The following is a 144,179-nucleotide window of genomic DNA, read 5'->3' as shown; positions in this document are numbered from 1 at the left end:
GAGTCACCTTTGTCCAGTTACACCCCGCCACCTCACACATCCAGATCACCTCAACTTATCGACCCCACCATCTCACATGTCCGTCTACGTGTACTCAACGACTTCCAGAATAATGCTGAAGAATCAAATAAGAAAATTCTCTAATCCCTCTCTTCTGGGTTATGGGTTTCTCTTCAAAAACATATCTTAGAAAACTCACAAAATTAGAAGAAAAAATAATATTAAAAAAAAACACACACAGGGCATGGAGAGCGAAAGGCCAGGCTCCTCTACTTCTTCGTCTAATGCGTTCTCGTTCATCTCGAAGAGCTGGCGAGAGGTGCGTGACTCGGCGGACGCTGATTTGCAGTTGATGAAGAACCGAGCCAATTCGTTCAAGAATTTAGCGAGTTCGTTTGACAGAGAGCTCGAGAATTTCTTCAATTCGGCTTCTACGTTCTCAGTTTCATCAATTAATTCGTCGCCGTTGTCAGGAACGGAAATCGGCTTTGTGAAGAAATTTCAGCCGAAATTTTCGGAGTTCCGGCGAGTGTACTCCGCGCCGGAGATCAGAAAGCGTGTGCTGGAGAAGTGGGGACCACGCGCTAGGATAAGGTTGGATTTGTCGGCTATAAGGAACGCGTTAGTGTCTGAGGCGGATGAGGAGAGGGACAGCAATGGAATTTTTGAGTTTGATAGGAGTAAAAGAGGGAGAGAGTTTTGGGGAGAGGGAGAAGGGGAATGGGAGCCGATAAGGACGTTGAAGACGAGGCTGAGGGAGTTTGAGCGGAAGCGAGAGTTGTCTGTGGAGGACATTTTTGGCGGGTTCAAGAGTGGTGATTTTGTTGAGAAAGTCAAGTCTAGCTTGGTATGTTATTCTTTATTTTTTTCTTTAATTTATGTGTTTTGGGTTATATCTTTATTTAATGTTGGTGTATATGCTTTCTAGGGAAAATTTCATTGGTTATGTGTTGGCCTATGAGAAACCTAGGATGAAGTATGAGTTGGTTGCGTGTTTTAGATAACTAATATGGGAGTTATTTCTTAAATTAGGAGATTAATAGCAAGATATAGAGAATAATAGAAATAATCGTCCATATCGCTTATATTGACAGTAGACTTATAATTGGATTCCTAGCAAATTGTTGTAATGAATGTTGGAAAAGAAGTGTGCTCATTGGAGATATTGACGTGATTCATATGAACATTATAATGATATTACTAGGGGAGAGATACTATTGATTTCCTATATAAAATTGACCTACCATAAGTTATAGCTTTGAGCCTTTATCTCTTGCTTTTATATAGCCAGACACCGACTTAACTATTTTGGCAAATGTTGGTTGTGTAAGGCATAACATTAATGAATTAAATTATGGTAGAAGTTTGCATGAATTATATTTATGGTGGGATATTTTAGAGTTTAAGTTTTAAGCTATGCTAGACTGGGAGTATAAATGACTTGCAATTTTAAGGTCAGAGATTTTACTTCCTCTGCTTTAAACTAAATCAAACTAACACTAAGACAAGTATGGACTCTTATTCCATTCCCACTTCTGGATGCAAAAGTGATTGTTATAGGTTCCTTGGGCTCAAGTTACTACCAAAGCATGAGATATAGGAGCATATTAAGCATACAATTGGAGTGTCCTGGATGCAATGGAGAAGTTCAACTAGAAATTTTATGTGATCATAGATCTTACACAACTGAAGGACAAGTTCTTTTATTAATTTTACAAGGCCAGCCATGTTTCATGGAACATTATGTTAGGCTACACACACACACACACACACACACACACACAATGACAAACCATATGTTGCAGTTTAATGCCTTGTCTTATCAAACACTTGTTCACAGTTAGGTTTATAGAAGTAGAAGTTATACTTCTATCTAGGTATATATTTAAGTTGCCATGAATAAATGGCACATATTTTCATTTACTCCCTCACCCATACTACACAGCAAGAGGGAGAAAAGTTGATAGAGATGGAGAATTTAACTCAATTGTGAAAATTTATGTTTTATGGGTTAAGCTATATTAGTTTATGTTTGTTACTTATATTTGCAATACTAGTATTCCATCCATCTCTATTGCATATTTGGTGGTCTCGAACTTCTCTTTGAAGGCTATTAAATTTCGTTGGATTATTGGCTAATGATTGATATCACAAAACTAAGTCTGTTCCTCAAGTTAGAGACCAACTTCTTTGATTGTTGTGATTTTTGGTTTGTGTTGAAATTTTTAGTCATATATTATTGTCCTTTGTTCATTTTCACTCTTTATCTTGTCTTGCTAATGTATTTGTAAGGTAATTTTTAGTAATGTGTTTATATGTTTGTGCAGAAAGCAATTTGTAAAGAGCCACAAGATTCAAAGGTTGGTGTCTAACCTATACAGTTTCTTTTTAAATGCAAATTTAATTTTTTGAATGATCATTTCATTCAAACAATTCATGCAAAGAATGCCCCATTCAATTTGTCTAGGACCTTTAGAAATGTTTGTTAAATTAGAATATGTGTGGCATTGATCTTTCTTCTTTCGCCTGATACAGGAGGTACCCCCACTAGATGTACCAGAACTTTTGGCATGTTTAGTGAGACAATCGGGACCATTCCTTGATCAACTTGGTGTTAGAAGAGGTAAGTGATTATGATCTTTTTGCAGGTTTATTTTTTGAGTTGAAAGGCATGATTAACTTCTTATCTATTCTAGTAGAATGAAATTTTGCACTCTTGGTTGCCTTAACACTATTGGACAACACTTTAATACTCCATTTTGAGCTACTGAGTCAATATAAGTGGACTGTGGGAATAAATCTTTTTGGCTGTTTTATAAAATGAATCAAGGAGAAGAACTGAGGGCCAAACATGGACCTGGATGAGTGAAAAGTTTCAACCTTCATCTTGTTAGAACTTGTGAATAATATAAAAGAACTGAGATGGTCAATGATATTAAAATACTTCATAATGATTTGGCTTTCTATTCCTGAAACTCCCACCCCCTTCATCCTCTTTAGTACATTTAGTATTCATAAAATGGTGTCACATTTGATGATTATACTAGTAGTTTGCATAATTAAAGGTAACAGTCATCATAAATCAATCTAACAAATTAAGGTATTCCCATAATTAGTGATCAAGGGCAACAGTATAAGTGCCATTTTTTACTGTTACTTAGCTTTAAGGCAACCGATATTTGATTTTTTCTATATTCTTTTGTTGATTAGTTGATCAATGCAATGGTTTTCATGTTTCTTGAAATTATGATCGTTGAATACCTGTTGACAATATTACTAGTGCTTTTAATTCAATGCTATTTTGCATAAATTTCAGGTATATGTGATAATATAGTGGAAGCCTTGTGTAGCAAACGCAGAGAACAACTTCTGTTGCGCTCACTGTCTGCAGGAGAATCCACCTTACTTGAGAACAATAATATAAATGATGAACTGGATTTAAGGTTAGCTAGTGTCCTTCAAAGTACAGGACATCATTATGAAGGTGGCTTTTGGACAGACTTTGCAAAGTTTGACCAGTCAGAGAAAAAAAGGCACGTGGCCATTGTCACAACTGCTAGTCTTCCGTGGATGACTGGGACAGCTGTGAATCCACTTTTTCGAGCAGCTTATTTATCAAAGACTGCACAACAAAATGTCACACTATTGGTTCCCTGGCTTTGCAAGTCAGATCAAGAATTAGTATATCCAAATAACATCACTTTTAGTTCACCTGAAGAGCAGGAAAACTACATACGCAACTGGCTCGAGGAAAGGATCGGCTTTAAAACTGATTTTAAGATCTCTTTTTATCCTGGAAAGGTAGCTTTTGGATGAATTAAATTATGCAATGTCTTGTTGATCATACCAAGTATAACGTATGTCTGAAAATTTACATCTCCCTGTTTTTTAGTTCTCAAAAGAAAGGCGTAGTATAATACCTGCAGGGGATACTTCTCAGTTTGTTCCATCAAGGGATGCTGATATTGCAATCCTGGAAGAACCAGAGCACCTGAACTGGTACCATCATGGTAAGCGCTGGACTGATAAATTTAATCATGTTGTCGGTGTTGTTCACACAAATTACTTGGAATATATCAAGAGGGAGAAAAACGGGGCTCTCCAAGCATTCCTTGTGAAACACATAAACAACATAGTCACAAGAGCATACTGCCATAAGGTATGTCAAGTTTGTGTATGATAGCTTGTGACTAATGAATTGGTCATGAGAAGGTGGTTCAGTTAATATTATCTGGCTGATCATCCTTGGTAAAATTTTACGGGTGGTTATAATGTGGTGCGATCTAATTGATCGTGTTTGCCATTCAGGTTCTTCGCCTTTCTGCCGCCACTCAGGATTTACCAAAGTCTGTGGTTTGCAATGTCCATGGTGTCAATCCAAAGTTCTTGAAAATTGGTGAAAAAGTTGCTGCAGAGAGGGAACTGGGGCAGCAAGCCTTCTCAAAAGGAGCCTATTTTCTAGGCAAGATGGTCTGGGCAAAGGGATACACGGAATTGATAGATTTGCTTGCAAAGCACAAGAATGATCTTAATGGTCTCAAGTTGGATGTTTTCGGTAACGGAGAGGATGCACATGAAGTCCATAGTGCTGCTAAGCGGTTGGATTTGAATGTCAATTTTCAGAGGGGAAGAGACCATGCTGATGATTCCATTCATGGGTAAGGAACCCTTGGGAACTGTCATCGTTGCTCTGAAAAAGGAGTTAATTTGAGAAACTTTTAAAATACATTGAATAATATATGAAATAAATCCAGAGAGAAATTGTATTAAGTTTAAAATCAAATTAAATTGAACTCTGCTGAGTTCTGCATGTGTGCATAGTTTCCTTCTCATAATTGTTATCCCTTAATCCTTCTGTCTAATGCATTTTCCTTCCGCTTGCAGATACAAAGTCTTCATCAATCCTAGTGTCACTGATGTGCTGTGCACAGCCACTGCTGAAGCACTTGCCATGGGAAAATTTGTGGTGTGTGCAGATCACCCATCAAACGAATTCTTTAGGTCATTCCCAAACTGTTTGACCTACAAGACATCCGAAGATTTTGTTGCCAAAGTGAAAGAAGCATTGGAAAATGAGCCTCAGCCTCTTACTCCCGAGCAAAGATATAACCTCTCATGGGAGGCTGCCACCCAGAGATTTATTGAATATTCTGAGCTTGATAAAGTCTTGAATAACATCGATGATGATGCCAAGTCAGGCAGAACTAACAGAAAGATCATCAAAAAGTCAGTTTTAATTCCTAGTCTTAATGATGTGGTTGATGGAGGGCTGGCATTTGCACACTACTGTCTCACTGGGAATGAGTTTCTTCGACTTTGTACTGGAGCAATACCCGGTTCACGGGACTATGACAAGCAGCACTGCAAAGACCTGCATCTTCCACCGCCGCAAGTAGAAAATCCTATATATGGCTGGTAAGTAGATGAACCATCATGTATTCAAAATCCCAATGTAAATTTACAAGCATTGAACTTAGGTTGTTTAGTGGAAGGTGGCTTTTACACACGATAACAATATATATTCATTTCAGAACCACATATTATGATAGCCAAATACTAAATTTTGTTTTGTTAACAGAAGCGTAAAGAAGCTTAGTCAGTGATTATTTATGTTAAAAATAAACAGTGTTTTGTTGTACTGAATTTTCAATAAATTGTAAATTTCCGCAGAAGCTGGAGTAAGCTTTCTTTTACTCTGCGTAACTGTAGACCAGTTATTTGTACATTTTAAGTCCTAGAACTTTTGATGCTTCCTATTTTTGGTGAGGTTAGTGCATTCAGTAGTTTCACTATCAAAAAATCAATAAAATTATGGTACATATTTTTTTTATATAATTTAAATATAAAAATAACGTATTGTTATATAATTAAATAATTTTGAATTAAAAATAAAATAATAATATTATATATATTTATTTTAAATAAATAAATAAATACATATTTATATATGATATTTTAAAACAATTGTTAAATCAAACAATTTTCAAAATTAATAGGCCAAAGGACTATTTCCCACCCAAGGTATGCTTTTTCTGTAAATTTTCCCCTGTTAATTTTGAAAAGCTCATTTACTTATCTATGAACTGTTAAAAAAAAGGTCAGATTGACGGATTTAAGGGTAAAATCATCATTTTATATGTAATATTAAAAATAAACTTAAATTTAATTTCTTTTTTACCTCTAAAACCTAACAACTAACAATTTTCTTCCAATCCAAGTTTTTAAGAACAACATTTTCCCTTCTAGGGTTTCCAAACTTTTGGATTGAATTTTTTGACAACGACCGATGAACTCCAGGCGACGTCTCTTTCTCCCCGGCGTCTCCTTTTTTTGATTGTGCGACGTCTTCCCCTTTTAGGTGTCATCGTCGAAGAAGACGATGTGTCTTCGTCGACGACGACTTTATACAGTGTCAGAAGTGTACAATCGAAAGAAGAGGCCGTCGAAGAGGGAGAGTAGGTATTTGGAGATCGTCGATCGTCACCGAAAAAATTGGATCTGAAGGTTTAAAAACCTTAGGGGGGAAAATGTAGTTTTTGAAAACTTGAGTTGGGGGGAAAATATTAGTTTTTAGGGGGAAAAATGATATGACCAATAGACTCAGTTAAGTTTAACGGCCTATAGGTGGTTAAATGAGATTTTCAAAGTTAACAGATAGAATTTAGAAAAAAAGCATACCTTGGGTGGGAAATAGTCCTTTGGCCAAATTAATAATTGAGGCATGAAGACAAAATCCTACAAATGTTTATGGATGTCAAATGACGGTACACTTTTTAGGAACCTGGCTCAAGCACAGGTGGGGTTCTCAGTGTAATTTGATCATGTGATGCCCATTAGCCAAAAGGACTCCGACTCAGTACTAGAACTTTCTTCGGACATTTTTATTTTATGCCCATACATGTATGTTTCTCCTCAACTATTTGTTCTTTTAAATAAGAATTTATGGTTGTATTTTTTGACAAATAACTAAGTCTACGCGCAACTTGATATTAGATAATAACAAAATAACATCTTCATGAATTTTTCAAAATTATTTTTAAAGAACTTTAATTCTAAATCTCCATGCCAAATATAACTGCTTAGTATCACTTAGAAATTTACAAGTCTCAAATTTGAAAAATGATTGTGTTTCAAATAATTTTTCTTAGAATGCGTTTATAATGAAAATAAAATATTATTATAAAGATCTATTATATAAAAAATTATTTGATATAAATCATTGTTATGTTCGATATTAATAATAATAAAATAATAATAAAATATTATTTTACTTAAATTTCTTAAAAAAATTATTAGGTGTAAATTAGTATTTTGTTTGTTAAACTAGCATGTTTTATGTCAATTATTAGCTTTGTGTATATTTTTAATATATTTTTTATATTACTAGTTATTTTAATTAAAAATGATGGCCTTTTTATTTTAAAATTTCATAAAAATAAAATTATGAAATAATTAAAATTATTTTAATAATTATTTAATGAATAAAGTGAATTTAATAATTATGATAACTCTTAAGAATAAAAAAAAACTAAAATATATTATTATTTGACAAACAAAAAAGGTAAGATTAATAATAAAATATAAATTTCTAAGAAATTAAACATCTTGTGAATTTTGTATGTATAAACAAAATATAGATGTACGTCTATCTCTTTTTCACATATTAACTCATATTTAAATGTATAAAAATTATAATAAAATTATGTGTATATATTTTTCAATACGTTATTGAGTATACATATGATATGTCATCATGTGATTGAGAGATTTTAAATTAAAGATAAAATAATACTCAATCACATAAAAATATATCAATTATGTGTCTAACTGTGTGTACACATAAGATCGCTCTAAAAATTAGTGTGTTTAGACATAGAGATAATGAATGTTACAATCTCTCTCTCTCTCTCTCTTTTGTTTTTTTATAACATTTTTAAAACTCATTGATAAATCACCAATTATATAATGACACATTATCTGCGTATCAAAAGTTTATACACATATCACTGTTATTTACGCAGAAAGTGTAAGTGGGAAACAGCTCAAGATTCAACTCTGAATCATATTTTCGCTTTCTGGTAGAATGAAACCCATTAACTCATTATACAACTCTACTGCAATTTCATTTCAGAACCACTATTTGATTCAATGAATCCATTCAGGGAAATTAATGTATTGTTTTATAAGGGATTTTAATTTCGAGTTCATAATCTAATCTCTTTGAAGGGAAAATGAAAAAAGATTAAAGAAAGACATTATTTATTTGAAAATTTCGATGAGAAAATTATGTTAATCATGAATAACTTGTATGTTTTTAACATTAAACAATCGTTTTACCCTAACCCTTTTTGTATTTGATTCGCTTCATTGTTCCAATCAATTCAATTTAGTTTAATGACTAAATTCATAATTATTATGCTAAATAAATTAAGAATTTAATTTTAAAATATTATTTAAAAATATTTGATCTTATACCCCTTTATGCAGGGATCACTACCCATTATCATTTAAACTATCCCAAGAAAATGAAATTAATGTAAAAACACAATAAATCATCATATCAAAAAGGATCTCAAAGTAGCAAAAAACACTTCCTTTTCCTTTTGCCATTTTACTAATGGTAAATTTATGTGTATCTATTTTAGGTATACAAATAGATACATACTTATATGTTAGTTAAAGATAAAATAATATCTAATTATATAATAATACATATAAATATAAATAAATAAATAAATATATATATATATATATATATATATATATATATATATATATATATATATATATATATTTATATACTTAAAATAGGTACGCATAATATTGTTATTTAATAACGCATATTGCAGTAGAAAAAACAATTAAACACCAAAATGGGAAGGTTTTGTTAATAATATTCTTCCCTTTCAAACTAACCCTAGCCCTCATTCCTCCTATTAAAAAATATATTTACAAATATGCAACTCTTTCTCCATTTTTTGTTGCCACTAGAATGCTTTCCATCATCACTTTCTTTACATATTTCTGGAGAATCCAACACCTTCTCGATGTCTATAGCCACATGATTACTGATTTCTCCATCTAAAACAGGCTGCACACTTCCTCTATGCAGCAAATTATGAGGCTGCACCTTCAACTCTGGAGAAACTGTTGCTTCCACAGTCTTGAAATTAGCCGAACTTGCGAGTTCATTCACCGAATCAGAAATTTTTTCGACGGTTTTCACGATTTCGATGAGCATTGAAGCCACTGTTGCAGCTGGAACTATCGCTTGGAGATCTACGATATCGTTCGTGCTTAATGTTGCAGCTTTGAAGGTTATTTTGAAATCTTTTACAGCATTTTTCGAGGCTTCCACAAAAGGGATTGACACCGATGGATCCGCCATGTTTTTGATTGATGAAGCTAATGCTTTCAGTGCTTTGCTGGATTCTGAACTCGTCTTTCTGCAAAATTCTTGAATTTCACTTTGGAATGCTGGTGGAATCTGCAGGAACGCATTAACAGTAAATAATTATTAATTAATGAACCGCGTGAATTAAAAGTAATTAATTAATCATATTGCTAGACTTTACATAATTCAAAAGAAACGAAGTAAAATGTAATACTTGGAAATCGGAGTTGATGATGAAACCATTAAGAGCTTCAATCTGATAAGCACATTGCCTAGCAAGACCTCCGATCTTCAGGTATTGTTTCCATGGATGACGAAGCCTGAAACGGCCATGTCCAGGTTCCCATGTTGCTAAATTCGCCTGCAATTTGATTAATTATGACAATCATATTGGTGACAACATAATTTGTTAAAATAAAATTGTGAATTTTGAAGATATACTCACCAAAGAGTCCTCCGTATTCTTTGAAGTGAGAACACTTCTGTATTCTTGAAGAAAGGATTTGTCCTTACTAGACACAACTTCTTCATAACTCTCTAAATCTTGAAAATATTCACCTCCAAATCCTGTTAGTACTTAATTAATTAGCCACTTAAATAAAATTAAAAAAAAAACAATTGAAGAATATAAATATAATTAATACCTTCAAGGTAGCTTCCAAGCTTTTCTAAATTGGAAACAATAAGTTTGTGAAAATCTTCACCAGCCCAAACTGGGCACACAAACAAAGATACAACTATACAAGTTGCCCCTCCCATTAAAATTGTCGTCAATCTTTGATGAGCCAACACCAAAAGTTCATCAACTCGACACCCAGAAACAACCACCAAGCTGAATGTTAGTATAAATATCGACACTCCATAATCATATCTCGCCTTGATCCTTGGAAAGAATCGAATGAACGTAGATGCCGCAGCTGCACCAACAAAAAACCAAACGTAATTAATGAAATGATAATATTTTGCTATGATCATTGTGACGACGTTTGTGGGTAAACGTAGAATACCTAGTAAGAAGACGAGGATTCCAAGAACGATGGGTTCTCCTTTCTCTCCGGAGAGGCTTGCCAAGTGTTGGGCTCCGACCCCGAGAGCTCCAGCTGATAATGTTGCAAAGCCTCTATTAAGACATCGGCTTAGGGTTCCACCTACAGTGAACTCGAAAACAACAACTACAGTGAGAACAGCCCACATTCCAGCGACTCCGAAGCCGTCGTAGAGAGGCCGAGCATAGTATAATAGAGAGACAATTGAGAGAGCAAGTCCCACTTTAAGAGAGTGAATGATTCGTCTTGGGTCTTTTTTTCCAACTTCTGTGATGCTCTTTGCAAGCTCAATAACGTTAGCCCTGAAGCTACAAGGCAAGACCTTAAGCCAGCTCCATGCTCTTGCGAAAAGCCCCGATCTTGTTTGAGTTGTTAGACAAGTCTCCATAGCTAAAAACCTATCGATCGCGGTGCAACTTTGAATGAAGAAATAGGCTAAACTTTAGAGGTAGTTTAGCTTTTCTTTGTTCTAAGTGATGAGCTTGGAATTAGATTGAGAGTGTGAGAGAAAGGAGAAGATGAAATGAATGAATGCAAGTAAAAATGTGAAGGATGGCCTGTATTTATAAGGGTGAAACTCAAAAGAACATATATATATTTTGATGGATCATACATGTGTGTTGTCATTCTGATGGATGAGAAGTTAAAGATTTTCTCTCTTTTTTTTTCTTCCTTTGTTTCTATTGCTAGAAGAAGCAGCCCACATTTCAATTAAAATGGTTCAGATTCAGCACTGCACTTGTCAAAATTTAAAAGAAGCAAAAAATGTACCAAAAATTGTTTCGATCCACAAAAGTTCACAGAGCCCAGAAGCTCAAATTCACCTAGCACTAGTTATTTGTGCATTACTGGCTTCAACAAAATGTGCACTAGAACGAAATTGCTCATAGGCTTCCATATATAGGCCTTTTGGAGTCATTTTCTTTATTTTGCCTAAAATACCAATAATCTTATACATGGAAACTTATATATAGCACAAGTTGGCAGCGCTGGTTTCAACTGAATGACTACTGGCAAGCATTTCAAATTGGCTTTTAGAGCATTTTTGTCTTCGCTTACTTGTGGATCTACAATATGAACAGTCATATATATTTTATTTTATCAACATTGTTATGTAGATCTTTTATATGTAGATGTATATGTTTTCGCAGAATGAATGATTTAAATTAAGTACGTGGGAAATTAACAAATGTGATGGTGATTTATAGCTATTAATTAACTGATTACTGTAAAGTTTAAAATGTGTTCTGTATCCCACTTGTGATGCTTAAAAGATTGAGATTAATGTTATGTTAATTGTGAATTAACTCGCATAATTAATAAGTAAAAGATTTTTTTTTTAATCATAGAATTGGGTAGCAGACAGTTTTATTTATCAGAAAGTGGAAGAAAGATGAAGCTAAAGGTTTAAATTATATGGTTCATTTCTGAACAAAGAATCTGCTGATACTTGATGCCCTTTGAAAGAAGGAAAAGGGTAAATTTTCTTTACACATAAGTTGAAAAAATAATAGGTCAATTTTGGTTGAATTAATTTGTACAAATATGTATAAATTACTTGATTTAATTTAAATTTTTTGTTTAAAGTTTTGACACTATTAATTCTTGAGTTTTTAGTTCATATCAATCTACAGATATATTGACAGTTATTGAATTTATATTGAGATTAATTATGTTTTAATTTTCATTTGGATTGAAACTGATTTATTTTTAATAGAAGGGATATTATCAATCATGAGGCAAAGTTTTCAAAAATTTTCAATGGGAGGATAGAAGTTACAAATGATTCTATTACAGGAAACCTGATACTGTTAATTTTAACAAAAATGACAAAATAACTTAAATCCCTAGATCTTTTTTCAAGTTATTTTAGTTCTTCAATTCAAATTTTAACATATGTTTAAAAAAAATTAAAAAAAAAGACTAGAATCAATTTTTCTCAAAGGGAAAGGGGAAAAAAAATAACAATTAGAAATTTTAAAACAAGAAAGGAAAATAATAATATCTTTTAAAGTTCTTTTCAAAAACTTGTAATTTTTTTGTTTTTCAATTTGATAATTTTGATAATATTAATTTTATTTAAGAATATTTAAATAATTTAATTATTAATATTTGTTTTGATAAAAAATAATTTAAATTTGTTTACCCACGTCCTTACCCTTATATAAAGTTAAATCTAACACTAAGTAGTTGTTATTGTCCCTTAAATGAAGGATTTGTAATTTTTGTCCTCCCATTGCAAAAGTCTCAAGAGTGTGTACCCTAATTAATAATCCTTTAATAGATAATATCAATAAATCTGGCTAGTTATAGTTTCACATTAGTTCATCTAAAAACAATACTAAATGGTTTTAGAAGAAATTGTTCATTATTATAGACTATTATGTAATTGTTAGGATTCCAAGTATAAGATATAAAATTTAGATTTTATATTAGAAAATATGAGTTTCTAGTGTGAAGTTTATATGGTTTTAGACTTTCAATCTCAATAACTAATTTTTGAAGTGTGATTCTCCTAGGGTTTATATGTTATCTCTATGTCTCTTAGTTACAATTCTATGTGGGTTTTGGCCTAACCCATCACTTCTCCTTACCAGTTACCAGTTACCAGTTAAGCATGCATGTGTAAATAACATATTAATGATTATGAAATGGTATAATATTTACCATTATATAATATTCCACATATATTTATTTATTTTTAAGTCAGTTTGATTATATTTCAAGATAATTTATCTCTTTTTCATTGGATTCCTCTATTGATGATGTTGAAGCTTCTGATTATTCGGATCCTTGACCAAAGAATATTCTACCAAGGTAATTAAAATAATAAGCTAAGAACGCCCAACAAAACTTAGTGTATGCATGTCGTCCTTATCAGGCAAAAATATTAAAAAAAAAAATTTGAAAGTTAAAAATAAATAAATAAATAAAGTAAGAACCGATTTAAGAGTAAATTGGATCATAATGGCAGGATGACAGTGGACAACAACTCAAAGATGTGGAGATGACTATGGCTTATGGCCATTCATATTATTACAACCCTCTCCATACTTCCTTTTTCGCTTTTGATTATTATTTAATCTAATCTTCATTTTCCTTGAATTTAGCAAAGACTGCGATGTTCGATCTTGGATATTTATAAATACCTACTCATTCAAACACACACACACACACACATATATATACTATAAAAGACAAAAAAGACAGTCATTCTTCAGAGAAAAACTGATATGCTCTGACAAAAATCTTGGACAAGCCAATGGACTCGCAATGTGGAGAGCATTGAAGGTTGAATGAATATGCTTGGATTTAAGAACATGGTGAGAGGTCGTGTGGAAGAAGGCAATTCTTCTTATGGTGACTCTACCAATGGACTCGCAATGTGGGGAGCATTGAAGGTTGAATGAATATGCTTTGATTTAAGAACATGGTGAGAGGTCGTGTGGAAGAAGGCAATTCTTCTTATGGTGACTCTTCTCATCCTGAAATTTATTAAATTGTCTTTTAAAATCTATACATAAATTATCATTGAAAAAATATTACAGTAGTATAGAAGGGAGCAACTGTGTGTGTATATGTACATAAAAAAGCATGTACACCAACGTTTTTTTTTTTTTTTCATTTATTAATATATGTTTTTTTGATAATCGGGAATTCTATCCGTATTTGTTAGAGGATAGTGATCGAACTTACAATCACTATACCAGATAAGTCAAGATTTCACAAACGTGACAGAGGTTTAAAACCTTGAAAGTTCTAATACTTTACTGGTTTTGTTAACCCTTGAGTCTCTCATTCATTAATATTGAAAGGCAAAATTTTACAAGTTTTAATAAAAAATAGTTTTATTGAATTTTTTGTCTGTTAATATTTATTCATTCATTCTTAAAAGAAAGGAACATATATGTTATACATTTACTTTGAACATTTATTTGATTTATTATAATTATTACGAACTAATTAAAAAATTGATGTAATTTTTTATAAAACATTAGATAATATGCAAAGTCAGCAATCACTAGTGATCTAGTAGGATCTAACGTGATTATTAATATGATTCTTTCATTGTATCCATATATAAATATAAATATAGATTGAAAGTGAAGAAACTTACCTAACAATGTCAATGGCAACTTTCTTTAATTTTCTAACAAATGCTTTTCATTTTGTAGCCAAATTTTGTTGTCAAAAAAGCTACTTGTCTTGACATGTATTAGTTTCTTCGTAATTATTGATGGTTTTCAAACTAAGATTAAACTTGTTGGTTTGATTGGTCTAACTAGGATTCATGACCTTACTCAATTTGGTTAAGGCCAATTTTTGGCCCTATAGTTTGATCATTTTGACCTGTATTGAAATCATTATGGGTATAAGCAATCAAACAGTAGAATAACATTGATATGATATAATCGTAATTATTTTATATATATATATTTTGCAACATTTCCTTTGAGGCTATTTTGATAGTCTAGTTGTAATACTACTGAGATTCATGTTGTGACACCCTAACTTCTCAAATTTCAGTAGGATTAGGAAATTTTATGGTCAGGTGGTAAATCATGGTTTAGCCCTTAAGCAATTTTAAGCAATGGTCTTTCCATGACAACATTGTAGGCTGATGAGCAGTCGATGAAGAAGTTTGACATCATGGTCATATGGTTCCTCTCTCCAACTGTGATTGACAGGATGATTATCCCTTAAGGGATGATGTAATCACTAGTAAAGTCACAAAGTGGTGTTGTTCTTGGCTTTAAATTGCATATGTAAGTCTAATCTTTTTCAATGCAAACAAGTACAAGATAATCGTTGCATTTCCATTATTAACTAGGATTAAGTAGACCTCACTATTGCTTATCCTAACTGTTACGATCAAGGTGTCATTGTGAAGATAGTGAACCCATCGGCCATTTGCTTCTATGAAGCTGATAGTCTCTATTTCTCCTTTCAGGCACTTTATTTGTCTTTCATCGAGGGCGTGGACACTAAATCTCGAGCGCGCTTTGATGTGTCTCCAATGTGTGGCCTCCTAAAATTGCCATTATTACATTGACCTCATTGTGGGGTTCTTCTCACTCTTCAGCGTTATGGGTAAAATAGTCTGGCAAGATGCAGTCTGTTTAGGAACTCCCTCGAGTACCCCCATCTGATGGGTTCTTTGATTGTGTTTTTCAAGGCTTAACACTGATTTGTGTCATGCATGTCATTATGTTACTGACAAAACCTCTTGGGGTCCCATCTGGTGTAGTCTTCTTTCAGAGATGTAGAGTTTTGGAATATGTTTATGTCTTCAAATGTCACACAGTTTCAGGGGTTCTTCTCTTAACTGCTTCGGGAAGGCTTTTGTTCTCCCTTCTTTATCAATTCTCTTCCCTTCTTATTTGTTCTCGTTTTTTGGAGGGGCGCTAGTCATTGTTTTTGAATCAGTATTTTCTAGACAACTTTCGAGCTTTCGATTTGTAGGTACCTCTCAAACATTTTGAATGTGTGGGCAAATTCTACCAATGATTAATGTTAGAATTGATTCTTCTACAACAAATGACACTTTCGAAAACTCAACATTAAAACGCTCCAAATATGACTTCTATGTCTCGTCCATTTCTTGCTGCACATTCCCAAGGTGACTTATCAACATGAAGAATTGTTTGGTCACTTGGAGCTGTAAAAAGAATTGTGCAGACAATTCCATGAGCCTCCATAACGGAATGTCCATTAATTTATTTTTTAGTTGTCTTCTTTTAAGAGTCCTAACTGGCATTCAGGTAATTGTGTAGATCATGTCATTGGATTCGGTAATTAGGATTACCTAAATTGTCAAAAATAATCCTTAAGCCAAGACATGGTGGTGACAAGTAGTTTGTACTTTCATAACATGAGTTAACTTTTGCATATTAAGGGTCAATGCATGTTAACTTTTGCATATTAAGGGCCAATGCTTTTATGACACAAGTTATTATTGAGATATCGTAAGCTCATATTTTGATAGAATGATTTGTGTTTTATACATTGATTGGTGTTGTCATGACGTAAATTTTGATATATGTATCGCCAGTTGATGTCACCTTGATATGAGTTATATTTTATACTTTTCAGGTTCGTGAGTTATGTTTTAATATTAAATTGTTGATGTTGAAAATCACACTAATCAAAAGTATATAAAATCATGAGTAAAATTGAAAAAAATAATAAAACTGTGAATTTGTAATAAACGGAGTGACATTTTAAGATAATTTACTTATTATTTAAAAACTTATAACTACTGTTATGTTGTCGGTGTTCTAATTATAATTTGATAATATAACAATATGTATGCTAAAAGCTATGTCACGATATCTCTATACAATCCTCAATTTGTCTTCAAATAGAAATCTCACAAAATTTCTAACAATTTCATCTCCTAACAAAATTAGATAATCTTATTTCTACGCCCTTCTTTATTAAAATGATTTATAAATTTTATTACATTAAATAATAAAATTTTTTGTCTAAATAACTTCGTATCTAGTGAATTAAATTGGACCTAACAACTAAATTGGCAATAACGAGACGCAGAAGCCTAAGCGAAGCCTAATAAAACATTGAATGCATCTCACAAATATCATTAGAGATCACTTTTCAAGTTAGGGCCAAATTTTTTAAAGTAATAATGACAAATTCATTATTTTCAGTTGTACTTAGGGTTGGATTCGAACCGACCTAATTCGAGCTCGAGCTTAGCTCGATTGAGCCCGAAACGAGCCAACCTTAGCAGAGCTTGGTCAAGCTCGAGTTACTCGTCAGATTTTTTAATTAAAATTTTTGATACAAAACGACGTCATTTTAATCAATATATATTAAAACGACATCATTTTGATAACGAAAAATGAGCCGAACCGAATTTGAGCCAACCTTAGCCAAGCTCGAGCTCAAACTCGAGTCATCTATATATGAACCGAGCCGAGGTCAAGCTCAGCTCTGCTCGAATCCAGCCTTAGTTGTCCTCATCTATATATGAACCGAGCCGAGGTCGAGCTCAGCTCTGCTCGAATCCAGCCTTAGTTGTCCTTAATATATATATATATGTATATATATTATTTAATTTGAAATTCATGAAAACATTACCCAAAACATATAAATTATAAAATTTGCATAAAGCTCATTTGAGTTTTTATAGAATTTCCAAGAAACCTTCCCTCTGTGAAACTCTTTAATTATTTTTTCAAGAGTTTCACTTTCTAAATTGTACCCAAATTATCATTTCAAGTGACTTGTTGGACATGCCAATTAAGGGTGAGCAAAAAAATCAACGTGGAATCAAAACCGTTGGTACCCATCTTTCGATTCTAGTTTTCATCTTAAACTAACCTATTGTAAGTAGGTTTTGGCTCTAATTTATCGAATCGATTGATTTTGATTCCAATTTTGATTCTCTCTTATAAAGAAACATAACCGAATTTGAAACCAAGATCTAAATATAAATTGGGAGTTAACATATAAACACTTGGAATTTTGCAGTCACGGTTTGAAGCCGTGCATTTAGTTTTCTATCTATTTCAAATTTTTGCCTAAAATTGGTGTAGAAACTGGTCTTAATGTTGGCTATCAGTGGGTGAACAGTCTCTCAACTTTTTGGTCATTTTATTGTAATGAAATATGGGAGCCACTAGAGGCACTTATGGATTCTACAAAATGGAATTTAAAATATAGTGTAGGTTCCGAGTAAGAATCAAAACCTATCCGAAACTTAGTATAGGTTTTGGATAGGAACTGATCTTATAAGTTTTAGATTATGGTACTTATTTTTAGGAATTGGGTAAGTTTTGATTCCGATTCTAGTTTTGTATATTTTCATAGGACACTCAGACTTGCTCGCCAATTAGTCAAATCAATAACAATAATGTAATTAATAATAAATAACAAATATGTAGGTAAAATTAAAATATGTTTTACATTATATTTATTGATTGAAAGTAGTATGAAATGTGTGGGCAGTGGCTATTGCGCTGTTCTTACTAGGCTAACAGCCGAAATAGGCCGTAAGTAGAAGGAGAAGCCCACTGAAGCCGAATGAAGAGATTCTCAGAAAGCTAATAAAACATGCCCATGACGAAAAGTCTTGAGTTGACCAAAAAGGTGTAAACAAATTTGGTTTAGAAATCATATTAGAAATTTGTGGAACAGGCTTTCTGCTTTCCCTTTCTATTGATTTTCTGAATCTCGTAGAAATCTAAGTTATCCGCAAAAATTACCCAAAAAAATAGAGAAGAAAATTGAGTCAGACTGATGAAGCACCAGTTACATCAATTGACAGTGGCGAGTCTTGCAGTTGCAGAGCTTTCACTTTAAATTATTTAGTACAAACATTTGACACATCATGTGTAAAATTGGGTCAATAAATGATGTAATGGGCTTCCAAAAAATTAAATAAAATTTTGGAAAAAATTATTTCAAGAAACATGTAGGAGACCACTGCCCTAAATATGATAATTGGAATCTCATGATTGAGCTACAACACAAACAATTTTATAGAAAGGAAACCAATTCTCAAGGCCCCATGTCTCTTTTATCATTGTTTTTAAATTTAGTACTATGCAACTTGTCTCATGGGCCAACCCCCAGTTGGCAATATATTTCTCCATCAATTTAGTAATATTTTCGAATCAATTTTATTTAAAAGTAATATTATATATACAAACAAATTATATAATTTTACGTATATAAACTGAGATGATAATATTTGATTGAATAATTTTGAAATAAAAGAAAAAATAAGTAATCATAACATATCATTTCAGTTTATATAATTTATTTGTATGCGTAATTTTATTCAATGTTTATTATTTATATATGTGATGATTTTGAAAGACAAGTGTACATGGGTAGGTTTAAAATATTAATTTTAGGGTATGACACAAAGAAACACAACAAAACATAGATTGAAAGATACATAAGAAGATTGCAAGATTTTGATAGAGAAGTAAATTGCATATGTCTTATGTACAAATATTTGTCTATACTTTATGAAGCACTAAATTGGACCTCCAAAACTTGAGCATCCGTTCAAGATCGTGAAAGAAACACATAATATAAAAATATAGATTTGAGAAAATGAAGCAAAAGGGGGAAGTGGATTTGAAAATTAATTAATTAATTAATACCTAACAATGGGTATCTGTCAATAAGAGAGCTACTTTGGAGTCATTACAATGCCGGTTGTATTAAGATTGAAGCAACCTTTATGGAGTTTGAGTTGCCTCAAAATCAGCAAGCATACCAAAATGGAGTGGCATGGCATCTAGAGATTCTTAATTAATTAATTAATTAATTAGCACTATATTATAAAAGGGAAAATATAATATAAAGTTTTAATTAGTGGACTTACATCATTTCAATTCTTTTTGGTCATTCATTCATACTTTGGTCTTTGTGATCGATTGATAATTTTTTCATGTCCTAAGTTTCATTTCATGAAAGCAACTTTCATGTCACAATCCAATTTTTGTATAGATCATCATAGATTTTTAAGTGCGTGTTTTATTAATTCTTTTCAGGATTCTGATTCATCATTTTCATTTTTCAAACACAAAAGAAATATTGTGTTTAGTCTAAGCTTGTTTTACATGAACAATTTGAAAATTCTAAAAGTTTTTTTTTTTTGGGGTGTATTTTCACTTTTAAAAAAAAAAAACTATAATCCAAAAAAGTGGGTATTCTTTATATAAATATTATAACTGTCTAATTTATTCATTTTCAAACACTTTATTTATTTTTCTATGTTGTTGTCATATTCAAAATTGTTTTCAAAAACAAAGTCATTGGACACCTTAAAAATGTATCAAATCATTAATTGGTCAAGAATATATATAAAACTATATATATATATATATATATATATATATATATATATATATATATATATATATATGTATATATATATTGGCATATAATTTAGATACACAGATTATATATCCTCATGTGATTAAGTGATTTTGAATTAAAAATAAAATAAGAACAATACTATACATATCCATTTTAGATACACAAATATATACACACTTATACGTGTCATCATATGATTTGATGTTGTTTTATCTTTATTCTAAGATCATCTAATTATATAATAATATATACAAATATGTATATATATTTATGTATCTAAAGTAAGTACGTATAGTTTTATTGATAAAGTAATACTCAATTATATGATGACACATTATCTATGTATCAAAGTTGTGTATTCAAAATATATACACATAGTATTACTCCAAGTTTATGAGCTTTATTTTTATGGTTGAAAAAGAAATTTTTTACAATAAATATACATATAAACAACCAATGATGAAACATATATTATGTATATAATAATATATTATCTAAATATTTATTTAAATATTTAAAACTGCTCATATTTATTTTTATTGATATATAATATGTGTTAAAAATAACATTTAATTTTATTTTAGAGACCCACGAATCCGAAAGTGGTAAACATTTATGCCAGAATAGTTTGGCAAAGTCATGTAATTAAATTATTAAATTTGTAAGTTATGGATTTGATCTTCCAATGGATGGTTGTCTGGTGGCTTAGAGACAAGATTATCTAGAACATATCATAACATTAAATTATTATTTAAAAAATAGGAAAGAAAGGGTCAAAGATATTATTAAATTGGATGCTTTTTTAAGCAGTGGTTGCCTAACAAGCCAGTTGTTGATTCTCCATGGATGAAGAAAGGCCACGTGATTTGCTTTCAACAGTAAAGTTTTTAGACTAAGTCAATCGAGCTAATTACAACATAATTAATTAATTAATTTCCTTCAATAATTTCAACAATTAGGTTATAATTATACACAAAATCATCATAAATTATCTCTAAATCTTAACAAACCTTACATGTGATATGGAAATAACCCATATGATTTTGATTAATATATGGAAGATAATGTATTATTATTATTGTGATAAGACTTGTGTGACAGGGTGCTTATAATAATTAATAGGCGAAAAGACTTATTCCCACCGATTTGGTATAAAACTAAATTCATATCCATTAATTTTTTAAAATTTAAATACTTACTTATTTATTAAATTTTATTATTATTATCAGAGACAAAATTATTATTTAAAAATTTTATTTAAACTTATATATTATGATCACTTTTAAATTTTGAAATTTTTATTTATATCTCATATTATTATATTTTTTAGGTTTAAAAATTAACTTTTTTCCTCAACTTGCACATGGAAAAAATGAGAGTTTGTAACCCTAGGCTTGGGGAAGGGGGAAAAAAGTCAGTTTTTAAACTTAAAAAATATAAGTTTAAGGGACAAAAATAAAAATTTCAAAATTTAAAGGTGCTCTTAATATATGAGTTTAAATAAAATTTTTAATTAATAATTTTATTTCTAACGGTAATAATAAAATTTAATAAACATATAAATATTGTGTTTTTACAAATTAACATATGTGAGTTTAGCTTTAGGCAAAACCTTAGGTGGGAATAAGTCTTTTGGTCTAATTATTAATTATAATTAATCTAAAACTGTTTAAGAGTTTATTTAAATGCAAAAGTTCCCAACAATTTTTTTGTTGGCAGTTATATTTATTGGGGAGAGGCAAATAGCCTAACTTGTATCCTTTGATTAATGGGTGGTCCATCCATGCCTTTGTTCTTGCTGGGACAGCTGCATCAATCATGTGGCCTTATTGTTAACACTAAAATTACGGCTGCACACTTTTAATACATAGTTGATGTGTCATCATGTGATTAAAGAATTTTAAATTATATAAAAAATAATATTTAATTATATTATGACATATTAATTATATGTTTAACTATATACTAAAAAATGTATACATATAATATTGCTTATCTTCAATGGAAAATTGCTTTTGGAAGATCAAAGTGAAATGTTTAAGGAATAAGGAAAAACATAAAATTTGAGATCTGAAAATTTGAATTCTAATTACAATTCGTCTTAATGGATTGTATTCGTAATTCCTGTCATATTGAGATCCAAAAATTTGATTCTGATTACAATTTATATTACTGGATCGTATTTGTGTCATGTTGAGACCCAAAATTTTGGGCTCCATGAAAATGATTAATCTCTACACATTAAATAATAATGGAGTTACAATCAAAATGGGTCAAGATCATCTCTTAATCAAGTGAACCAATTTGATGGAATGCAGCTTTCATTTTCATAAAATATGGTTATGGATAATAATTAAACAATTCAAATAATCAACCAAATAAAATTCCTTTTCATTTGACCACCTAGAATTGATAATTTTCCCTAATAATTTTTTAATTGAAGTAAAAATACCCATCTTCATTCAATCCAACATCATTATAATTGATTGAGAGAGAGAGAGAGAGAAGGGATTAAGGATGTTTACCATTATGGGATGATTAGTAAATTAAACACGTTTTAAATCAAGATTAATCCACAATGAGAATGAAAATGATAGTTAATATAAGTTTGTTAATTAATTTTCACTCTTATCACTCCAAGTCTTTCACTTTCAAGCTTACCCATTTTATTTTAAAAAAAAAAAAAAACTCCTCAACAAAACTGGAATTAGTTGAATAATGTAATAGGGCATCTTCAAACAAGTACAATCAATTGAACACTACATAGTTAAATAGCTATGCATCAATTTTTGTTGTCATTGCTACACTACTACCACAATCTTAACGTTATCACGAGCTTTAGCTTCCACCATCCTTTGTTTTATTGATAGTAGATATGTCATCAATGAGTCCTTCACTTAAAAAAGTTGTCGATGACTTAATTAAGTGGAGGTTATCATCGACTACAACATGAAAATTGCAACAAAAATATGATGGTGGCGGCCGACAACACATATGATAGAGAATGAAAAAGATGATGGTACTAGAGAAAAGATGAATTGAAGGGTTAATAATATGAGACAGGTTCTAAGAAAGAAAATTATGGAATTGACTGAAAATTTATAAAGAAGAGGATGAGAGTGAAAAGAAAATTAAACAAAAAAATAATTCTTACGTAATTTTAATATTCAAAAGGTTTTTTTTATTTTTTTTAAATTTAGGGTTATATAATAGTTTTTAGAAAAAATTTTGTGAATAATTTTACTCGCTAATGTTGTGTACCGATATTTTTTATTAATAAAGTTTGAATTTAAATAAAAAAAGCATTGTTTATTTCATTTATAGTGAAAAAAGTGCTTTAAGTGGGAAAATGTAAGGTGGTAATGTACTCACTTGATGAACACTTTGTCAAATCTAAAGGCATAAGACTATTTTAAACAAACTTTAAGAATGAAAAATGTTTATTATAGGGCAATCAACTATTTCCCACTCAAGTTTGCTGAAATGTTAAATTCTCACTTTTTAATTTTTAAAAAAGTCAAATTTTTACCTATTATTTACTTTTATTAGTAAATTTATCAAGTTTTTTTTATAAATAATTATTTTGTCTTTTTATTGAAATTATAAAACTATCGTTAAAATTTAAAATAAATATCAAATTATTAATGTATACTTACCAATTTTAAAATTTATCAGTAATACTATTTAAAAATATTAAATCTCTAACTAACTTTATTGTATTACATTTTGATAAGTTCTTTTGACGTGTATTTGTTCTTTTTAAAATATTGAGGGGTATATTAAAATTTTAATAATTTCAAAACATCTTTACACCTTTTTTGAATTTCTGAAAATCTTAAAAATTTTATTGACACTTTTAATATTTTAAAAAATTATAACTTATTCTATAAACTTTTGAAAATAAAAAATATAAAAACAATATGAAAAAGATACAGAGAAAATTAAAAAATTTAATAAAATTTATAAAATAACTTTCATATTATTTGATTTAATAAAGTTCATTAATGTTGAGCGGTTATTTAATTTTTTAAAAGTTAAAAAATAAAAAATTATGATTTGAATAAACATTGGGCGGAAAATAGACTTTTTGAACCATTATTATATTAATTATCCCAACAAAAAATAATTTTTTTAAAATTAGAAATACAATATTAAATTATTAAAATAATCAAAACTTAAAAAAATTATTAAATTCAATTAATTTGACGACAACGAATAATTAACGTTATAATCTCCTCACATTTAAAACCCGAAAGCCCTTCAATCACGCTTGGGTGGAGAAATACCTGCCACGCAAGAAAATAGCCCGCTCACTCAAATGTCAGTAACCTGAGTCTCTGACACGACCCTTTTTCAACCAATCCACTTCTTCCGTGTTGACCACGCGTAACCATTCGCGTGGACCAATCATGCACACTTAACATTCAAAAGTTAGACGGTATCACAGTCCTTTTTTGTCGTTATTAAAAACATGCTAGAAACTAGATACTGCGTACTGATTACGTCACTATCATAATTGTTTCTTGCACGCAATTGCAGTTTTATCGTAAGACTATCCATAAAATCTTGTAGTGTGATCCGTCATTATAACCGTTAGATTAAGAACAAAGATGTGATGATTGTGATTAACGGTGGTTAGTTAACGAGATTAAGCGTTTGACATAGACGTGAGAATACGTTGACAAAAATTGTTGGATGGGCGGATAATAAGTTCAAAAAGGGGGCCAATAGAAAGGGAGGGTAAAAGCGTCAACGGAGAAAATTAAGGAAAGAGACTGAGAGGACAAGCCCACGTGTCAGTGAAAAGGTGACCGTGGGTAGAGCGGACAGTTTGTCATATGCTATTACAGGGTGCCACGTGTCCAATCAACTAAATTCATCCGACAAGGACAAGCTTGAAGATTTATCCGCATTAAATTATAAAGAGGAAAAAAAGCAGTTGCGGAGCGACCCATCTAATCTCTGATTGGTTACTTTCTTGACCTTGTGAACACGTGGGGCCCGTTGATTCGTGAAACTACACGCCTCACGAAAAGAGGAAGGCAAAGGGCAAAAAAGAATTTTTAAAAAAGATTTTTTTATTGGGTGGCGGGGGCCACACTTGGGAAGGGGAGACGAATCTTCGTCTGTATGGTTAGAGAGAAAGCGGGTAGGGGGTCTCATGTGTCGACGCGTGTACAGTTGAGTGGGGCTGAGTGGGAGCCACTGACACTGTTGTTTTGCAAAAGTCCAAACCCAATTCTCTCTCTCCCTCTTTGATCCGATATTAATAATCAATAAAGTGCTTTAAGGGTAATCAGAAAGAGGCACGTGGGTCGACGCGGCGGGACCCGCTGCAAGGCCTAACTCTAGCATTTAGTGCGTGTTGTGACGTGGCGGAACCTGGACCCTTCAGATAATTCAAATTTATTTTTATGAAAATATATTCTATATAAAGAAGAAATAAAATTAAAGGTCCCACCATAGATGTTTAGTCTTGTCAAATTCAATAAGTTCACACGCTAAAATTTTAATTCTTAAAAAAAAAAAAAGCTGAATTTCAATAATTAAATTATTTAGCTATAATTTTATTTGACAGACTTGCAATATTTTTTCGATATTTTCAAATAAATGTACTAGTCTTACATGAAAAAAAGAAAAAAAGAAAATTATTTGTTAATTATTTACATGAAAATTGACTGTTCTTAATTAATAGAAATTTCATTGTGATTCTATAACTGTCCATGCCTAATCTTAATTATTGATGGAATTAGTCAGATGTTTGTGAACGAAAGAGAACGAATATTTTCATTTGAATTATACAAAAACGACAAATTGTCAATTTTGAAAATGAGATATAATATACTTTTTTAAATTTTTATCAAATATAGTTGATAAATTTTTTTAATTTTTAGAATAATATATTGAAAAAATAAAAATAAGTTTGATTATTTTAATAATTATTAAAATTGTGCAATTTTAATTGCATTGCACTATTCCAATACAATTTTATTGAATCTCACTATTTCAATATGATTAAATCACTTTTTATTAAATTTCACCATTTTAATATGATTATAATATTAATTTTAATTATAATCCGTGCGATTACAAGTTTGGGACGATAATAATTAGAGTTTGGATTTTGATTTTTTTCATGTGAATATAAGACTCTAAGTGATAAATTTTTATATCGGTGAAATAGAATAAAATTTGTTTATATTTTAGAGATGTATATGATACTTATCATATAATATTTATATATTTTATATTATAACATAAATACAATTTAACAATTATATATAACATTTGATTTTGAACGTAAAGTGGAAAATGTCATTTCTTAATTCTAAGAGTGTCAATTCATCATTTAAATATAATTTAAATAAAAAATAACCATTTTATTTATTTTTAAAATATCAAGCATCATGGGTGACCAAATATCAACTTCAAATTATGTCATGTTATGATATAATAATTAAATTTCAAAATTTTTGTACGGCAAGAAAACATATAATAAAAGCAATAAATATTTAAAATCAAATGTTTATTTATCACATGCTTTGGCCACTAGGGTGTTTGAAAATTTATTTATAATTTTAATAGGACATGATTATTGTTATAAAATTTTTGACAAGGTGTTGAACAAAATTAAAATATTTAAATGTTTACCAAAATTTTGGAAATCACAACCTTATAAAATTTAATGTGTTGTCAATTTAATATAATGTGACCTAACTTTTAACTTCAAATACCTAAAATCAGATGGAAAGAAGCTTAAAAAAAAAAAAAACATGGTCAATGAAAACATAGTGGAAAAAAGATGAAACCTTTTTTCCCAATGATTACAAGCACTTGAGAAAAAGATTGTTCACAATAAAAAGATCATAACTTGAAAGAAACCCAAGTGAGTGAAATCCGAAAACATGATTTAAATTCTTAATTTATCTGATATAGTAATATAAAGATTGATCATTATACTCAGGGTTTTATTTATTTAATATAATTAGTTTAATTCTAAAAAAATAATTTGACTTAAATAAAATTTTTCATTATAAAAACAAAAAAAATCTAAGGCCATGTAAATTTGGTAAAACAATAATAATAACTTCTTTATTTCTAAGTGCAAATATAAAAATATTTAAAAAATTTCATAATAAAAAGTTTTTTTTTTTTTTTTTATATATAACTACTATAAGAACTCTTGAAACATGAAATGATGATGAGTGTGACATATCAGAATTCATATATCAAGTGTTTTTAAGAGTAAAATAAATACAATAAGGTTATCTTCAAATGAATTGATAGTGTGAACATTGTTTTATAATAGTCTTAATTCAAATTATATATTTTATAAAATAATGAATCATCATTGTTATTGTTGGTTTGGTAGGGAAGAATGATGTAGTTGTTTCATTTTCAATCTCAATAATAATAGATTAAATTTTGAATGGTGGCCTTTGAGGGTGTTCAGTCACCCACTGTGCAATCTAGAGGATGAATTAGTCAATACAAATCTATGTGACATTGACTTTTGACTCAAAGAACATAAATACTATATTTGTTTTAGGAGTTGGATGGATGCATTTTTCATATAAAAGTTAACATTATTGATCAGTTTTCTTGCATAGTTTAATCATGAGAAATTATATAAAATCACCCTATTTGGATAAGAATAAGGACTAACATATTTTCATTTTTCTTTCCCCAAATGACAATTATTTACAATTAATTATTCTTCCCCATTTTTTAATCTTTACTTATCTTTGTATATTCACCCTACATCATAAGTGTTGGTTTTGACTAGAAACCCATGATCTTATCCAAAAAAAAAACATATGGTTAGAGTTTGAAAAAAAAAAGATTGATTGATAACATGGTTTTGGTCAAATAAATTTAGTTTCGTCTAACTTTTATTTAATACATTTGTGTACATTCTATTCTAATAAGGTGTTTTAAATAGATTTGACCAAAATTTGAAATTCAAAATTTAAGTTCAGATTTTATTTCTCTTATCTTATTTCTCTTCTTGTTTTGTGTGGGATATCTAACTTAAATTATATTTAATGTTCTAATATAAAGGTTATTGTCAGAAAGGTCACACTTCGTATAATAACATTTGCAAAAAATTTGAAAGATGTGCCTAAATGAGCTAGAGGTACTAAATATGCAAAAAAACATGCATAGATTAAAGAGCAATAAGATACCATGTGTGTATGTGAATGTGTCATATTGCCAAGTATGTGAGTGGTAATTGCAAGAGTAGGGAGTCATGTAGCCGATGATATTATCAAGGCAAGTATGTATGGTTCACATGCTTTTTCGTAAGAGTTTTGTCAACTGCACTGTCATTTCCAAGTGTTAAGAACAACATAAGAGAAAAAAACTTTGAAATGTTGATGCCACATTCTTCTTAAGCTTCCATACCTAATTGCGATACAAGAAGAATGACTCAAAGTTATGCTTATCATCAACTATAAATGTGTCTTGTGGCACCAAGTTATTACGCTATTAACATGACTATGGATGAGTATCTATACTTGACTCTTGACTAATTCATTTAACAATGACCCATAACTTCAATGATGCAACACCCATTATAACTTCTATGGATGAGTCTTAATTTATTAGCGTCCACTTGAGGGTTTCGTAAATCTTTGAAAGACTTGTTTTAAGACATTATTGATAAAGGCCAACCGTTCATGTTGAAATTAGATTTTAATGGTTCAGTTGGAAAAGGCCAATTAAAGTATTTGGTTGTGATGATTTCTTTGGAATTGGTTAATTGGACTATAATGATTCCTTTGATATAGTCATTTTTTTTATTGAGGTTAGCCATTGATATTGAAATTGAGTTGTAATCACATGAATAAGGTCAAACTGGGTGGTTAGGGTGTAATAATTTCTCTAAAATTGATTTAAAATCATCCCCAATATTGACTAAACATTGTTATAGGATTTTGGAATTCATTTCATAAATTCTTCTTTAATTTTTTTTCATTTCTTGTTTTGGATTTTGGAGTCCATTTCAAATATCTCTACACAACACAAGAAGAGAAATAAACCATAAACTCATACTTTGAGTTTTAAATTTTGGTCAAAGTTTGGCTGAAACACCCTATTCGGTTAGTATTTGTGTAAATATATTAAACAAAAGTTAATAGAAACAGGACAAATTTGGCTAAAACCTTTAATTTGGCCAAATACATAGATCTTTGTTGGCCTAACGAAACCAACAACTTTTCTGTTTGATCAACTTTTTTCTTCATTCATCAACCTTTTTTTTTTTTTTTTTGCCAAAACCATGAGTTTCGACTACAAAATTGCAAACTTAAAAAACCTTATTTATTTGGTCAAAACTGATTGATCTAGCTAAAAAACGTAGTGACTAAACTCTAAACTCTTTTGAAACCATTAATTCAAAGGTTCCAATATACTTACACTCTTCAATAAACAATAAACACCACAATAACAATTCATCATTTGCATCTGAGTTGAAGAATGTTATCTTAAATAAAAAAATATAATGAAAATAAAGAGATTCAATGAAGATAAAAAAGAGTGAATATAGGGAGATGTGTAATTGTGATAAGTGAAGATAATGATATTTTCGGTAGTAAGAATTGTTAATGGTAAAGAAGTGTCGTTTGATAAGAAAAAAATGTTTATGTTATAATAATCCGCTGTTCTAACATATATATATATATTTTGCTTATTATATAAATTATATTAAATAAAGTAATTAATACTCATTATTTGGAATTCACAAATAATTGTCTTTTATCTTGATTGGAATTTAAGATACCCAACCAAGTGTAAAAAGGACTACTCACTTTCTTGAAACTGCTAATTATAGGAGTAATTCAATGCATTTGGAATAAATATCCACAAGGGAAATTTGTCAAACAACAAAAGGTTCACACGCTAAAAAATAAAATATTTAATATAATAAATATCTCGGTCACATGTTAAAAAAATCACAATATAAATATCAATGATATAGATATATAAAACGATAATTAATTAAATAATAAAATTATATACAGAAACAATTAATATCATAATATAATTATATATTATTTTATCTTTAATTTTTAATTATTTAATTATATAATAATATATTATTCTTTGTACATATTATATATAGTAAGTTATACATATAATATTATTCTTAATTAAAATAATCTTATTTGTGGGTGTATGTATAAAATTAATTAGTACTTTAGAGGTTATACATGTTTAATCTCTAAATTGGGGTTGGATGAATTTGTCTTAATATATAAAAAAGGTTTTGACCAAAGTTAATCCATATTTCCGATGAAGGCAGAAAAATTTTGACCAAAAATCTGCACAAATTAAATTTCGTTCAAATGGGTTCAAAAAGCTATATAAAGTGTTTAATACTTTTATTTTATAGTTTTTTGTTATTGTTTTCATGTTTATGAATTAGGGTTTGTGTTTTTCTTTTTAAGTTGAGGTCTAGGGATTGTTGGTAATGAATGTTGTGTTTTTTAATTAGAATTGATTGATTATTTTAAAAAAAAAATTTAGATAAGATTATACTGTATTATTTGGTTGAAAATTCAAGATTTGACATAAAAATGATCAAAATCTCATTGGTAGGTATTTAGATTTACAGGGTAAATCACGTTTATTAATGAGATTTTGACCAAAGAAGTTTACGTAAGTTTTTGAAATAATAAAATTATATATTGCTAGATATTATAATGCAAAGTAGATATTAAATGATATTTTTCAGTAAATGTAATGAAAGGGTTAAATGATATTTTACTAGACAGTTAATAGATATTTTATAGTCGATGTTTATGAGATTTTTTTTTTTTTATATTTTATTATATTCTAATGCTTAAAAGATTAATGGATATATTTTTTATATATATTTAGGTCGTCATATAGCACAATTTCTTGGGAGAAGATTTTTTTTTTTTTGATATTGGATAATTTTGTAATTTAAGTTATATTTTCATAAATGTTGTTTTACTTAACAAAAATTTTCAATTTTTTCAAAAATCAACATTCAAACATAAAATGAAGAACACCTTTTTATGTTGTTAACCTAGAGTCGAGGCATGCAAGGTTTCATTCGTTGCATTATCTTAGAGTCTAGCTAATGGTTCGTAGACACAATGATGCTCTATGGTAAAGATCTATGGGAAACTCGCAAATAGTCAAAAGAAACTATTTCACAAAATATGCTTCATAATTTTTTCCTAGATGTTGAGTTGTAGAGGTTTAATGTTGTCCTCATTCATTATGTGCTCCTTTGATAAACAAACAAGGGCCTTTGCTTCCGAGTTTTTGTTTCGAATGAATGAAATTGACGTTTACTTCAACACGCTGGAGTTTGCAATGCGATAACACTTAGGCTTAGTCATTGCACTAACATCTAATGTTATATGTTGTTATGACGAACCAAATCAAGGAGATGTAATTTTCAAGATGTGTCATAACAAAGTAGAGGCTCAGGTGATTGAAGAGTATTCTTTTTGAGATGCAACAATATCGTACATTTTGTTTAAAACACTATAACAAAAGAATGTGATCATTTTTTTCTCTTAAAATCATATGAATAAAAAAAATAACAACAAAATAACTATATATATAAAGCAAATTTTAAATAAATAACTAAATATATATATAGTTATAACTCATTGACTGATGACCAAATAATGAGATATTTGTTGAGACAGTGGGGTTTACATGGAACAACACTGTACATTTGGTAAATAATAAGTACAGTTTTAAATTTGAAAAAAAGAGAATTTAATTTCCAAAAATTAAGAAGGTGGAGCGCGTGGAAGTGTCGGCCAGAAAGCGCGTGGAAAATGTTAGATGGGGTGGGGTCAAGAGGATTGAAAAATAGAACCAATAATACTTGCGTATTGAGGCAGGCAGGAAATGTAGTAAAGAAAATAATGGCCATAGACATTTATAGAGAACACAAATGGCCAATTAATATTGTGGTCCACTTTGAAAGCTACCTCTACCTTCTCAAAATTTTAATTATTTCTAAATTAATCAACCCTATATAGATATTGATATATATATATTGTTAACGGGAATCTTATCCGAGTCAGATTATCATTTTCAAAGTTAAACAAATCAAATTGTATAAGACAAAAGAGATTTGAATACATACTTACTTATATATCAAATCTTCTTTTTTGTTATTCAGATTATCTATTAAGGATTAAATTTTTTGACTATTCCTTCAAATAAGAGCATTTAAAAATTATCATATTTACTCGAAGGTCATCCTTAGTTATATTTACAATTATGAAGTTTTTTTAAAGTAATTTTTTCAGAAATTTACAAATATGACAAAAATTTAAATCAAACTCTTTTACTTAAAAATTCTAATACTTCATCAGTATCATATCAATTTTCTTCAATCATTTTTACAACGTAATTACAATGGTAAAATATGTTTTTTATATATTAGACTAATGCACTGACATCATATATTTACGATATTTTAAAAATAGAAGTAAATTAATTTATGAGTAAAATTATTAAATTTATCATATTTTCTTCAAATTTAAAATTGAAAAAAACATAAAAGATTGGGAGAAAGTTTTGGGTATCATACGTTCATCTTTAAAAAGATTAAAAATTATGTAAATACAATGGTAGAAAACCTTACATTAAATAGAGAGACCTAAATATGCATCATTTTTAAAATATTAGAGAAATTAAATAACCTTTGAGAGAATTTTAGTGATTTTTTGAAGCAATAGTTTGAAATATAGTTTAAGTTGAATATTTAGATAAATAAATTAATTTTAGGGAAATAGTTTTATGGAAAAGGTAACAGCAAGGGATAAGATTGATAATCCAAATAATTATAGGTGTGGTATGAAATCAATTGTATATAATATAAACTGTTTAATTTGTTCTAAGGACAAAAAGGAGATACACCGAGACTTTGTACACCAATTCAAACTATAATTTAATTGCTTTATTAATATATTATTAACCCATTTTGAAAATTGAAAAATATTTTGCAAATTTTACTTATATAAATGGTTAAGTTCTTAATTAATTATTATTTAGATAAATCCATGTTGGAGATTAGCTCACCAACCCGATGGAGATTAATTATTATATATAATTTTCCCTTTTTGTGACAAAAAATTATCACATCATACAAGCAATAGAATCCTAGAAAAAATAATTATAAATAAATATAAATATATTCACTTTGATTATTCAATTATGGTATTGACATGATATGATGTAAGTAGTTACAAGATTGGTACAAACACCAAGTTTTTTTTTTTTTTTTAAAAGTATAAAATCTCAAGCTTTCTCATTGCTCTTTTATTTTTATTTTTTTGGGTCATTTTCTTGTGAAAAGGAATAAGGGATTTGAAAAAGAAGAGACAACTAGGAACAAGCTAACAGTTCATCATAAAGTCTTCAAGTACAGAAATTTGAGACTCTCAAAATGGACTATACCCTCTTAAATTATTATTAATATGCAAAGATTCAATAAGATTCTACAATTTATAAGCCTAAGTTTTGGGCTATTAATGATGTGATGTTTTGAAATCAACAAATTAGTACCCATTAAGGGAACACATTAGGACGGCCGTGTAGAAGGGTTAAACCTTTTTTTTTTAATTTAAAAAAAAGAATTCTAAGTTATTTTCTATATTCAATATATAAATAATACCATATTAATGCCAATTGTTGGATTGATTATTAATTAATAATCTGCCAAAATTTCAATTAGTTTATGAATTAATATATGATAACATTTTCAGGTGAGATTCATTATCAATAGTAAGTTTTGGGTATTGCCACAATAATCAATTATAACCAAAGGTAACAATATAAAAAGTATTGAACTATTGCCTTTTTTAATTGAAGTGACTAATTTTTTTTTATTAAATGGATCAAATTTTTAAAATTTTTTATATTGAAGAAATTAAACTTTTATATTATTTTATTAAAGAAAACAAATTTTTATTAAAAATATTAAACTATTAACTTTGCTTCAAAAAGAAAAAAAACAATAACTCTAATTTTGTTTATTAAATACTTTCAATAAAAAAATATAAAAATTTTAGTTTTTTTAATGAAATTTTAAAATTCAACCTGTTTAATAGAAAAAAATCGAGCATTTCAATAAAAAATTATGATAACTTATACAATACAATTATTTATACATACTTTAGATATATAGTTTAGGTATATAGATAATATGTCATTATATGATTGAATGATAGTGAATTAAAGATGAAATAACATTTAATCAAATAATGATATATTATCTAGGTACTCAAATTATATACATAAAATATATATGTGTAACATTGCTCATTTCCATTTGGGAAGGTGAAATTGAAAATGCAAATTAAGATGTTGAATTTTTTATAAGTAAATTGATTAACTAAATTTTCGTAGTTGCTATAATTAAAAACAAGGCCTACAATTATGTGATTGACTCGTATGCATGGACATCTTTTCATGAAAAAAAAGACTGGGAAGTTTGGCGGCATAGATGATTCCACTCAAGAAACTAGTTAACCCTAGGGTTAGAACAGAGAAGTATTCGAGAAAATACAAAGTAACTTCTCAAAAAACTTCATTAATCTTTTGAAAATGAAATACCACAGTTTTTATACAAGGAAAACTTAACTCATAATTATAAAAATGTGGGATTTGAGTTATTGCAATGACTTATGAAAACCTAAAAAAACCCTTGATTTTGAATTGAATTAAGAGAAATTACGTTTCTTTATAATCTTGCAAACTAATGCCGGGAATACTGACTTAGTTACCTCTTTTAAACAAACCCCATATTTTTCACTAATCCATGTCTAAATACTAATTAAAGAAGATCAAAACTCTATTTTTTATCATCTTTTCAAGGGACCACTGCAGTTTGAAAACACTAATAAATTTTCCATAACTTTATTATTATTATTATTTAAATTAATTATCTTGATCCAACCATATAATATGCAAGTAATAAGGGGTATGTATAAAGACATTATTAAATAAATTAATTATTAAAAAGGGAAAACTAGGAAGTATTAAGAGTGAGAAAATTGAAGTGATAATAATAATAGTGAGTAGGATATTGACAGTTGAGGCGAAAAGAAGAGAAAAGGCTCTAAAAATTAAATAGAAAAACACCTGGGCATGCAAAAATGTAAATTAATCTCGTCAAATATGAATGAATTTTTTTTTTTTTTTTGAAACTAAGATATTAATATTATTAACTAAAAAGGGTTTTTGCCTGACTCTATTATGTTACTGATAGTGATAGACCATAAGTTTCTCTCAATTTCAGATAAAAGATGTCTCCATTAATTAATGTACCTTCTATAATTTATCTATATACATTGTATTCTATGGACATAATTAGACTGATTAACTTCAACTATTCCCATTGCCATCATACCACTGGTTATTAGATGGTCGACTATTACTCTAGAGGTTTGGTTTGATTTGATTAATATTTTATTATTTAAATTAAAAATTATTTTGAAGATAAATTCTTTTAAAAATTATTACGTATAAATTATTATTATTATATTTAATAAAATTTAATAAAAATAAGTAAGTATAAATAATTATTATATTTGGTTAGAGGTAATAAAAAATATATTATATTATTTTACTTAAATACCTTTGAATATAATTATTCTAATTTTTTTATATTATTTATTATATTAATTAAAAATGAGATTATTTTTGTCTTAAAAAACTTAAAAAATAAGGATATAATCATAATAAAATCATGATTATCTTAATAATCTTCTAATACCTAAGATGAATACAGTAATCAGATTATATTTTATATTACTTGTCATATCACCATTGATAATAGAAGATTACCAAAATCTTTTATTACTTATAAATCAAATAAAGTAATATAAGCAATAAAAAATAAATTACCAGAGTAATTTTTATGAACCCCTAAGCAAACGCTTCTTATTGGTCTATCTTTTATAATTGATATTATCTCATTTTGTTTGTTAAATAATAAAATATTTTGATAATTTTTTATTATCAATAATAATTTGATAGATAATATAAGATACCTTAATTATTACATATATTTTAAATATTAAATATTAAAATAATTATAGAATTATTATACTCAATAATCTTTAAAATATTTATGTAAAATAATATTTTAATTTTTTTATTATATTTAACTAAATATAATAATTATTAATACCAACAAAATTTTATCAAATATAATAATAATTCATATAGATAATCTTTTAAATAATTTATCTTTATAATAATAATAATTTATTTTTTATAATAAAAAATTACACAAACCAAACACGTCCTTACAAAATTTAAAAATTATTTAATAATATCTAAAAACTATAATCAATCTTGTAAGGATAAGATGAAACCTAGGGATCCTTTGAAGCCATGAAAAGGGGGTGCATGGAGGAACCACCATATAAGACAAATAAATAAAAAATTCAAGGGAGGAGAAAGTGGTAGAAAGAAATCTACTGTAGACACCGCATTTTGATATAATAATAATCTCTTTAATTTTCTTGCATATAATAAACTAATATTGCCATTAGGTTTGATTCAATATTACTATATTAAACCTAGGAGGGCCCTTATGCTTGCCTGACCACTTGATTCTTAGACTTCATTTCTAGATCCATGCATAAATTTCCTGCAACCCCACACTCTCTTTCATCTACAACATCAATCATTTACTTTGGCTATACTTGAACATTTTGTCAAATTTTGAAAATTAATGCTAATTTCATGCATTAATTCAACATATTTAAAAGTTACAACTCCAACCCAAGTGAAAATTCTTTGTTCAATATATTTAATTCTTATTAAATCTTTTTAGTAAACTCAAAATAATGAAAAATTTTAAAATTTTAGATGTGTATATATATATACACACACGCGCGCGCACATATTTGTTCAATTTTTTTTTTTTTAAATACTAAAGTGTGTACAAGAGAAGATGTAATTCATGTAGATAAATGAGTGTATAATACAGTTTAGGGAAGGTGTAATGGTGGTTGGCGCTGTGTTCTTTGGAGAATTAAATTTGCTTTATCTTCAAACTGTGGAATCCAACCACAAAAAATAAGCAAACAAATGAAGATATGAAAATGACAAAGAGATATTTTAGTATGAAATTAAATAACTAGGAACCCCCAAACCCTATTATCTTAATCATCATCATCTCTTCTTCCTTTTCACCAAATTTTTTGTTTTCTTATTTGATTAATCACTAAGAAAAACTCCGGTACCCTATAATCTTAATCATCATCATCTCTTCTTCCTTTTTATCAAATTTTTTGTTTTTTTATTTGATTAATCACTAAGGAAACTCTGGTGGAAGGAGACTTTTCCTCATTTTTCAGCTCTTCATATATATATATAACTAACAAAGAAATTTTATTTAATAATAAAAATAATCTTATTTGAGTTAAATTATTTATTCAGATAAATCTGATAAAAAATTTAATGTTAAAATATTATCATAAAAGATTTAACCCTTTACTCTTTTATACTTGACCAGGCCTATTTATATATTTTCTACCTCTCTTTCTGTATCTTTCCTTCAAGTTCTTTGTTGCTCAAATCAAATGATATGGAAAGGGGGAGTCAAATCAAATCACACAAGTTCTTTCTTTCCCTCTTGTTTTGATCTGTCCGCAGGCACTTCACTCTAAAGCTAGTCATAAAAGAGAAATTCAGAAAAATAAGTAGTGTGATAATAATCAACAACTTGTTAATTATCACTATTAATTCACATGTTATGTAAAGAATTTAATTTCTTCAATGAAATAAAATTTAAAAAAAAATATATGTGGATAATGAAGGAATAAAGATGGGCATCTTTTTCTCAGCCTTTTTAACTCCATCTCTCTCCTTATTTCTTTCTTCCCTTAGCAGAGATATATTGATTTTGAGCTCTGACAATGGCCTAGTTTTCCTCTATCTCAAAGTACTACTTCTTGATCTTCCTCTGCAAAAACACCGGCATCATAATATTATTATTAATAACAATAAAAAAAACAATCATAGGCAGATCACTTGTAGTTAGGTTTCTTTGATTGTTTTCTATGTGTGAAACCATACATATCTCTTTCTCTTTCACTTTCTTTTTCTGTTTCCCTAAAGAATTTGATATATAAAAGAGACAATCTTTTATGGGTTCATTTCGTTTTTAGGTCATTGTAAGAAAAATTCCATCTTTCTCTCTTTTGCAGTAGAAGTTCAGATGATGATGACGACGATGATGATCATGAAGCACGTGTACACTCAGATTTCCATCTCTTCTTCAGGTAAACTTTATATAAATATTATTTTTATTATTAACAAATACTATAATCAATTCAATTCTCTCTCTGTACTTTCATTTCATCTATATAAGCAAATTTGCTTCGTTTTTATTCTCCCTTTTCTCCTTCTCTCTTCTTCATCTTCTTCTAGTAAAATTTAATGGACTCTTCAAACTCAAACCTTCTTCTTCTTCTTCTTCTTCACTGAAATCATTCTTACTCTCAACACTTCATTACATCATCGAATGGATTGATTGATTCATATCTCCACGGTACAACAACACAATAACAATTAGGTAAAACTAAAATCCATCCATTTATATATATATATGTTTATATCAATTCAATGTTATGATGTTATATGTCGATGCATGTTTTGTAGAAGTGATGAAAGTGAAAACTGACGTTGTGTCTTTTCTTTTTCAATTGGATTTCATCAGTTCAGTGAAAATAAACTCAGTTTATTAGATATATTTTGAAGAAGAAGAAGAAGATTTGATTATGGCGACTTTCTTTCATGGGAATCCAACTGAGCTTCAAGCGCCAGATGGCCTTCAAACTCTTGTTCTCATGAATCCAACAACTTACGTTCATCACCACCAGCAACAACAATTCTCTGACGCCACTACTGCGCCACCGCAGCAACCTCCGCACAACAATCTCATTTTCCTCAACTCGGCCCACGCGCCGGAGCAGGCGCCTCCTCCCAACGCTTCCCACTTCGTTGGCATCCCCACCACTTCTCCCGACGAAAACATCACCTCTCTGCATGGCCTCCTGCCACGCTTTCATTACAACTTCTACAACAACCCCAATTACCCTACCCAGCAAACGCGTGAAACCGCACGCGCCAAGCAAGGGCTCTCCCTGAGCCTCTCGCCGCAGCAGCAGGCAGGTTACGGCCAAGCCCAGGCGGTCTCAGGTGAAGACATGAGGGTCTCCGGTGGGTCGGCGTCTTCCGGTTCGGGTGTCACCAATGGAGTTTCGGGTATTCAGAGCGTGTTTCTGAGCTCTAAGTACTTGAAGGCCGCTCAAGAACTTCTTGATGAAGTTGTTAATGTAAATAACAGCGGGATCAACAATAAAAATGAATTTTCAAAGAAGGGAAATGGATACAGTAATGGAAATACTAGTAAGGTGATCGGAGAATCATCGGCCGCGGCGTCGGGAGATGGTGCAGAGACCTCCGGGAAGAAAGCCTCCGAGATAACAACCGCCGAGAGACAAGAAATTCAGATGAGGAAAGCTAAACTTATTAATATGTTTGATGAGGTATGCTCATATATGTATCCCTTTAAGTAACCTTTGAAGTTCATTTGTAATTTTAATGGAATTTGAAGTATTTTGGGGTTTGATTTTTCTTTTTGGATTGAAGGTGGAACAGCGGTACCGGCACTACCATCACCAGATGCAGATAGTGATATCTTCATTTGAACAAGCAGCAGGAATTGGGTCAGCAAGAACATACACAGCTCTTGCGTTGAAGACAATTTCCAAGCAATTTAGGTGCTTGAAAGATGCAATTACAGGGCAAATTAGAGCGGCAAATAAGATGTTGGGTGAAGAAGATTGCCTCGGAGGAAAACTGGAAGGCTCAAGGCTGAAGTTCGTCGACCACCATCTTCGACAGCAACGAGCTCTTCAACAATTGGGAATGATCCAGCACAATGCTTGGAGACCCCAGAGAGGCCTGCCCGAAAGATCAGTTTCAGTTCTTCGCGCTTGGCTATTCGAACACTTTCTTCATCCGTAAGTGCTTACACAAGTAATCTTAATCTTCTCTCGTTCCCGATTCTAACAATTTGATCTAACTAGCCTTTTGTGTTTTTGCTTATATAGTTACCCGAAAGATTCGGATAAGCAGATGCTCGCCAAGCAAACAGGGCTTACCAGGAGCCAGGTAAATGTTGTTCAGGTTGAAAAATTTTGAGTATTGAATGGAGTAATATTGAGTTATTTCAGGAATTTGAGTTCATGTTTTGTGAAAATGCAGGTTTCGAATTGGTTCATCAATGCTCGAGTTCGACTGTGGAAACCGATGGTTGAAGAGATGTATTTGGAGGAAATCAAAGAGAATGAACAGAATGGATCTGAGGAGAAAACAAGCAAAAGTGATCACAATGAAGATTCCGCTTCAAAGTCCACTGCTCCACAAGACAAAAGTCCTGCATCCGAGAGCCGAAGAAAAGCCTTCAAATCCAACAAAGAAATCTCCTCAAACCAGAATTCTCACTCTGTCATTCAAATGTCCACAGTTTCAACCTCTCCAATGGGAGCAACTGCTCGAAACCAATCAGGATTTTCCCTCATTGGTTCATCGGAACTCGAAGGTTTCACTCAAGGAAGTCCAAAGAAACTGCGAAGCAACGAGATTATGCAGTCTCCGAGCAGTGTTCCATCTATAAATATGGATATAAAGCCTGTTAATCACACAAACAACGAGCAAGTTTTATTGAAATTTGACAGTGATAGACAGAGCAGAGATGGTTACTCATTCATGGGGAACCAGATGAACTTCATCCAAGGATTCGGGCAGTACCCAATCGAAGAAATTGGAAGATTTGATACAGAACAATTCACGCCAAGGTTTTCAGGCAATGGAGTTTCCCTCACTCTTGGCCTCCCACATTGTGAAAACCTGTCATTGTCAGCAACACACCAGACTTTTCTCCCCAACCAAAACATTCCACTGGGGAGAAGAGTAGAATTAGCCAATGAGGCAGGCGAGTTCGTCGTAAACCCACCAACACCTCACTCTTCAGCTGCATATGAGAGCATAAATATTCATCAGAACAGAAAAAGGTTTGCAGCTCAATTGTTGCACGACTTTGTGGCTTGAAAAAGAGCTATAGCTTTCAGGAAGTGGTATCTTTTCACTATATCTTGCTGTTCCCTGTAGCATTTTGGGAACAAGAGAATGCAATGGTAGTGTAAAGGAATTAAGAAGAAGATGAAAATTTACGTAGTATAGGTTTATACTTTGCATAGAACCATTTGCGTTCGTAGATAGCTTAGGATTTGAGCATATGGATTGAGGATTGTATATTAATTTTGTAAGTTTTGAAGATGGATAGATGGGATTGATATAAGAATTAGTTATATGGGTTAATACCAATATATATAGTTATTGTGATTATTTATGGGGTTAATTTTTATCTTGTATTTCTTTCAATAAAAAAAAAAACAATTTGCGGGAACAAATTATGATATGCTTCATTTTCTGTTAAAACATTGAAGTACTGCTAGTTCAGACATGCGTTTTATTTCTAGAAAATTATTAGAGTCCAAACCATAGGCTAGCCATAAAAGAATGCAACAAGGCCTAGTTTTCAGTAGTGTGTATACTTTTTGAGTATATAGATGGGTATACACATAATGTGTTATTACGTGATTGAGTGAGTTTGAATTAAGAATAAAATAAGATATATGGTGATATATTATGTGTGTATCTATTTATGTATTAAAAAAATGTGTATATATAACATTACTCTTAAGTTTTTTATATGTACATATTTATATAATTTTCCCTTCCATCTGTGTATGTATCGAGATGACAATGTGACGCTCAAGGGTTGAATACCTTAATCTCCATCTGCACCTTGTATTCGATACAAGAATAACAAAGAATCTCTGTTCCCTCCCCGTGGGAAAAAATTCCCACACTTTTTTCTCTCATTCTCACTGAAAAAATAACAAAATATTTATTAGAGATTAAAACATATTTGTAATAATTCAAAATTTTTAAGGGTAATTCTATATGTAAAGATTTAGGGAATACGTAGAAGGGACGAGTTCGGGAAAGGGACGAGTCAGAGATATTATTTATCCTTGTCTTTGATTACAAAGATTTAGCAATTCCCATCTCTATTTTCATCCTCATTTTTATCAGAGAATCTCTTCTCTGTTTGGAGAGAGGTGGGTCTAAGACCTGATTTCACAGGCCAAATTACATATCTATACATGTAAGTAAGATGTCATCAAAACACATTTGAGTTATTATTCTCCTCATTGAAATGTATCAATCTTTGGTCTTTTATTAATCATAATATTACATGCTTTTACTATTTCAGTCTAGAATATGTCAAATTTCTCATGTATTTATCTAAGTTTGTTGTAAAAGACCCCACTTAGTAGATTGAAAATAGCAAATGAAATTTAAAGTCAGCAAAAACAGGAGAGGAATCCATAAATAATTGACACAGTTGTTGAAAGACTATCATAATACTATAAATTAATAATTGTCTGTTTATTTATTTTTTCTATCATATAATTTTGTAAATTTCTTCACTGGCAAGGACAGTGTCATCTCCATTCTTTTTAATTTTATTAATTTTTGGTAAAATTTATTATTATTATAATAATATTGGTTATAATCATATAAATTCTTGCCTATAAAACAAGACCCTTTCTGATTTCGATCAATTTGGTCATCACAAAAAGAACACAATCTAAAACTTCACCATTCAGCAGAAAAAAATTTGAACATGAATTGTATCAAAGGAACAGCATGATCCATATGAAATTATACAGCTTCACTGAAATCAAACTTCTTGAGAATTACAAGTTTTACAAATTAAGAAAGAATTATCATCACATGATGTACAGACCTAGAGGCTGAATGTTGAAGCTATAACTATCAGTTATTGAAAAAAGAGCTCAGAGGGCCATCAAATTCTAGAGAATCTCAGTTTGGACACTTTTCCCTTCTAGGAAATCCCCTCAACTATATGCAGTATGAACAAAAAAAAAAAAGGTTGAGTTCTCAATGCTTGACTTAGCAAGAGGTTCCTGAATCATTGCCTAATAAAATGCTGAAAAAAGTCAACAGTGTTGTTGGTCATACCAGGCTTCCTCCACATAATGCTAGTCTTCTCTTGGCAACTTTGGAACGATAACACCAGACCTCGAATGCCTCGGTCAAGTCTGGATACTTTACATGTTCATTTTCCAGCCATTCAGACAAAATCTCAGCCTGGTCAGCGGAAGGTAAAGCAAGAATTATTGAAACAAATGTGGATTCCAAGGACTGCCAAAGTTCACCATCAACTTTAAATTCCACAGTATCCTCGCCACTGGCAGTTACAGAATCGACCAGAGGTTTTGTAACCCTCACAAATGGAAGCCACACCTTTAACATGTGAAGCCTTTTAGCAGTTGGCAGAATGACACTGCCATATCCTATTGTTTCAAGGACTTTGGATGCCACCTCAATCACCTTATATTTTGTCTCGATCATTTCAGCTGTTGAACTTTCTTGCTGAACCACCTTAACTACCTTATCTGATATATCCACCCAACTGCTCACGAATTCCCTCATAATTTCCATCTTAGTCAATATCTGACAAGCCCACAATAGATCTAAAAGATAGGATTTTAACAATTGCAGTTTCTCTTCTTCAGAATTAGATTCTCTGTGCTCACGTAATATGGCTTCTAATAGGTTTCCAAACCTACCAAATAGAATTTTTACACATTCTTTTACCTCAGATTTTATCTCATCATCAGCTGTTAATATAGGGCCATCATCATCTTCAGTGATCATGTATTCAAGCTGCTCTTGGGCAGCTGATTTTAGGTCATTCAAGTGGGAAAGAGGTGATGATGTGGCAAACCGAATGGCTGACAAAAATAGCCCCCTGATAGCAGATGGATTGACCGGCTGCAGACGGGCAAGAACAGGCTCAGCTTGTGATCCCATGCTTGGTATTATTCTTAGAATTTCCTCCTCCTCACCCTCTTCCCAAGGAACTGCTTCCAAGTAGTTAACACAAGCAGCAACAATTTGTGGGCATTCAAGCTCAGCAGCCACCTGAAGTATGCCAACAGCATTCCTCACACCCTGCCACATATCATCCACTGAGCCATCAGTAACAACATAGAGAAGACGTAGAACATTGACATGGTGATCAAAGTCTGACTCTTGGCAGTAAACTTCCACACAGTTGCGTGAGTCAAGGATCTGGCATGTTGGCCAATTCTCTGAAAGACGGTCAGCAAAATATTTGCACTTATCCACAAGGATGTGAGAGTGACAATATAACCATTCATCTCGGCCTTCCTGTGTTCGTAGCCTTACAACAACATCACTGGTTGATCGGTCACCTATCTGACTTGGAGCCTTAGATTCAGTATCCTGAAAGCAGGCAATGTATATGAGGAAAGTTGGGGACAGGAAGAAAAGAAAAAACCCAATGTGATTTGCTATAGCTGAGAGACAAAAAAAAAAAAAAACAATCATAATATATAGCATGGCTTAGCTAGTGAAGCTTGATTTAAGAACTCGCATAATAAATGAACAAGCTAGGCCTCTCTTGAAAATCATATTTGGCATAATAACTATTTGTATGCCAAATCCAGTTAACAATATGAATGAAATTGGTGTGTTTAGTAAGAGTGCCACCACAAAGTACCCATTATGCAAACTATAAACTGAAGAAAAAAAATTCAGTAGCCCTATGTTCAATCAGTGTAAACAACAGTAAAAATGATTATGAGTGCGAGCCAGAGAACTTACAACAGATTCCATTTAAGCAAGGAGCTCTAGAAAGTATATCTTTCACGCATTTTAGCACCTATAGATAAACAAGAACTGGCAATGCATATAAATATAAGCAGAAAATTACAAAGATATAATTGTTGCAAATATTACAAACTGAAACTAGCCTACGATTAAAAATTTGACAATGCAAAGCCATTATAAACAACTTTCAGCATGCTCCACAATGTTTCTTAAATCAGTCATTCTAGGTACCAATGAATAGTAAAATCAAAACATCCATCCACTTTAAACATAGGTGACCAAGAATCTGCCGCAGTCGTTTTACTCCAAATCCCAAGTTCAAATCAAGGCACTCTCTCAAGATAAATCTGAACAACTTCCAGTCCAATCAAGCATATATAACACTGAAAATGTATCTACTTAATCCAAGCTTACTGTTGCTAGAGATGTAGGATGTTAAGTAAAATCAATATCTATCTAAATGAAATTTAATTCAATATCACAGCATGAAAACAAAAATTAAAACTCATTTAACTGGGAACAGCAAGCTCTTCTAAAGAAACAGTGAAGCAAATATAAAATTCACGACAATCCATCAATCGGTTAAACAAACAAAAAAAAAAAAAATTAAATGCACATTTCAGAAAATGGGTATTACTTAAAACACAAAAAGCAACACAAACTTAGCCAAAACAGTGGCTCCATAAAGCTACTGAAGAACCTGAACTACTGAGATACATATATTATTTGACAAAACCCACATCACATATATATTTTTTTCAGCATATAATCGGTGTATAAAGATAAACCCACTTGCTAATCTTGATAGAATAGTAAATTGAGAGCTAAACACTAAGTTCAACTTGAAGCAAAAATAACAAATAAAACAGTTAATTATGGATTTCGAAAAAGTACATAAATTCACAAATAAAACATAAAAAGTGCAAAACAAAAATGGCTAAAAAATTAATAAATACCTTGGCGCTTTCGAATCTTGATGCTGATGAACAGTTACTTCGTTTTGATTTCGCATCAGCGGGTTTAGTTCTGTCCCTATGTCTATTCGTGGCTCTTTGTCAAAACTTAGAGCTCAGAATTTGGGCTAGGCTTTTAAACACGAAGAATTGCTGTGGAATTTGCAATCCGGCTCAACTAATTCGAGCCTTGGGTTCTATTATCGAGTCCAAATTTTCATCAAGTATGGAGGCAAAAAAGTTCACCTATTTAAAGCCAAGATGAAAAATGAGTTAATTTATAGTAATAGGTATTAATTTATATATTAATCTTATGTTACTAAATATTATTTTATTTTTAATTTTTAATTTTTTAATTATAAAATAATATATTATTATTATATAAATTATTATCTATTATTAATATAAATAATTTTATTAATTAAAAATTTAATAATAAATAAGGTCGAAGAGAAAAAATATGGGCATTAATAATATTACTCTTTAATGTATTTAGGGAGCTCTCACAGGCAACGACACAACATTCTTCAAATAAAATCATTGAGTATTATTATATATACTTATTATAGATGTTAATGATAATATGTTATCACATAATTATATATTATATTTTAATTCAAAATCAATCACTCGTATAATGATATATTAAAACTAAATATACATAGTTTTATTGAAAATAATTCATATATTGACTAATCTATAGACTTCAAAATTTTATATTACTTTTGAGAATAAAAAATCATTCATCAAACCCATTTGGTATAAGTTTTACAAATATCAGATTGAAATTATTTGACTTTCAATATATCAATTCAATAGAGCAACGTACTCCTCACACCATCGTTTGCATGGCTTTGGGAGTTTGTCCATGACACTAATGCAGTCAACAAGAATATGTCATCGAGTTGTTGAGACTTTTATAGCGTCAGGGAAGGTCTGCCCTAGTGTTAAAAATTTTTTTCTCGACGCTGGTATGCATCAAGGCTGGCTGTATTTTTAATAATGGTTACAAGAGATCCATTATCAGAATAGTAGGTTGATGTTTAAGAGTGTTGCAGAAAATTAGGCATTAATTATTGAAAGATCATTTATCTAGTTGTTGAAGTGAGCGGTGGTGAGTTCTTTTATTTTGGAAAAATGTTGAAGACTTCTGTTTGTTTTAACTTTTATTAGCCAATTTATTCTTCGATGTTTTGTTCTTGTCCGGCGCGTGACCAACAGTATTGTTGAAAGATGTATATAAATTAAATTAATGAATTGATGTTCCAAAAACAAACAAAACTGGTTGACTTTGAAAAAACCTGGATTCAAAGTAAGAGTTTGTAGGACCAGCCGATATATTTGGCCGTAGAAATTGCACCTTGTAAAGAATCCACCGCCTTCAAACTTCAATTGACATTTGGAAATCAAATTGTCCGGTTGTTACACATTAAGAGAGATAAAGTTTAGAAAATTAGTCGAATATTACATGATATGTGAGTGAAATTTAATAATCGTGATAATATTTTTGATAGAAAAAGGAAAAAGTCTATAGATGGGTGTCCAGAAAGTGATGTCAATACAAGTTTATATATAACCTAAGAGAGTAGTTATATGATCAGAGTATCAAATCTCAATTTCAATCCAAACTGATCGATATAAAAGTGAAATAAAATACGACAGAAGATAAAGAGAATAAATGATATACATGCAACATATTCTTTGTCATTTAAAGAAGAATAAAAATAAACCATAGATGATGAGAGAATCGATGTATTAGGAATATAAGATAAGTAGAGAATAGGGGAAAAAATTTGATAATGTTATGTAGGATAGATGCTCCTAATTGTTGAGTAATTTGTCACTCACTCTCTTTTCTAGTTGTTTTGTAAGCAAAATATAAAGTGATGACGTTAAAGTAATTATAGTCAGCCGAGATAGAGCATGAGGGGGACTCCTATTATGATTTGTGATTTGTGTGCTACGCCTAGTGATTTCATTTATGTACACGCACTTTGGATGTTATTTGATGATGATGCTACTTTGAATATCGAACTTTTTATTTTATGAACCTTGGAGTTTATTCCGCGTTTTATTAATATCAAAGATATTTTCATTATTTTTCTTTATATATGGATATTTTAAGTTGTTTAAATTGTATGTTTAGTTTAAGTGAGTAGCACTTCCATCGAAGGGTAGGACCTTTGATGTAGGTTGTTGCAAATAATTAGTTTGTGAGCAAAAAAAGAAATATGTTTGAATGTAAAGAATCATGGTTGATTTGATCTATATGTTAAACACATTTTAATTATATCCTCTCTTTTTACAATTTATAAGCACTTGAAGATACAAGTCAAACATGAAACATTTGTATTGGTTATGTATAATACATAGATTCTTATGTTAATTATAACAAGTTTTTCGTTTTGATTATAAGAAAAGATTATCATAATATGACATCTACATTTTTGTTTTCCTTTAGTTTTTATGATCTTTAGATTGATCATATGGATGACCATAAAATAATTGTAATTAGTACATAACCAATATCAATAATCTTCTTTCGAGAATCCAAATTTTGTTACTAATATTCCTTTTACCATAAAAATGAAATATTCATCGATATTTTAATGACCGATAAATAGATATTATGATAAAAATATTAATCATTATTACATTTTTAATGAGTGGTGAATATATGGTTATTACATCGAAAGTACTTATTGTCGAAATTATATTTAGTGACTTAATAAATTTATTTATAGCAATAGAAATATTTGTTATTGATATTATGCTTAGTGATCAGCAAATATTGTTAAACAATAAAAATATTCATCATTATTATTATTTTTAAAGACCAAAAACATTGTTTTATTGACAAAAATATTCGTTGTTATTTTTATTTTTAATGATTTTATGTTATTTATATTAATTAAAATACTTTTTTTCTTGTCATTAATAATTTTAACAAACAAAACTATAATGATAGACAACTATATAATTTTTTCGATATTAAAACTCTTTAACGATAAAAATTACACTTTTAAAAACAATTTGCTCTTATTAAAAGTTAAAACCCATTTTTCTGTATTGGTAAGTACAGGTTCTTTGGTTGCCAATTTTGTCTTTCATGGAAGGAGAATACATATAGAAATTAATATTCATCATGTGAGAGAGCAAATAGCAGCTAAATTGGTTTTTAGTCAGTATGTACCCACAAAATTTCTAACTGCAAATATGTTGGAAAAGATAATCTGTATTATGGGAGGAATAAGTTTCTCTGTTGAGTTGTTGGATTATTATTTTTTTGTTTGAGAAATTAACTTAGATTATGGAAGAAATTAATTTCTTTGTTGATTTGTTGGTATGTTTTGTTGAGAAGTTATTAGACTTGATGATTATGGTTTGGTTGTGTCGTGTTTGAGGAAATTACAGTATAGGTTGTTGCTTATGGGAAGAGGGAATTTTTTATTGATGTATGGTGTTTCTTTGTTTTTGGATGGTAGAACTTCATTCTTCTATCAAGTTTATACATCACATGCTAGACAAGAGGGAGAATGTGAAGAATGAAGGTGTTTTCCTTTTCAATTTTTAGACTAACAGATGTTTGATGTTTCTGTTAAATGAGCAAAGAATGTTAACAGAGGCTATTAGTTCGTCATACAGTTGTTACACAAGAAAAAGAAGAATTGAGCAAAAGCATTCAAACGTGTTTTTATGTTTTCATTTACCCTTTCCTAGCCTATAACAAATTATGTCTTTCAATTTTGAATGGCTGAGTTGCTTGATAAACAATTTGACGGGGTTATGTAATGAGTTAGATCTAGGCTATCCTCTTGACATTATAGTATAAATTTTTTTGTTTTGATTTATTTACTTAGTTTAGAGGTTGTAGATCTAATTTTTGTGTCCCAAAAGATTTATCAATTTGACAAAATCAAATAAGTTTTTCTGGTCATAACAAAAAAGAAAATATTATTGTTACTTTCTTCGTTCATCTTGTTTAATTTTTCAAAAAACTTTTATTTTTATAATAATACGCGTGATAGATATGTGTATAGTGATTTTGACAATACAAGGCAACGTAAAGCTTTAGAACAAAGATTTCTAAGAAATGAAAGTTGAATAAGGGCGAAGAATGGAAGGTTGTAAGTAGGATTGAAAGTTGAATGAATGCAATGGTGGAGCTGGCCATTAAATTGAGAAGAAATGAGAACCAATAATGTTAGTGATGACTTTACTTGAGCAAACCAAGCGTTGACTCCAATTTACTTGACCCCATAGAGTCTGTCACTTTTGAATTTTTGACCAATTTTGCAGTGCATGCATCAGACTCTTTACTTTAACCCCCCCTCTCCCCGCCCCGAAGTTTTAATACAATCCTAATCTCTTTTTTTTTTGTTAATTATTAAAAATTTAAATATTTATTTTTCTATTAAATTTTATTATTCTTATCAAAGATAAAATTATCATTTATCAAGATATTTAAAAAAAACAAGTTCTTGGGAATTGGTAAAAAAAAAACAAGATATTTTAAAAAAAGAAATCCAAATTGAAAATGATAGTTCATGCATACAGCTACTTACATTTAGCTAATTTGGTAGATAGACCCAAATTAAAATTGATCTGATTTTTTTTAATAAGGGTTTATATTTTGGGAAAATTTAAATTTATACTAGATTTTATGATATAAATGTTTAACCAAAAAAAAAAGTTAAATAAATCTATATAGGCAAGTTTAGAAGTGGGTAAAATTTTCAATTTCTCTAATTTTAGCTAAAAAATTTCTCTAAACAAGGATAAACTAAAATTATTATAAATAATATCTCATATACAAAATTTTCTTACAAACAATGTTTAATATAAATAGAAAAACAATAAAATTATACATATATATTTTTTATATACAAATAAGTATATATTTTATGTGTATTATTATGTAATTATATGATTTTAAATTAAAATATAAAATAATATCTAATGATATGATAATATATATAAATATATATCTATTTATATTCTTAAAATATATATGTATAATATTATCTACTATCAATTTATAAACAATAATTTGTATTATATACTATATAGACACGTCTATCTAAAATTAATTTTTCAAAAAAGTTCTTTGAAAAAATGAGTCTGTTATCATAGTGCGCAATTAATTCATATAAGGCAACCAATTGACACAGTATAAGTTAAGCAGATTTTAGATTTGGTTTTGTTTTATATACTCGAAGAACAATATTGAAACAAGTCGACGTTAGATTATTTTATTTAGTTAATCGATCCCCTATTTCTATTATATTTATATTATAATTAACGGTAGGACTTTTGATGTAGGTTGCTATAAATAATTAGTTTGTGCGAGAAAAAAGAAATATGTTTGAATGTAAAGAATCATAGTTGATTCGATCTATATATTTAACACATTTTAATTATATCCTCTCTTTTTACAATTTGTAAGCACTTGAATGTACAAGTTAAACATGAAACATTTGTATTGTTTATGTATAATATATAGATTCTTATGTTAATTATAACAAATTTTTTGTTTTGATTATAGAAAAAGATTATCATAATATGACATCTACATTTTTTTTTCCTTCAGTTTTTATGATCTTTAGATTGATCATATGGATGACCGTAAGATAATTGTATTTAGTATATAACCAATATCAATAATCTTTTTTTGAGAATTAAAATTTTGTTACTAATATTCCTTTTACCATAAAAATCAAAAATTCATCGATATTTTAATGATTGATAAATAGATATTATGATAGAAATATTTATTATTATTACATTTTTAATGAGTGGTGAATATATAGTTATTACATCGAAAGTACTTATAATCAAAATTATATTTAGTAACTTAGTAAATTTACTTATAGCAATGGAAATATTTGTTATTGATAATATGCTTAGTGATTGACAAATATTGTTAAAAAATAAAGATATTCATCATTATTATTATTTTTGAATACCAAAAACATTATTTTAATAACAAAAATATTCATTATTATTTTTATTTTTAATGATCTTATGTTATTTATATTGACTACAAGACTTTTTTTCTAGTCATTAATAATTTTAACAAACAAAACTATAATGATAGACAACTACATGATTTTTTTTGTTATTAAAACTCTTTAACGATAAAAATTAGACTTTTAAAAACAATTTGTTCTTATTAAAAGTTAAAACCCATTTTTCTGTATTGGTAAATACAGGTTCTTTGGTTGCCAATTTTGTCTTTCATGGAAGGACAATACATATAGAAATTAATATTCATCATGTGAGAGAGAAAATAGCAGCTAAATTGGTGTCCATTCAGTACCACAAAATTTCTAACTGCAAATATGATGGAAAAGATAATCTGTATTATCTGTTGAGTTGTTGGATTTTTATTTTATTGTTTGAGAAATTAACTTAGATTATGGAAGAAATTAATTTCTTTGTTGATTTGACAAGTTATTAGACTTGATGATTATGGATTTGTTGTGTCGTGTTTGAGGAAATTACAGTATAGGTTGTTGCTTATGGGAGGAGGGAATTTTTTATTGATGCATGGTGTTTCTTTGTTTTTGGATGGCAGAACTTCATTATTCTATCAAGTTTATACATCACTTGCTAGACAAGAGGGAGAATGTGAAGAATGAAGGTGTTTTTCTTTTCAATTTTTAGACTAACAGATGTTCGATGTTTCTGTTAGATGAGCAAAGAATGTTAACAGAGGTTGTTTGTTCGTCATACAGTTGTTACACAAGAAAGAGACGAATTGAGCAAAAACATTCAAACGTGTTTTTATGTTTTCATTTACCCTTTCCTAGTCTATAGCAAATTGTGTCTTTCAATTTTGAATGGCTGAGTTGCTTAATAAACAATTTGACTGGATTATGTAATGAGTTGGATCTAGGCTATCCTCTTGACATTATAGTATACATTTTTTGTTTTGATTTATTTACTTAGTTTGGAGGTTATAGATCTAACTTTGTGTTCCAAAAGATTTATCAATTTGACAAAATTGAATAAATTTTTCTAGTCATAACAAAAAAGAAAATATTATTGTTACTTTTTTTGTTCGTCTTGTTTAGTTTTTCAAAAAACTTTTAATTTTTATAATAATACGCGTGATAGATACGTGTATGATGATTTTGACAATACAAGGCAACGTAAAACTTTAAAACAAAGATTTCTAAAAAATGAAAGTTGAATAAGGGCTAAGAATGGAAGGCTGTAAGTAGGATTGAAAGTTGAATGAATGCAATGGTGGAGATGGCCATTAAATTGAGAAAATGAGAACCAATAATGTTAGTGATGACTTTACTTGAGCAAACCAAGCGTTGACCAATTTACTTGACCCCATAGAGTCTGTCACTTTTGAATTTTTGACCAATTTTGCAGTGCATGCATCACACTCTTTACTTTAAATTGAAAGGCCATGTGACTATTCCCCACCCAAGTTTTAATACAAATCTAATGTCTTCTTTGTTAATTATTGGAAATTTAAATATTTATTTTTTATTAAATTTTATTATTATTATTAAAAATAAAATTATTATTTATCAAGATAGTTAAAAAAAAACAAAGACAACATGTTATCTTTATTTAGAGATGAATGATTTATCTTCATAAACTAATAATGGTTAAAAATAAAGTGTGATTGAGAGAGAAATTGGGAGGAAGGAAGACGTCATCTTCACCATCTTTAGTAGCTGACAATGGTGGTTAAAAGAACCTTAAAGAAAAATATTGATTTTTCAAATTTTAAATAGAGAAAAATTTATTAGATTTTTAAACTTGAAGAGGGGAATTATGATAAATTTTTAGTCTTTTAAATGTTTTGATAAATAATAATTTTACCTTTAACAGTAACAATAAAATTTAACGAATGGATAAATATTTGAATTTTTTATAATTAGCATGTAAGAAATTAGGTTTATATCAAACCTTGGGTGGAAAACAGTTAATTGGCCAAAATCGAAAATGATAGTTCATGCATACAGCTACTTACATTTAGCTAATTTGGTATATGGACCCAAATTAAAATTGATCTGATTTTTTTTAATAAGGGTTTATATTTTGGGAAAATTTAAATTTATACTAGATTTTATGATATAAATGTTTAACCAAAAAAAAAAAAGTTAAATAAATCTATATAGGCAAGTTTAGAAGTGGGTAAAATTTTCAATTTCCCTAATTTTAGCTAAAAAATTTCTCTAAACAAGGATAAACTAAAATTATTATAAATAATATCTCATATACAAAATTTTCTTACAAACAATATGTTTTAATATAAATAGAAAAACAATAAAATTATACATATATATATTTTTTTATATACAAATAGATATTTATTTGATGTGTATTATTATGTAATTAGATGATTTTAAATTAAAGTATAAAGTAATATTTAATTATATGATAATATATATAAATATGTATATATTTATATTCTTAAAATATATACATATAGTATTACCCACTACCAATTTATAAACAATAATTTGTATTATATACTATATAGACACATCCTTTCTAAAATTAATTTTTCAAAAAAGTTCTTTGAAGTAACAAGTGTCTGTTATCATAGTGCGCAATTAATTCATATAAGGCAACTAATTGACACAGTATAAGTTAAGCAGACAAAAAATATTATTTTAGATTTGGTTTTGTTTTATATACTCGAAGAACAATATTTTAACAAGTCGACGTTAGATTAGTTTATTTAGTTAATCGATCCCCTATTTCTATTATATTTATATTATAATTAACGGCGAGTTGAGCTTAATCACATGAACTTGATTGGATAAAAATTTTATTAATTTCTCTTATGGTAAAAGACTCTCCTATTATTGTTTATTAAAATTATACATACAAATAATAATTTATCATCATACGATTAAATATTAGTTTATCTTTAATTTTTAACTGTTTAATTATATGATGACATATCATTATTTATAAACATATATAATACTACTTGTTATTGTTAAGTATAAAAGAAAATGAGTGAAATAAATAAAGAAGGTTAAATCAATAATATTTATGTTAGCTGACCCCAAATTTTAACAAATAAAACTATATGTATCTATTTTGAGTATACAAATAGATACATATTTATATATATTATCAAGTGATTGAATGATTTTGAATTAGAAATAAACTAACATCTAATCACATAATGACACATATAAGTACATACATATTTATTTACACAAAATAGATATACATAATATTGCTCAATTTTCACATTATAATGACTGTGATTTAGTTGAGTATCATTCATATCCAATTGTAATAACAAGACTTGTTGTGGTAGATTTTACTTAATAAGTACAAATTGTTGGACAATGATATAGATCATTATTTTGTGATGAGTCTAGAAGATAGAATTGTTTCAGGCAAAGGTGGATGCTTTCATAAACCGCGTAATTTTTAGCCAATAATTATAACACATCCCTTGCCCTTTAAAAATATGAACAACACAAATCGTTAATTTGTTTTTAGAGTAGTAATAACAGAGTGTTTAATTCAAAGTAATTAAATATTACTCTAGTAATATATTTTTTATTACTAATATTATTAATAAAGATTTTGATAATTTTTTATTATTAATAGTGATGTAACAATTAATATACAAAACAAATATATTTTAAATATATGGTTTTATAGATTAACATATATTTTAAATATATATATATCTTTACATTATTATATATTTATTTATGTTTCTTTATATAAGTTCCATGATAAATATAAATTCATGTATTATTCATAAATTTGAATATATCATAAATCTAAAATAATTTATATTTTATCAAAGATGAAAATGACATGGTCATTGATAGGGGTGGCAATAATGGAGATAATGGTAGGCTTTTACTTGGAGCTAGTGGTGGTGGCGAGGGAGTTGGGTGGACGATTGGGATGGAAACGAAAGGGTTCAGGTAATGGATAACAAATTAAAAGTTTTCAGGGCAAAATGATCTTCTTACCTTACTAAATAACGATTTTCATTAACAAAATTCAATAATGAGTAGATAAATAAATTTTTTAAATTTAAATGATGAAATATTATGATTTTATCAAAATTCGGGTGGCAAATGCATTTGGCCGATATGTAGCATCTTAAATTCAACCTTCACCACTCATTCTTGGTGGGGAAATTTATCTACGTCGCGTTGCCTACCTGCGAAGGTACTGTTTGAAACTTTGAATCTCAACGTAAGTACAGTCAACTCCTCTTTTTACCCAGATTAAAAAGCAAATAAAAAGCATCGTAGATAAACCGACGATTACGTGAAACTTGGATTTGCATACGGGTAAGCCTATTCTCATAGCTTTTCTAATTCTTTGACCACCGAAGCCCCCGTTGGAATGACTTTGATGCCCTAGAAAATTATATTTATCGTCACACATGAATTAGCCGGTGGCCGCTTTCTCTTACCATTAACACACTTTCAACTTTTTGCCCATTTCCACCATCAAATTCTTCATTATCTCCTCAATAAAAACCTTTTTTAAATAAATTTGATTTATTTTATTAAACCCTCTTTGTGATTTCATCTTCACTTTGTTTCAATGGAAGATATCGAGGTTCCTGAGTATTTCATTTGCCCTATTTCTCTCCAAATAATGAAGGACCCCGTCACGGCTATTACCGGGATCACCTACGACCGTGAAAGCATCGAACATTGGCTTTTCAAAGGCAGAAACAAGACGTGTCCAGTCACCAAACAGCCTCTGCCACGAGACTCTGATTTAACTCCAAATCACACTCTCCGCCGGTTGATTCAAGCTTGGTGCACTGAAAATGCCGCCCTCGGCGTAGACCGAATCCCCACGCCGAAGACTCCCCTCAACAAGTTCCACTTCATCAAACTTATCAATGATCTCTGGCGTCCGCAGCTCGATCAAATTCAGACGTTAAGGAAATTGGAAAGTCTGGCGGTGGAGAATGAAAGAAACAGAAAGTACATGACTGAGGCTGGATTGCCAAAAGCCATTTTAGCGTTTTTAGAGTCATGTTTTGAAAGAAAATCAGTGGATGGATTAGAAGAAGCGTTGAGTATTCTTCATTTTTTTCGAATTCCTTCAGGCGAAACGAATCTTCAACAGATTGAAATCGAAAAAATCATTGAAGCTCTGACGTGGGTTATAGGGCTTGAGATGGAAAATGATTTTGTAGTCAAATCTCATGCTTTGATCGTGCTGAAAAGCGTCATTTCAACAGTGCGTTCCGGCGTTTTGGAGAGGCTGAAGCCGAGGTTGTTTCAGAAGATTATTTCGGTTCTTCGGAAACGGATAAATCAACAAGGAATCATAGCAGCTTTACAAGTGTTATTAGACGCCTGTCCGTGGGGAAGAAATAGGGTTTTAATGGTGCGATACGGGGCCGTTTTTGAGCTCATGGAGCTTGAATTAACAGCCCCAGAAAGGCGAATCACGGAGCTTGTTTTAGGCATATTGTTTCATTTGTGTTGCTGTGCAGATGGACGCACGCAGTTCCTGAGCCACGAAGGAGGCATCGCGGTGGTGGCAAAGAGGATACTAAGGGTTTCGCCGGCGAGCGACGATCGAGGTATTTTGATTTTATCATCGATTAGTAAATTTTCAGGTGGGAACGATTGGGTTCTTCAAGAAATGCTCAAAGTTGGAGCTGTTATGAAGCTTTGTAAAGTTCTTCAAGCTGATTCCCCGGCTTATTTGAAAGATAAAGCGCGAGAAATTTTGAGATTACATTATGAAGAATGGAAGGATTCGCCTTGTATCAATGGCTCTATATTAACAGAGTTCATCAAATAAAATTAAGGTGAAATCTAACTAATTATATTTAAATGAGTAATATTATATATATATATATTTTAGTACATAAATGAATACAATGTGTTATCATGTGATTGAATGTTACTTTTATCATTAGTTCAAAATTATCCAAATAACACTCATTCATCTGATAATACATTAAGTGTATTAATTTGTGAATTTAAAAGTGTGTATGTATAGTTTTATTATATTTACGATAAAATATTAATTAATTGTATATCTATTTTATGTTATATGATTGTGAACCTAAAAAAAAGGGTTATATATATCTTTGACTAATTAAAAATTTGATGAGTGATGCTAGATGTACTTATGTTGAGTTCTAAGTGTACATAATTTTATTGATATTTGAAAGTGTTTGAATTAATTATTTTTCTGTTTCATAGTGAAAGGAAGGGTTAGATGATTTGTTTGTTTTTATATGAAATAATATTTGAGAATTGAGTAAGTTTTCACAATTGTAAGTGCTTATGTTTCATGGTGAAACCAAGGGTTAGAAATTTTGTTTTCTTTTATATGAAATGATATTTGAGAATTGAGTATAAGTTCTCATAAATGAAAATATTAAGGTTTTAAACAAGGTGTGAGTTGATGCCAGATTTGTTTGATAGAACATTAAGGCGGAACATTTTTCCATGCTTTAGTTTCAAAAGACAATTTCCTAAGATGTTGTGGTTCCAACATTTTATACACATAGTTTATCTTAGTTTTGTTGTTGAATTTTACAATCCAAAATGCATCTCTCAGACTGACATTGTCCCTAGTGTTGATTAGGGTTTAGAATTTTTCAATTAAGTATAAAATTTTAATTGAAATTTTTTTATGTTGGTTAGGCTAATTTGTTTGCATTTGAGGTGTGTAAATGATACTAATTTTATAATATATATTTTGCAATAACAAAAATATCATTTGATCTTTGTAAATTTATAAATTTTAGTAGTCGATGGAAATATCATTTTGAAAGCTAAAGGGTATTCAAGTGTCAGTGAGCCAAACCTTAGCAAATTGTGCGGTTCCTTAAATTGTTTCTACCTTCAATATTTCTGATTTCGATTTATTCTTCAAATTATCACTGAAGAAGTTGGCAAATTTTGACCTGAAGAGAGTAAAAGGTAAGAAATGTAGCCAAAATTGATATATATATCTATAAGCATCCCAATTATATTTTTCACATTCTTTCTTGTAAGTAACTCAATTTCTTATGGTTTTTTTTTTTTCTGACATGTATGTATAGTTTTTAAAATTTATTTATGTTGTCAATACAAGATTAAAGATTGATGTTTGATATGGTGACACGCTAGAATTAAAATAATAGTTTTCTTCTTGAAAATTGATGAGGAAAATGATTTGATCTAATTAAATGAATGACCATAAGTGTAGTTGGTCATAATTTTTTTTTAAAATATACATTTTCTCTTTTAGTTAGGGTTGAATTCAAACTAAACTTAAGTTTAAATTCGTTTTAGTAGAGTCAAGCTCGAACTCGACATCACTTCAAAGGTGTTCGAGTTTAGCTTATTTAAGAAGAGTTGAACTTGAATCTAGTTTTGAACTCAATTTAATATTAAAACAATATTGTTTTATGCGTATTCATTAAATCGATATCATTTTAGTTAACTCGTATTGAATTTTTTAAGTTTATGAGTTTTATTAGCTGAACACTCCTAAAACTTAAGTTCGAAAATATTAAATTTTCAAACTTGAACTTAAATATGTTTGGCGTGACTCTAACCCTACTTTTGATAGTATCTTTCCATTTAAACAAAATTGAACCCGTAAATCCAGTTATGAAGTATGAACCACTCAGGCCCACAATATTTATTAAGGCCGATGAATTTTCCCTGAAAGCAAGGGCCCTTCCTGCGCGGCTTGGCTATGTAATTTGTAATGATTCATCAAGGAAGATAAATGTTTATTGTTTCAAAAACCTCAAGGAAATCAGATTATATTTAAACATCAAGGTTGTTATTATATCAGATTATCAGGAATAATTTTACCAAAAATTCAGGTACATGCAGTGAACATGAAATTTGATTTTATTAGATTTGAGTTTATCTATGATAAGTCAATTTGATCCGATATATTTGTCTGTCAAAAGACAATAGGGGAAAAAGTTGAAAGACAATTAACCTGATGTATTTAACTGCTAAAAAGACAACTGTAGGAAAAATTGAAAGACAGTTGACCCGTATATATATAAAAATAAAATTCCAAAATTGCCTCCCCTCCTTGTGAATGAAACGAAAAAGAAAATGCTCCATCCAGGCAGTGCGGGAATGCAAAATGGGGTCGTGGGAATGAAAGTTTTACAAAATTACAGATTACAGAATATTGGCATGTTCATGTTTTTGTTTAAATTTGTCCAACATTGGTATTATAATATAGGTTGAATATATGTCACTTGTTCTGTAAAATTAAATTCTGGATTATATATATTTTTTGTGTTGAATTTTAATCAAATTTAGATTTTTTGGTATGAATTAAATTCGGTTAAATTATATGAAATTAGATGTTGAAAGGATAATTGCTGGATGTCTTATACATATTTCAGTGTGAAAATCACATAAAAAATAAGTTTAGATACCGGTTCAAAAATATAAAAAAATCAGTTTTTCGGTTTATTTAATTTTTAAAACTGATTTTTAAAAAATTGAATGAAAATTAATAAAACATTAAACATATTTTTAGAAAAAATAGAAATAAATAAAATATAATAATTTTTTAAAATTTGATTAAAAAACTAATTAATAAAAAATTCGTTTAATATAATTGATATTTTTTATTCAGGTTTAAATTGATTAAATCATTTCGTTTTAGTTTATAATTTTTTTTCAAACTAAAAATTTAATTTAATTCAACAAAAATTACACGGCTCTGGAAGCGTCTCCATGCGCCGACAAAAATATAAATGGATAGACCGGTGAAGTAAAAGAATTCTTCCGACCAAATTGCCTTTTTACTTTAATTTTGTTGGATATCTAAAAGACGGCGGGACACGTTACAGTTGGATTACCGTGTGCTACAACTGTTTCTGAATTTGATCAGGACATAGCTAAGCAGTTGACTAATGTATATTATTAATTTTTGTTATTTATTATTTTTTAAATCCTCGATATTAAAAATTAAAATCACAATTCAATCTGATTCCTGCATCAGCTCCTACAATACAATTCAAGAGCTGAGCTTCCACCAAAAAATTAAACAGATAAATTGCCTACTTTACACGTATCTGCCAAAGCATCTGCATCATTGGGAGTTGACGTTGACCAATCTTGCGGTACCAGATTTATTCACGTGTTTTTTAAATTAATCTTACGGCATACATTTGTCCACTAGGGGCGTCCGAAAACTTCGTTTACCAAAAATGCTTCTATTGAACATTCATTCGTATATTTTAGTAAAGAATGACATCATCAGCTATATTTTATAGACCAAGTTCATACACTTAACCTTAAGTCCCCAATTTCTTTTATCACCAAATTTCTTGTTGGTTTGGACACAGTTGTTAAAGGTGAGAAGTGTTCAAAACCGATTAGAAGTTATATTGTTTAAGCGAAAAATATAAAAGAATTAAATGCACATTTCAGAAAATGGGTATTACTTAAAACACAAAAAGCAACACAAACTTAGCCAAAACAGTGGCTCCACAAAGCTACTGAAGAACCTGAACTACTGAGATACATATATTATTTGACAAAACCCACATCACATATATATATTTTTCAGCATATAATCGGTATATAAAGATAAACCCACTTGCTAATCTTGATAGAACAGTAAATTGAGAGCTAAACACTAAGTTCAACTTGAAGCAAAAATAACAAATAAAACAGTTAATTATGGATTTCGAAAAAGTACATAAATTCACGAATAAAACATAAAAAGTGCAAAACAAAAATGGCTCAAAAATTAATAAATACCTTGGCGCTTTCGAATCTTGATGCTGATGAACAGTTACTTCGTTTTGATTTCGCATCAGCAGGTTTAGTTCTGTCCCTATGTCTCTTCGTGGCTCTTCGTCAGAACTTAGAGCTCAGAATTTGGGCTAGGCTTTTAAACTCGAAGAATTGCTGTGGAATTTACAATCCGGCTCAACTAATTCGAGCCTTGGGCTCTGTTATCGAGTCCAAATTTTCATCAAGTATCGAGGCAAAAGAGTTCACCTATTTAAAGCCAAGATGAAAAATGAGTTAATTTATAGAAATAGGTATTAATTTATATATTAATTTTATGTTTTTAAATATTATTTTATTTTAAAATTTAAATTATTTAATTATATAATAATATATTATTATTATTATTATATAAAATTATTATCTATTATTAATAAAAATAATTTTATTAATTAAAAATTTAATAATAAATAAGGTCAAAGAGAGAAAATATGGGTATTAATAATATTATTTTTTAATATATTTAGGGAGCTCTCACAGGCAACCACACAACATTCATCAAATAAAATCATCTAGTGTTGTCATGTATACTTATTATGGGTATTAATGATAATATGTTACCACATGATTATATGTTATTATATTTTAATTTAAAATCAATCACTCACATAATGATATATCATCGTTAAATATACATAGTTTTACTAAAAATCATTCATATATTGATTAATCTATAGACTTCCAAATTTTATATTACTTTTGAGAATAAAAAATCATTCATCAAACCCATTCGGTATAAGTTTTACAACTATCAGATTGAAATTATTTGACTTTCAATATATCAATTCAATAGAGCAACGTACTCCTCACACCATCGTTTGCATGGCTTTGGGAGTGTGTCGATGACACTAATGCAGTCAACAAGAATATGTCATCGAGTTGTTGAGTTGAGACTTTTATAGCGTCAGGGAAGGTCTGCTTAATGTTAAAATTTTTTTTCTCGACGCTGGTATGCATCAAGGCTAGCTGTATTTTTAATAATGGTTACAAGAGATCCATTATCAGAATAGTAGGTTGATGTTTAAGAGTGTTGCAGAAAATTAGGCATTAATTATTGAAAGAGCATTTATCTAGTTGTTGAAGTGAGCGGTGGTGAGTTCTTTTATTTTGGAAAAATGTTGAAGACTTCTGTTTGTTTTAACTTTTATTAGCCAATTTATTCTTCGATGTTTTGTTCTTATCCGGCGTATTACCAACAGTATTGTTGAAAAATATATATAAATTAAATTCATGAATTAATGTTCCAAAAACAAACAAAACTGGTTGACTTTGAAAAACCTGGATTCAAAGTAAGAGTTTGTAGGACCAGCCGATATATTTGGCCGTAGAAATTGAACCTCGTAAAGAATCCACCGCCTTCAAACTTCAATTGACATTTGGAAATCAAATTGTCCGGTTGTTACACATTAAGAGAGATAAAGTTTAGAAAATTAGTCGAATATTACATGATATGTGAGTGAAATTTAATATTCATGATAATATTTTTGATAGAAATTATGGCGTAAAGGAAGGAAAAAGTCTATAGATGGGTGTCCAGAAAATAATGTCAAGACAAGTTTATATATAACCTAAGAGAGTAGTTATATAATTAGGGTATCAAATCTCTATTTCAATCCAAACCGATTGATATAAAGGTGAAATAAAATACGACAGAAGATAAAGAGAATAAATGATGTACATGCAACGCATTCTATATCATTCAGGGAAGGATAAAAATAAACCCTAAATGATGAGAGAATCGATGTATTAGGAATGTGAGATAAGTAGAGAATAGGGAAAAGAATTTGATAATGTTATGTAGGATAGATGCTCCTAATTGTTGAGTAATTTGTCACGCACTCTCTTTTCTGGTTGTTTTGTAGTAAAAGGTAAAGTGATGATGCCAAAGTAACTATAATCAGCCGAGATGGAGTATAATGGGGACTCCTATTATGATTTGTGATTTATGTTCAACGCCTAGTGATTTCATTTATGTACACGCACTTTGGATGTTATTTGATGATGATGCTACTTTGAATATCGGACTTTTTATTTTATGAACCTCGGAGTTTATTCCGCGTTTTATTAATATCAAAGATATTTTCATTATTTTTCTTTATATGTGAATATTTTAAGTTGTTTAAATTGTATGTTTAGTTTGAGTGAGTAGCACTTCCATTGAAGGGTAGGACCTTTAATGTAGGTTGCTACAAATAATTAGTTTGTGAGAGAAAAAAGAAATATGTTTGAATGTAAAGAATCATGGTTAATTCGATCTATATGTTAAACACATTTTAATTATATCCTCTCTTTTTATAATTTGTAAGCACTTGAAGATACAAATCAAACATGAAACATTTGTATTAGTTATGTATAATACATAGATTCTTATGTTAATTATAACAAGTTTTTCGTTTTGATTATAAGAAAATATTATCATAATATGACATCTACACTTTTTTTTTCCTTCAGTTTTTATGATCTTTAGATTGATCATATGGATGACCATAAAATAATTGTAATTAGTACATAACCAATATCAACAATCTTTTTTTGAGAATCAAAATTTTGCTACTAATATTCCTTTTACCATAAAAATGAAATATTCATCAATATTTTAATGACTGATAAATAGATATTATGATAGAGATATTTATCATTATTACATTTTTAATGAGTGGTGAATATATAGTTATTACATCGAAAGTACTTATCGTTGATATTATATTTAGTGACTTAGTAAATTTACTTATAGCAATGGAAATATTCGTTATTGATATTATCGGCAAATATTGTTAAACAATAAAGATATTCATCATTATTATAATTTTTAAAGACCAAAGACATTATTTTAATGATAAAAATATTTATTGTTATTTTTATTTTTAATGATCGTATGTTATTTATATTAACTATAAGATTTTTTTTCTTGTTATTAATAATTTTAACAAACAAAACTATAATGATAAACAACTATATGATTTTTTTCGTTATTAAAACTCTTTAACCATAAATATTGCACTTTTAAAAACAATTTGCTCTCATTACAAGTTAAAACCCATTTTTCTGTATTGGTAAGTACATGTTCTTTGGTTGCCAATTTTGTCTTTCATGGAAGGAGAATACATATAGAAATTAATATTCATCATGTGAGAGAGCAAATAGCAGCTAAATTGGTGTCCATTCAGTATGTACCCACAAAATTTCTAACTGCAAATATGTTGGAAAAAATAATCTGTATTATCTGTTGAGTTGTTGGATTCTTATTTTATTGTTTGAGAAATTAACTTAGATTATGGAAGAAATTAATTTCTATGTTGATTTGAGAAGTTATTAGACTTGATGATTATGGTTTTGTTGTGTTGTGTTTGAGGAAATTACAGTATAGGCTGTTGCTTGTGGGAGGAGGGAATTTTTCATTTATGTATGGTGTTTCTTTGTTTTTGGATGGCAGAACTTCATTCTTCTATCAAGTTTATACATCACATGCTAGACAAGAGGGAGAATGTGAAGAATGAAGGTGTTTTTCTTTTCAACTTTTAGACTAACAGATGTTTGATGTTTCTGTTAGATGAGCAAAGAATGTTAACAGAGGCTGTTAGTTCGTCATACAGTTGTTACACAAGAAAGAGAAGAATTGAGCAAAAGCATTCAAACGTGTTTTTATGTTTTCATTTACCCTTTCCTAGTCTATAGCAAATTGTGTCTTTCAATTTTGAATGACTGAGTTGCTTGATAAACAATTAGACGGGGTTATGTAATGAGTTGGATCTAGAGTATTCTCTTGACATTATAGCATACATTTTTTGTTTTGATTTATTTAATTAGTTTAGAGGTTATAAATCTAATCTTTGCGTCCCAAAAGATTTATCAATTTAACAAAATTGAACAAGTTTTTCTAATCATAACAAAAAAGAAAATATTATTGTTACTTTCTTCGTTCGTCTTATTTAGTTTTTCAAAAAAGTTTTAATTTTATAATAATACGCGTGATAGATACGCGTATGGTGATTTTGACAATACAAGGCAACGTAAAGCTTTAGAACAAAGATTTCTAAAAAATGAAAGTTGAATAAGGGCTAAGAATGAAGGTTGTAAGTAGGATTGAAAGTTGAATGAATGCAATGATGGAGCTGGCCATTAAATTGAGAAAATGAGAATCAATAATGTTAGTGTCAATTTACTTGACCCCATAGAGTCTGTCACTTTTGAATTTTTGACCAATTTTGCGGTGCATGCATCACACTCTCTACTTTAAATTGAAAGGCCGTGCGACTATTCCCCACCCAAGTTTTAATACGAACCTAATGTCTTCTTTGTTAATTATTAAAAATTAAAAAAAAAAATTTATTAAATTTTATTATTATTATCAAGAATAAAATTATCATTTATCAAGATATTTAAAAAAAAACAAAGACAACATATTATCTTTGTTTAAAGATAAATGATTTGCTTTTATCAATTAATAATGGTTAAAAATTGAGTGTGATCGAGAGAGAAACTGAGAGAAAGGAAGAACGTCATCTTCACCATCTCTAATAGCCGACAGTGGTGGCTAAAAGAACCTTAAGGGAAAATGTTGATTTCTCAAATTTTAAATAGAGAAAAATTTATTAGATTTTTAAACTTGAAAGGGAGAATTATGATAAATTTTTAGTCTTTTAAATGTTTTAATAAATAATAATTTTACTTTTAACAGTAACAATAAAATTTAACGAATGGATAAATATTTGAATTTTTTATAATTAACAAATAAGAAATTAGGTTTACATCAAACCTTGGGTGGAAAACAATCAATTGGCCAAATTGAAAATGATGGTTCATGCATACAGCTACTTACATTTAGCTAATTTGGTATATGGACCCAAATTAAAATTGATCTGATTTTTTTTAATAAGGGTTTATATTTTGGGAAAATTTAAATTTATGATATAAATGTTTAACGAAAAAAAAAAGTTAAATAAATCTATATAAGCAAGTTCAGAAGTGGGTAAAATTTTCAATTTCCTAATTTTAGCTAAAAAATTTCTCTAAACAAGGATAAACTAAAATTATTATAAATAATATCCCATATACAAAATTTTCTTACAAACAATATGTTTTAATATAAATAGAAAAACAATAAAATTATACATATATATTTTTCATATACAAATAGATATATATATTTGATGTATATTATTATGTAATTAGATAATTTTAAATTAAAATTTAAAATAATATCTAATAATATAATAACACATATAAATATGTATTTATTTATATTCTTAAAATATATATGAATAGTATTACCTACTACTAATTTATAAACAATAATTTGTATTATATACTATATAGACACATCTATTTAAAATTAATTTTTCAAAAAAGTTCTTTGAAGTAACCAGTGTCTGCTATCATAGTGCGCAATTAATTCATATAAAGCAACCAATTGACACGGTATAAGTTAAGCAGACAAAAAATATTATTTTAGATTTGGTTTTGTTTTATATACTCGAAGAACAATATTGAGCCAAGTCGACGTTAGATTAGTTTATTTAGTTAATCGATCCCCTATTTCTATTATATTTATATTATAATTAACGGGCGAGTTGAGCTTAATCACAAAAATTTTATTAATTTCTCTGATGATAAAAGACTCTCGTGTTATTGTTTAATAAAATTATATACACAAATAATAATGTATTATCATATGATTGAATATTGATTTATTTTTAATTTTTAATTATCTAATCAAATGATAACACATCATTATTAATATACAAAAGTTACATATATAATACTACTTGTTATTGTTAAGTATAATAGAAAATGAGTGAAATAAATGAAGAAGGTTAAATCAATAATATTTATGTTAGCTGACCCCAAATTTTCATCAATAAAATTACACGTATGTATTTTGGCAAAATAGATATATATTTATATATATTATCAGGTGATTGAAGGATTTTGAATTAGAGATAAAATAACATCTAATCACATAATGATACATATAAATATATATCTATTTATTTACACAGAATAAATATACATAATATTAATCAATTTTCACGTTATAATTACTGTGATTTAGTTGAGTATCATTCATATCCAATTGTAATAACTAGACTTGTTGTGGTAGATTTTACTTAAAAAGTATCATTATTTTATGATGAGTCTTGAAGATAGAATTGTTTCAGGTTAAGGTGGATGTTTTCCATAAACCGCGTAATTTTTAGCCAATAATTATAACACATCCCTTGCCCTTTAAAAATATGAACAACACAAATCGTTAATTTGTTTTTAGAGTAGTAATAACAAAGTGTTTAATTCAAAGTAATTAAATATTACTCTAGTAATATTTTTTTTATAATTGATATTATTAATAAAATATTTTGATAATTTTTTATTATTAATGATGATGTAACAATTAATATAAAAGAAAATATATTCTAAATATATGGTTTTAAGTTAGCATATATTTTAAATATATATATATATATATATTTATTTATTTATTTATATTATTATATATTTATTTGTATTTCTTTATATAAGATCCATGATAAATATAAATTCGTGTATCATTCATATATTTGAATATATCATAAATCTAAAATAATTTATATTTTATCAAAGATGATGAAAATGAAAATGGGTCATTGGTAGGGGTGGCAGTAATGGAGATAATGGTAGGCTTTTACTTGGAGCTACTGGTGGTGGCGAGGGGCTTGGGTGGACGATTGGGATGGAAACGAAAGGGTTCAGGTAATGGATAACAAATTAAAAGTTTTCAGGGCAAAATGATCTTCTTACCTTACTAAATAACGATTTTCATTAACAAAATTCAATAATGAGTAGATAAATAAATTTTTTAAATTTAAATGATGAAATACTATGATTTTATCAAAATTCGGGTGGCAAAGGCATTTGGCCGATATGTAACATCTTAAATTCAACCTTCACCACTCATTTTTGGTGGTGGGGAAATCTATCTACGCCGTGTTGCCTACCTGCGAAGGTACTGTTTGAAACTTTGAATCTCAACATAAGTACGGTCAACTCCTCTTTTTACCCAGATTAAAAAACAAATAAAAAGTATCGTAGATAAACCGACGATTACGTGAAACTTGGATTTGCATACGGGTAAACCTATTCTCATAGCTTTTCTAATTCTTTGACCACTGAAGCCTCCGTTGGAATGAATTTGATGCCCTAGAAAATTATATATATCGTCACACATGAATTAGCCGGTGGCCGCTTTCTCTTACCATTAACACACTTTCAACTTTTAGCCCATTTCCACCATCAGATTCTTCATTATCTCCTCAATAAAAACCTTTTTTAAATAAATTTTATTTATTTTATTCAACCCTCTTTGTGATTTCATCTTCACTTTGTTTCAATGGAAGATATCGAGGTTCCTGAGTATTTCATTTGCCCTATTTCTCTCCAAATAATGAAGGACCCCGTCACGGCTATTACCGGGATCACCTACGACCGTGAAAGCATCGAACATTGGCTTTTCAAAGGCAGAAACAAGACTTGTCCAGTCACCAAACAGCCTCTGCCACGAGACTCTGATTTAACTCCAAATCACACTCTCCGCCGGTTGATTCAAGCTTGGTGCACTGAAAATGCCGCCCTCGGCGTCGACCGAATCCCCACGCCGAAGACTCCTCTCAACAAGTTCCACTTCATCAAACTTATCAATGATCTCTGGCGTCCGCAGCTCGATCAAATTCAGACGTTAAGGAAATTGGAAAGTCTGGCGGTGGAGAATGAAAGAAACAGAAAGTACATGACTGAGGCTGGATTGCCAAAAGCCATTTTAGCGTTTTTAGAGTCATGTTTTGAAAGAAAATCAGTGGATGGATTAGAAGAAGCGTTGAGTATTCTTCATTTTTTTCGAATTCCTTCAGGCGAAACGAATCTTCAACAGATTGAAATCGAAAAAACCATTGAAGCTCTGACGTGGGTTATAGGGCTTGAGATGGAAAATGATTTTGTAGTCAAATCTCATGCTTTGATCGTGCTGAAAAGCGTCATTTCAACAGTGCGTTCCGGCGTTTTGGAGAGGCTGAAGCCGGGGTTGTTTCAGAAGATTATTTCGGTTCTTCGGAAACGGATAAATCAACAAGGAATCATAGCAGCTTTACAAGTGTTATTAGACGCCTGTCCGTGGGGAAGAAATAGGGTTTTAATGGTGCGGTACGGGGCCGTTTTTGAGCTCATTGAGCTTGAATTAACAGCCCCAGAAAGGCGAATCACGGAGCTTGTTTTAGGCATATTGTTTCATTTGTGTTGCTGTGCAGATGGACGCGCGCAGTTCCTGAGCCACGAAGGAGGCATCGCGGTGGTGGCGAAGAGGATACTAAGGGTTTCGCCGGCGAGCGACGATCGAGGTATTTTGATTTTGTCATCGATTAGTAAATTTTCAGATGGGAACGATTGGGTTCTTCAAGAAATGCTCAAAGTTGGAGCTGTTATGAAGCTTTGTAAAGTTCTTCAAGCTGATTCCCCAGCTTATTTGAAAGATAAAGCGCTAGAAATTTTGAGATTACATTATGAAGAATGGAAGGATTCGCCTTGTCTCAATGGCTCTATATTAACAGAGTTCATCAAATAAAATTAAGGTGAAATCTAACTAATTATATTTAAATGAGTAATATTATATATACATATTTTTTAGTATATAAATGAATACAATATGTTATTATGCGATTGAGTGTTACTTTTATCATTAGTTTAAAATTATCCAAATAATATTCATTCATCTGATAATACATTAAGTGTATTAATTTATGTATTTAAAAGTGTGTACGTATAGTTTTATTATATTTACGTTAAGATATTAATTAATTGTATATCTATTTTATGTTATATGATTGTGAACCTAAAAAAAAGGGTTATATATATATTTGACTAATTAAAAATTTGATGAGTGATGCTAGATGTACTTATGTTGAGTTCTAAGTATACATAATTTTATTGATATTTGAAAGTGTTTGAATTAATTATTTTTCTGTTTCATGGTGAAAGGAAGGGTTAGATGATTTGTTTGTTTTCATATGAAATAATATTTGAGAATTGAGTAAGTTTTCACAATTGTAAGTGCTTATGTTTCATGGTAAAACCAAGGGTTAGAAATTTTGTTTTCTTTTATATGAAATGATATTTGAGAATTGAGTATAAGTTCTCATAAATGAAAATATTAAAGGTTTTAAACAAGGTGTGAGTTGATGCCAGATTTGTTTGATAGAAACATTAAGGCGGAACACTTTCCCATGCTTTAGTTTCAAAAGACAATTTCCTAAGATGATGTGGTTCCAACATTTTAAACACATCGTTTATCTTAGTTTTGTTTTTGAATTTTACAATCTAAAATGCATCTCTCAAACTGAAATCGTCCCTAGTGTTGATTAGGGTTTGAAATTTTTCAATTGAGTATAAAATTTTAATTGAAATTTTTTAATGTTGGTTAGGCTAATTTGTTTGCATTTGAGGTGTGTAAATGATACTAATTTTATAATATATATTTTGCAATAACAAAAATATCATTTGATCTTTGCAAATTTATAAATTTTAGTAGTCGATGGAAATATCATTTTGAAAGCTAAAGGGTATTCAAGTGTCAGTGAGCCAAACCTTAGCAAATTGTGCGGTTCCTTAAATTGTTTCTACCTTCAATATTTCTGATTTCGATTTATTCTTCAAATTATCACTGAAGAAGTTGGCAAATTTTGACCTGAAGAGAGTAAAAGGTAAGAAATGTAGCCAAAATTGATATATATATATATATATATATATATATATATATATATATAAAGCATCCCAATTATATTTTTCACATTCTTTCTTGTAAGTAACTCAATTTCTTATGGTTTTTTTTTTTCTGACATGTATGTATAGTTTTTAAAATTTATTTATGTTGTCAATACAAGATTAAAGATTGAATGTTTGATATGGTGACACGCTAGAATTAAAATAATAGTTTTCTTCTTGAAAATTGATGAGGAAAATGATTTGATCTAATTAAATGGATGACCATAAGTGTAGTTGGTCATAATTTTTTTTTTAAAATATACATTTTCTCTTTTGGTTAAGGTTGAATTCGAACTAAACTTAAGTTCAAATTCGTTTCAGTAGAGTCCAGCTCAAACTCGACATCACTTCAAAGGTATTCGAGCATGACTCATTTAAAAAGAGTTGAACTTGAATCAAGTTTTGAACTTAATTCAATATTAAAATAATATTGTTTTAATGCGTATTCATTAAATGGATATCATTTTAGTTAACTCATATTGAATTTTTTAAGTTTGTGAGTTTTATTAGCTGAACACTCATAAAACTTAAGTTTGAAAATATTAAATTTTTAAACTCGAACTTAAATACGTTTGGCTTGAATCCAACCCTACTTTTGATAGTATCTTTCTATTCAATCAAAAATTAATGCGAAGTTGTATTTATTGTCATGATTAAGAAAGTATGTTAAAGTAAAAATGGAAAAAAGTAGATTTTTTTTTTTTTTATGCATAAAATCTCACTCAAGCATGAAATGAAAGAACGCACACTTAATTTGTTATTTTTCTTTGGAAAATCGAATCATTGTTTTCATTATATATTGATGTTCATTTTAAAAGGAACAAACATTTTTTGAATTTCTTGACTCGAAATTTGAAAAGAAGTAAATTGGTACGTTGGTATGTGTTGGAATATGTAAATCTCACATTGAGAAGAAAAAGAAAAATGAGAGATATATAATATATTGGGTATCAAGTTAGATTGGTGTTAATTAAAGCTCAGAATTAATAATATATAAAGACTTAACTTTCTACTTCTACATAGATAATATATCTTCATATGATAGTGTATACACATTTTTATTGTTAGAAGAAATACTAGAAAAATAAAACATAAAATTTATAATATTTATAAAAAGAAATGTCATTTAGTTTTGGTGGTCATTGTGGCATAGGAAGAAGGTCAGTTGCTGACAGAAGAAAGCTCGTCAAAGAAGAATAAGTGAAAATGAAACCCTAAGAAGGAGGGAATGTAGGTTTTTAAATTTTGGATGGAAAGAAATTACTAAATTTTTAAGTAAAGGGGAATATGATAATTTTTTAATTTTTTTATATTTTAACTAAATAACATTTTTACTTTTAATTTTCATAATAAACTTTAACAAAAAGATAGATATTTTAGTTTTTAAAAATTAATATTATGAGTTTGAAAGTTCACCAAACGATGGTGGGAATAAATCCTTTGGCCTTTTAAGTTTCCTTAAGGTAAAAAAGCTAGCCCTGAAGTGCCTTCATAATGTACTAGGTCAATCAATTTTCATGAATTAAGAGCTTGATTAAGTTGAAACTTCCGGACATTCTCTTATAATTTTATTTTTGGACTGGTTTTAAATGTTAAGATAGATCGAAATTACTTTGACTAAATGACGCAGAGAGGATCCACCACTTCATCTTTAATCATTTTTATTTTGTCCAATAGCTTTCGAAAATTGCTAGTGCATGATAGGACGGATGAAATTAACCTAAAAGATCAAATAAATTAATTTTAAAAACCAAAAAGAAAGAGAGGGGTAGAAATTCTACGAAGAAGTCAAATAATAAGACCAGAAATAGTGAAAGAGAGTGGACAAAAGTGTAAACTTTTCAACTAAGTTATATCCCTTGGTCAGCATACCAATTTAATAAATGAAAAATGCGCCCTTCATATTTTCTGGGCCTTTTTGAATTAGTTAAATTATGGTAAATTCGAGTCAAATTAATTTCAATTTTTTTATCAGTTTGATTTGAATGTGTCTGAATGAGTTTGACATAATTGAGCTCAAGTGTAAGAGTTTTATAATGACAAATTCAAGTTTTAACTTGAGTTTTATGGTATTCAATTTGTCAAGCTTGTGAGAGAAAAAATGCTCGATTTGATTTGATTAAAATGATAATGTTTTGATCAATACATATTAATTGATATCATTTTAGTGGAATTTAACTTAGTTACAATACCAAATTAAGTCTAAACTCAAACTCGATTCGATACTAGAGTTTAATTTAAGTGTAATTTCCCTCAAGTTGAACTGAGCTTAAATTAGCTTATAAAGAGTTTTTCAAGCTCAACCCTAAGGTTGGATTTGATTTTTTCAAATCAAACTAAATTCGAACTTAATTTGATTCGAATTGAATCAAGTCCTAATCTAAAGCAAAAGATAAGCGACAAAATTGAACCCCTAAACCCAATTATGAAGTAAGAACCACTCAGGCCCACAATATTTATTAAGGCCAATGAATTTTCCTTGAAAACAAGGGCCCTTCCTGCATGGGTTGGCTATGTAATTTGCAATGATTCATCAAGATAAATGTTTATTGTTTCAAAAACCTCAAGGAAATCAGATTATATTTAAACATCAAGGTTGTTATTATATCAGATTATCGGGAATAATTTTAACAAAAATTCAGGTACATGCAGTGAACATGAAATTGGATTTTATTGGGTTTGAGTTTATCTATAACAGATCGATCTAATCCGATATATTTACCTATCAAAAGACAATTGGAGAAAAAGGTTAAAGACAATTAACCTCTACCAATGTATTTAACTGCTAAAAAGACAATTGGAGGAAAAATTGAAAGACAGTTGACCCACATATATATAAAATTCCAAAACTGCCTCCCCTCCTTGTGAATGAAACGAAAAAGAAAATGGCTCCCATCCAGACAGTGCGGGAATGCAAAATGGGGTCGCGGGTATGAAATTTTTACAAAATTACAGAATATTGGCATGTTCATGTTTTTGTTTAAATTTGTCCAACATTGGTATTATAACAGGTTGAATATATGTCACTTGTTCTGTAAAATTAAATTCTAGATTATATATATTTTGTGTATTGAATTTTAATCAAATTTGGATTTTTTGGTATGAATTAAATTCGGTTAAATTATATGAAATTGGATGTTAAAAATTATAAAACTAATTTAGATATCGGTTGAAAAATATAAAAAAATCAGTTTTTAATTTATTTAATTTTTAAAACTAACTTTTAAAAAATTGAATAAAAATTAATAAAACATTAAATATATTTTTAGAAAAAATAGAAATAACTAAAATATAATAATTTTTTAAAATTTGATTAAAAAACTAATTAATCAAAAATTCGTTTAATATAATTGATATTTTTTATTCAGTTTAAATTAAATCATTTCGTTTTAGTTTATAATTTTTTTAAAACTAAAAATTTAATTTAATTCAACAAAAATCAGACGGCTCTGGAAGCGTCTCCATGCGCCGACAAAAATATGAATGGATAGAGCAGCGAAGTAAGAGAATTCTTCCGACAAAATTGCCTTTTTACTTTAATTTTGTTGGATATCTAAAAGACGGCGGCACACGTTACCGTTGGATTACCGTGTGCTGCAACTGTTTCTGAATTTGATCACGACATAGCTAAGCAGTTGACTAATGTGTATTATTAATTTTTGTTATTTATTATTTTTTAAATCCTCGATATTAAAAATTAAAATCACGATTCAAACTGATTCCTGCATCAGCTCCTACAATACAATTCAAGAGCTGACCTTCCATTCCACCAAAAATTAAACAAATAAATTGCCTACTTTACACGTATCTGCCAAAGCATCTGCATCATTGGGAGTCGACGTTGACCAATCTTGCGGTACCAGATTTATCCACGTGTTTTTTTAATTAATCTTGCGGCATACATTTGTCCACTAGGTGCGTCCGAAAACTTCGTTTACCTAAAATGCTTCCATTGAACATTCATTCGTATATTTTAGTAAAGAATGACATAGTCAGCTATATTTTATAGACCAAGTTCATACATTTACCTTAAGTCCCCAATTTCTTATTGGTTTAGACATAGTTGTTAAAAGTGAGAAATGTTCAAAACTGATTAGAAGTTATGTTATTTAAACGAAAAATATAAAAGTAAAGCAAAAGTGTTGCTTTTAGACAAAAACAATAAAAAATAAAATTAATAAAGACTAATCACCCAAACATCATCTAAAAACTTAGTTGTCATAATGAAATTAGAAATAAGAGAGTTATAAAAAACATAAATTTTAAACCTACACGTATATTATTCGATTAGGTTTAAAAACACGTTTTTCTTACACTTTTTTTCTTCTAAAATGTAATGAATATACGTTTAAGTTATACTTTTAAACTTTTGTTCGTCTTTTATGTTAGAAGCGATTGACCTATTTTCTTGAGGGGCTTCTTACCTTAATGCACTTTTAACAACTATGTGTATTGATTTTGTGGATAAAAATATTTATAAAGTTTTAATTCCATTAAAATGTTCTATCTTACTTGATAGTTTAAATATTTGAATTTTTTTGAGATAATGTTGTAAAAGTAGTAAAAACTGTGAAAATAATTAATTTTATAGTAGATTTTAAAAAGTCATGATACCATCCATGTGACGGCTAAATTGACAAATTAGTTGCCTCACAATTAAGGAAATGCTCAATCAATTTTCACATGTGTTGAATACAAATTTGGAATGTAACATAAGCGTATATGTTTAAAAACAGTTCAACTCTTTTGTCATATCCCATGTAATTCTCTTCTCTAATTAGCAAGATTTTCTTTCACTTGCCCATGTTCTCTCTTTTAATTTTTCTGATTAAATTAATTAAAAGCAAATTCGATGTTTATATATTATTGGTCAAAAGACAAGTAGAACTAAAGAGTGAAGAAGGCAGGCACGAAGGCTATTCAGGTTCCAATATTTTACTTGTTTTGTCGGCAACTCAACACATTCAAAACACGAGGTTGACAGAGAAACCAAACACAACTCTTCTTCGGCAGGGAAAGTCAAACCCATTTTAATTTATCAACATGCAAAAATTTATAATTAAATCCACAACAAAAAATAAATAAATCAGCCGTCTGTGACCTGGTACTTTTTAGAAAAGTCAATCTCAATCCTTCCCTTCTCTCTCTCGCGTGTTTTTGACTTTCACCTGTTCAATATCTCACTCGTATACGTATAAAACCTAATCCTCTCTTGGCCATAGCCATATCAAAAACTTAACTTCTCTCAAATACTTTCAATCTACTTCTCTGAAGAAATTCAAGCTGCTAACGTTCGAATTCATGGAGGAAATTGATGTTCCGCACTATTTTCTGTGCCCGATATCGCTGGAGATTATGAAAGATCCGGTGACGGTGTCGACGGGGATTACTTATGATCGTCAAAGCATCGAGAAATGGTTATTTTCTGGAAAGAACAACACCTGCCCGATGACAAAACAAGTGCTGTCACCCGATTGTGAGTTGACTCCGAATCACACTCTTCGCCGCCTGATTCAATCGTGGTGTACTCTCAATGCTTCTTATGGCATTGAAAGAATTCCGACGCCAAAGCCCCCTATCAACAAAGCTCAGATTTCAAAACTCATAAGAGATGCAAAATCGTCACCGCAATTGCTAGTTAAGTGCCTTAGACGGTTGAGATCAATCGCGGCGGAAAATGAGACAAACAAACGGTGCTTGGAGGTAGCAGGTGCCGTGGACTTCTTGGCGTCGATTCTTTCGAGAAACTCTTGTTTTGTATCGTTTGAAGAATCAACCGAAGAAGGGTTTGATTTTAGACAGCTTAGCGAGGAAGCCTTGGGCATTTTGTGCAATCTTCAATTATCCAACGTCGGATTGAAGAATCTCATGAACAAAAATGGGGATTTCGTCGAGTCGTTGACACAAATCATGAAACTTGGAACCTTCGAGTCACGAGCTTATGCAGTTGTGTTATTAAAATCAATGCTCGAAGTGGAAGTAGCTGATCCAATCCAATTCATAAATCTAAGCCCTCAATTCTTCATCGAAATCATTCAAATTCTGCATGACCAAATCTCCCATCAGGCCTCAATAGCCGCACTGCAAAATCTCGTTCATATTCTTCCATGGGGAAGAAATCGAGTGAAGGCAGTTGAAGCCAGTGCCGTTTCAATCCTTATCGATCTTCTCTTGGAGAAATCTGATAGGAGGGATTGCGAGCTCATTCTAATGACGATTGATTTTCTTTGCCAATGCGCGGAAGGAAGAGCTGAACTGTTGAAGCATGGGGCAGGAATGGCGATAGTTTCGAAGAAGATACTTAGGGTTTCGCAGATGGCCAGCGATAGGGCGGTGAGGATTTTGCTTTCCATTTCAAAGTTCTCGGCAACCCCCAGTGTACTTCAAGAGATGTTGCAGCTTGGCGTTGTGGCGAAACTTTGTTTGGTGCTTCAAGTTAAATGTAGCAACAACACAAAAGATAAAGCTAGAGAAATACTAAAAATGCATGCTCGGGCATGGAAGAATTCTCCATGTGTACCCAGTACTTTGATTGGATCATATCCAGTAGTTTGATTGATGTAGTTCAAGGATTCACTTTTCCTCTATGTTTTCCTCATTTTTTGTACCTAAGTTGTTGATAATATAATATTAAACAAATTTAAATGAATCAAATTAAAGTTGTGTGCCCACAAAATTTTTCATGACGAACACATTTTATGTTTTGTTTTTGTTTTTTTCAAATTTCAATTTACATTCAATGGTAAGTTTAAATTATAAAATTTTATGTGGGAATGAGTTATCTAAATATGTATAATATCCATATGTCATAAATTTACCATTTAGAGAAAATTTTCTCTGCAAATAATATATATTGGTAATTCAAAAAGACTGAATTTTGAATACTTTGGAATTGACAGGAGAGAAAACAAATTTGTAAGAAGATCATCTTATATATATAATCATGCCATGTTAATCATTAAATGTATATAATAATGTTAAAATCTTATGCTGCCTATATATCATAAATCTTTCATTTTATGTTACAATTCATCGTATGGATGAAATTGTATTACAAATTTTACATTAATTCAACATAATTTTGGAAAAAGATTGTCTCTTAATCTAAAATTTTTCTAAGCAAAAAATATACAATAAAATTATGCACATCCAGTTTTTCAATACCCAATTGAGTACCTAATTTTTCTAAGCCAAAATAATACAATAAAACTATGCATACTTAGTTTTTTAGTATCCAAATGAATACTTAAATAACGTCTCATCATGTAATCAGATGATTTTAATTAAAAATAAAATAATATTTAATTAAATACTAATATATTATTTGAGTACTGAAATCTGGATGGAAATAGTGGTTAAAAAACAAAATGATGCTTACTTATTGATAAAATCAATTAAGAAAGAACAGCAGATTTTACTAGAAATTATAAGAACGTTAGAACATTTAATGAAAATAAGATAAAGAAATTCACTATTCAAATTCAACAAATTAGGCAAACCGGTCAACACTCTAAAAATACACTGTTGATTTCACTGCTGAGTCTGAAAAAAGTTAATTATCAAACCCTAGACCTAGAAGGTGCAGAGCAGGTGCATGAATGGTTTGAAGATGAAGATTTTGGTCAAAAAATGCCACTCAACTTGGCCGCAAACCACCTTTGAAAATACCACCTCTTGGAATTGTGGTGGGTCAATAGAAATAAATTTCTTTCTCTTCTGCATTTATTAAATTTTTATATTTATATTTTTGTCTTGAAGGTGACTAGCAGCTGATTCGTTGTACATAAATTTAATTACTGGCTGCTCCGTTCACCAACCAAAATAAATGAAGCTATAGCCAGCCCCTTTGAAATGTTCACACCAGCCTCCATTTTCTTACCTTTTCTAATTCATAATCTCTTTGATTAATTATCAGTTTAATTAAGTTGGGCTAACATTAACAACATTAATACTATGGAATTCATGGTATTTCAAAGCGCAATATTTTATATATATAATTTTAAGTATATAATTAAGTATATAGATAATATATCATTATATAATTAAATTTTATCTTGTGAGTCGCCATATTCCATGTACTTTTCCCATTATTTTTGACCAATCACTAGCATTGGCTGTTCAAATTTCTATATAAAAAAGTCTAGTCTAGAGATGTCTGAATAGTAAAATTTTTTCTATTGGCTATCTGAATATAAGTCATGTACTAAAGTTTTGTATTTTATTACTGGGGAAAGGGACTATTACCCACTCAAGTTTTAGCGGTTTCTCGAAAGCATACTCACATCTAATAAAAAATTCAAACATTCACTCACCTCTAAACTATCGTTAAGTTTTTCATTAAATAGAGAGGTAAAACCGTTATTTTACTGTTTATATTCTAGTTATATAATTTTATCATATTTTTTCCCTCCGATTTTAAAAATTAACTTTTACCCCCATCCCTAAACTTTGAAAAGTGACTTTCACCCCCCCAAATCTCTAATTTTTTTTCACTTTGCCTCCGACCACCGGTGATATGGCTGGACGGAGAGTGACGAGCGTCGTCTAGATCTGGACTACGTTCGTTGACCTTCACTGGACGACGGAGCATCTTCCATTCTCTAGACGATACTCGTCGTCCATTCTGGACGACCCTCATCATCCATTTTCTAGACGACGCTTGTCATCCAGAATGGACGACGAAATGTCGTCTAGAATAGACGACGAAACATCGTCCAAACTGGACGATGGATGACGCTTCTGGATGACACTCGTCATCTAGATCTGGATGATGATCGTCCTTCTTGGACGACGGTCATCATCTAGAGGTGGTCGACCTCTGGACGAAAACTTCTCCGTCGTCGCCGGAGAAAGTGGTTGCATTTTAGGAGGGAAAAGTGAAATTTTTAAAACTTAATTTAGGGGACAAATGTTAGTTTTTCAAATTAAAGGGAGGGAAATGAGATGAAATTTTAATTATTTAATATTATTGATAAAATGATAAATTTACCCCTTAACCATAACAGAAAATATGTGGATGGATTCAAGTAAATTAAACTTTGAGTAGGTATTTGAGTTTTTAATCAGGGATGGGTATACTTTTGAGATACGGCTAAAACTTGGGTGGGAAATAGTCCTTTTCCCTTATTACTATCCCGTGTTTTAAATGTTTTGAGTATAAACTACCAACATTGTTGACTTCATTTAAATAAAAAATTAACTTCATTCAAGTTCGGTGAGTTTAATCTTGAATTTTCTATAAACTAAAGGCCAAAGGACTTATTCCCATCAAAGGTTTGTTGTATTCCCAAATTTTCACCAGCAAAATCTCAAAAACCTAAATATCCATATTTTATTAAATTTTTTTGTTAAAGTTAAAGGTAAAATCATTATTTAATAAAAAAGATTTTAAAAACTAAAATTTTATCTCATTTGCCCTCTTAATTTAAAAAACTAACAATTTTCTCTCACCCAAAGTTTAAAAAGTTAACTCCCCCCTTCCCCCCAAAGGCTTTGTTTTCCTTCTTCAATGACCGTTTCCATTCTAGTTGACAATCGGCCTTCACTAGCTTCCTCTCCAATGAAACTCTGATGTCTGACAACCATTTTCGTCGAATGAAGACGACAAATTGTCTTTATCTGAAGACGATAAATCATCTTTATCTAACAAATGTTTTAATAAAAAATGAAGATTTTACTTGTAATTCTAACAGAGAATTTTAATAAAATAATAAATATTTAAGGTTTCGAAATTTTTCAAATAAAAGTTTAAAAATATACCAAACCTTAGGTGAGAATAAGTCTTTTGGCCTAAACTAAATTATGATTGATTAACTATGTCTTGGTTTGACTTTAATTTTCAAAGACTAGATATTCATAATATACACGATTCATATGCCTAACAATAATATTGCCATATATATTCATTAGACTGAAATTTTATTTTTATTACAATTGAAGTAGTTACTAATATCCGAACTAAATTTTTGAAAGACAAGTAATACATACAATTTCTTTTTCTGAAAGAATGGCAGCACACTATCTGAAGTTGCCATCTCCTAAACTCTGTCTCTGTCATTGTTTTTTTAAAATTACCCATCTTAAGTTCAAACAAAATCTTACAATTTTAGAAATGATGAGAATCATTTTATTTTTTTGGTTGTTATATCATCATCAATCAGTTAAATAGCTTTTAATTCGAAACAATTGTGCATTAAGTAACAGATTATTAATATAGATGTTGATTTCAAACTTAGGATTTGAATGGGAAGAATACGACAGATTTAAAATTGTATAAGTAGACATAATATGTACCACAAGAAATTAGAGCTACAATGAGCTCACAACGACGGTCAGCCAATGTAATTTTCAACGTCGTTCTTCCGCTGCAACAAAATGACTTCGTTTTGCAACAACCCATTCTTACCCATTAAAGTAACCAATAGTCCATAAAATTATAATTTTGAATTAAAAGTAAGGCCAAGGGACTTATTTCCACCCAAAGTTTAATCTTTTCTTAAGTTCTCACCAATTATCTTTTAAAAATTTAAATACCCATCATTGGCCATTAAAGTTAATTAAATCCGTTAGTTTAAAAATTTTATCTCATTTTCCCCGAACTAAGTTTAGGATTTCTCCGGCGATGATTTATCTCTCTTCTCTAGCGATGAAAGTATTCGTCGAAGATGAAAATAATGTCTTCGTCTCTAACGAAGACCTCCGTTGCTGGAGAAAAGAGAGAGTTCGTCATCGGAGGGAGAGATCATTGAAGAAGGGAGATAAATCGTCATCAGAGATTCTCTAAATTTAGTGAAGGGAACTTGTTAGTTTTAAAGATTTAGAGAGAAAAATGAGATAAGGTTTTATTTTTTTAATATTATTTGTCAAATGACAGTTTTAATCTTAAAATTAATAGATTTTATTAATTTTAATAACTTACGAATAGGTATTTGGATTATTGAAAAATAATGAGTAAAAACTTAAAAAAGAGTAAACTTTGAGTGAGAATAAGTCTTTTGGTCTAATAATAAAGTAATATTTTTTAAGTAAATAAGATACTTAAAATTAAATATAAATAACATAAGTGTTAACTCATTTTATTATTTTCACTTCCGCTAAAATATATGATCAAATAAATTATGTTAGTATTTCTATATGAAATTATATCTTGAATTAAGATATGATTTGATCAAAATTTTGTACTCTTTATCCCATAAAATTGTCTGACACCAAATAAAATGATAGTTGAAGTTAGTTAATTTCTTGGATCTTGGGCATACGTTTCTGGGATCATGTAAACTTTAATTGTTACCAAGTTTCTAAGCTAATTGTTACAATTAATTATTAGAATTAATTATTAAATGAAATGTTGAAAATTTCCCACCAGACAAACATATTATAAAATAAAATACACATCTGGTTTTAATTTGAATTTCACAAGTTCAAATTGGTTGTATATAATGTAATGTTTACTCTTTATGGAGTGTGAAGAGAGTTCAGTTTAAGAGGGGATATTAGAGTATATGGAAATGATTTACAATTTTGCAAGGTTGTGTTTGTAAAAGAATTTGAAAATGAGTTGTCAAATGTGCAATTTTTTGTATAAGGTAACAGAAACATTTGGTCACTATTCAAACTAACGTCTTCCGTTTATGTATGTTACGTACAAATACAAACAAGTATCTTGTAATTCATTTATGTAAATCAATACAACTCAGTCGAGCTCTCCAAACATGCTCTCTCTTTCTTTCTCTTTTTTTCATATTTTGTGCTTAGATCTAGAGTTTCTTTGCAATGTTTAGCTCAAATCCGAGTTGTACTTTGTCCATTTAGAGCAATCTCGACACTCTTGTTGAAGTTTCAAGCTTGAGCATTATATGGTTAAACAATTATAAATCACTTGCTCGTTTTTATTAAACTTTTGTATCTACCATTATTTTAGACTTTAATTTCGTTTATTAGCATGATTTTCAAGTTGAAATTAATTAGGAGACTAATTAAAAATATATGGACAATGGAGTAAGACTGGTTAATTTTAATTAATTATCTAGATAGGGTGTATAGCAATAGAAGATTAAGCGTAATATGTTGTTTGGTCACTTAAAACTAGGTTTAATTTTACCATATAATTATTTATAAGTAGGATTAGACAACATCATTAATTAATTTTTTTAGAAACAATATTATACGTACCTATTTTGAGTACATAAATATATACACACCTATACATGTCTTCATATGATTGAGTATTATTTTATCTTTAATTTAAAAAAGGTAAAAAAAAGGATTAAATGAATTAATTGGAATAAGATAAGTAACATATTAGAATTAATCCAGTAAATTATCATTTGTGCTGAATTTAACAAAAAAATGTACCTCTTTAATTCCGGTTCTACTTTTTTCATGAAAATTGGAGAAGCTTGATCATAGGCACCATTATTTTATAATTACAAGCAACCATGTACTTAATCATATATCTGGTTGATCTATACATTATTATGTATAGTAAAAAAAAACCTTTTTTATAAAAGAATAATTTCTCAAGTCTTGCTGAAGGTATCATCAGTTGAGAAATCAAATGGACTCCAATTGCCAAATAAAAGATTTGGATCTTGAACCGCTTGATGATGATGAATCTCGGCTCCAATCAAGGGCTCTTGTGTTGTTGCTTCCAAACTTTGATGATTCAGATTCGTCATCGTTTGTGAATTCAGCCACATTTGATCTTCAGCAATCGGCAATGGCGGCAATATCGGCAATATCGGTTGATCTTGAAATACAGAATTGTAATAAATTTGATCATTATTATTGCAATTCTGATCTTCAGCAGCTGGTAACATTTTAACTCTATCAGTAGAATCCAAATTTGTGCAAAATTCGAGAGATGGATCGAATTCGCCTCGAAATTCTTGCGCCATAGATTTGAAAGCGCAAGAATTATTCGCCTTGGAATCATCTGGCTGTTGATTATTCAAGAAATTTGCATAAACAAGAGCAAGATCAATATGTGAACCAGAAGAACCGGGACTTGAAATAGCTTCATTTCCAATTCCATATGTGAAACCCTTTGAAGAAACTGCATTATTGTTGTTATTATCATTGTTGTGATGATGATGATCAGTGGATAATCTTACAGACTTACCTCTTCGGTTTTTCCGGCAGCCACCGCCAACGGGGACGTTGCGGAGAGAGCCACCTTTGGTCCAGTATCTTCTACAGCCTTTGCAGAAGTATCTGGGCTGAGTTAAACTGTAGTTGTTGTAGTAACAAAATTTAGTATTTGAAGAGCCACAACGAGGGCAGTTTGGTGACATTTCAACATTAGGTTTCCACATTCCTCTCTCCATTATCACCATTAATGGCTTTTCAGATTCAGAGACTTCATTTAAATCTCTCTCTCTCTCACTCACTCTTGTGTGTATTGAAGAGAATAGAAGAAGAAAGTTAATTAGGGCTTATAAAGAGTGATGGAATGTACGTGTACTTGTTGAGTGTTTTAGTAATCAATCATAAATTGAAAATCTTTTTACGTAAAACTTAATTCAATGTTGAGCATTCTATGTGCTCGTAATTACTGAAATTACTGTTAAACCTTTTATTATTAAATTGCTGATCTTTGATAGGGTTTTGACTGCACTGCCATATTTCTTTAATGGGAAAGGAGAAAGTATGTGTATAAATAATGAACACTAATTTATATATAAATAATGGCTAATCATGATATGATATATATTATTTTATCTTAAATTTAAAATAATTTAACTGTATGGTGATATATTATTATTTATACTTATTACTTTTATAAGAAGTTTTAATAAGTTTTATTTATTTTTCAATGCAAAGCTCAATTCTTCGATATCAAGTTTAGTTCAATGTTATTTAATGAATGTCAAACACATATACATTAGTTATTAGAGATGTTTAGGAATTTACGATAAAGAGTAATGGAAAGGGCAAACTACTATCTTTCATCTAAGTTTTTAGTTGAATCTCAAAAGTACACTCACGACAGTTCAAAACCCTAAATATCCACTTATAGAGCAACTTTTGTTAGAACTTTCTATTAGAGACAAGAGTAAAAACATCATTTTATTACTAAATTTTAAAACCCTAAAAATTTATATTATTTACCCCCCTTAGTTTAGAAAACTAACAATTTTTTTTCATAATAAAACTTTAAAAAACTGCAATTTTTCTCTAGAGTTTCAATTTTTTAGATGAGCCACTAATCCACCAGAATCCTATAGCTCAATAGTACCAAAGAAATGTCTAGAAGCGTATCGTCGTCCAGAAGCATTGACGCTCTAGACGACAATGTGTCGTCGCTTCATCATCCAGAGGCGTCAATATGGATGACAATGCATCATCCAAAAACATCAATGCTTTTCGATGATGTTTCGTCTTCCAGAGGAGTTGATTTGGATAAGGCGATCTGGATGGCACATCATTGTCTAGAAGCCTTGATCTGGATGACCAGAAGCTTGACACTTCTGGACTCTTCTCCACCTCCATTGAGCCACCAAATTCCTGTGGATCAATGGCTCACTTGAAAAATTGAAACTTTAAGGGGAAATTGTAGTTTTTCAAAATTTTAGTATAGGAAAAAATTGTTAGTTTTCTTAACTAAGAAAGGAAAATGATATAAATTTTTAAGGTTTTGAAATTTAGTAGTAAAACGACAATTTTATCCTTGTTTCTAACAAAAGTTAGTCCATAGGTAGGTATTTAGGGTTTTGAACTGTTATGGATATGTTTTTATAGTCAACTAAAACTTGGGTGGGAAATAGTCATTTGCCCTAATGGAAACTATATATTTATATTTTGATTGCATACCTTTCTCTTCTGCAAACTTGGGTATTTTATAATAAATCGAAAAACTTGTTACAATAATCTCAATTCAATATTGGGTTTATGTGCTTATATAAATTTACACGTTAGAAAATTATTCATATTTAGGAAGTTATAAATTATACTAAAGAACAATGAAAAAAAATTAGATACGTAATATGGAGTACATAATTTCTCTCATTCACAAAACTCTCCTTTCAATAAATTTTATTTTAAATATTCATTACTAAATTGTCCACATTTAAAGAAATATATCAAAGACTAACGAACACTACATATACTTTTGGATAGAGAATAATTTTTCTTGCGTAGATATTTAAGTTTGATTATAAATTATAATCTTCTTATAAAAATCTCGATTCACTATTGAGTTCAGGTGTTTTCTATTTTAATATTAAACATTAGATTATAAAATAAGGGTATTTGTGTTTAAAAGATGAAGCGAAAGAGTACATTATCACGAGTTAACTTCTTATCCTATCTATATAGTATCTCTGTCTTTTCAATAATCAATTTTGTACGTACCCATATTATAATTTAGGTTAATAGTTTCGTCTTACTTTAAACTCATTAAGAAAGCAACTCTAATTTTCGACCAGTTTATACAAAGGTGACTTAGTTTCCCTTTAATGTCACCTTGACTACATCACCCTGTGGCTAAAACGTTCTCAACAAGTAACAAAACACCCACGAAATTAACCATATACCACTCACTTATTAACACACCCATATACTATTTTTATTCAAATTTCTGCCACACTGACCAACCTAAGGTTGTGATAACATGCAAGAGGTGTATAGGGAAGGTGGGGACATGCACATGCTGTGAATGAAAGAAGAAAGGGCCGTGAGGGACGATGGGTTGACATGAAAGTAGTGTAGGAAGCAATTGCCTCGAGAAGATGATTCAAGTTCCTGGTAAGAGCAGACACAAATAATTAATTTAATTAAACTAATGTAGGATAATATTTGTGTAAATAAATATGTGATTGCATTCCTCGGGATTTGTAGTAAATATTCACCTGAACCTGAATGCCATCATCCAAGTTTTTGCTATGATATATGTGCGTCCATTTACTCCCTACAATCGGATTTGACCATTTTTTAAAAATAGACTAATAAGCTTGTATATGAGATTCTTTTAAGGTTATATTTGAGTTTAGCGTGTTAAGTTTAAGTTTAAGTTTAAGTTTGAATTTGATTCGAATAAATTTGAAACAATTTAAACTCAAACAATTTAAGTTTGAGAATTCAATATTTTCAAATTAAAATTTGATACGAATTAACTAAAAAAATGTCATTTTAGTATTAAACCGAATTGAAATTTTTATTCGAATTTAAACTTAAATTTAACTCATTTTAAACAAATTAAATTTAAATACCATTGAAACGAGCTTGGCAAGCTCGAGTTGAAGTTTGATTTTACTAAATTGCGCAAATCCAACCATAGTTTCTTATATTTTGTAAAAATCAAAGGATATTTAAACAAGATAAATAAAATAGAAGATGGAAACGTAGGTAAAATGTTTCTTAAAGAAGGAATGTCTCATACTAAAAGAAGTCGCTTCAATTAGTATGTCTGGGATCCTGAGCTTCTTGGATCATGCAGTTTTTTTTTTAATTTTTTTTCACAAATTCGAGGAATATATTTTTGAAAAATAGTATTAATATTCTGATGTCACCTACTCAACTTCCTATGATTATTCGATTAAGATTTATTTTATTTATTTTTAAGAATCTTACTGATTCTTATGGTTAATAGTACCAATTTTGCTTTTGGAAAAAATAAAATCCAATCCATTCAATGTTTGGAACACTTAGATTGTTCTCCAATCCTCGTTTCCGTTGTGTTTTTATTTAATATAAATTTTAATTACCCAAAAAAAAAAGAGTTTGATGATGTAATAACATAAGTTCATAAATAAAAATTCCTTAATTATTAATAAAAATCTGTAAACTTCACATAATTTGAATCACTGTTGCTTCTAATGCAGAAAATTCCATGAGTCCACAAGTTTGAAGAATAATAGAAAATGCTTAAAAAAATATTACTCATCAAACAATTAGAAATTGCTTAAAAAATTAATTTCAAAAGCGGTTTTTGTACAAGCTATTGGTTTATAAAAATTATGTTAGTGCATACATTGCCTACAAAGAAAGCTACATATAAAAGGTTCCTAGGTATATATTTACATCTCATGCCCCAAAAAATTACCACTTTACAACGGCACTGGCACAAACACAACAATGCCCATTCGGGTTAACCAGACAACAAAGTTACAGAAGTTTACCTAGCCTTTCAGAGCCCATCTAAATTTTAATCAGCTTAAAGGAAAGAAATTTAACTTCAGAAGCATTTCCTGCTAATGAATATATCAGAAAATTAAATAAGAAAAGGGATGTAGAGTAAATCTAATGAAGAAATGTACATTGATATATATAGTACATAGATAATACAAAATTGTTTGTGGGCAGAAAAAGATTGGCTTAAGGGAAGGCTGCGGTGTCATGCATGACACAAAATAATGGACTTGGAGGGAACCTTGACTTGCAGCACTACATAGAGTTAACAGGTTTAAAGCATCCTCCAATGTAAAAAGTAAGAGCTTTGATATCATGTCTGCTATAGCTGTCCCAGCCTTTCCTGTAAGACAAGACAACCAAAACTTAAGAGTTAAACTTTCGTAAAATATAGATCAGAACAGTAATGCAGAAGAATTCTAATCTTGTTAGAAAGAAGAGCAAGGAACTCAGCATTATCGTGCAAGTTCAGGACCAAAGAAAATGCTAAAATGCAATTCAGGAGGAGGCCTCTGGAACTGATATATGTAGCCACTGCTAACTATTCTTATTGACAGTCAATAAAACAATTTATCTGAGACTACTTATACATATAATTCATTCTTCTATTAACCCCTCCCACACAACTAGCATGACCACTACTGTGAGAAGTGGTAATGATCACACCATTACCATTACCATCAGTAAATGCGCTCATTATTCCATTAATCAAGGTCTAATGAAGGAAATTCAATCAAGCACTGGTTTCATAAAAGCTGAAAGATGCAAAGAAAGATTTCTTTAAATAATAACCTGAAGCATTTGCATTAATTTCGGATGCTGCTCCAAAAGCTGGCAAAGTTTATCCCGATCACTCAACAATGACTGCCATGATAATGTAACAAGGATAATCAGGACAAATCCATTAAATTTTTTCAACAAATATTACGAGAGGCAACAAGTACAGTTACAGAGCAATACATCTATGAAATCTTTGGCAATAAGGGAAAAAAAATACCTGAATAGCTTCTGGGGACTTGAAATACTCCTGTAATGACATTCCTGAATCTTGTTGCAGCTGGGATGTAGTATCCCCTTGCTGATGTAAAACTTGTGATTGGGCATGTTCAACTTGCAGTTGCTGTACTGCTGTTAAATCTTGCTGTTGGGACTGATAATAAGAATGCATTGGAGAAACTTGTGGCGGTTGCAGCATCTGTAAAGGAAGGCCTTGCATTTGTACAGGGCTCTGCAGAGACATGCCTTGATCCAATGATTGTGAGACTTGCATTGGTGGTCTAAGATGCTGAGGTGGTTGTTGAGGACGTGGAACCTGTGGGGGCTGCAATGGCTGTAACTGTGGCAGGGTATGCATTGACTGAATGGAAGGGTGGGGTATGGAGAGATTCTGCATGATATTTTGCGGGTTGTCACCATGCTGCTGAGCTGGAGAGTTTCCATATAGAGTTGCAGGTACTGAAGCAGGCCTACTGAAGACCAAGGGTGACATGAGTGGAGGTGGTGCATAAGAACTTAGTCCAGCAGCTGATGCAGAAATGCTGCCTAACCGAGCATCAATTATAGGAGAGACAGAGCTCTGGCCCTGGGGAAGGTCAGTCATTCCGACACCTGTCTGATTGTATATGGACATCTGAGGAGTAGAAGATTTTAATGATGGTAAATTGTAAGGGCTAGATGAAAATGGAGGTGGTGTTGGTGGAAGTGGAGGCCTAGCAGATCCACCAGTATGGGTAGTTGATAAAGGTGCAGAACTGCCACTAAATCCTGATAGATACTCTGGCTGAACCTGCAAAAAAGAAAAATTGAAAAATTACATAAAATGCAAACACAAAAGCAAAACAGGAGATTGCAAGCAAATTGTGGGGTGGAGGGATCTCTCACTTGGAATGCTGTAGGCACTGGTAGCTGTGATTCTGGCATAGAGTTTACAAATGGGGAAGACTGACTTGGGATAGAATCAGAAGCCTGAGATACTACAGGACTAACTGATTGTGGAGGTGGCATTGGAGGCAAAGGTGGTTGATTCAGCATAACTTTCTGGTCATATATTCCTCGAGATCCAGTGCCCACTGGAATATTACCAGCATGCTGGGGACTGTTCTTTCGATAGAAATTTTGTGAATTTATCCTTGAATCAAGTGGCATGGATGTTAGAGGTGCACTATTGTAGAGAGAGGCAGGAAACCCCGAACTATTTGCTGCTGTCCCAGAATCAAAACTAGTAGAGGTCTTAATGGTAATAACATTCTTTGAGTCATCAGGTTGATCAAAATATTTCTTATCCGAAGAAACACTTGGTTCCCGAGTCAATGGCAGTTCAGGGCGTGAGACTGACATCCTAGAAGAAAATTCACTCTGGGTGTTTTCATCTGCATTAGATGCTAATGGTGTACCCATATGAGAAAATTGACTATTTTCATTGACATCACTCTCTGTCTCTTCAACTATTGAACGTGGAGAATTTTGCTCAACTATGACAGAGGCAGGCTGCTGTAGATTATCATCTAGCTGGGGGAATGGTAATTTATCATCAGGTTCAGATTCCTCGTCATCAAAGACAATATCAATTCCATGAAGATCATCATCAAGAACTGGTTTCAACTGCTTAGATTTGTCAACTTTTTCTTTCTGGGTGTCACTTGCAGGAGCTGCAATCTTGACTTGTGCAGCTGCCTCCCCAACCACTGTTACAATGCGTTTCTGGCGCTCCCTTTCTCTAGCCATAAATTCATCGACATGCACTGATGGAGCACGTCCACCAGCAGATCCCACTCTCTGAGCTACAATAACATTAGAATTTGTGACACCATCACTCCCCCTTTCTTTCGCAATGTAGTCATCCACATGCAAAGATGGGGCCCTGCTGGTGTTTGGTTTGCGCTGCCGAAAGGTATCCCTCCGAGTAGGACCAGAAGATGTTGTAGATGGACCCACTCCACGTGAAAATGTATTCTGGGTTGTTTCAGCCGGTGAATTTTCTCCCCTAGCACGCCTACTCAAACCTTCCACTGGAGGCATTTTCCTTTTAGCAGGAAGAGTTGTTTGTGACAATCTCTCAGGTAATGTTTCTGGACAATCCCATGAGAACTTGTCTTCAAGTCCTACCAAGTAAAGATTATCATAAGGGTTCTCAGTGCCATCATCTGCCATCTGATGCATATTTAAAGGAAATAGACCATCATTTGGTGATGAAAGCATTCCTTCAGTGAAGATGACATCATCTGCCTTAACTGAACCAGCAGGATTTTGCAACAATAACAACAGTGCCTTCACAAACTCCGAAACCTAAAACATCAATAATTAAGAATTACCCAGAAGACAAATTAAAAACTAACGAATTTGAGAAAGGCAGAGATGCATAAGCTACCATACCCACCTGAGACAAAGTGGTGTGTATATCAGGGGCAGCTGAAAAGTCATTTTCATCATTGATATTTGAATTCAAAACTACAGACAATCTCTGTATGTAATTTATGTTCTCCTCTGAAAAGCCCTCAGTCCCACTCTTCTCATCATCAGGAAGCCCAAAAAGATATTTCAATGAGACAACAGCATCCAGGTTCAAACTAATTAACAGGCAAACCATATGTTAAGCAAGTGAAATAACATCAAGCCAATTAAAAGACCTTATACGATCAGAAATTGTAGTATGAACCAAGTTATAACCGATGAAGCAAGGTGGAAAAAAAATGAAGACAGAGATTACACTCAACAAATCAACTAAAGCTAGTCAGAATATCAAAAGAATTCATAAAAACAAAATACAGATCTGAATAGAACAAGAAATAATCACAAGCTACCACTACCAGTAAAGGATATTACCAGCAGTCAATGTGTAAAGCACAGAATGATCCTACAGGATTACATATTTCTCTATTTACCTAACATAATCTATGAAATAGATTAAAAAGTAGAAGCTTTCATACTTTAAATTCATATCTTAGAATGTTATATAAACTTTCTCCAAACTCTCCAACTACATCCCTATCTCCTCTTCTCTTCTACTAGATACACAAAAGTACTCACTAGTTTAAAGAATATAAAAACTCCAATTAACTTATGCTATTCTCTGCCTCAAGCCTATATTCCATTCCGCTAAAATACCCAATAAAAGTAATCTTTTGAAACAAAATACAGCATAATTAAGTCAGAGATTTATCCAATTGTATTTGTCATCTTCATTCATCTACATTCATTTCACATTTGTTTCCAAGTCATTCATAAGTTCAAGGCATATAGAAGAATCAAACCACTGAAGACAACCTTCATACAAGACTCCTGTGAAAAGTTCATAGAACAAATATATGTACTCGATGTTTTGATCTTGTTAAGTACCCAAGGAAATTCACAGAAAAATGCCAACGAAGCTTACGTCAGTTGGTCAGCACTTAGATCTTGTTAGCAACGGTCATATCTAATGAGTGATCTTTCATCCTTGGATTTGACACAAGCACAAGCATTGTATCACTCAATCTCATTCTAAATGTTTACATACACTTGACAACTATGGAATCGCCATTTATGAACTGATACTCATGAGTACAAGCTTGAGCAACAGATTACTTAATCCCACCAGAAAATGTCATAATTACTTCTCTAGGAGACTTTCGTATATCTTCTTATGCTCAACAAAGTTTTCCTATCAGCAAGGTATCCCTCATAACTAAGTTCAGTTCAGTTCCTGATTCTGTTCTTCTATAGCAAATATGTACTAGATTTAAGGGGCATCTTTAGAAACGTCAGTGAAACTGCAACTAATAAATATAAATGAAAATAATTTCTCATTTACAAATAAGACAGCTCAGAGAAATATAGATATCTAAGCAAACAAAGTAGTACCGTTAGTATACAGTATATTAAAGTGTATGAAAGTGAATACATAATGTGGCAAATTATCAAGGTAGACTGACCTTTTTCCATCCATGCAAAAGTGCAAAGAACCTAAAGACAGAGCACTGATGGCTTCAATTGCATAAGTTGACAAGCTATCTTTTGAATCAATTGACTCTAACAACTTTGTCCAGCAACATAATAAAGGAGGATTCTTTCTCCAATCAAACTCATTAAGACTAAGGTTCCCATTTCTTTCATGTATTCCCCCTGAATCAAATTCTTCAAGACCTGAGCGAGTATTACATACGGCAGAAACCAAAGCCTTTTGACCTCCATTGCAAGAAACTAATTCCTTGAAAGCTGTAAGACAAAACACTAATTCTTTTCCAACTGGTAGGACCTGAAAAAATTATCATTCTCTATTACCATTCATGTAGCAAGAATACTTTTTCCTTCTAAAGCTACCATTTGTAAAGCATTCTCTGATTTTCATATAGAGGAAAATTAATCAAGAAAAATTCTGAAAGGAAAAATTTAGTCATCTAAACATCAAATAAATGTCAAGGTCTTTTAACACAAACCCAGCATTTATTCATTGCATCGAAGGAAAGCAATTCATAAAAAAGCAGAATTCATATCATAAGATAATACTGCAGAGGAAGTATCATTGAAAACTATTTAAAAGTATTTAACCTTATCTAAATTGAGGAGGAAATACCTGACAAAACTTAAGGATGTATGGGGCAATCAACAAACAATCTTCAGAACTCAAATCCTCAAACTTGTACCTATAAAATCACCAAAAAATTTGCGTGAATGTGATAAATTTTGAAATAGAAAAGACAGAGAAAGAAAAAGAATAAATCACAGAACTGATGTCATCCACTCACAAATCATGTCTTGCAGAGTATTGTAGAGGTGTTCGAGAACTACAAAGTAGTGAGATAGACCTGAATACAGGGAGGCACCAACCAATCAAGGTAAAACCACTTTTAGCAGAATTTCCTTGATCTGAAATTTGCTTTCCATCTGCCTCACTGGCATCAAGACACTTCTCCAGTGCTTCTCTTAGAATTTCAGGACCACCCTCCTTCAAAAATAGTGCCTGATAGAGAAAATAGTCATCGGGCAAAAGATTAGCAGCAGAAATTTAAAAAGGAAAGGGAAGTTCAAGAGAATTGAGACAGTAAATTAACCTTAGCGCATGGATGCTCCAACAAGCAAGCAAGAAAATCAAGAAATCGGTGCACCTGAAAACAGAAAGAACATATAAAACACACCAGACATGACAAATTATCAAACTGAAACAAGAGAATAGATTTATCACCTTGTACACATCCATCTCTGATGGATAAGATGAGTCAGAAACATGACTACGAACCCATGACAATATCGGCCGTAGAAGTACAGAAGCATTTTCAGGTCTTAGGCAAGCAATGCGTATTATAAGAACTCGAAGCATGTCTTGTATGACTATCAATGCCTGTTAGAGAATGAAAATATCACCAGACATGGCTAAAAAACATATAGAAAGTTCCCATTCAAAATAAAATTCCCAAATTGCAACATTGCCCTACCCTCCAAAAATAGAAAGGAAAAAAGATATCAATTCTTAAGTACAGTTTTCGGGAAAGAACACATACAGAAATAGCATAATGTTGGATTATCTGTGCAATTTTGTCAAGATGTGGCCTCAATTGGCTAAGCAGCTTTTCAATGTGTCCAGACTCTAGATACCAATCAACCTGTCCCTCTTTCTGAGGCCCCAACAACGACCCAACAGCTATTGTTCTAAGGGCACTCAACAAGGGCATTCCATTTCTCCAATGCCAGACACCTTCTTCAGGAAACAAATCATTCTTGCAATGCAAACATAGGAGATGAAACAAAAAGCTAGTCACATAACATAGTTCCAGGACCATTTTCAACATCAGGATGTTTGAGGACTTTGTCATAAGACAAATGGGCATCGAAATGAAGAAAAATAAGAATGGTAATCGCCCATACCAGAAGACACAGCAAACTACAGGTCTCCTTTGGACCCAAAGCCAGAATTGAAGTCATTTGAACACTAGCAAGAAGGGAGTGAAAAAGGCCAGGAGTCCAGCCGTAAATTGGCCAAAAAGCAAGAGCTGACACAATAAGATGGCAGACTGCTCCAAACCCAAGGGCTGAATTAGGATAAGATGAGGATAAGTCTGCAGCACATGCAGCTAGCTTTGGGCTGCAATTCCATTAAGTCACTGAATTATATGCAAAGAACAAGATTAAAAGTGATTAAAAAATACAGGAGAATGGTAAATACCTCACTTCTCGATGCAAGCGCAGAAGGGCATTCATTAATTTGGTATTCTTATGCTGCTCATTACCTTCCTGCAGATATGGCAATGAAACAATTTAATTCTTTTGGATATTTATGAGATGAATGCCATTTAGGAAGAAAACTGCAACCACTATTATTATACTGAATTCCTGAATAAACTCTTTCCAAGTAAGGACGGTAGCCTTCATTACAGTGCTTACAAATAAAATATATAAGGACTTCGTCCCCATAAACATTCACAAAGACATAAGAGCAGAGGAAATTCCATAAAATATATCAGCACTAAAAAACAAGCCCACAATTTTTGAAGGGCTGAGGTTCACTGAAAGAGCCATGTCAAAGCTAGTAATGCAGCATGGCCAACTTCACCAGAGATGTAGTTCCACATAACAGATCATTGAACCATGAAATACAAATGACAGCAAAGTAGGCACCAAGAACTGAGCTGACTAGGATCAATCTTTGCAATCTCTTTATTGACATAGAGAAGCTACAGGCCAATCAAACAACTTAAAATCTTAATAACCTCAAGGATTATATATGTCTTGGAAGTGATGTCAAGTGATCCTTAGACTTCTTAACTAACAAAAGTAGGAGTACAATAGTTGCCGTCAAACAGCATTGGAAAATAAAATAATGTAAATGTTACTTTATGAAAGCAAACCACAAAGTTAACAAACCAAAAAGACCTAATTAACCTTACAACATGTACAAAATGCCCCATATCACATAAGAGATCTTGTAATTTATAACAAAAGATGAATCACACGGTCAGGGAAACCATTTTACAAATGCAAATTATCCTTCCAAATATACATCAGACTCAAATTCAAAATGTGACAAACCTGTAATTTTTGCAGAATGGTAATTAGTAATACCAAAGAAGGAACCAAAAGTTCAACTAAACTCTGTTCACGATTCCGTTCCAATAGTAAATCAGATGAAGAATTGCATTCTGTAACATCATCAACAAGATAATCTGCAGAGGAAAACAAAACCAAATGCTTTAAGAAAGCAGATGACCATCAGGCAAGTCAGGTGACTAACAATTAGAATAAAACATGCCACAAAAAAATCAATAATTAGATTACAAGCTGACTCAAAACAAGTATACCCTATCACATACCATAACTGTTTGAAGATCTCTCAAGCATGAACCTGCAATTAACTAGAATTGCATAGATAACCATTATGGCACCTTCAGCATAGAGGGAAGCAGCAACAGTCTACACCCAAGAAGATGAAGGAGAATAATAAGAAATAGTAGAAACTAATGGTAAAACAAGACCCCAAAATTACTACTATATGATGGAAAATGGACAGTTACATACTGAGTTTTCTGAAACAAAAGCCATAATTCGAAGTGCTGTTGTCAGCTGTGCTATTGAAGAGTCTTGAAGGGTTACGCCATCAAAGGACTTTTCAGTAATAATTTTAACTAGATTCTCCATAACATTAAAATCAGAGCCACTGGAAGCTTCTCCAGTGCCATTTTCAACATCCATCATATCTGATACTAAAATGCTGGTTGAGGTCAAGTGAGCATCTCCCCCAGAGGCTAAAACAGCAGCATAACGTAGAAGACCAATAACTCCATTTTTGTGGTAAACTAAACCAGCATCTATCCATTCCAATAGACGTGTGGGAGCATCTTTCTTATTAGACCCTGGAGAAGAAGAATGTAGAGCCTTGTGAAGTTCCCTAGCATGTCTGATCCAAGAACCCAGAGAAAATGCACTTGAATCAGTGACAAGGACTTCAAAAATCTCAGCAGCAGAGTGCAAAATGGCAAGATTAAGAGGTGAAGCTCCTGAACAGCCACAAATTCATCCAATGCACTCATATTAGACAGACAAACAAGAAAGTATGCAGCTGTTTCAAACTTAAACATAGAGCAATTGCAGTACCACTATTTTTATTTACTGGCTCCAATTCCTTGGCAGAATGCAAAGCTTCAATCAATACTGAAACAGCCTACAAAACATTGACATGTCAGAGGCAGTAGTTGTACAGGAAATGACACTATACACAATAAATTCAACAGTCAACAGGAAAAAATGTTACTGAGGATTGCAATCATGAGTTGGAATCAGCTTCTTTACGAGCAATTCATGCCATAGATACAACAGGCTTGTTCAGCTCAGTGCTAACACCAATAAAGTTAAAAGTATGCCCAAATAGGTGATCACAGTAGTAAACATTTTTGACATATAAGAACAGTATATTGTTACATTATGAAAGTGGGGAAAATATTCACTACTCCATTAGATGATCATATGATGAAGATAGATATATAAAACTGGCTTACTCAATATTAACTGGTTAGATGACAAGCAATGAGTATCTGATTATTAAAAAAAAAAAAAAATTATATGACTAAGAATAGCATATCCATTCAATACCTCAGGGAAAAAACCCAGAGCCAGCAGAGCTTGGCGTCCACAATCAGACCTACAAAACATTTCAAAGCGTGCAGGTCAAAACAAGTAATGTTGTATCAAAACCTCTGAAAATTGACCAGATGTGTAACCATGTTCCACCTTGACAGGCCACATAGTTCCCACAACACCCATAAAAATTCTTCTGAGTGTGGATTTGATGCAAGCAAACGATCTATGGCATTAGCCTGAGACATAACAAGAGCAAAACATTACACCAAGATTTAGTTATAAACTGGAAATTTATATTAAAAATTAAAAAAACAATATAGAGAATTAAACAAAAAATAAAGGGCACAACTGAGCAATGGTCATCCCGACCAAGAAATGGAACTAACCACCCTCAGATGCATCTCTACTATGGTTGCAACTTCCTGTGGACCACAAGCAAAACCCTTTGACATCAATATAGAGGCATACCGAAGAGGAATACACTCTTCCTTATTAATATCAACAACCCCCCTCAGAGCACGAATTAGTGTAGCAGAGAGTTCAGAATGATGTAGTAGAAATATCAACCCTGAAAAAATATATATATATATCAGAACATTTTCAAATACAATATAAACAATAGCACAGGTGCCATTAACAGACCTGAGCGACAAAAAAGAAACGAAAGAATTAAGGCCCCAATAGAGGAGGCAATATCCAAATATATATCCATAGCTTCTCCCACATCTGAACGCAATATTGAGGATGACAACATTGCAGCCGATAACGGAAGAAAGCCCCTCTCCTGCTCCAAAGAAAACATTTGACTATTAACAATGATGCTAAGAATTTACCAACCAACCCAGAGAGAAGAGGTGGCAGAAAAATTAGCTAGATAAAAGGCACAAGGCCCCTAGCCTACTTTGAATAAGGAAATCAACCAAAGTTACAACCCCTTTGAAAGTTTGTAGGTCATCCTTCATATTAAAACCAAAATAGATTGACAAATTGAAAGTAAATCATAGGAAAAATCTCGGTGGTAGTACCTTTTGATCCAATGGCTGTAACTGCCACCAGACACAAGATTAATGGGGAGGCTGCATTATCAAATTGCTAAATTATAGTGAAATTATTTCAAAATGAGTTAACATTTTTTACCTTCCCACCCCTAGACTGGTGTGGAGGTTGGGCTCTAGCCCTAGTTCATGATCATCTTAAAATCCTCTAATTCTCAGTTCCACTTAGGATTGGTCCACTGAAAAGTTGAAAGAGGGATTTAATTTTAATTTGATCTGGCCTAAATCAGAGTTTAAGGCCCATAATAACACTTTTCTTAAGCAAGAATTTTCCACCAAGTCAGGTTATCAGGAATAGAAAGATAGCCCTTATGTTACTCATTGCAACCTCAAGACTTCAAATGGCATGTGTGCTCTAACCTCCAAAGAAGGTATTCATCAGAATGCATAAATGGCATTAATAATAAAATTTAAACAAAAATTAGAAAAAATCATAACTTCTGAAGCAAATTGTGTTAGGGCAGTTGACTGTCAAACATTTATATGTTACAGCAATTTAAGGTATAATAAACCATTAGCTGTGTAATTCAGGAGAAGTCATTTAAGACTCTGGTTCGCAGCATCACTACATCTATTATATGCACAGCTCAATAAGCAAAAAAAATAAAACAGAAATTTAGCTGGCTCTAATCAGAAAAATAAAAGGCAACTTAAGTCTGCATGTGCCATCCCTCAAGCCTTAAAAGATCAGCAAAAGTGTACCAAAACGATATTATGCAATTCTGTGTCAGAGAATGCTCACATTCCATGAGAATAAAAATGGATAATGTACCTTAAGAAGGCCCAGCAAATGCCAGTCAATATCCACATTTGAAAAGCAACAATTTGATGAAGCAATGAAGCTACTGGTTGCTTTATATGATAACAATCCTTCTGTCTGAGCAAGAACCAATGATCTACTTGCACAAGACACCGGAGAAGGATCTTCAATTGGACCACGTGCATTTATCATTTTCTGCATCAATACTTGTCAACAAACATGAACTATGCAAACAATTGCAGACTATACAATGAGTCAAAATCAGAAACTAGCAACCATGACATTTTAATAAAAAATGAAAATATAAGTTTACAACTGACCAAAAGCTTTTTGAGTTGTGACTTGGCAATTATAAGCATGTTTGAAATGTCAGTTGTAACCTTGCTGGCAGTGGATAGACCTCCCAATATGGACAGAACTGCACTCTAGAACAGAAAAGAATAAAATTACCACAAGAAATCCATTTAGTCATATTGGACATTGATGCATGCAAGTGCAACGTTCCCCTGTGAACCTCCCTATAAACCAAAGAAAGAAAAGAAAAATAGATGGAGAACTAAAAGCATACTTCATAACGTGAAGCTACTTCATAAAATCGTAAGCGATGAAGGACAAAAGTTGCAAGAGAAGCCACATCATGGCGTGGTTTCTGCAGTAATAAATTCAACAATCTGCTGTAACCTTCACTAATGCCAGATGGGATATTCTCATCTTCTCGAGGCCACCACCCTAAAAAACCTTCACACCCAACAGAATGCCGTGTAGCCTGCTCAATGACTCCAAGTAGAAGCAACCTAATAGTGGTAGAATTCACCATGTCATGACTAAAAACATATGCAAGCTGGTCCATTCCCCTGCTGTTAACAAAGTGAAAGCAGCTTTCTCTACCAGAGCACAGCAAAAGAGCCACACTAAGTCCCAGAATGACAGTACTACTCTGCAAATCAGAAATCACATCAGAAATTAACAAGATCTACGGAGCAAATGAGTGAGCAAGAAAGTGATGGAGAGAATAAGGAGTCCAGGTTTGTTCCTATAGTAACAGTTACTACATAGATGCAAATACACAAACAGCAAAATGACAGAAGAAAATATTTCAGCTCACAATTACCTGTGAAAGTGTGTAATGTCCAATAGTTAAGGTGCTCCCATAAAAGTTAAAGTACTGGCTTAACATGTCCACCAACTGTTTGGAGGAAGCTACACCAACCTCAGTCTCATAAAAATTGCTCTCTGCTAATTGTTTAGCCGATGAATTCCCTGAAACATGTTGAAGGCTTTCATAGAGTTCAAGAAGCTCTTTTCTAGCCTTACTAATAACATGGTGCCAATCACCTTCACAATCTTTATAGATGCCCGTAGTTAGATGTTTCGGATTGATTGTGTCACACAAGTGAGAGAAGTAAGAAGAAGATGCCAAGCTCACCACACTTAGAACTTTATCCACAGAAGACTCCGAGCTTGACATCTCAAAAACCTTCAACATCAAATGTAACAAATTCTTCACCTCAACAGAGATGTCAGAGGCAGTAACTGGAAACGACAATTTATTCAGAGAGGAAATTGACTCCTCAATTGTACGATTAATTGAATGTAGTGCAAGAGGAAGGTCTTCAAGCTTTCCTTCAGCAGAAGTAACGAGATCGGTCAAAGAGCTATCATCAAAGTCAATATTGAACTGTCCCAAATCCTCAGCTGTGTTTCCATATATGATCAAGCTTAGACTGCGATAGCTGCCCCTTACAACAAGATGATTTGTTACAACAGCCTGCAGGGAAATAAATGCATTACTATCATGATTATATAGTGCTTCAAGCTTCCCCAACTAAAGAATCCAATGGAACACAACTTTGAAGTGAAAAAGGCCCCCAAACTTTTTCTTCCCTTTTTTTGAATTTAGTGGAGACTTGACATGAATAAACAACAATGACAAATTGCTTATTCTAGAAGGTAAGAATAACCAACTAATCAATAGGAGTATAAAGAGTTTGAAAGAGTCTTGCAAAATTGTTCTTGAATAATATTGTGCAAAAGAACAAAACGTATTTGATATTCAAGAATGTCTATAAAGTAAGTATTTAGGCATGTTGTAAACAATATTTTAATGAATAGAAGATAAATTTTGTTCTCCAAATCATATATTTCAGAAAGGCACAAAAAACCTTTTAGATATATTTTGGTTGAAACACTGAATGCTTTCCTGCATTCAAATCCTATTTTCCAAATACGGTACCAAACATATTTTTGTTTGCTCTGAGATTTGTATAACGTTAAAAATGTTACCAAAACCCTAGAAAATTCACAAGTAAATGGGGCAAGCAACACCACTCTAATCATTTAAAATAGAAATAAATTGACTGTCTCGTATTCCTTATGCCAAGTTAGGTCACCTATGATTCTGTTAAGCTTTGAAGCGGACTTGCACAAAACTTTGTTAAAAAATATAAAACAATAACTTGTGTACTTGTCATTATATTCATTATAACACTTATCAAACTTCTGTTAGTTATTGAGTACGCTTTTTCCTAGGTTATATCTCATAGAAAAATGATTCTCACTCCTCACTTGACAGTGGTTAATTTGACTTGCTTACCATATTTTACAAAGGAAATGTTGAGTGGGAAAAAAATGGACTCCAACATAAATTAAACACTAGTCCGTCCATCATGCTGCAGCCTCTAGCTTGTGCACCAAATTAGTTAAAGAAGCCAAGATTTTGTTAGTTACCCAGGTTATTGTCACTCCTCTTACAAAGAAGAATTTTTCTCTTTAAGGGCATTGGAAAAAACTAAGAATTTTGATAAATGACCCGTTCATGCTCTCTTTAAGATAACATAACAGAAACAGTATAATAATATTTTTTTAGATAAAAGTTAGGAAGAGCAGTAAAATTCATCAAATTCCTTCTTCTAAGAAACTTGTTCCCCAAATATTTTAAAGACTTATTTGGTTTTTTTCAATTTATTCATTTAAATTTGGGAGGAGTTTTACGTTAATTTTGTTTCCAAGATGTCTGCTTTGATTTTGTGATGACTGGTTCTTTTGTATAGTCTAATACCCCTTTGGGATGGTTGTGTTTTCTAGTTGGACAACTATTCCACAGTTGTAACTTCTTTCTAATCAATACAATTTTTTCAGTTTCTTATGCAAACAAATAATAAAAAGAATCCAGATTCACAACAAACTGTACATGAAGCTCCAAAAAGTCCATCCCAACGTCACACAGACCTTGAACAATATTTGTCACATTTTTTACTTATGGATAAGCCCAAAATCATCAGATATGAGCTGGTAACCCAAGCCCATCTCAATGTCACACAGACCTTGAACAAATAATTGTCACATTTGTTAATTATGGATAAGCCCAAAATCATCAGATAACGAGATGGTAACCCAAATCTTCTGTAATATCAATTTAAGCATATAATGCTAGAGGAAAACCATCATCAACCAGTAGTAAAAACATTTATAGGATAAAACAATTTGGACAAGTAGTATGCTAGGAGAAAAATATCAGAAACTTATAGGAGAGCCTCATACCATCCAGTGATCCAAAAGTTGTGAAAAAAAAAATGCAGTGTCAACAGACTCCAACCATACTATGAGAAAAAAGACAAAGAAGAGGTCAAATGTTTTAATTTGGAATGCAACAACTGGGTGGTGACAACCTACAAGTACGAGAAAACCAACTTAAACATGTAATAAAATATACACATTCCCACAACACAAAAAGGATCTATCATAATTCACAATACTAGAAGCCTTATCTAACAACCTGCTCTAGGCACATGCAACGGTTTCCACATAAAGAGCTCTTACAGACCAACAAACTCTTTTGATTCTTTATGGTTTACACAGTTAAAAATTAACGAAACATTTAAAATTTTTACAACCAAGAGTCTTCTATACCTGTATCCATGACCCCTCTAACACTTGTTCTTCACAAAAATAGCAATATATGTCAGCACTAACCAACCATATTCCCATTATTGACATCACACAAATAAAAGAAACTTTCAGAATTGTTCACTTATGTTGCTTCCAAAGTCAATGATTTGAAGTCATTCCTCTATTAATTGATGACCTATCACAAGTTCAACCAAAAATCTCCTGAAAAGATTTCGCAATAGAATTTTTGTATTTCACAAGATTCAGATCTGAAAAACCAGAAACATAGAACCTTGTCTCTTTATAAGTCCCAACATACATGCATTAAGCATTCTCTTTGTAGATCAGTGTCTCAATGAAACAAATAATACACATGAAGCAAACCAACAGACACATAACACAGCGCAAAATTACAAAAGGGCTAATAATAATAATAATAATGACAGTTATAATTAGGTGTTAATAATAATAATCAAGTATATTTGGGTATCTCATTAGTACAAGCTATTAAAAATAGTCATAGGATAGATTAAAAATGATAACATAAATTAAAAACAGAAAACCACACACAGAGATTCACACAAAATGTGGTAAATACCTCCACTTCTAACACATTGGATGAAGAATGTGAATACAGAAAAGGCTGACAAAGGCGCCTGAATCTTGTCTCTCCCTCACACTGAACAAAAACTTCCAAAGCAAATGAAGGTGGCGAAGTGGCCCTGTATAAGAAACTAACATTTTAGAATTGCGTACCCATAAAAATTTCATAGAGCATCATGACGTACTAATACCTAACATTTTCCTAAGACAATGATTACAACAACTAAATACAGAAATTCTTCCACAGGATCAATGTTATTGAACTCTGAAGTCCCAGATCATTCACAAGTTTATGGACCATCAGTTCTAATAACATGAGAATATATAGAATGTCCTCTGGATTTTCTCAATTTCCATTGCAAATTTTCTTCCAATATTACAAGTTTCACATTCCACATTACAAATTACTAATTGTCCATACAACAAGCAAGAAAAATTCCCAAAAAGAACACAAAAAGAAAATAACATCGGTCACTTAGCTCAAGAACAGCAACAAGAGAATCACATACCCAACAAGCGTCACTGATTGAGAAGCCGAAGACGCATTTTGCTCAAGAAACTCACACGCAGTTATAACAATTGGCTCCGCAAACAACACCTAACAAAACAAAACATAGAGAACAAACAATGAACTATAATTGAACACAGGAGAAGATGAAATAGCGGTGAAGAGAGTCTACCTCGTCAACGTACTCGTCGAGTTGGGGGTGAACGAAGGTCTGAGCGAACAAGACACAAGGCTCGGGTCGACCCATTAGGGATTCGGGTCAGGATCTATGTTTGATGGAAGAGAAATTGACGGGACATGAAAAGAATTGGATTTGAAAATTAGGGTTTTGTTGTGATTTTAGGTTTTCCAGCCTTAACGTTTTGTTGCGAAGCCCTGGAAGAGGAAAGAGTAAAAAATAATAATATAAAAAAATCAATTTTTTATTTTTTATTAAAAGTCCTGAAAATATAAGTTCATTAGTTTAATATCTGCAGAGCAATAAAAGTTTTGCACTTTAATAGACAAATTTTCAAAGGTGGAGTTGAGACACTCAATAAAAAAACGAAATCAAATCTTTTCAATATAAAAAATAGTTCAATGTCTCTGTTAAAATTCCAACTTAATGATGGTTGAAATGAGAAAATTCATTCATTAAATTTAAAAAACTCAAAATCCTACTCTTATGTTAAAATTTATTATTTGGGTTAAAATTAAAAATATTATTTAATTAAAAACATTTAAATATTATTTTTTTTTTTAATTTAAAAATCTAACATTTTCCTTTACCAAAAGTGAAAAAAGTGACTATTTTTTAGATTTTTTTTTCCGTCACCAATTTGCCATCTTTGGCCATGTTCTTTTTCCCTCTCAGTTGGTCTCTTTCCTAGTTGTTTTCATAAAAAACAAAGACAAAATTTTTTTTATCTCTGACAAAGATAGTAAATGAGAGCGACAATAGAGACTAAAAGAGAGAAAGAACACTGACAATCGGAAAAAGATAGCCACCAAAGAGAAGAAAAAAAAATCAAAAGGAGAAATTATCACTTTTCAAACCTTAAATTAAAAAAATGTTAAATTTTAAATTAAGGTCAAATGTGATAATTTTTTTATTTTTTTATATATTTTTAATTAACTAATATTTTTACTCTTAATTCTAATAATGAATTATAACAAAACAACGGATATTTAAAATTTTTAAATTTAACAGATGAAATTTTGTTAGTTCAGTAAACCTCGAGTGGGAATAAGTTTTTTGGCCAATTTAAATGATAAAGTGGCAATGAATCTTGAATGACTAAAATGAGGGTTTTAGAAAAAAAAAAAAAAAACTTGTACATTTAATATGCATTAAACTGAACTATGTGAAATTTATGATCTCATTTACTATATATTTGTATGTATGTATTTACATTAGTGATTAAGATTCTGAAGCTCTTGTATAAGATAAAATTTGCACTTATAATTTATATGTTATAGTCCTGTATGAGGGATACACTCGAAATTATATTTGCAACCTTCTAACAAAAGTTTGTGATTTTGTATAACAAAAATAAAAATTTCATATCTAAACAACTTTAGCTTATGTACTTTAATCTCGAATTTGTAATATACTTTTAATTTACAAACTCGGATCTTTGATTAGAATAAAATGTAAGATTTTGTTATTAAACGAGTCGATTGCTAGTCTAATTGAGTTTATAGATACATAGAAATGAGAATACAATGGTACAAATACAGAATTCATCTTCCAAAGATTTAAGGGACACTGATTTGTGGGTTTTACATGTCTTGAGTGTGTGTGTATCTATATAAAAAAAAAATATATATATATATATATATAGAGAGAGAGAGAGAGAGAGAGAGAGAGAGAGAGAGAGAGAGAGAGAGATTACATTATTAAAGTTAAGTGTTTAATTCAAAAGTGCAGTGTTATTATTATAGTAGAGTTGGACAACATTAACTGATTAGGTATCTTACATTTATGTAATAAAAAAGCACAAAGTTGAATACGTTGGAGCTTATTATTACGTATTTATTTTTAATAAATAATTTAGATATAAAGATAATATATTATTATATGATTAAATAATAATAAAATAAAATAAAATAATATCAAATGCATTATTTGTATACTTAAATTATATAAAAAAAAAAGGTCAAAGAACTCATTCCCACCAAAAGATTAGTATTTTCGCAAGTTCTCACCTATTAATTTTAAAAAACTCATACATCTATCAATCTTTTAATTTTTGTAATTATTGTTTGAAGTAAAATTGTCATTTAGCAAAAAAATTTAAAAAACTAAAAATTTATCACATTTTCTGTCAAGGCTTAACAATTTAATAATTTCCCTCTCATCCCTCATTCAAGGTTTGAAAAGTGACAAATTCCTCCATAAGGTTTACAACTCCTCCTTTTTGGCGACATCTCCTTTTCTATCGTTAATGTTCTTCCTCTTAGTCGACTTATCTCTTTCTCTCAATCTCTTCACCGCCCTCCTTGGTTGTCTATACTTCCAACGAAGACAAAATTGTTTTTTTGGTAAAAACTTGAGAAAACGCTACTCTTTGGTGGAAAGAAGTCCTTTGACCTATAAAAAAAATTATGTGTACATAATAGTGGTCTTAAATATTTCAGTCTTGGTTCCCTTAGGCAGGTGATATAAATTTTCTTAGATAATATGTGATATAGATAAAAATATTCTGATTTAATTTAAACCATTTAAAATTGTTCAAAAATTAAATTAAACAAATTAAAAAACATACACTAAATATATAATATAGTTTAATGTATTAATAGACTCACATTGATTTAACAGAGAAATGAACAAAATGAATGGGCTTGGCCCAGGAAGCAAATCAGTGAAGGACTTTCGAGATAGTCATGCCAAGTTTTATACCAAGTTATAAATGTTCAAATTTTGCTAACTATATGTAAAATCAATCATTTCACTATTAATTACAACTCAGATTGCAGAATTTTTACACATACAAACCATAGGAAGATTTTTTGCCTTGAAACAAAACAGTGATCCATTGTGTCAAGGAAAATAAAAATGGCAACAAAAGTGTCAAGGAGCGCTTTCTAGTGGATTTATCAACTATAACTGATTTTTTCAACACATCTATAAGGTCCAGAGACACTAAAGGAGAGCCAACACTCAAATTCCCATTCAATACAAGACCTTTTCAAATTAATTCTCTCAGTACAAACACTCAGATTCAATCAAGAGCTATAACTGGGTGAGTCATTGACCAGTATAGAACTATGTGATCTTCACAATGGTTGAGACACCATAAATGATAGAGAAAACATTGAATAATTTGAACGGCATCTTCAACCTTTCCACTGGTGAATCTTGAATGCAAACTCAAAACAAAAATTATAGGCACATTACATATGCTTGCAGGGTGGGCCTTTTTCATTCAGATTGTGCAAAATGGAATACCAGGTTTTGATCATCTATATTTAACACAAGAGAAACAAAAAATAAACCAGAAAAGTGTCAATCACATCTTTGTCTTTGCACAGGTAACACCTTCGATCACAGAAGAATCTTAATTTATAAAGATTGAAATAAAGTTTAAACATTCATTTCATTCTTTATACTCATACCAGAGCAATTCCCCTTCCAATTCCCTGTCCAACTATCAAAAAATAAGGTAAAAGCAAACAAATCAAATAGATAAATAGAGATACTCAAATTCAGAACTTGGTCGCCACCCAATTGATACATCACTTCTCATATCCACAGGATCAACTTTAGATGAATAAACTCGTTTTAGGAAGGGCAGCAGGTATCTTTGTTGTAAAAAAATCTGTAATCACCTCATATTGATACCAGAACATTTTCCTTCATCTGAATCCACCAAAAAGTAAGGACTAAATACCTTCAGAACTTGCTCATAGACTGGCCTCTTGAAATCCACAGCCTGCTCAAGAAAAGGTTTTAACAAATTAGGCAGGAATAATACAGAGCCTCCAAAGATATGGAAGTCATCAAAAACTAAAAAAAGAATGATTGTGCAGTAAGGTCTATGTACAAGTTCTAAAACTTGTTCGGGGAACATCCACGACCACTCCTTAAACTCTGGTTTTTCAGAACCGTCCCCCAAAAGATTGATCTCTTCCTCCTTTCCCGTGAACTTAAAAAGAAACCTGTTTCTCCGATAATAACAAACAAAATCAAATGGGTTATCAACATCAATCAGATTTTGTATAAGAGTGCAGGCTAAGAGATTTGGCTTTATAGATAATCGAATCATGTCACAGCTGTTAAAATGAAGATGCTGTCCCTATTTAACCATCAAGCGGTGAGTATGAACTATATGTCACATAGAAATATGTTTCCAGTAAAAAGAAAAGGAAAAAGAAAAATGTGACAAGGAAAGCATCTTCATACTTGAGGTCCATGCATCAAGTATAATTGAAAATTACACCTAAAAGGGGTAAAGTTTAACTGCAAGCAATAATATGATTATAAGAGGAGCAAAGAGAACAAAAGGCAAAAACAAATTACACAAAGGAGAAACAAAAGCAAATTGGACTCAATCAAGATACATGTCTACAGATGCTCAAGCTTGATAACCACCCAGCAATACACAGAATATAAGGCAGCTGGCAAGAAGCAATTAAATTGGGGAAATCAATGCAAAATTAAAAAGTAAAGATAGCATTAATTAATAACACTCTTGCAGTAAATGCAACTAGTTCTACCAAACTTCAATTATAACACATTTTACCATTACTGGGAGAGAAGGTTTCCTTACCACTTCTGTGCTTGACCTTTATAATTTGTTCCCCAGCGACGATTAAGTCTAGCTTTGACTTCAAGTGGAAAATCATAAGTGAGCCAATATGGAGTCTACATAAAAAAGGATATATCAGTTCAGTTGGAAATGTTGTAGGAAGGTGTCATTTCAACATTTGAAATTGAGATATGATGCAAGACTCCTAGAATAGAGGTTAAACACTCAATAAAATGAATTATCTAAACACACCTCTGCAAGAAATTCCGTCGAAGTAACACCAGTTTCTTCTCTCAATTCTCTTATGGCTGCAATTCTCAGATCCTCCCCTTCATCAGCACCACCCTGTACAAAAAGACTGATTAAAATTCATAGACATAAATCTTTGTAAATAATGCCATCCACATCTCAGCAGAAGAAAATAATTGAAAACATAAGCACTCTATTTTAGCGCATATCCCCTAAGCCATGCAAATGACTCTGAAGCATTACCAAAGCCCACGCCAGAGACTGTAATACCACTCTTTAAGGTAAAAACACAAAGTCTATATGCAAAATTTCATCAAAATACCAAAGTTGCCTCAATGTAACCCAAAATATCAATGCTCGATAGTTCTATCCTGCACGTGATAGCAACATTTGGTTATATCCATAACAGACGAATACAGATAGGTCAAAGTAGAAATATAAATAAATTTGATTTTCCAATGTAATAGGAACTAATGACCACTCTACAATTAGTTTTAATGAAGATTTGTACATCTTGTTGCACAATTGATATCTCTATTCCTTTGGAAATGTATTCTAATCTTTCCACAATATTGCTTCAACACATCCCCATATATGACTTCACATTACATCCAAATTTAGTCAAAAACATAAAGTCACTTGAAACTCTATTAGGCTTCTCAAGGTCCATTTTTAGCTTGATAAACATTTCTAAAATGAAAATAAGAATTTGAATTACTTCATTATAATTCTATAAGGCATTTCATAGCATAATCGGAAATTTGTTTCCAAAAATCAAATGCCATGAAATTTTCAATTTTCTTCAGAATAATTTAGGACAATATTTTTTATTAACTGAAAAAATAAATAATAAAAGCCACAAATGCCCCACAAAATTAACCAAAAACCCATTTCCAATATAAGTTAATTAAGAACATAAATCCGTTTCATCATCTGAAAAACAGAAAAAAGAAGAAGAAAAGATAGTAATATCATACAATCCCACAATTCATCTGGTAATCATCAAGGCTTCATGAACTCTGTCACTTGTTTCTGCCTCCCAACAAAAACCCCATGAACAATTTGTAATTTACCAGAACAAATGTATCTTATCCTTCCAAAATTGAAGCCACAATGATGCTAAACAATATTAAATGATTCAGTTTCATCTTTAAATTAAAGAAACAAATGAAACAAATCTACCTGAGGCATTTGCCATGTGTCCGGTATATGAATCCTCGAGGCTGCAAAAATTTTCTACATAAGAAAAGAATTAACCAATCACGAACAGCCACAGATCATTCGCAAAATTAGATAAGAGTTACAGAGAAGAGAGAGTCACCAGACCTTATTCGAAGAGTCAACGAGACAAATCCCGACGTTTCTTCTATACCCATCGGGAGGCGATTCCATCTTTAATCCCCTTAAACGACAATTTATCCCCAATCTTACGGGGTTACAAAAGTTATAAATTGACAGCTGCAAAGTCAGTGGCACACTCGAAAATTTATCCAACTTTCCACCACAAAACGGGGAATGTGCACTCACTCCCACTCTACACACAGCCATTTAACGCGTCGTCGTTTTGTTTGTTTTCGGTTATTTTGTTTTTCTTGGGCTCCAAGTTTTAGTCACGATCTCATCTAATCTTTCCGTTCTCTGTATTCCGAAAATGCCCTCACCGTATTTTGTTAATTACCTCGCTCCAGTTTTATATAACCCCTCTTCCAGCATCGTTTCCCTTGTTCCTCAGTTCGCACAAACCCAGCGACAAAAGAAAGTTAAATTTAATTATAATATTCTCAAAATGGAGGCCATTTTTTCGGTGATTTTCTTCGACGGCGAGTGTGAAACCAACATAGGACACGTCGTCGTTTATCCGTCGCTTGATTATAAGACTCTGCAGTCGTTACTCAGTCACAGGATTGGTATTTCTCCGAGCCAGTTTTCTGTTCATCTTGCGGATGCGAAGACGTCTCGGAAGATTCCGATCACCGGAAGGGCGAATTTTTCAGCGATTTGTCGTGAGACTGACTGCTTCTTTCTCGTTTCGCTGAGACGATCACAGGATTCTCGTTCTCGGCGGCAGAGGCGGCAACAGCCAGAGAAGCAGCCTGCAGCTAATGTTATGTTACTAAAAAGGAATAGTGACGTTAGGGCTGTTAATAATAATAATGTTAACAAAAACAACAATTGGAATGGATTAAACGGCGACGTTTTGGTTTGTGAGGAGTGCTTGAGAGCAAAGGAGACTGGCAGAGATTTTGGATTTCACGGGTGTGTTTATGATGCTGTGACCTACGGGTTCAGGTCACCTGCTGGCCCCATTGCCCGACCCGTTAAGAAGTCGGTTCAGGGAAGGAAACCGGTCAATTTTCAGTTGAATGTTCATTAGTAAAAAGGACGAGACATGGAGCGATATAGACGAATGATACGACAGTGTATTGGGTTGCGAGATTTTCAGGGAAATTATTAGGCACATTACAAAGGGTTGCTTATAATTTTGGTATCTAGATTTCGAAAGAAGTTTTAGTTGTTGGTTTCCTTTGGGAAATGCAACCATTTGAACCGTATTGATGCAAACACAATTCCTCTTATAATTGTTCCTTAGCATTTTCTATCACGTTTAAGGAAAATCAAACCTGTAGTGTAAATTTGGGAAAGCCATTCATGACACAGTATATCATGACCCATTTATAAAAAGAATTAAACCATATGGATTAAATCATGTATTATATTATATATTGAAACTCTAATTTTTTATTTCATGTATTATGTATTGTATTAATATACCTTTTTAAAATAAAATAATAAAAATTTTAAAAATTAAATTAAACATTTTTTTGTTATGTTTTTTATTTTGTTGTCCACTTCAATTTAATATTACTAATATTCCTAACACATAAATGAAACATTAAAATTATCTTATCAAATTGTTATTAGCTTAGTCAAGAAAACAATATTGATTAAGAATTATGTTATATATAAGTCAAACTTAAGTCAAAGGGTATTTGAGTTCAGCCCAATTAGTATTCACCTCTAATTGCATGCTCAATTTAGTTCAAAAGGTGTATTGGTTCGTATGATTAATTTTATCAGTACAAATCAATATGTATTGTATCGTATGATACACACACACCATATCATATCAATTTTTTATACATTTAAGATATGTATATTTTTTTATCTGTATTATATTGTATCGTACAATACATATCACTTATCATACGATACTAATAGCTATGGGTTAAACGGACTAGATTGTATTATGTCAATCAATTCATAAAATAGGTCATTGTCGCGGTTGAATATTTTTAACACAATTTTTATTCTCTTTATGTTCAAAATGAGTGTTTTATGACATATACATTTTTTTTCTTTTTTACACAAACACGTTCTATTTACATAAATTGTCAACTCTAATTATTTACTTGATGTTAAAAGTTTAGACATGTGCATAATTTTATAAATTGGGTAATTGTTGGTTTCGTCTAAGATGAAGCATTAAAGGTGAGCAAATTACTCTTTTAGAATAAAAACTATTAGGTTTTTGAGTTTCGATTCTTGTTACTATTTAGAACTGACCTACTTTGGATGATAGATTTCAATTCTAATTTTTGTGGAATCAATCAGTTCCAATTTTGCTTTTCAAAAAATAAAAATTGATCCAAATTGAATTTAGAACCATACAAAAGGTATTGGGTCAAATATTCAATTCAATACTTTTTTAGACCTTTATAATAAAATGAGTGTATTTTGTTATGCATTTAATTTTGAATATTCAATTGTTATCAAAACTATACATTCTGTGAATAATGCAAAGATTTTAAAACTATATATTTTATTGCATATACTCATTTTGTAGTCATAAATCCCAACAGTGAGTATCCAAGAATATAGTTTCATATATGGATATGAGGTTTGTATTCGCATTTTGGAAGAGTATTCATAGATCCTTGGGCATAGGTTTATCTTTCAGTATAGCTTATCATCCCCTAAACACACGGTAAAATGAAGAGGACCACTTAAGTGATAAAAGATATGTTGAAAGTCTTTTTATATGGATCATAAGGTTAGTTGGATAAAGATAATCCATTTGATTGAATTCACATACAATAATAGTTATCATGTGATTATTAAGATAATGTCTTATGAGGTGTCTTATGGAAAAAGTGTCGATCACCTCTTCATTATAATAATATGAGAGAAAGACTTATTGACACATTCATTAGTTCCAAAGATGATTTAAATGATTGAAGATGTAAGATTGATTCAATAGAGAATGAAGTAGGCACAAGATAGACAAAAAATGCTACATAGACCAAAAAAGAAAGGAGTTATTGAAATACCAAAAAAAAACAAACTTAGTTATGGGAAACTTAAGGGAGCTATGTGGAATTTTTTTATAAGTATGGGCTTAAATGAAATTTTTCAGATATTAATAAAGCCATTGGGCTTTGTTTTCTTTTATTCTTCAACGGAAGAACTAGAAGCGCCGACGAGAGAAAGAGAAAAAGAAAAAGAGAGAAGAGAATAAGAAAAGAAAGAAAGAAAAAGAAAAAGAAGAAAAGAAGGGAAAAGGAGAAGGAAGGGAAAAATAAATTGATAAGAAAAGGTGTTGGGATATTCAATTTTTATTTAAATAATTTTAATGTTTGATTTCATTGTTCAATTTAGAGATTTCCAAAATTCTAACCATGTTGTTTCAAATTGGTTTGAATAGGTGAAGAAGAAGCAAGAGATTTCAACACTGGCATAGAGACTACCCAAATCAGTGAGTAAGAGTAAAACTTCTTCTATAGTCTTTTGTGAAATTTACATTTATAGTCTTATGAAATTTTATAGTATTTATTGTGAATCCTTGAAAATGGTGGCATAGATTTTTGGTGGAAATCTCTCATAAAACAGAAGGGAAGTAATAGTTTTCTTTATGTATGTTATGGATTTAGGTTATAGGTGGCTATAGAGTAAAAGTTATATTATTATTTGGATTCAGAATGCTTAGTTAAGTTATGTTGTATGTGTAACTGATGACTACAGTGACTTTAAAATTCAGTTGGTAACCAAGTGAAATTCTATAAATTGATTAAATTGATGTTTTGTGTTGTGGTTGAGTTGAAAGTGTTTAGTTAAGCCTTATGTGTGATTGACATTTGCTTATGGTGGTTGTGGCGCTTGCCGATGATTATTGTCCTAAAAGTTCATAATATCAGGTCATTTTATTATATATATGATGATAAGATTGGTTATTATTTATTATACAATAAGTGCTCTACCAGTGCAATATTTATGTCAGGTACGACAGATTTAGGTGTTCTGCCTATGCGATATTTATGTCAGGTACGACAGATTTTAGTGTTCTGTTTGTGTTATATTTATGTCATGTACAACAGATTTTAGTGTTTTGTTTGTGCTTTATTTCATACCAAATATGATAGATTTAAGTGTTCTGCCTGTGAGAGATTATACCGAGTATGACAGTTGTTTTCCTCTTGCTCTACCTATATGGGGGTGCCTTGGGTATGGCAAATTTTTCTTAATATGATAATTTCCTAATAGATGTATATTGATTGTTACATTTTAACAATTATTGAGCTAAACATGGAAATTTGTGACTGATTGACATGTCCATATGAGATAAGTTAATGTTGTCAAATTTACTTGTAGTCACAATTTGTGTGATGTTATTGTGTTATGAACATTTCAAGTTGATGTACATGATGAGCATGTGGTCTCAAGCATAATTAGCATTGTTTGGATTAAGTATAGTATGTCATAGTTGAATTGCCTATTCTTCCTTTTAAACTAAACATTGTATGCGGCTAATATTACAATATGTTGTTATTCTTGACATGCATTTAATATTCTCATGGATTTAAATTGCCCACTCATTGAGTCTTTTAGCTCACCCTTATAAATATTTCCCTCCAGGACATCCTCAAGATCATGTTGGATAGTGTTTTGTTAGATTGTGCCACGATGTAGCATCCTGAGTAGGTGTCCTCATTACACACATCCATGTAGATTTTTTTTTTTTGAGAAACCTATGAAATGTTGAAAGGTCAGAGACCTAATTAAACTATTCTCATGATTTTTTGAAAATGAATGAAGATGTAATTTTTTTTGTTATGTAGATGATACGATCGGAGGCCTGATTAAAGTTTTATGTTATGATATTGAATTCAAATTAGGATGTATTTTGTCATGAAATCATGTAACGGTCGAAGGCCTGTAAAAGATATTAAATTGAGTGTTGTTATATAATATAGAAAATTCAAACAGAAATACAGGATGCATTCCGCCCTTCTAAACCTATAACGGTGTTTTTAGGGGTTATGGGATTAACGGTTCAGATGGGTCCTATCAGTTGTAGTTCCAAGTGGGTGACAAAGTGTTTGTAAAAGTGGCTCAGACAAACATGTGATGAAATTCAAGACAAAAAAAAAAAAAAATTGGCTCTAAGATACATTGGTCCTTTTAAGGTATTAGAAAGGATTAGTAAGGTAGCATACATGCTTACGTTGCCAACGAGCATTGATTGTAGCCATAACATGTTCAATGTTTTTTAGCTTCATAAGCATGCAAGTGACCTTTTTCACATGTTGAGGACAAAGGATGTGGATTTGACATATAATTTGTCTTATGAGGAACAACTTGTAAAGTTAATGTTAAAAAGATACCATTAGTTATTATCCCCTGGAGGAACCATAAAGGTGAAAAAATTGCTTAAGAAATAGAGCAAGACATGAAGGATCACTCTCCTAAACTATTTAGATGAAATTCTAATGAGAGGTGAGGAAATGTAATACCCTCAAGTGCCTAGCAAGGTTGTTTATATCAATTTTCATTAATTATGATTTGATGTTGATGTGAGATTTGTGAAATTGTGATTAAGTTAAAAGTATTTAAGAAATAAAGGGTGTATGGTCATTTTAGAGGAATGATCGCTTGTTCAACTGGTGTCTAATGGATAGATAAATCAGATAATGTTATATCATAATTAAATTAAGTGGTGGACGAGTGTTCTAATAAGGCGAGTGTTGTTCTGACAACTATCTGATTAAAATTCTATATAAGAAATCACTTCGTGCACAAATGGGCATTTTTCCATCATGCACGAAGAGCCTTTAAATCTTTTATGTTCCAAAAAGAAATCAAGTTAAAAGAGTAATCCGACATCAAATTCTTTAGCAAGGAATCCAAGTAAGGGTAATTCATGTTATTGGAATATTAGTGTTGAATTGATGCATACATTATGTTGTTTATGAGTAACAAATAATTTTGCCTTGTAATATCATCTATTTGATTGACAAATATCAAAATTGGATGTATGTTCAGTAGTAAGAACTAAAGTATGTAATGATCATGAATATGCATATGTTAATGTTAGATGATTGTAAGATTTATGGATGTGAATGATATAATGTTGAATGAATATGACAATCTAAGTCTTGTATGCATTATGCTTGTCAATCCTTTCATTCTTGTGATGGTTGAATTAGCATATGGATTTATGACGAAACTCCAATATTCCATTAGTATAGATATTATAGAATAACCGTTTCAAAGATAGACAATATCATTAATAAAATTTTAGGGTTTATGAAATTGTAATGGAAAGCCCATCCTAGGGATAGGTACGATTGTTCTTGTCTTGTAAACTAGGTTGAGATGTACTCTTGTATTGAAGAATAATATAATCGTTCATATAGAAAGATGAAAATAACCCTTGGTAAATGAACAGTTGAAAGTGATTAAGTGAACATTCAAAATAACCAATGGCGAACACTTGTTTTCAAAGTTGTGAACAGTCTTTTTTAGCTAAGTGTATAAATGGTCGTTCTACAATAGAGAACATGCCTTCCAAAAGTTTTACCACAAGGTTCAAGGGTTTTTAAAGGTATGTAATAGTACCAAGACATGACTAACATTATTTATTAGATAAGATATGAGTCATAAGCATGTACATGATTGGTGAAAGCGGTAAGTGAGCATAAGATGAGTTTAATAATTGGCTTGAAGATGATTTCACATTTTTTAAGAAAACACATCACAATTTTTTCTGCATAAGACCAATTAAAAGTTTTTGCATGTTTTCTAAGTTTTTAAGGTGTTAAGCTATATGAAACCTAATGATCATATAGTACATGTTTGAGACCAACTTTTCTTATAGTGCATATGTGGGCTTAGTGTTTCTATAGTATATGTGTGAGACTGATTGATCCCGTATTATATGAGTAGGACTCAATCCCATAAATTTTAAAAGTTTTATAACACCTACAAAAACATATTTTCTCATAAAGATTCTAAAGAATATGTGTTCTAAAAAGATTGTTCAACTATAAAATAGTTTATACTTGCAATAGAGCATGCCTAAAGAGAGGTCTTACGCAGTTTAGTATATGCACTTACAATAAATGTTATGAAAGTCCTATGCATATTCACAGTAAAGGTGTTAGGTTAAGTTCAACATGTATGAAACTCATGTGGGCATGGTATCAAATCCCTCCCCCAACTTAATTCGATTGACATAATTAAGTACAGTTAAAAAAAAATGTTTTTTAAGAAAATGATTACACCAAAGTTTTTAAATGATGATTTACATGCATTGCATTACAATGTTATCCAAGTATTAGGTTCATAAGTGTACCCTATATGACGAAACAATAAAACTATGTGTACCTACTTTGGATACACAAATGTGTACACATTTATATGTGTTATCATGTGATTGTATGATTTTGAATTAAAAATAAAACAATAACCAATCATATAATGACACATATGAGTGTGTATACATTTGTGTATCCAAAGTGGGTACACATAGTATTGCTCATGACGAAATATATAAGAGAATGTAAGATAAGTGTATAAATAAATTAATAGAAAGAAGTGTATGACCTAATGTCCTCTACTTGCTAATTAATTATCACTTACTCATTTCTTTACAATAAAATTATATATACATATTTTTGAGTAAACAATTAAATACATAAATGATATATCGTCGTATAATTAAATTATTTTAAATTAAAGATAAAATAATACTTCATCACATAATGATAAAATATTATTATATCTAATCATATATTAATATATATATAATAGTCTGTGAACAAGATTTTTGTGCGATTTGCGCGACACTGTAAATTTGTGCGCTTTTGTCTCTCAACGGCTACACTTCCAGACATCCATTAACATCAAAATTACATCATTTTAAGCGTTCGAAACATTCAAAAATATCCATATACATAATTCAACATATTTAGGGTTTCACTGTAAAATCCCTACCCACCATCGTTACCATCATAAATCGACGCATATTCTCAGAAAAAATATTTTTACTTGGTTTTTCAACATAAAGGTAAAAAGGGTAAAAAAAATACGGTTTACTTATTTTGGTAAAACTTTTCTATAGTGGCCTAAAAACGTATAAACACTTAAAATTTTGTTTATTTTAATTAATTATCCAATTTTTGCACATGTAAAACCACATCGCCACTTTCTAGAGTTTTATATAAATATATATATATATATATATAACCATATCATGAATTTAATTTTTATATATAATCAAATATGATTTAGGATTTTACTTTCAAGGATGGGGATTTCTTTTTTGGGTCTTTGAGGTTATCCTGTGGGCGTCTTCAAGTGCAATTAAGCTCCCGTTCGAATTCATCCCTATTAATGAACACATAACTGCCACGTGTATAAAATTGACCAACTACACGCCTATATCGGATATCCTACAGGCCATCCCATCGGGTTGATTTTCTGCCAGCGACCAAAACAACATAGCAGCCTTTTAACAAAATATCTTCCCCACACTCTCGAGTGTAGCAATAACATTAAATTTCTTTTTCACCCCAATTATTCAATCATATCAACACGCGTCAAATCCTAACAGCGAGTGGAACACATTCTTTCCAAATGCCGGTTGAAAACAAGTTGACGTGCCACACATTGAGCCAAAACGGGCGAGTAGTGGAGACTGGGCGGCCGAGTTATACGGCACTGACTCGTCTTAGGCGCAAGCCGAGTGGTCACGTGATCTCAGTACTGTTCCCCACCCAATGAGATACAGAAGGACATGTTTGGTTTCACCTTTTTGGTTCTTTTAGACTTTCCTTAATTTTATCATGTATGGTGCTGCTTTTAAATTTATAGAATAAAACTAATTATTATAAATTATATATTATTTTTTAAATAGATATAAATAAAATTCAAATAATTTAAAAAATAATAAATATTCTTTAATATAAAAAAACTATATATATCAACCATCAAAACTACCTTAGATATTAACAATAACAGGTTACCAATTAAATCATTCAAATCTTTAATAATAATAATTATTAATATATATATAATTTTACCGTTTTATAATTATCTTGGTATTATAAATATTTTAAAATTTTCTTCGTAATTAAGCAGATAAGATTTTAATATTATTAGATGTTTGAAAAAGTACTTATCATAAAATAAAATTACCAACAAAACATAAAATAATATTCTAAATCCTCCTAAAAGAGCTTTAAAAATAATATATTATATTAATTTTAAAAAATTTAAAATAAAAAAGACTGAAGTCAAAATAAAAAAACATAAACTAGAGACCAAGACAAAATCAAAGTAAAATTTATAAATAATTTTCTTGATTCTTTAATCGAGAAAAATGGTTAGTTTCCAATTCCCAAGCCAACCAGACAAAACAAAAAATAAATAATCACGAACCAAACACGCCCTAAAGTCTCAGTCCCTCACGCTGCCCACGCACAGTCTCTTCTTTGCTTTTTTATATGACACAAGAAGAACCACAAAACCAGGACTCGAAACGTCAATTTCAAAAACGTTCACCCTGCTCGCTGTGTCGACTCACAAAACAGTTCTCGTTTACGTTTTCTCTGTTGTGAGAATAATTGTACTGGTTTAAGCATGGCTGAGTTCCCTCCGAATTTGGACGATGGAGAGCGCTTTATTCCGTCTGATATTTTCGTAAACGAGAAGCCATGTTATCGCTTTGTTGATGACGTGGAGGACCGTTTCAATGCCCTCTCTTTGCTTCAAAAAACTTATCACCATCCTCCTCCTTCTCCTCATGAGTTTCAGTTTCAGTCCGAGGTTTGATTTTATTTAATGTTTAATTAACTGATTATTTGTTAGATAAATAAACTCTGAACTCTTCGTTTTCTCTTTATTGTTTCTTTGTAGCGGTTCAAGCCGCCGGTTCGGAGCACTGCACTACCTCCTGGTTACTTCGGCGGAGTCGACGGCGGTCTCCAACTTGGCCAAAGGCTTCATCCTTACACTACGGTGTCGCTTTCAAAACCTCGTTTGGATTTACAGTCCCTGAGACACCTACCTTCTCTGGTAACTAACTCAACTTAAAACTCGGTTTTCGAATTAGGCGCGTCGTAAATCTGTATGTTTCCGGTACATTACAGAACTGTAACATTACAGAGCTCTATCTAGTTGAATGATGTCAATAATATATCTGAGAAATTTTATTCGGCGAGTTGTGAATAAACATATTTCCAGTAACATTACCGTATACTTAGTGATCAGTAACAGTACAGAACCGATATGTGGTTGCATGATGTTCATAATATTTCTAGTAAGGATTACGACTTTGCGGGACCAGTAGTACTGTAGCAAAGTTCTCTTTTTAAATATTTGTTATGATTTATGAGGATCGGTTTAGGCGGGTCAAACATCGGTATGTTTCCAGCAACGTTACCGAAAAATAACACCAGTAACATTTGTATGATTTTCATAATATTTCCGGTACAGTCACCGGGACCGGTACAATAGCAAAGTGACGTTTTTTCATAATTTGTTATGGGTATGGGTTGTCTTTTCAAAGCTTTAAATTTTGCAGAATGGAATGGGGAAGGTCAATAAATATTATGAATTTTTGAACTTTTGACTTGGTGGATGTTTAGGTTGAGAGGTGCAGGGAAGCAAGCATAACTAGGGTTTTGCAGAGACAGCAAAACCGGTTGCTGCAACAAAACCAAAAAGGGCTGGTTGTGGGAGGTGGAATTGGGTTCAATGGCGGTTTGGTGAGAGAATCTGGAGGGACAGGCGTGTTTCATCCTCGCATTATTGAGACTTCTATTGCCGCTGCAACTTCCTCTGATGCCAAGAAGAAGAGTGAGTTATTGTTGCGTTCAGTTTTCCAATTTTGTTCAAAGTGTTCTTGATAAGTTATCATTTCGGGATATGCTTTTCTTTCTGTTTTTGGTGTTTAAGTATGGGGCTTATCTTCTGCTACAACTGTCACATTGCGCAGTCATAATTGTGAAAAATCATTAAAGAAAGGGGACTTTACCAGCTTGATTATTCGAAACTAACATTATGGTAAAATTTTTTGGGTAATACATGCATTGATAATACAAATGGGTAGAGGGTCTTTGTCAGTCAAATAAAGGTCATGAGGTTAGGTTGGTGAGTCAGAAACTAAAAGTTTTTATGTGGGATTCATTACTAATCTTTGCTGACCAAATTAGCATTTTTGACATGCTTCATTAATGCTTGAGCTGTTCAACAGAGGTTTTGTTCTATAATGCAAATGGATTTTGACCGGAGTTAATGCATCCATCTGTTTAGGATTGTTCTTTAGAATCAGTCCCATGTATCAAAATTCCCTGTTTGGTGCCTTGGCTGTTGAGAACATTGAAGGAAATTAAAAAGAAACTTATATATGCAGTAACACTATTGTTGCTAATGTTGTAGGCTAAAACTTTGTTTTCTTTGAGACTCCATGAGACACAGTTTTCTTACATACATGTATATCTATGGCAGTTGTGAGAAACAGGCAGGAAAATAAGGCGAGGCAGCAGAGCAACTCCATGAAAAGGGTAGGGGTAAGCAAACCAGAGGATTGCCATTATCATCTTCCTCCAGACATGGGATTGCCCAGGGACTGGACATACTGACTCTTCTATATCAGTAGTACTGAGCACTAGAATAAGAGCCTAAAAGCTCTTAGTTATGTGAAGGGAAAGTTTAGGATACATATAGATGAAGTATGAAGAAATTTATGCAGGGGTGTTACATAGAAAGAGATGAAAAGTCAATAATAATGTGCTAGTACATCTTTTCCTTAAATTATATATGGAGTTAGCTGAATGTTTTAGTCATAATTATTATTAAGCGGGTGTTATATCGTTAATACAAACTTAGAACAATAGTTTATGAAATTATCATGAAAACGACTTGTTGAATGTTCGTGGATAGTAATATAAAAATATAATTAACAAACTTAATATGTTTCTATATTTTTAAAGTACAATATCATATTATAGTTATTAATATATTACGATACACGATGTGAATTCTATAATATGATATGATATAGGTAAAAAATGATATGTATCATGAGGTGTATCGAATTGATAATACGTCTCTTACGATATAGATCAATACATTTTTTAAATAAAATCTTAAATTTTTAGGAATGTTTATGATATTTTTTAATATGATATTGTGTTAATTAAATTTTTTATTATTATTATTTTATTTTATTTTTTAAAAGTTGTATTATATAATACAAGGTTATATTAGATATACAATATAAAAAATTAGGTTTTCGATATATAATATGATATACGGTTTGATTATTATGTATCCTATATGGTATAATAACCTTAAGATTTTCAAATTTATATTTTGATCATAAATATTATACTTTTTATCAAATAATCTCTTATAGTTCGAAAATCATATTCCCTTTTGACTTTTTAATGAGCCCTAAAATTGGAAATTTTAATATTTGATACATTATGCCTTGATTCCGATAGATTACCTTATTGCCTTTCTCGACGTATGGTTTTGAAATGTACCTTAAACCTTTCTCATCTAATGGCTAGTCTCAAAATTGACATTTCTTTGAAAAGAATGCAAGACACCTTTTTTCATAAAATTAGAGTGTGATTGGTTCTAATAATATTTTATTATTAAAAATAAAGATTATTTTAAAAGATAAATTATCTAAAAAATTATTTAGTATAAATTATTAATTTATTATTATATTTAATAAAATTTGATAGAAATAGATAAATATAAATAATTATTGTGTTTGATTAGAGTTAATTAAAAAATACAAAAATATTATTTTATTTAAATGTCTTTACATATAATTTTATAAAATATCATACATATTATATATTATATTAATTAAAGATACGATTATTTTTATTCTAAAAATTATTAAATAAGAATATAGTTATAATAAAATTAAGATTATCTTGATAATATTTTAATATTTAAGATGAATGTGGTAATAAGATTATCTCTTATGTTACTTGTCACATCACTATTAATAATAAAATAATAACTAAATAAAATAATATAAGTAATAAAAGATGAATTATTAAAGTAATATTTTTATCCTTGAACTAAACCGACCATTAGAGTTACTATTTAGGGGGGTTTGGTTAGGAAGCATTAAAGAGTATTCTAATAATTTATTTTTTATTACTTACATTACTATGTTTGGTTTATAAGTAATAAAAGATTTCGGTAATATTCTATTACCGATAATGATGTGATAGATAATATAAAAAGTAATTTGATTATCACATACATTAAAAGATTACTAAAATAATATTTATTTTATTATAACTATAACCTTATTTATTTATTTTTTATAGCAAAAATAATATCATTTTCAATTAATATAACAAATAACATAAAAAATATTTTAGAATAATTATATCTAAGAGTATTTAAGTAAAATAATATAATAATATTTTTTTATTACCTTTAACCAAATATCTACCCAGTTTTATTAAATTTTATTAGATATAATTAATAATCCTCAAAATAATTTTTTAATTTTAGTAATAAAATATTCTTTAAATCAAATGTACCCTTAATGATAATTAGGGTTAGACTTAAACTGAGCCTGTTTGAGCTTGAGCTTGGCTTGAAAGAGTCCGAAACAAGTTAGCCCTATACGAGCTCGAGTTCGTCAAATTTTTCAATTAAAAAATTTGATACAAAACGACGTCGTTTTGATCAATATGTAATAAAATGACGTCATTTTAATAACAAAAAACGAGTTAAACCGAATTTAAATCAAATTCGAACTTGACTTTCATGAGCTCAGTTATATGTAAACTGAATCGAACTCAAATTCAACTCAATTCGAATCTTACCATAACGATAATAGCCATAAAATGAAGCCGCAAAGAGGTAGCTATACAATTTTTAAAACTATGTAGAATCATTTATCATAAAAGTAAAAAAGTAATCATTTAAAAAATTCTTCTCAGGGTTTTTGAGCTAGTCTAATTATTTTTCCACTTCATTGCCTCAATGAATGGAATGTCTTAGCGGCATTTTAAATTTAAAAAGATTAATTATTGGCCGAATCAATATTGATAAAAATCAGACGTTAGTTTTAATAACTAAAGATAATGGTAAACTCAGAAGGCTAACAAAGATAATTAATCTTTTAAATAATTTTTGGATAAGGATCAAATATACATTTTGATAATAAGAATGAAAAATTTATTATCTTCGAATTAAAAAAAATCCGAGACTTAAACTAATACACATTTGTATAAAAGAGTTGATGAATGAATTTAACATTTCCAATCAAGTGTTTATAAATCATCTATAGGTCATCATATTCACATAAGTTTCAATGACAATATTTAAATTTTTTAGGGTATTAAATATTGATTGATTTCATTCTTTATTTTCAGAGTATAATTATGGTTATTGAAAAAAAATCGCAAGATGAGAGCATAAACTTGATGATGAGCAATCTTTGAATTTGCCACATATGGTCGCTTCCATGTTTGTCGTCCACAGGGCGTAGATAATAAAGAACTTGTACTTGATTTTGAAGCATACTTACAGATTTTGATCAATCCATAACAAAGCTTGTAGATCCACTGACAATGGAGGTGGAAAATACCAATGATGGGAAATCATTGTGGGTGCTCGGAGATACCTTGCCTGCCTACAAAAAAAAAAAATACATATATACAAGGACAACTCTAAACAAGTATGAATCTAAAAACTTTATTATCTGTACTCATCTTTTGATAGATAATCTTCGAACATTTGTAAGTGACAAGCCTATTTACTAGATATAAATAAGATGAGAATTTGAAATTGAATAAGGGACAATTAATCATCTTCATAAACAAGAAGCACTAACTACTAAAATCAACATAAATCCAAGGTTAGATTAATTCACTTAAAAAAGTAGAAGGAAAAGAAAACTCAATAAAGTCTTGATGGTGGCACGGTCTAGTAATGGGTGCCCATGTCACTTCACAAATGAAAACTATATTATATGATATTTCTCCTCCCACCAATTGTTCACTCTTGACCTTGTTGTCATCACCACCACTTGAGCTAATAAGCAATTGCCCTTCACCACTACTATTACCACCTAAAATTGAAGTCTTTGGCTCATTTTGAATAAGTAGTCGATGACATAATGGATTGTTAAATGTAGCTACAATAACGAACATAGTCTCAATCACTATTAATGGGCCATTAAAATCCCTATGATTTGCCTTTGTGGCCCCATCAAAGATATGGGGGAGTTGTTGTTCCATCAAGAATTCTCCCTTCAACATTAACAATATTTGCATCCACGAGATCATTGTTATAATTGCCACCACTCAAATGCCCGCTAACACTCACACTAGGACACACTAGCGAGAAAATGATGAAATTTACTTTTGTCTCAAATCCCAAAGTAAACTTCACTCAGTATTGCATTGAATTCAACTCAATTCAATTCTTTATTTATATTAATAGATTCAAATTGTAAAATTCTCAAGTTAAAAATAAATAAATGGATGGATAGGGAATTACAATATGCCTTCAATGAACTTTGAACTAATCTTTTGAGATTGAACACAAACCTCTGACTTTGAACATGAGTGAACTTCGATTAGCTCAAAACAATTAACCAAAATGATATATTGGGCAAGTTCAAGTTTTCCTTATTCATTTATGGTCATCAATAAAACTTGGTAATAAATTTTGTTCGTTCAATTATTTTGGCAACTTTGGTAGTATGGTGGTTAGACAACATTTATGTTTGTAATACCCACAGGTGCGTGGCAAGATTATTTATGTCATTTTAATGTTAAGTTTGAATTAATGTTGATGGGGGCATATGTTAATTTGATTAAATTAAAGAATTAATGAAAATAAAGGATTGAATGGTTGTTTTAAGGGGTGATGATGAAAATATAAGTTAAAAATGCTAAAATGTCCAAAGAATATGTAAAACATTTGAAATGGACAAAATGTGAAAATTACAAGAATAAACCCTGAGAATGACTGACACATCAAGTGGTACAACCAACCCATAAAGGAAAATAATGTGTTCATCAAGTCGTGACCAATGTTGTTCCTTAGTCATGCACGTTTCTGGAATTTTAGCCAAGTTCAATATGGTTATGCACGAACATTCCAGTTAAGCAAGTCAGTCATTCCTAACCAAATCTAAGTCATGGACAAGGAAAACAAGCCAGTACCGGCCAAGTATCAAAGCTTTAATTGAATGGTCAACTTAGAGAAAGTCAATCAATGCATGTCAACCATTCAAAAATCCTTATGCTACCTGTGCTTCAACTTTCGTGGAGAGAGTGGAGGATGAAAAGTCGTTCTTACATGTCATGTTTGGTCAAAATCAAAAGTCCATAAGACTTAAAGTCAAGAAAAGCATATTGACCGTGCTAATGGGTTGGCCAACCATGCATAGTGTAAAAATCAGGCGCTAAGGAAGTTGTGTAGTATCCCAATTGATATATCATGCACTCTTTCGGATTTTTTGAAACTTAAGGCTTTGAAAGGGATATCGACCGTGCTATTAACCATGGAAACCATTCTTCAGTGGCACACACATTTAAAGTCAATCGTTGGAAACTTTAATCAAGGTTAACCTTTAGTCATAAATAGCGGCACTAACCATGCCAATTGCAGGTGTCACTCGTTCTGTTGCAGTTTCAAGAGCAAAATGTCATTTTCAAAATTCAATGACTAGTTTTTAAAACCCAATGAAACTGTTTAGAAAACATATTGATACATTCTTAAGCAAAAATTCTTTAAAGCTCATTTATTCTCTTTCCTTCATTAAGCCCACTCAAATCATTGAGAGAACCTTTGTACTCATATTTGTGTAATTTGTCTTTGAGAGACTTTAGCACATAAAACATCTGTATTTCAAACACTTGTTGGTGAAATCTTGTATCAATTGAGTGAAACCCCAAATAACTAAGTATAAAGAATTTGTTCAAGTGATAATGGAACTTTAAGGCGGTTTATTTGGAGAAGTAAACGTAGGAGACTTACAAGAGAAAACTTCAAATCACACTAAATATTGAGTATTTCATATCCCTAACCTTTTATTTTGTATTTACATTCATTGTTGGTTGTTTAAATTATTACTTGTGCATTAAAATTTTTAAAGAACTTATTTACCCCTTCTAGGTTCCTTTTAACCATTCAAAGAGTTTTTTATGAATGGTTGTTCAAAAAGTGTCTAGTGAATGAATTATATAATGCATCACATCATAATTTGATTAAGTGGCTAATGACCATTCCACTAAAGCAAACACTTGTTCCAATGATTAAGTGATTCAAAAAATATATAAGAAAAGTACATGTTTTGTATAATTTCCTTATTTGAATGCCACACTAAAAATACTCAAACGATTCATCTTTCTCCACCCACAAAAAAGTGTTATAAGAGAGATAGGGTTCATAGATGGAAATTCACAAAAAGACATCAAGACAAGTTCATACATGTTATGAACTGCGATAGCTTGAGAGAATAGTCGCATGGGTAGGATGCAAAATCCTTATTTTAGCCTAGATTGATTGACATAGAGTTGAAATAAGAAAATAATGAGGATAAATGCTTTAATCAAATAAAATGAATGACATACATGCAATGCATTCCAAGACATCCAAGGAAGGGTTGAGGTGAATCCTAGATGATGAGAGAATTGGTAACCAAAGAATGCGAACTGAGTTTAGAAAAAAGTATAATACAATTTTATTTTTTATATGATAGTTACTCCTACTTCTTGAATATTTATTGCTCATCGCATTCTATTTATTTTGCAATTGAACGATGATATGGTGACATCGAGGCAACTGGTTAATTAAGGTGTTGCACGAGAGAGACTTTGTCATGGATTTTGATTAATTATTTTTATTTTGATGTGTGGTTATTTCTTTTTATACACACACTCTTTGGACGTTGGTTTATGATTTGGATGGTGTTGATTGTTATTTAATTTGCTTTTATTGATGGCACTTGTAGTTGATTTTGTGTTTATTTAAGGGGTATTTTATTAATTTTTCAGGCTTGATAATCTTTAAGTACTTATAATGAATGTTTAGACTAAATAAGTAACATTTCCATCGAAGGGTAAGACCATCGATGCAGGTTGTTACAATGTAATAATCCAATATATGAGTTTATAGAATGGGGATTGTATAACTATGTTTCTCATGTGATCAAGATATTTAATCTTTGTCTTAAACTAATTAGATCGAGATAGTTACAACTTAAAAAAAAAAAATGATGTTATATGAATAATGCTTACACCAATGCTTTTATAAATAAAGTTTTTTAATGCATTGCATTTCATGTCATCAAAATTTTGGGTCCATATGTATATCATGACTAAGTTTATATTCTATGAAAATGTAAAATTTAAGTACAGCGGTACGATTATCACTCACTTATTTTTTATAATGTTTTACAAATAACAAATAATTATGACAATTGTAAAATAGCGGGTCAACTAGGCATGTTCGTGAAGACACATGCCATGTTATGTTTTATTATCTTATGGATTTACTATGAGTTTTATTTTTGCTACAAACTTTTGTATAAGAATTTGTATTGATTTTTTTTTTCATTTCTCAGTATTTGATGTTTTTTATAAAGTGAGGTATCATTTTATTTTAATAAAAGTTCTTGTTCTTCCATCCAATGCCTCAAAAGGTAAGAAGACAATAATGAATCTAGTACGGTAGAAAGAGAGGTGAAAAGAGGAAGAAGAGGATAAGAAAAAAAAATTAAGTGTTATTTTATTTTTAATTTTTAATTATTTAATTATATAATGATAAATTATTATCTGTATATAAAATTATGTATATAACACTACTTTTAATTTCATTGTTATTAAAAAAAATTATGACTAAAAATTATAATAATATACGAAATTATTTAACATAATCAAACTATAAACTTTTTTCATATGAGAAGCTCTTTAGCTGTATAGTTATTAGTATCCTCTGATACATAATATATATCTTATAATATGATATAATATAGATAGAAAATAATACGTACTATAAAGTGTATAATAATTAATACAATATAATAAATATATTATATAATATGATATATATTTTATGATATAATACATATTAATGAAATGCATTAATATATTTTTTAAAGAAAATGGTGATATAGTAGAAGTGAATATAAAAAATTTTAAAATTTTAAAAATATATGATATTTTTAAAAATGATGATAATTAATTATATTTTTTAATTATTTTTATTAATTTATTTCTTTAAAATTATATTATATGATATAATATAATAATACTTGATATATAATACATAAAATTAAGATTTCAATATACTAAGAATGAAAATGCAAAAGGTCATAGGACCAAAGAGTAATTTACTAGGGAATGTTTTCTCTGTTTAGTTTAAAAAACGTGACGTGGATTAAATTATATAATAAAACATTTAAAAAGGAAGAACAGGCCCCACTAGTTGCTCCGGACCCACCATCTGATTAACGAGATCTTCATATACATATTCCTTCATAACTACTTCATTTCTTGTCCCCTTTCTCTATACAAAAACAAAAAGTAAAAAAATAAAAAATCCAAATAAATAAATAAATAAAACTCTCAAAATCAAATCACCTGAAACAAGCTAACGTTTGAATCACGCCAATTCGATTGACAATTCACGACACCAACACTGGAAGATTTAGATTTTTGAACTGAATAAACAAACTATGGGCGTGAAGCCAAAGGCGATGGACGCTTTACGAGAGCGAGCGGCTACCGTTAAAGAGTCGCTGGTTAAGAGCCAGACCATCACCGATAACATGGTCGGCATTCTTGGATCCTTTGATTACCGGCTCTCGGCGCTCGAGACGGCTATGCGTCCAACGCAGGTTGAGTTTTTGATGGAATTGAATTGATCTAGAAAAAGAGTTTTTAAATCTAATTTTGTGGTTTTTTTATGAGTTTTTTTTGGTGTTGTCTGGTAGATAAGGACGCATTCGATTAGAAGCGCTCACGAGAATATTGATAAAACATTGAAGTCTGCTGAGGCTATTTTAGGTCAATTTGACCTCTATCGCAAGGTTTGTTTAATGCTTGATTTTTAAGTGAATTTTTGTAAGTGACGATGACATGAAAATTATAAGTTTTCTTATTAGTTTTTCTATAAGATTATTATAATTGGAGTTCCTGATTTGAACCGTGCGGATTAAGAAAAGCTGTAGGGAAATATAAACTTTTTATGTTTTGTATAAGATTTACCTCTTGCATGGTTTAATACAAATTAATGATGATCCTCTATTGATTAATATTAAACATAGTTGTAGTTTTGTTTGATAGAGACACTTAAATTCTGATTAGATGACATTTGCCTCAAACTAAGAGACAAACGGGAGCTTTCTATTATGCCTTGTCAATGGTAGCATATGTTTCACATGGGAATTTTTAAATGAGATTCCTTTTAGTGTTGCTTATTAATTTTTCTTAATTCTGACCACTACCATTCTTAACTGGCCTTTCCTCGTTCAATGTTTTACTGGTACCATAGGCAATTTAACTAAAGTTTTAACATAAATATTATGGGATGCATTGTTTTTGTAAGCCTGAAGAGGGAAAATGGTCTTGAAGTTTGTTTTCTTCTTTATATTGAGTGTTCTTTAAGGGTTAATTACATGATCACAAGGGGTCATTATTATTTTAGAGGTATTGTTGATTTTGATGACTATTCTTTACATTGTAATTTGAAAGATTGATTTTCATTGCTGATTTTCTGTTTGATTGAAATGTTTAGGCAGAGGCAAAAATTCTTAGAGGTCCACATGAGGACTTAGAAAGCTACCTAGAGGCAATTGATCAGTTGAGAAGCAATATTAAATTTTTCAGCAATAATAAAAGTTTAAAGAGCAGCTCTGGAGTGCATACCCAATGTAACAACTTGCTTGCAAAAGCAATGTCAAAGCTTGAAGAGGAGTTCAAAACGCTATTAAATAATTACAGGTGGCCTTCTCATAGATAAATCTTTTTTTATTTATGTATTTACATATCCTCCTCAAGTAGCACTTTCTTCTTAGAGTCTCATCTTGTTTGATTTTCTAGCTAAATTTTGTCCAACAATCTTCAGTTCTTTCTGCATGCATCCGTTCTAACTCTTTACTCTGCTTCCTAGTGATTTGTGAAATATTTTCAATTTTCTCTCAGATTGAATCATATGGCATGATAATTTCTCTTAGTACTTTGCAATTCCAACTACTTGCAATTGGCAAACTTAAAATGTGATATTGAAATCTGTTAGCATCTTATTGGAATTGTTGGATTGCAAAAGTTCTTCAAAATTCTAAGGGGTAAGTCTCTCAGAGATGGTTAAAGGCCATATATATCTTTGTAGCCTAGTACCACTAGACAGAAGAAAATTTCTTCTCTGTTCCCCTAAAGAAGTGCTCCAATTACATTACAATTTTGGTTCCTTTGGTTATTTGTTTACCAAGTGATTTGGATTTTTACTTAGTTCCTCCATTTATCATTCCTTTCATTACCTCATTGAGTCAGAGACAATCAATTCCTTATATTTTTCCATGTTTACTTTCTCATGAAGTTAGAACATTCCTCTGTTTCAATTATGTGCTCTGTGGTTGATGAATCATTTTGAATTTGTGAGAAGTTTCTAACTATGGAAGGTTGTGTGTATCGTGCTATGAATATAGATTTTCAAATGAGTTGTTTCTTTTCCAAATTTCAGCAAGCCTGTGGAACCTGATCGTCTTTTCGACTGTCTTCCCAATTCTCTACGACCATCAGATGAAAATGAGGGGGGTAAGAGTCATTCTGAGCAACAAAAGAGCTTGCAAACTGCTGTTTATACACCTCTGACTCTTATACCACCAAAGCTTCTGCCATTGCTGCATGATTTAGCCCAACAAATGGCTCTAGCTGGCCACCAACAAGAGCTATTCAGAATATACAGGTTTTTTATTTTTTTTCTACCTTAAACTGGTTCTGTGCTATTGTTTATATTATGCTGGTTTATTACAGCTTTAGATCTTGAATTTAGTGTATGCAGGGGGAGAATGTGTCATAAAATTAACCGTCAATATGTTTGTAGTGCCTTTTCAAACTCCATTCTTTATAAGAGTTGTTGAATGTGCCATGTTGAACTTTCATATTTAATGTTTTGCATATGGACTGTTTGATGCTGACTAAGATGCTAAGCAATGACTTATTCATGATCTAACCAACACAATAAGAAGCTAATGTGGTTAATCGCAGATGAATTGTTTTTTCCTTTTTCTTTTTGGTTATATGTTAGATTTTTGTTTCTTTCATCATATTCTAATAATTATTTTTTTACTACATTACCTATAAGTATCTTTGAATATACAACATTTTAGCCTTTGTCTGCATTTTTAGTTTATATCTTCCCTATATTTAAGTAATGAAGGCCTGGTATACTATGTCTATAGGGATACCCGTGCTTCAGTTTTGGAACAGAGCCTCAAAAAATTAGGCGTAGAGAGACTGAGTAAAGAGGATGTCCAGAAAATGCCATGGGAGGTTTTGGAGGCTAAGATTGGGAATTGGATACATCACATGCGGATTGCTGTAAGGATTTATATTTACTTCTGCTCAATTAGTTAATAATATTTCCTAACTAGATTTTAATGCTTCACAGGTGAAACTGCTCTTCGCTGCAGAAAAGAAAATCTGTGATCAAGTACTCGATGGTGTCAGAAATCTCAGGGATCCAATTTTTCTTGAAGTCACTGCAAACAGTGTGTCTATGCTTCTTAGTTTTGGAGAGGCTGTTGCCAAAAGCAAGAGATCACCTGAAAAGTTATTTGTGATTCTAGACATGTACGAGATTATGAGAGAACTTCAGTCAGAGGTATGATAAAGTTTGTGAATTTATAAGAACTGTACCATGATTACGCATTTTTTTGGCATTTTGTTAGTTAATTCAGTTATGCATTGAATTATTGGAATGAACAATTCTCTGCATATAAACTTTTTGACTATGGTATATATTTCATTGAGTCATCAAAATAGTAAATCCTTATTTAATGAAGATGAATTCAGTGACAATAAAAGAGTAATGCTGCATCATGTCAATAGATTAGTTTGATCAATTTACTTGAAGTATACAGCAACAACCAGTAATACAGTCTGTCAAGGCTCCACTTGGCTTCCAAAGTTTGGATTTTAATTCTCTGATGTTATATTTTCAACTTGTGAATACTGTTACATGCTTTACTTTGAGTACAACATTCTCTCTTTGATCCTGAGTGATGAACCAAATGAATTCATGCCCTCGCAAATAAGAATTATAAGAGTTTCTGGGGCCCCATTCTCAGATTTTCTCCCATGTACTAAGTGTCATCGGTTTATATTCTATGGGCATCAACTGGATTTATCAATAAGGTATTGATACCAAGATGATGGCTCAATGTTAGTTTGTTAATTGGGACTCAACAAAAACTGCGATTCTGGAAGGAGTTTGAGAACATGATGAAATATTTGTAGCCATAGCAACATTCAACTCAATAAATGCACAGTGAAATTCACTGAAAGTTATTGCTTCAGTAAATTAATTGTTGATCAATATGTATTTTGGATATCCTAAAGACTAATGGAGAGATGTCTGACCATTACGACTAGCCCCTTGGTTTAATCTCATTGATATGGGTTGTGTAATTGACAATAGATAATTTCCAGATGACTTTAAGGGGTTGCTAACTATAGAATTCAGATAAGAGGAATCATGCTACTATGTAGCTGCTAACTTGGGAAGCAGGAATAAGAAATAACGAGGGATTAAAATGCAAAATTTTGCTTCAAACACAGATAAATGCTTAGGAAAATTAGTAGGACTTCACTGAAGGCTTTCTGGAAATTCTTGATAGAGTAACAGAAAATTCTAGAAAAATCTGCAAAAGGACATCAAGATGTTACTTAACATATTTGTTATAGACTGCTAATTTAGAAATTTTTTAGGGCTTAAAAGAAAGACTGGGAAATATGAAATAGGTCACAAGGTATACCATTGGTTTGGAAATGGCAGGCTTCTGGTAGGTTTGTTTTGAATTTTACTTCTAAACTGAATACACACTTTGAAGATAGATTTCAATATTTACTTGATTTGTAGACTGATTTCTTTTTTCACTTCCCGTTGGTTGGTGAGGACAGATCAATTATCTGTTTGGGAATGCCGCTTGCATGGAAATGCGAGAAGCTTCAATCAGCTTAACTAAGAGGCTAGCTCAGACAGCACAAGAGACATTTGCTGATTTTGAAGAAGCAGTTGAAAAAGATGCTACAAAGACTACTGTTTTTGATGGAACCGTCCATCCTTTGACAAGCTATGTGATAAATTATGTAAAGTTTCTATTTGAGTAAGTTGTGATTGTTGTGCTTTCTACTTCTTGCTCTACTATTTTTTCACAGAAGAAGATATTGCTATTTTCTTTGATTATCTATGATTACTATTTTTCTTTGATGTATACAGAAATATATATCTTAATGATGGCTTTGCTCATGAGTTCATAACTTGTATTGGTTTTTCTCAAGTTTTATCTTATCATGGTTTCAAGTTTAATATGTCTGTTTTAATCTCCATCTTGTATTGGCATCCATTTATATTTTCCTTGTGCTGTAAAACTGTTTGTTAGCAGTAATCATGCCTCGTCAAGCATCTGACTACTAGCAATTTAATACATTCAGCTACCAAGCAACATTGAAGCTACTGTTTGAAGAGTTTGATGAAGGTAATCCAGAAGGTCAATTGGAAGCCGTAACTACTAAGATTATATTGGCTCTGCACAATAACCTGGATGGGAAATCCAAGCAATATAAAGATCCTGCATTAACCCAGTTGTTTCTCATGAATAATATTCACTACATAGTGAGATCTGTGCGGAGGTTTGTTCTATTCAGCTGTGTTATCGGAAAGACAACTGTCCGATGTACACGAATTGATCATTTTCTCTTTTTCAGGTCAGAAGCAAAAGATGTATTGGGAGATGATTGGGTGCAAATACACCGAAGGATTGTGCAACAGTATGCAAATCAGTATAAGAGGGTTTCTTGGGCAAAGGTTCTACCTTTAACCATACATATTTTGGCATCAGAATTCCTTCTATTAATCTTGATGAGGTGCAAAGCCTTTATGAGGATTTACTCACTTTTGATTTTGTTGAAACATAGATCATTTTTTATATCAGCTGTGTCCCTGATAACCTAAAACTACACTTCCTTTTTGTTTCTTGAGTAATTAAACAAACTTATTCTTGCGTCTGTTTATATATGTTTTTATTTCTTACTAATCCGGAGCATCCTTGGAGTTCAGTTAGTGTTGTTTGAAAATGTTACTGAATCTGAACTGTTGGACTTGTTTGGAAATTTCTAACTTGCGTTAACTTAGACCGACTGCATATGCATTATTCCCATGGACATTAGCCCAAGTCAAGTAGTTAGGCATGCGTGGGATTGGATTAGATCTTACTTTCTACATTAGTAACTTTAGACAGAAGTCCAAATATCTTGCTAGCTTAGAAATCAAATTCTGGGGCTGAAGACATTTGAGGATCAAAGTGATCTTTTAATATCTTGGGCAGGAGTTGGATTAGATCCAAGGTCCTATTAACGGTCAAGTGCACCTTGTTTCATGCATATTTCAATCTGGTGGTGATCTTATATTAGACTACACTTTATTTGGGATTTCGGAAAATTCATTTTGTGTCATAAATCATCACAAAATTTGGACAGTTGTCCTTACCTGTTTGGTTTACAAAAATGCAGATTCTGCAGTGTCTCTCTATTCAGGGTCCAGGTGGTTCTGGAGCTGATTCAAGCAGCGTTTCCAGAGCCATGATAAAAGATAAGTTCAAGGTATTCAATTCTCAATTTGAGGAGCTTCATCACCGGCAATCCCAGTGGGCAGTTCCCGACAGTGAGTTGCGCGAATCTTTAAGGCTAGCTGTCGCAGAAGTCCTCTTACCCGCCTACAGATCTTTCGTCAGACGTTTTGGGCAAGTTCTCCATATCTCGCTTTGTTCATATAAACTCGTCAGACCAACAATTCTCCCTCCCTCTGTAAATTCAAATGAGATTTTATTTGTATGCATACAGGCCTATGATCGAGAATGGAAAAAATCCCAGTAAGTACATCAAATACTCACCTGAAGATCTCGAACGCATGTTGAATGAATTCTTTGAAGGTAAGCAGTGGAACGATCAAAGGCGATAAATTGATTTTGAAAATTCTGAATAATTCCATCAAGATTTTGTTTACTCTGTATGCAATGCTAATGTTATGTAATATGCCGAGTGATATGTCTATTTCCCTGCATGAGTTTTGTATTATTCTTCTTCACTGTTGTTTGATCAGATAGGAGTCACATTTGGCTTGAACAAGAATAAAATGTGTTTTATGTTAGAAATTGTCAGTTTATTCTATCTTAATTTCAATTATTCTAAGAGTAATGTTATGTGTACACACTTTTAGTACATAATTTGAATATATAAATGATATATCATTATGTGATTGAATGTTATTTTATCTTTGATTTAAAATTATCCAATCAAATAATAACATGTCATATGTGTATCCAAATTATGTGTCAAAAATTTATACATATAATCTTATAGTTTAAATTATAATTAAAAACTAATTCTATTACAAATGTTATCACATTCACACTTCCCTAAACATAACTATAGAGACAAATAAAATTATCAAGAGGGCATGCAACATTTCAAACAAACTAATAAGGCTTTTATCCAAGATTTAACATAATCAATCAAGCCATCGTTTAGATTGTAAAATGCTGAATTAAAAACTTTTAAACTTACTTTATATTGCTGAATTCTTCAATTTCTTAAAATTTGCTGAAACTTTTAGTGAATAAAGTTGTTATGTTATGGTTTTATGAAGAATACTTAGCTAATTGAGTATATAACAATAATTCAGTCTAAATTAAATTGAAATTTACATTGCATTACATAATTAGTCATTTATATTAAATTATTTAATTAAATTTGGATTGAATTAAATTTCGTACAATACAATTATGCTTTCATTTTATAAGGAAAAATCTCACTTGTTGTTCTGTCATTGCATCGTTGTTGCCAATCCAAGAAGTTTCTTTGTGTATAGGAAAACAATCCAATGATCTCTTATGTTATATATTTGTAATACTCATATGCTATATTATATGATCTTGACAGGAAAGTAAGCAAATATGTGTGTTTTTGTAAAAAATATTTGCAAAAGTATGCATATATGTAAATTCAAGTGAATGATTACATGGAAGCAAACAAACATGTAGAAAACACATGGAAGCAAATACACATGCAGAAATATTCTTAGAAATATATTCTCTGCAATATTATATGCAAAAAATATATTTTTTGCTTCTTTGTTTCTTTACTTCTTTTATACAAAAATATATATAGTTAATTGACTAACATTGTTTCTTCGTATATTTTATATTTGATTTTATCTAACACATATATAAATCTTATTCAAATATTAATACCAAATATATTAACATATGTTGTCTCTTTGCAATACATAACAAGGAATAGTATTGTCTTGTTTGGTTTTTTAAAGTTGAAAATAAGGGTAATTTAGGTATTTCAATATGTAAAGTAATAAAAATATTTAGAGTATGAAAAATATGGTATAAATGTTAGATGGGCCAAACTTAGGGTAAAAAATTTAATTTCCCAAATCTCTTACTTTCTTCTTTCTTTCTCCATGAGTGATGTGTGGCTATAATTTTTCCTCCCTGTTGGGTTATCAACCTTTCCTTATTATGAAAATGACTTCTGTTGAGCTCAATAATCAAACCCTATCAGTTGTGCTGTAAAATTTGATGATATTCTGATTTATGTGCTTCCTCTATGAAGCAAGTAACGTTTAACTGATTTTATTTCGATCCATAATTACTGTATTAGGTAATTTAAAAAATTTAATACTCTACCAATTTTGTTAATTTTTTGGGGTATAAGGTGCATTGTTGTATAATGCTTTGTCGATTTTTGAACTCCATGCTTGAATGGGAATGGTCTTTGAAACATCTCAGTACCTTGTTCATTAGCATCAATTTATGAACCTGGGATTCGAATTACAGTATCAAATCACCTGGGGGTTTCATTGGCGTATCAATTTTGTATTTATCCTGAGATCTGTCTGATTGTTTAGTTTATTCCAAAATGATCAAAAATCGACATCGTAGCCTTTGTTTCATTTATCCCAGGGATGGCTCTGGTCATTGCCTTCTGTCTACTTAATAATGTTTTCACTTTGAGGGAACCTTCAACTTTTCTGTCTAAAGTCTGCAGATTTTTTTGTGTAATTTTTTGGAAGGGAAAGGTACTCTTAAGATAAGCGTGTTTGGTCTTATTTTGGCTAAATCGAACTGTACGACAACAAAATTTTTAAAAATGAACCATGCCTTATGACTTTTAGTGCAAAAGCAACGTTCTATGTTTCTAATTTTAAATATGTAATTGGGAATTTATATTATATAACATATTATAATTTAATATTATTTTTTCATTAACTTAAAATTTATTAAAAATACATGGTTGATATATTAAATTAATGTGATTAATATAAATTGATATGGTTAAATATTTTAAGTAACTCTATACATATTATATATTCAATAAATTTATATATTAATAATAACATATTACTATATGGTTAAATGTTTTTTTATTTTTAATTCAAGTCTATTTAATTATATGATAAATTATTATTATTTATATATAAAATTATATATATAACACTATTTTATATATTATAAAATTCTTGTTTAGTTTATGATTATTTTATTATATATTCTCTTTCGTTATTGACATATATCTTGATGTTATATATTTCCAAACAATATTAAAATATATGTGTATTAGAAGTTTTACCAAATATCAGTTTTTCTCAAAATCACTTGATGACATCCACACCGAACCACACCGGACCACACCAAACCAAATTTGAAAGTTCAGTTTAGCCAGTTTTCTAGATGAAGCTTTTTTTATTTGTTGGGAGTTTTATGTTTTTCTGTGGCTCTTTTGGTAACTTGAGGGAGTATTTAAAAAGAACATCAATCTGAATTGATTCGGTTTGAAGAATTATAAGTCTGCAGTTGTTGACCATAAATGGGCTGGATATTCTCCTCTACCTCTACCATAAATGGGTAATCTGAATACATGTATCCACAATATATGCTCATGGCCATTTTTTCATGAGTTTTTTTTTTTTTTAAGTAATTTTTTTAGGGTTTTACAAATATATTAAAGTTTGAATTCAAGCTGCCTGAAAAAATTACTTACCAAAATATATATATATATATATATATATATATATATATATATATATATATCACTTTTTTTATTGAAGCTGGAGGTAATCAATAATCATGTTATCTCTCTAGGGTATAATTTTCAAACTTATTAGGTGCGATGGAATTATGGTTTATTATTTATTTGATTTAAGATTACCGTATCCATCTATCTTGAAATAAAGGCCATAAATAATCCAAAATTAGGATTAGCATTTAAACGGAGACCGACTGATCCACTATGTATGGTGAATTGAGCAAGTTGAAGGAATTGGACAAAATCAAACTGACCTCTTCATTTCATTTAATTTTTCAGTCATTATAAGAGGGACCGCCACCTTCAAGTAAATAATTAAGGCTTCCCACCCAAGGTATAGTGAATTATCAAATTCCCACCCATCAACTTTTAAAAACCCAACACCCACCCATGGTTTGGAAAACTAACACCTACCCTCCAAAATTAAGTTAAGATTAAGGGCAAAATTATTATTTAACAATAATATTTAATATTTATATTATTTTACCCTCTTAATTTGAAAAAATAATAATTTTACCTAAAATTAAGTTTTGAAAAGTGACATTTTCCCCTCTATCTAGGGTTTCCAATTTTATTGGCTAATTTCTGGCCAACGATGGTCTCTCTCCCTCCCAGTGTCGTCTCTCTCTCCGGTGTTCAATGGTGGACCGATGACGTTTGGATTTGACAAAATCCATCTTCGTCTGGATCTTCTTCCTCCAAACAAAGTTGGCTTCGTCTGGACAACGACAACGATCCAGATGAGGAGATTGGTCTCTTCTAGACTATCTTGTCGTCCAGATGAAGCCGACTTTATCTGGAGGATGAAGATCCAAATGAAGAGTTTCGACTTTTCGTCTGGATTTTGTTGAATCTAGATGTCGTCAGTCTAATATTAAACATCGGAGGGAGAGACAACATTGGAAGGGAGAGAGATCGGTTATCGTTGGCTAGAAATTTGCTAGTGAAATTGGAAACCTTAGGTAAGGGAGAAATGCCACTTTTCAAAACTTAATTTTGGGTGAAATTATTAGTTTTTTAAATTAAGACGGTAAAATGATATAAATGTTAAATATTATTATTAAATGATGATTTTGCCCTTAATCTTAACTTAATTTTGGAGGGTAGGTGTTAGTTTTCCAAACTATGGGTGGGTGTTGGGTTTTTGAAAGTTGGTGGGTGGGAATTAGGATTCACTATACCTTGGGTGGGAATAAGTCTTTTGGCCAATAATTAATTAATAGCGTCAAGTGGAAGATTATGGGGCGATTAGGAGGTGATGACTTTGCTGTTACACTGTCTGGTCTAGACTGTCTGTCACAACTAAAAATAAATAAATAAAAAGCATTAAGTTTAATTTTCAATTGAATTAGAATTTTGGCAATCTCACTGAACATCCAAGCTCAGATCTAAAATAATAATTAAGGGGGGGAAAAGGCTTACATTGGCTCATAAATCAAATCTTATATTTAATGCAATTAATTACTTTGATTTATTTTCACTTGACTTTTCTTGCAATTCGCCAATTAAATTAACTTCAAACAGTGTCATGGCTGCTGAAGCCTATCTCATCGGCCCCAATCTGTCGTCCTTTTACAGAACAAAATTCTAAAGATTTAGAAGAAATCACCATCAATGAAAGTGACTGAAGTCGGTATTGCTAACCATACAAAATGGGTATTTGGTTTTTTTTATTTTTAATTTAAAACTGTGGGTGTTTGGTTTCTTTTTTTAATAATTTCTTTAAAAGACATTTCAGAAATTATTAAAATTAATTTTATAGTAGTTGTCACTATACGGAGACAAAATTGAAACTTGCACATTTTCACTTTCTCTCACCAAGTGGCATATTACTACCAAAAATAACATGTTCATCTTCACTAAATCTTCACATCTCTCCCTGTTCACTTCTGTCCATCTTCATTTGGATTTCTCCTTTCTCACCATGTTCTTTAGGTAACGTAACATTCTTGGACTCTTATTCTAGAGATGACTTGTTATGGCTTTTTTTTTTTTGGTTTTTGAAATGTGTTTATTGGGTTTGGATCTACTTATGACGGGTCAACTTGACTCAATTTATTTAACTGTCAAAGAGCAATTGGTGTGGGAAAATTAGCGATAGTTGATTATTTATTTAAATGTCAAAACTGTCTCTCTACCAGAAGAACGCAATTTTACAAAAAAAATGATTTATGACTTCTTCTCCTTGAGACCAAATACACAAAGATGATTTCTCCCAAAAAATGTAGTACTTGAGTAAATGGGGTCATGGAGATGACTCATGTCAATACCTTGTACTATATGTGGATTGTTTTCATCACAAAATAAAAGTTGGGTACACTAAATTTATGTTTATAGAATTTCATAGAATGTTAATTTCGGCATGCTTAAATTTTCCAACAATGTTTATGGTTTAGTCATTGCATTTTGGCCAAATTATTGGGTTTTGATTAGAAAATAGGGATAATGTATACAAAAAAAGATTGGTCGATACAGGATGTCAACCTAATTAGGCCAACAAAGGTTGGTTGAACAGAGAGTTTCATACAAATTAGCCCTAGATTTGATTAAATTTGTTTAATACAAATTAGTCTTGTTTTATATAGGGATATCTAAAATGAATTCTGAAATATAATAGCAATGCTCAATCAATATTAGAGATGATGTTGAATCAATTTCTAAGGAATCATTAAAGCTTAGCCACCACATTTTGCCTTCTCTAAATGGACCATTGCACTTTAGCTTCAATATTATGATTTGGCTTCATCCAACAATGACAATACTAAATGAAATTATTATAACCCAGCCAATCGATTCTAAAGAAATGAGCCCAATCAATTATAAAGAAGTCATCACAACGTAATCTTTCAATTTGATGTTATCTAGATAAATCATTAACGTTTATCTTCAATTTAAGACAATGTTTCAAGATTGCGCTTTTGAAAATTCACAGGACTCTTGCGTAAACATTGACAAAGACTTACCCATATAAATCATAACAAGTGTAATCCTATTAAAGTTGGTTTTATGAATATATTATTATTTGTTTTATGGATAATTATTAAATGAATTAGTCAAATATAAAGATTTGTCCATAGTTATAAAATATTTTTTAGTATTACTTATTTTATGAATCACATTGTTAACTGAATCATTCAAATATATTGATAACTTTTGATTAAACACATTATAATTAAACTATCAAGAGCTTAATCATTTAAAAAACTGTAAACTAATCAATGTTGTCATCATAGTAAGTGATACAGCAAATACATTACAATTAATATATATTATAAAAAATTGTTTCATATAATCATGTTCTACCAAGCTACTTGTACAATAATTTAGTACTATCAGTAGGTACAATAATTTAGTGCTATCAGTAGGCACACTAACATATGCCTATGATCTAATGTCAAATCAATCTTGCACTGAAGCTACGTGTAGAAGCTTGAAAAAAAAAA

At 30.7% G+C, this 144,179-nt stretch overlaps 12 protein-coding genes across 16 annotated transcripts; 7 read left to right on the top strand and 5 right to left on the bottom strand.

Moving 5' to 3' along the window:
- The first annotated feature begins 150 nt into the window (after positions 1–150).
- Positions 151–5,672, top strand: LOC123222588 (digalactosyldiacylglycerol synthase 1, chloroplastic-like). Its single transcript, XM_044645437.1, has 7 exons — positions 151–847; positions 2,328–2,360; positions 2,536–2,623; positions 3,317–3,801; positions 3,893–4,159; positions 4,309–4,658; positions 4,885–5,672. The coding sequence occupies exons 1-7, from the start codon at positions 245–247 to the stop codon at positions 5,417–5,419; spliced, it is 2,361 nt and encodes a 786-aa protein (XP_044501372.1). The 5' UTR covers positions 151–244; the 3' UTR covers positions 5,420–5,672.
- Positions 5,673–8,829: 3,157 nt separating this feature from the next.
- LOC123193396 (aluminum-activated malate transporter 8-like) lies at positions 8,830–10,961 on the bottom strand. The gene is made up of 5 exons (XM_044606368.1): positions 10,402–10,961; positions 10,039–10,311; positions 9,840–9,961; positions 9,609–9,755; positions 8,830–9,487 (listed from the first exon to the last, which is right to left on the bottom strand). Exons 1-5 carry the CDS (start codon positions 10,826–10,828, stop codon positions 8,918–8,920), a joined length of 1,539 nt encoding a protein of 512 aa, XP_044462303.1. The 5' UTR covers positions 10,829–10,961; the 3' UTR covers positions 8,830–8,917.
- A 27,060-nt stretch (positions 10,962–38,021) lies between these two features.
- LOC123220182 (BEL1-like homeodomain protein 1) lies at positions 38,022–41,795 on the top strand. Of its 2 annotated transcripts, XM_044642229.1 has the most exons (6): positions 38,022–38,257; positions 38,523–38,597; positions 39,035–39,866; positions 39,970–40,343; positions 40,434–40,494; positions 40,588–41,795. In XM_044642229.1, the coding sequence occupies exons 3-6, from the start codon at positions 39,096–39,098 to the stop codon at positions 41,431–41,433; spliced, it is 2,052 nt and encodes a 683-aa protein (XP_044498164.1). In that variant the 5' UTR covers positions 38,022–38,257; positions 38,523–38,597; positions 39,035–39,095; the 3' UTR covers positions 41,434–41,795. The 2 variants fall into 2 exon arrangements, with proteins under 2 accessions (XP_044498164.1, XP_044498172.1); XM_044642237.1 differs by lacking the exons at positions 38,022–38,257; positions 38,523–38,597 and adding an exon at positions 38,666–38,890.
- Positions 41,796–43,083: 1,288 nt separating this feature from the next.
- LOC123194088 (BTB/POZ domain-containing protein At3g05675) lies at positions 43,084–62,015 on the bottom strand. 3 transcript variants are annotated; one of them, XM_044607253.1, is made up of 3 exons: positions 61,799–62,015; positions 45,109–45,166; positions 43,084–44,727 (listed from the first exon to the last, which is right to left on the bottom strand). In XM_044607253.1, the coding sequence occupies exons 2-3, from the start codon at positions 45,118–45,120 to the stop codon at positions 43,432–43,434; spliced, it is 1,308 nt and encodes a 435-aa protein (XP_044463188.1). In that variant the 5' UTR covers positions 45,121–45,166; positions 61,799–62,015; the 3' UTR covers positions 43,084–43,431. The 3 variants fall into 3 exon arrangements, with proteins under 3 accessions (XP_044463188.1, XP_044463172.1, XP_044463180.1); XM_044607237.1 differs by lacking the exon at positions 61,799–62,015 and adding an exon at positions 46,071–46,284 and having other exon boundaries at positions 45,109–45,183; XM_044607245.1 differs by lacking the exon at positions 61,799–62,015 and adding an exon at positions 46,071–46,284.
- On the top strand, positions 56,381–57,890 carry LOC123194109 (E3 ubiquitin-protein ligase PUB24-like). Its single transcript, XM_044607265.1, has one exon. It carries the CDS (start codon positions 56,634–56,636, stop codon positions 57,855–57,857), a length of 1,224 nt encoding a protein of 407 aa, XP_044463200.1. The 5' UTR covers positions 56,381–56,633; the 3' UTR covers positions 57,858–57,890.
- A 6,941-nt stretch (positions 62,016–68,956) lies between the features above and the next one.
- Positions 68,957–70,475, top strand: LOC123193669 (E3 ubiquitin-protein ligase PUB24-like). Its single transcript, XM_044606735.1, has one exon. It carries the CDS (start codon positions 69,195–69,197, stop codon positions 70,416–70,418), a length of 1,224 nt encoding a protein of 407 aa, XP_044462670.1. The 5' UTR covers positions 68,957–69,194; the 3' UTR covers positions 70,419–70,475.
- A 6,345-nt stretch (positions 70,476–76,820) lies between these two features.
- LOC123213861 (E3 ubiquitin-protein ligase PUB23-like) lies at positions 76,821–78,290 on the top strand. The gene has a single exon (XM_044633481.1). The coding sequence runs from the start codon at positions 76,916–76,918 to the stop codon at positions 78,167–78,169; it is 1,254 nt and encodes a 417-aa protein (XP_044489416.1). The 5' UTR covers positions 76,821–76,915; the 3' UTR covers positions 78,170–78,290.
- A 5,842-nt stretch (positions 78,291–84,132) lies between these two features.
- Positions 84,133–84,939, bottom strand: LOC123223140 (dof zinc finger protein DOF3.5). Its single transcript, XM_044646270.1, has one exon. It carries the CDS (start codon positions 84,937–84,939, stop codon positions 84,133–84,135), a length of 807 nt encoding a protein of 268 aa, XP_044502205.1.
- Positions 84,940–88,853: 3,914 nt separating this feature from the next.
- Positions 88,854–105,498, bottom strand: LOC123215714 (protein virilizer homolog). Its single transcript, XM_044635926.1, has 28 exons — positions 105,274–105,498; positions 105,103–105,191; positions 104,589–104,712; positions 101,214–101,870; positions 100,671–101,039; positions 100,423–100,527; positions 100,115–100,297; positions 98,930–99,071; positions 98,674–98,855; positions 98,438–98,523; positions 98,300–98,348; positions 97,805–97,871; positions 97,229–97,707; positions 97,024–97,123; positions 96,743–96,876; positions 95,880–95,947; positions 95,582–95,798; positions 95,218–95,433; positions 94,902–95,057; positions 94,771–94,824; positions 94,465–94,679; positions 94,293–94,362; positions 93,652–93,974; positions 92,118–92,307; positions 90,623–92,026; positions 89,739–90,527; positions 89,534–89,605; positions 88,854–89,084 (listed from the first exon to the last, which is right to left on the bottom strand). The coding sequence occupies exons 1-28, from the start codon at positions 105,346–105,348 to the stop codon at positions 89,064–89,066; spliced, it is 6,636 nt and encodes a 2,211-aa protein (XP_044491861.1). The 5' UTR covers positions 105,349–105,498; the 3' UTR covers positions 88,854–89,063.
- Positions 105,499–108,627: 3,129 nt separating this feature from the next.
- LOC123224021 (nudix hydrolase 27, chloroplastic-like) lies at positions 108,628–112,181 on the bottom strand. Its single transcript, XM_044647502.1, has 6 exons — positions 111,407–112,181; positions 111,263–111,316; positions 110,084–110,176; positions 109,853–109,947; positions 109,127–109,241; positions 108,628–109,015 (listed from the first exon to the last, which is right to left on the bottom strand). Exons 1-6 carry the CDS (start codon positions 111,626–111,628, stop codon positions 108,908–108,910), a joined length of 687 nt encoding a protein of 228 aa, XP_044503437.1. The 5' UTR covers positions 111,629–112,181; the 3' UTR covers positions 108,628–108,907.
- Positions 112,182–120,871: 8,690 nt separating this feature from the next.
- On the top strand, positions 120,872–123,207 carry LOC123224014. Its single transcript, XM_044647498.1, has 4 exons — positions 120,872–121,183; positions 121,274–121,432; positions 122,005–122,215; positions 122,867–123,207. The coding sequence occupies exons 1-4, from the start codon at positions 120,998–121,000 to the stop codon at positions 122,998–123,000; spliced, it is 690 nt and encodes a 229-aa protein (XP_044503433.1). The 5' UTR covers positions 120,872–120,997; the 3' UTR covers positions 123,001–123,207.
- Positions 123,208–130,916: 7,709 nt separating this feature from the next.
- Positions 130,917–137,829, top strand: LOC123211632 (exocyst complex component EXO70A1-like). 2 transcript variants are annotated; one of them, XM_044630426.1, is made up of 11 exons: positions 130,920–131,255; positions 131,352–131,447; positions 132,155–132,360; positions 133,100–133,324; positions 133,821–133,959; positions 134,030–134,242; positions 135,541–135,746; positions 136,075–136,272; positions 136,348–136,447; positions 137,152–137,381; positions 137,482–137,829. In XM_044630426.1, exons 1-11 carry the CDS (start codon positions 131,094–131,096, stop codon positions 137,597–137,599), a joined length of 1,893 nt encoding a protein of 630 aa, XP_044486361.1. In that variant the 5' UTR covers positions 130,920–131,093; the 3' UTR covers positions 137,600–137,829. The 2 variants fall into 2 exon arrangements, with proteins under 2 accessions (XP_044486368.1, XP_044486361.1); XM_044630433.1 differs by lacking the exon at positions 137,482–137,829 and having other exon boundaries at positions 130,917–131,255; positions 136,348–136,506; positions 137,152–137,362.
- Positions 137,830–144,179: the final 6,350 nt, after the last annotated feature.

Source organism: Mangifera indica, chromosome 1 (genome assembly GCF_011075055.1).
Source record: "Mangifera indica cultivar Alphonso chromosome 1, CATAS_Mindica_2.1, whole genome shotgun sequence".
Classification (NCBI taxonomy): Eukaryota; Viridiplantae; Streptophyta; class Magnoliopsida; order Sapindales; family Anacardiaceae; genus Mangifera; species Mangifera indica.
Note: the sequence above shows the minus strand (reverse complement) of the source record. Positions and strands in the feature narration are given on the sequence as shown.

What these genes read in the sequence shown, in the direction of transcription:
- LOC123224021 (XM_044647502.1), bottom strand. Translation starts at nt 111,628, where the DNA reads ATGGCTGTGTGTAGAGTGGGAGTGAGTGCACATTCCCCGTTTTGTGGT. An exon ending in TCGTTGACTCTTCGAATAAG is followed by an intron (nt 111,317 to 111,406) that starts GTCTGGTGACTC and finishes TTTCTTATGTAG; the next exon opens with AAAATTTTTGCAGCCTCGAG. An exon ending in ACACATGGCAAATGCCTCAG is followed by an intron (nt 110,177 to 111,262) that starts GTAGATTTGTTT and finishes CTTTTTGTACAG; the next exon opens with GGTGGTGCTGATGAAGGGGA.
- LOC123223140 (XM_044646270.1), bottom strand. Translation starts at nt 84,939, where the DNA reads ATGGAGAGAGGAATGTGGAAACCTAATGTTGAAATGTCACCAAACTGC.
- LOC123220182 (XM_044642229.1), top strand. Translation starts at nt 39,096, where the DNA reads ATGGCGACTTTCTTTCATGGGAATCCAACTGAGCTTCAAGCGCCAGAT. An exon ending in TTATTAATATGTTTGATGAG is followed by an intron (nt 39,867 to 39,969) that starts GTATGCTCATAT and finishes TTTGGATTGAAG; the next exon opens with GTGGAACAGCGGTACCGGCA. An exon ending in CAGGGCTTACCAGGAGCCAG is followed by an intron (nt 40,495 to 40,587) that starts GTAAATGTTGTT and finishes GTGAAAATGCAG; the next exon opens with GTTTCGAATTGGTTCATCAA.
- LOC123194109 (XM_044607265.1), top strand. Translation starts at nt 56,634, where the DNA reads ATGGAAGATATCGAGGTTCCTGAGTATTTCATTTGCCCTATTTCTCTC.
- LOC123222588 (XM_044645437.1), top strand. Translation starts at nt 245, where the DNA reads ATGGAGAGCGAAAGGCCAGGCTCCTCTACTTCTTCGTCTAATGCGTTC. An exon ending in TCAACTTGGTGTTAGAAGAG is followed by an intron (nt 2,624 to 3,316) that starts GTAAGTGATTAT and finishes CATAAATTTCAG; the next exon opens with GTATATGTGATAATATAGTG. An exon ending in CAAGAGCATACTGCCATAAG is followed by an intron (nt 4,160 to 4,308) that starts GTATGTCAAGTT and finishes TTTGCCATTCAG; the next exon opens with GTTCTTCGCCTTTCTGCCGC.
- LOC123224014 (XM_044647498.1), top strand. Translation starts at nt 120,998, where the DNA reads ATGGCTGAGTTCCCTCCGAATTTGGACGATGGAGAGCGCTTTATTCCG. An exon ending in AGTTTCAGTTTCAGTCCGAG is followed by an intron (nt 121,184 to 121,273) that starts GTTTGATTTTAT and finishes GTTTCTTTGTAG; the next exon opens with CGGTTCAAGCCGCCGGTTCG. An exon ending in TGAGACACCTACCTTCTCTG is followed by an intron (nt 121,433 to 122,004) that starts GTAACTAACTCA and finishes GTGGATGTTTAG; the next exon opens with GTTGAGAGGTGCAGGGAAGC.
- LOC123193669 (XM_044606735.1), top strand. Translation starts at nt 69,195, where the DNA reads ATGGAAGATATCGAGGTTCCTGAGTATTTCATTTGCCCTATTTCTCTC.
- LOC123193396 (XM_044606368.1), bottom strand. Translation starts at nt 10,828, where the DNA reads ATGGAGACTTGTCTAACAACTCAAACAAGATCGGGGCTTTTCGCAAGA. An exon ending in AATCCTCGTCTTCTTACTAG is followed by an intron (nt 10,312 to 10,401) that starts GTATTCTACGTT and finishes TTGTTGGTGCAG; the next exon opens with CTGCGGCATCTACGTTCATT. An exon ending in TCATCAACTCCGATTTCCAA is followed by an intron (nt 9,488 to 9,608) that starts GTATTACATTTT and finishes GCGTTCCTGCAG; the next exon opens with ATTCCACCAGCATTCCAAAG.
- LOC123213861 (XM_044633481.1), top strand. Translation starts at nt 76,916, where the DNA reads ATGGAGGAAATTGATGTTCCGCACTATTTTCTGTGCCCGATATCGCTG.
- LOC123211632 (XM_044630426.1), top strand. Translation starts at nt 131,094, where the DNA reads ATGGGCGTGAAGCCAAAGGCGATGGACGCTTTACGAGAGCGAGCGGCT. An exon ending in CGGCTATGCGTCCAACGCAG is followed by an intron (nt 131,256 to 131,351) that starts GTTGAGTTTTTG and finishes GTTGTCTGGTAG; the next exon opens with ATAAGGACGCATTCGATTAG. An exon ending in GAGCTATTCAGAATATACAG is followed by an intron (nt 133,325 to 133,820) that starts GTTTTTTATTTT and finishes CTATGTCTATAG; the next exon opens with GGATACCCGTGCTTCAGTTT.
- LOC123215714 (XM_044635926.1), bottom strand. Translation starts at nt 105,348, where the DNA reads ATGGGTCGACCCGAGCCTTGTGTCTTGTTCGCTCAGACCTTCGTTCAC. An exon ending in AAGTAGCTTCACGTTATGAA is followed by an intron (nt 100,528 to 100,670) that starts GTATGCTTTTAG and finishes TTTCTGTTCTAG; the next exon opens with AGTGCAGTTCTGTCCATATT. An exon ending in TACTCTGCAAGACATGATTT is followed by an intron (nt 94,363 to 94,464) that starts GTGAGTGGATGA and finishes GTGATTTTATAG; the next exon opens with GTACAAGTTTGAGGATTTGA.